General features: G+C 43.3%; 3 long non-coding RNA genes across 3 annotated transcripts; 1 reads left to right on the forward strand and 2 right to left on the reverse strand.

The window, feature by feature from the left end:
- Positions 1-1,377: 1,377 nt before the first annotated feature.
- On the reverse strand, positions 1,378-19,793 carry LOC309341522. The gene is made up of 3 exons (XR_014156370.1): positions 19,772-19,793; positions 12,916-12,964; positions 1,378-1,427 (listed from the first exon to the last, which is right to left on the reverse strand). It is a non-coding gene; the product is annotated as an uncharacterized lncRNA (long non-coding RNA).
- A 21,988-nt stretch (positions 19,794-41,781) lies between these two features.
- LOC309341516 lies at positions 41,782-61,901 on the reverse strand. The gene is made up of 3 exons (XR_014156364.1): positions 61,861-61,901; positions 59,861-60,035; positions 41,782-41,950 (listed from the first exon to the last, which is right to left on the reverse strand). It is a non-coding gene; the product is annotated as an uncharacterized lncRNA (long non-coding RNA).
- Positions 61,902-62,032: 131 nt separating this feature from the next.
- Positions 62,033-78,143, forward strand: LOC309341517. The gene is made up of 3 exons (XR_014156365.1): positions 62,033-62,107; positions 75,812-75,959; positions 77,372-78,143. It is a non-coding gene; the product is annotated as an uncharacterized lncRNA (long non-coding RNA).
- The last annotated feature ends 28,985 nt before the right edge of the window (positions 78,144-107,128 follow it).

The raw sequence follows: 107,128 nt of genomic DNA on the forward strand, positions 1-107,128 counted from the left end.
CATATATAAAAAGGGGCTGACTGAATAATTCAGAGATTCTTTGTAAACCTCTTCTGAATACTCTGAAGCCATGCTCTCTATATGGCTCTTCTGATAGCTTCCACTCTCGTCCGTTTCTCTGTGCATGGAATTTCCAAACTAAATTATTAATTCCCCTGCTGATGTCTGGCATAGGAGGTGAACTAATATTCTTTGTTTTCCTCTGAATGTGAGAGAGGAAAAAGCTCATTGTCGATCTAGGAGCACCTTGAACTGACATACCATCTTTCTATTTATAACCAAGCTCATTGTTTACTCAATGAGTAAACAATGAGCTGTGGGATATTTTAGCACTGAAACCTAAGAATGCATATTTTGCTAGTTGGTATAGAAAGGGGTTAACAGAGTTCTAATTGCTCAGTGAGATCACATCCCCTCTTCCTCCTGAGAGGGAGGAAGTAAAGCTTGTTTCCTGTTCCCCTGCCTTCACTGCCTTATCCTGCAGGCATAGGAGGAGCACATGCTTCACCTTAGCCCCCAGCCTCAGGCAGGTGTCTGAGGCTGCTTTGCAGGATTTCAATATTTTACCCGCAGTACTTGAATGCTGTTGCATAAGGCAAGATGTATGTCTGAGACTCAGTAACTGTAAGTAAATAATTTTAAACTTACTTCACTGTATGTGGTTTGTTTCATTGGGTAAAATGGAGGGGTCAGCTGCTTCGTGCAGCTGAATGGAAATTAATTAAAGTAATAGCCTATGCCTAATGATGGGATTTAATACTCTGCTATTGGGGTTCTCTGTGAGCTACACCAGTGTTTCCCAACCTTGCGCCTCCAGCTGTTTTTGAACTACAATTCCCATCATCCCTGACCACTGGTCTTGCTAGCTATGGATGATGGGAGTTGTAGTCCAAAAACAGCTGGAGGCCCAAGGTTGGGAAACACTGAGCTACACCCACATTTTAAAAACAAGCACCTGCCATTCCCCCCATTGTTCATTAACCCACACATATAATTAATTAATTATAATTATAATATAATTAATATTTCCTCTAATCCATACCCATCAAGTGCAAGGATGGAACCATGTCAACAAGAGCACTTTGGCAAAACTCCCGGGTAAAATTCTACAATATTTTATAAACAAAACATCAAGGGGGTGCTGTTGTGAGAGGAAACAGAATATAAAAATATGTCATCTTACCAGGCTCTGGGAAGGCCATATGAGGCCTCCCTAGAGATCTTGGGTGGCCCTTTTGGGGTTGATTCCTCACTCTCCCACCCCTTTTTATTAATTTTATTTTTTTTCTGCAATCCGTGTCAAGCAGCTGCAATCATGCAAGTGAAATCAGCATATGATGCGATCTACCTGTATACGGAAAGGAATCCCTCTTGAGGTCAGATGTCTGTAGGCTTGTGTCCAGGGGTGACCCAAAACATTTTGTTGCCTGAGAGAGCAGTCAAGGTTGCTCAAGTTGTTGGGTACATGGAGCTGAAAATCTCCTGTCCTTGGCAGTAAAAATATGAGAGTTTAATTAATTATCTACCAATATACAATGAGATCCAAAATCAGCTGCCTGAGGCAGTTGACTGCCTAGAGATAGGGGCAGCCCTATTTGTGTCATTTATACCACATGTTTAGTCTATTTTAATTTATTAAATTTATCAGTCTCTTCTCACAATGGATGGAAATAATGAAGGGATTTACAAAATAAAAAATAAGATAAAATATAAAATAGTATAACACATTTATGCAATACAGAACAATTATGTGAAAGTGTTCATCCAGAAGATCTGAAAACATTAAAAAAAAACCTTCCTCCACCACGGCCCAGCCCAATAGTGAACACCTAAAAAATATACTTAAAGCCATTTACAAATAAGATCTCTGGAAACCAGTGGGACCTATAACACTATCCTATGCATGTTTACTCAGAAGTAAATCTCTTTGTTTTCTTTGGGGCAAGTATGTTTGCGATTGCTGCCTTAACTGATGTTGCAAACCTAAATTTGGATATTGACCTGGAAATAAATTCCACTTGCCCCAAGAAGGGGTTGCTTCCCAGAAGAGATTGTGAGCTCGCTTCCCTTGAGATGGAAAGCTGGTCTTTTAAAAAACCATTTAGCCTCCCATTGTAAGGAATGCAGTTCAGCAAAACATTTCAGGGTTGTAGAATTTTGCCTTAAGAATAAAGCAAGGGCTAGAATAAAACCTCTGTTCATGATTGATATATAGAAGTGCATAAAAGCAGTGAAGCAGCCTGTGACTTAGGCAATACATGAAGCAATAAGCAAATGTCAGTCAATGGTTTGATTAATGGACTGAATTATATTGTATTTCTTATCTGCATTTTTCAGGTTTTCTTTCATTTACATTTTCTTTCATTATTCTAGGGTAGTGATACAACTACAAGCCAGCTTAAAACAAATACAGTGGTACCTCGGGTTAAGAACTTAATTCGTTCTGGAGGTCCGTTCTTAACCTGAAACTGTTCTTAATCTGAAGCATCACTTTAGCTAATGGGGCTTCCCGCTGCTGCTGTGCCACCAGAGCATGATTTCTGTTCTCATCCTGAAGCAAAGTTCTTAACCTGAGGTACTATTTCTGGGTAAGTGGAGTCTAACCTGAAGCATCTATAACCTGAAGCGTATGTAACCTGAGGTACCACTGTACATTTCTCTGCTTACTTGGATAGTTTGCTGGATAGCATGTCATTGTTTCAGATAAATGTATTTATTATTTATTTTATTTACTCAGTTTCTATACCATCCTGCATCTGAGGATCATAGGGCCGTTTACACAACATAAGCACAATAATAATACATAACATGGTAACAAACAAAAACAATACACCCTAGGGTTGCCATATTTCAAAATGTAAAAAGCAGAACACCCCAAAATTGTTTAGCTTTTTAAATGAAAACCCGAAAGTTGTTGAGCTTTTCTTTACAAAAATGCCAAAAAACCATGATTTTTCAAGTGACTTGCCTAAGATCCAGGACAAAGTGCTGCCTTTCGGAAATTCCCTCTGGACGCCAATCCCACCTTTGAAATCCTGGTAATGTCCTGGAAAATCCAGACATATGGCAGCCCTAATATACCCCCCCACCAGTTTTAAAGGTCATATATTGTTTAATTAGCCAAAGGACTGGGAGAAGAAGATCCATTGGGCTGAGCTATTTCAGTTGCTTTTGTTTGATTTACTCATTGCAAACAGCTGAAAGTCTGTAAATTTTAAACTGAAACCTGATTAGCAATGGGGGTTGAATAATTTTGATTGCAGCTGTATATCAGTAGCAGGGAGTGCCTGGTGTATCCCAGAGATCAGTAGAAACCACCAAAATATTGTGAATTTTAAATGGATAGCGTAATTTGTGAGTTTGGTCTGTCACACCAAAAACTGAGTGAAGTCACATTTTGGTCCCCCATCTTGGTTCAAAATGGCACCTGGTATGTGAATGGCAACAAAGTCCACTGCCATTACCTCGTTGCACCCTTGTGCCAAGTTGGGTGACTATATCAAGAGACAGCTGATCTTTTGCCAAAAACCAGGCAAAATCATGCCAACCTGATGTTTCAGTCTGCCATCTTGCTTCAAAATCACGGCTGGCCTCCTAATATTGATGGCAACCCCCACTCCTACTGTGGGAACCCTTGAGCTGAGTTTGGCGATGCCAAATCTATATAGAGAACAGACAGATGGAAAAACCACTTGCCAAACTATATAGCAGATCACAGCATTACAAGGTTCACAAATTGTCTGGGCATATGGTAGAGGTTAAAAGAAACAATGGTTTTCAGGAGGATGTTTGTTAAGCTTATTTTGGTTGTGGTGAGATGTGAATCAGAGCTTATTCTGTGTTTACCCAGATATAAAACCCCACTGTGCTCAGTGCTCCTCAATATTTTGAAATAGATGTGCGTAGGATTGTGGCTCTACTAACTGCCCTACACGAGCTTCCAATGATTTGAGGAACATATTGGCTGCAAAACAAATATGCAAACAGCCAAAGCAAATGCAGACAAAACACAATGATTTTTTTTATTTAATAAAAGGGGCACCTGAACTTCTTCCATGGAGAAATGAATTTCACTTTTTAATGCAGGGATGTGCATGAAGTAATGTATTTTGAAAGTGGAACAAACAGCACGTTCGCTTGCTCAGTCTATCACTTGTTATGTGAGAGAAAAGCTAAGGAAGGATTTCTTCAAAGTGTGAATAATAATAATAATAATAATAATAATAGAAATATACTTTGAGTCGAGTGTGAATTTCATACTCTTTATTCAGCTCATAGTAGCAATGAATGAAATTTTCCCCAAAACGTCTAGCTATATATACAATATTTACACAATTGGCCCCGTGTGATTGGCTAATTCTGGGCTGCTCCTGCAGGCCAATCAGGTTGCTGATTCACTTCATCCAGGAACCTGATTGGCTGCTCCTGCAGGCCAGTCAGGTCACTGATTCACTTCCACCTGGAGCTGGATTGGGTGGCTCCTGCGGACCAATCAGACTGCTGCATTCTGGATCCTATTGTTCTAGGATTCAGCTCAGTACATAAAAAATTATTATTATTATTATTATTATTATTATTATTATTATTATTATTAATTTTATTATTTATAACAATAATAATTTTATTATTTATACCCTGCCCATCTGACTGGGTTTCCCCAGCCACTCTGGGCAGCTTTGTTGTTGTTTAGTCATGTCCGATTCTTCATGACCCCCTGGACCAGAGCACGCCAGGCACTCCTGTCTTCCACTACCTCCCACAGTTTGGTCAAACTCATGTTTGTAGCTTTGAGAACACTGTCCAACCATCTCGTCCTCTGTCGTCACCTTCTCCTTGTGCCCTCCATCTTTCCCAACATCAGGGTCTTTTCCAGGGAGTCTTCTCTTCTCATGAGGTGGCCAAAGTTCTGGAGCCTCAGCTTCAGGATCTGTCCTTCCAGTGAGCACTCAGGGCTGATTTCCTTAAGAATGGAGAGGTTTGATCTTCTTGCAGTCCATGGGACTCTCAAGAGTCTCCCCCAGCACCAGAATTCAAAGGCATCAATTCTTCGGCAATCAGCCTTCTTTATGGTCCAGCTCTCACTTCCATACATCACTACTGGGAAAACCATAGCTTTAACTATATGGACCTTTGTTGGCAAGGTGATGTCTTTGCTTTTTAAGATGCTGTCTAGGTTTGTCATTGCTTTTCTCCCAAGAAGCAGGCGTCTTTTAATTTCATGACTGCTGTCACCATCTGCAGTGATCATGGAACCCAAGAAAGTAAAATCTCTCACTGCCTCCATTTATTCCCCTTATATTTGCCACGAGGTGATGGGACCAGTGGCCATGATCTTAAGTTGTTGTTGTTGTTTTTTGATGTTGAGCTTCAGACCATATTTTGCGCTTGCTGCAAAACATTTGAGCCCCTGAGCCTTTGGCCAGTCATTAAATCCATTTGTCTTGCCTACAAAGGGAGAAAGGAGATGTTGCACTGCCTACAGAATGTCACCCAAAGAGGGTAGGGGTGGGGTGGGGTTGAGCCTAGTCTTATAAAGTGAAATGCAAAAATAAAGAACTTCACATTGACTCATACTGAAGCAAACACAGACCTCTCTATTAGTCAACATTTGATAAGGGAGACAGTATGGAGGGTGTGGAGTCAGGGTGCCAGCATACTGCATCAGGATCTCTCAAAAGTTTGAGAGAGCCTGCATTTTTGTGAGGATCTATGATCCTGTCAGAATGAAAAATGACTTCTTGATGGAGGAAGATAGGAGAGAGAGAAAAAGAGAGTAGAAGAGGAAAGTAGATTCACAAAATCAGTGAGAACGATGATCTTCATTTTTCTGAGCAACGGGAGTAGCTAAATCTGAAAGGATATTTTGCACAAATTGGGTAGGAAAATCCCCAAATTCTTTGCATGATGTTTTGAATTTCACTACATTTGTAGATTTCACTTTTGGAATGAGACAGACACTGAATGATATTTTAAAAACCTCTTGATGGATTACAGTGGTGCCCCACAAGACGAATGCCTCGCAAGACGGAAAACTCGCTAGACGAAAGAGTTTTCCGTTTTGGAGGTGCTTCGCAAAACGAATTTCCTATGGGCTTGCTTCGCAAGACGAAAATGTCTTGCGAGTTCCTGCGGGGGGTTTTCCCCTCCCCCCCTTTTCTAAGCCGCTAAGCTGCTTATCCGCTAAGCCGCTAAAAGCCGCTAAAAGCCGCTAAACCGCTAATAGCGCTAATCCGCTAAGCCGTCAATGGGCATGCTTCGCAAGACGAAAAAACTGCTAGACGAAGAGACTCGTGGAACGGATTCTTTTCGTCTTGCGAGGCACCACTGTACGAGGCAACCGGTATAAATATAGACACATTGCCCTCTTAAGAATCCCTCCATCTGCAATCAGGAATACTGAATATACAGTAAGCTCAATAAAATTCAAATTTTGCAAGCAAATCTGAGTTGGGAATATACACTTGAGATCTGCCCCCTTAAACTAATATCAGATATACTATTATAAGTAAAACAAGTTCATTCTGCTTCCCAAGTTTTTGTGGCAATGAGATAGCCTATGCTGCTGGGCTTTTTTAGGAGGGACACAGGTGGCGCTGTGGTCTAAACCACCGAGCCTCTTGGGCTTGCCGATCAGAAGGTCAGTGGTTTGAATCTGCGTGAAGGAGTGAGCTCCCGTTGCTCTGTCCCAGTTTCTTGCTGTAAAACAGAAACTGGGACTGGCAACTATGGAAAGGATTGCCAAAGGCAGGGATAAGGATCCTGTGGCCTTTCATGAATAGTCAGTGGCCTGGGATGATAAAACTTGGAGTCCAGCAGCATCTGGTGGAGGCACAGGTTAGCCATTCCTAGTCTAAGGGAAGTTTCAGATATAGGAGCAATTCAGCAGAAAATGAAAGACACGTGGTATGATGCCTCTGGATAAATGCTTGGAGCCTCCTACCATTGCATGGCTCAACAAAGCAGTATACCATGCCTGCTATCAAAGGGTTAAAAGGTAGCAGAAACGCTCTAATCACTGAGCAGCTGGAAGTCATTAGGCTTCCAGGAACATGAGTTTGTATAAATAGTCTCCCGTGTGTTTGCTTGCCCCTTCTCCCCTTTTGGGCGTGTTTGCTGATATGTGTGGTTCGTCGCCGGGTTGTTTTTTTTGTAAATAAACCTTTGAGTTCCAAAACCGCTTGCTCCAAGACTCCTATTTGAGAAAAATACTGCCTCTCCTGCCCTTCTTAAACTGCTGCGCGAAATGCTCTGCTGTAATGGGACTTGAGACGATGGAACCCACCGGACATTTACTTTGCATTAAACTAATTAAAGTTTAATGGGACAGGTTATGGCTGTTTGTACGTCAAGAAGGAGCTAAGGAGTGCAGTTCAGAGTGATTTATGCAAGGACTGGAGCGAAGTCAGAAGTGGTTGCCGACAACGAAAGCCTTCAAAGCAGCTTGAGTCCTGCAATGTGCCTAGAAAAGTTTTAAACAGGTACTGAGCAGTTTGTACTCGCTGGAAGACGTCTTATTCCTCAAGGAGCCACCTCAGCAGCCGGGAGACGGTCTACAGGTGTGTGAGTATCGTTCCTAAGCCCCAGGGAGGATGGCAGAGTCCCAGGAAAGTTTTTCTGTCCCGTTTACGCGACTCAATGGGAAAAATTGGCAAGATTGGAAGGCTAGAGTAAGGGTTTGGTTGCAAGCAAAAGAGTTGTGGAGTTGCACTGAAGCACCGCCTTTACAGGCAGCTGCAGACGCATCTGCAGAAGACAAAGCAGCAGCAGCTTCACAGAAACGCGATAGGAAAGCCCAAGGTCTACTAGTTTTGGCAGTGGGACCAGAGCAAATGCCTTACGTTTCTGAGTTAAAGAACACGCATGAGGTCTGGACGGTTCTGCAGCGGTTAAATTCCAGAAACACTGCGGGGGCCAAGATCCATGCTACAAGATGTTTGTTTGATTTACGTCTCCAACCGGGAGCGTGTGTGAAAGAACATATTGCCTTTAATCAACTAAGACAGCTGGGCATTCCTTTCTCTATGGAGCAGCAGTCATACATATTGTTGTCTTCTCTTGATAAAAGCTATGAGACTCTAGCTCTAACTTTGGAAGCTATGCCTTCAACTGAATTAACCCTTGAATATATTTCATCTCAGCTTGCAGATGAACAGGATAAAAGGCAAAGAGAAAGAGGTTTGTCTTCAAAGGGGAGTTATGCTGTGCCTAAGAGTGGGGATGCTGAGTTTGAGAACACAGTAAATGCTTTTACAGCTAGACACTGTTTCCGCTGTGGTTCCCCCTCCCATCTAATCAGGAATTGCACACGTGAACCTGGTCAAGACAGCACCAAGGCCATTACCCCTAGTTACCAGACAAGGAGTTCCAGGGGACGTCGAAGAAGAGGAGGAGGTTGTGGCTACTCCCACAGCACACAGCACATGGCTTCAGCAATGGCGTTGATGCAAGGGCGTGGCCAAGGCAGCAATCTACGCTGGTTGATCGACAGTGGTGCATCTCACCACCTGGTGGCGCCATCTAGTGTCCGTTTGCAGAATTGCAGACATTTGCAAACCCTTAAAGTTGTGACAATGGCAGACTCAACTAAACGTTCCTTAGAGACCGTAGGCAGAGTGTTCTTGAATTGTTTGCAAACAGAAATTGATGCCTACGTGCTAAAGGGATTGAAGGGGTGTATTTTGTCTGTGTCGGAACTTGATAGAGTTGGGTTTAAAACTGTGTTTGAAAATGGGGTTTGCACTATTTCAAAGAATAACGTATCTCTTTTGCAGGTGGAACGCAGAGATGGGTTATATTATTTTGAGACAAGTCCAGATGAAGTTGAACAGGTTCATGCTGGTTGTGTGAACACGCCTACCCATAATTCTTGTGTTCATTTATGGCACCGCCGTCTGGGACATATTAATTTTCAGTATGTTAAAAAGCAACCTGAATTATCAGAAGGGTGCAAAATGAACAAATGTACTAAGTATTTGGATTGTACTGCATGCAAAAGGGCGAAGGTTCATAGATGCAGCTATCCCAGTTCAGATAGGAAATCTGACAAAGTATTCCAACTTGTGCATATGGACCTATGTGGCCCAATGCCTGTTGCTAGCATGGGAGGTTCGAGGTATGCACTGTGTCTCTCGGATGACAAAACGAAGGTTACATGGTTTTTTCCTCTCAAAACAAAAGCAGATACTGCAGAAACAGTTAAAAATTGGGTTCATGCAGTAGAGCTTGAATTCGGTACTAGAGTACTTGCTTTTCAGACAGACCGAGGGTCAGAATTTACTGAGTCTGTGTTGCAGAATTTCTTTAAGAAAAAGGGAATTAAGCATCGTCTGTCTACACCTTATTCCCCCCCAAGAAGGAGGCGTGGCCGAACGTAAAAACAGGGTTCTGCAAGAGTTGGCAAACTCTATGTTGTTTGATGCTAAACTCCCTCAAAGTTACTGGGCGGAAGCCTGGCAGGCGGCTACTCATATTCTGAACCGAGTATATAATTCGGTAATTGCCACTACCCCATATTTTGCTTTATATGGGAAGAAGCCCAAAATTAATTACTTTCGGGTGTTTGGATGTCAAGCCTATGTACTTATCCCAAAGGCGTTAAGGAAAAAGGGAAGTCCAAGGGCTAGGAAACTCATCTTTTGTGGGTACGAACCACACGCCAAATCTTGGAGATTCGTGGACCCAAATGGGGATACTACAAGAGTGGTCCTCAGTAGGAGCGCTGAATTTTGTGAGCAGTCCGGATGGACTCACTTACATGCTAACCCTGACATTTTGAGAGATGATTTAGGCATTTATGCTGAGAATGAAAGTCCAGAGAGTAGTGAGCCAGAAGGGGATGGTGCACATGGTTCAGATGCAGATTCTGTCCAGGCACAAGGTTCTTCTCCTAAGGTAGAAAAGCCAAAATCTAGGAATGTTCCAACGTCGCCAGTCAGTAGGCCTAGCAGACAGCAAAAGCGAAGCAGGTCACCTGCAACACCAAGCCCAAGGGAGGTATCTAAACGGAGGTCTTTATCCCTAGAGGCACATCCAGATATAAAGTCTGAGACAGATTCTGACAGCCAACGGTCAGAGGGGGCACAAGAGGAACAATTGCGCAGGTCAAACTGTGCCACAAAGGGCAAGCCACCAGAGCGGTTTAAGGTGACAAGTGTATACGTAAATATGGCACAGTGTGAGCCAGATAGCTATATGGAAGTACAACAGCTTCCAAGCTCAGAAGCCGTAAAGTGGCAGGAAGCAATGGAAAAAGAGATGGCTTCAATGAAGTCTCTCGGTGTGTTTACAAGTACAGAGCTTCCGAAGGGGCAACAAGCTGTAGGTTGTCGATGGGTATATCGTTTAAAGCCCACAACTACTGAAGAGTTGCAATATAAAGCCCGACTAGTTGCAAAAGGGTTTTCGCAGTGCAAAGGTGTTCACTATTCTCAAATCTATGCCCCTACTTCAAGATCGGAGTCACTAAGAATGCTTCTAGCCTCTTCAGCTAAGAAGGGAAATAAGCTGTTTCATTTTGATGTCAATGTGGCTTATTTAAATGCAGACTTACAGGAGGAAGTCTATATGACACCACCACCGGGTTTTGAAGGAGACAAGCCAAACCAGGTCTGGCGCCTACACAAATCCATTTATGGGTTGAAACAGTCCACCCGTAATTGGAATTCCTGCTTAAACGATGCTCTAGAGAGCATGGGGTTCAGAAAGAGCGCAGCAGATGCGTGTCTTTATCTAAAAGGCTCGGGATGTGAACAAGAAGCAGTCTTGATATTTGTTGACGATTTATTATACAGTGGAAAGGATGATAAACTTGCACAACAATTTGCCACAAAGCTTGGAGAAAGGTTTCAGATAAAATCACTAGGCAATGTATCTGTTTATCTAGGAGTTAAAATTCAGCAAGATGAAAATGGGAACTATTGGCTCAGCCAAGAAGCTAAGATCCAGCAGTTGCTGGAAAGGTTTAAAATGGACAACTGTGCTGGTGTTAAAACCCCAATGGAGTTAAGTTACATAAAGGATGCTCAAGCCGAGCAACAGGCAGAGTTCTCTAATCCTGGGGTTTACCAGTCAGCGATAGGCAGTCTACTCCACATTGCACAGTGGACTCGGCCCGATATAACATATGCTGTCAACATGCTGTGGAGACAAGCTGAAAAACCATCAATGCATGCTTGGCAAGGAGTAAAAAGAGTTTTAAGGTATCTCCAAACTACCAAAAGGTTTCGCTTAAAACTATCAGCAGAGGGCAGCACACAACTTGAATGTTGGGCCGACAGTAGTTGGGCAGATGCTGGACCAGATAGAAAATCAGTGTCAGGAATGGCGATAAAATTTGGAAATGCACTAATTGGTTGGAGATCAAGAAAGCAGTCACTTATAGCTTTAAGTTCAACTGAATCTGAGTTTAATGCATTATCAGATGTATGTAGAGAACTGGAATTTTATAAGCAACTGGTACAAGAATTGTTTGGAGAATGTTCCCTACCTATCAGAGTGTGGGAAGACAATCAACCTTGTATTAAACTAGCTAAATCAGGTCAGTTCAAGGCACACACAAAACACTTGGATATCCGTTATCAAAATGTATGCCAAAGTGTAAAACAAGGTTTAATTGAACTAAAGTATTGTCCAAGCCAAGAAAATCTCGCAGACGGTTTTACGAAAGCTTTGAGTCCGCAATCTCATAAATGTTACTGTTCAGGTTTAAATTTGAATTAAGGTTGGTACAGCTCAGTGTTACGAGCGAGAGGGGGTGTTGCTATCAAAGGGTTAAAAGGTAGCAGAAATGCTCTAATCATTGAGCAGCTGGAAGTCATTAGGCTTCCAGGAACATGAGTTTGTATAAATAGCCTCCCGTGTGTTTGCTTGCCCCTTCTCCCCTTTTGGGCGTGTTTGCTGATATGTGTGGTTCGTCGCCGGGTTGTTGTTTTTTTGTAAATAAACCTTTCTTTGAGTTCCAAAACCGCTTGCTCCAAGACTCCTATTTGAGAAAAATACTGCCTCTCCTGCCCTTCTTAAACTGCTGCGCGAAATGCTCTGCTGTAATGGGACTTGAGACGATGGAAGCGCACCGGACATTTACTTTGCATTAAACTAATTAAAGTTTAATGGGACATATTTCAGCCTCCTCCTCCTCCACATTGACCAGCTTTACACCCTAGAATTGAGCAAGGCAATCTTATTCCTGGCCTGGTCTTTCACAGGCAGGTCAAATTTATCATCTAGTTCTTAATATAACCCAATTGCCTGATTTGATCTAGGTCAACGAACCAGATTGGATTGTGCATCCCTGCCACTGTCCTGTGGATTCCTTTACATTCTCTCTGTTGTTCTAAAAGGGTTCAAGTCCTACAAAGACATAACAATGGCTAATCTGGTCACCCAGAGCTTGAAATGGCTTGTGTGCAAGACTCCTTGCCACCACATACTTTCCATGCAATACTGCAGATTCCCCTGGGAATGACAGGACTTGATGGTGCTCTGCTGCTCTCAGGGAGAATTGTACAGTGGGGGGAATGACTGCCATCAGTTAAATACTGAGGGCAGTCATGTTTGCTTCCCCCAGACAATTTTTCCTGGGAGTCTTTTGCTCCGTGGGGGACTTGCCCTATTGAGTTATTCTCTTAAATGGTGGGGCTGTCCCTCTAGAAGTTTTATCCCAGTCTCTCCACATTTAATAACAACAATGTTTGTGTGTGTGTGTGTGTGTGTGTCTACTTATTGGGGGAGGGAATCCTTTCTACATACTCAAGTGGAGCAAAAGCAAGTAATTCAGTTTATAAAAAGATGTCTGTAAAACAGTTATAGGTGCCTACTGAATTATAGCCACAGAGGAAAGTTTCTTGTTCCTAATAGCAGAGCTGAAGCGACAGAGGAACTGCTTCAGATAATTACACAGCACAAGCTGTAACTTACTCTGATTTTTTCTTGCTGGAAACATCTGTAAGAATTCCACTTGAAGCAGCTGTAAGAAAAGAACCTACTGTTAATTTTCACAGTATGACGCTTGAGGCTTTGGCCAACTTTAGTAACATAAAACTATAATTAATTCTCACACGCTGCACACAGTGCTTAGAAATATATCTTCATTTGCTTGTGCAGCAGGAGGTTCTGCCATGATTAATGGATTTCTATGTAAGAACCAACTCTTGCCTCTGGACACACACCAGGTTAACCTTTAGAAGGTGGATTATAAAACTGGAAGGGAATCCTTGGCCGCAGCACTGATCTTCTGTGGCACATTCTGCGGCCATTCTTGGTCCCAGTTCCTTGTACTGTTGTGAAGTGGACAATTATGGAGAAAGCACAGATAACCTCATCCAAATTTTTAAAAAAGAAGTAGAAAAGGAAAGAGTAGAGGGCTTTTTAGACTGGATCCACTAGTTAGGCTACTTGGGAAGAGCTAAGGAAGAGGGGCAATGGTGGAACTATACATTTAGCGAAATCATATGGTAGAATTCTTCCATCACTCTGCAGACAAAGGGCAACATTTTTAATGCTCCCTATGTAGCCATAATAATAAAAATCTCTCAACAGATGAAACACAAATGCCTCTTGGGAAGACATTCTCCTCTAGTCCTCTCCCTGATGTGCTGCTACAGAAATGTTTATTTAATAGATTCACATTCCACTTTTTGATTGACAACATTTTCTGCAGGACCACCCTTGGATGATGATGAAAACAATGAAAGACAAGACAGACCCATCCCTATATAATAGGCAAGGAAGTACAAAAGGCATTGTCACTTACAGTGGTACCTCGGGTTAAGTACTTAATTCGTTCCAGAGGTCCGTTCTTAACCTGAAACTGTTCTTAACCTGAAGCACCACTTTAGCTAATGGGGCCTCCCGCTGCGCTGTGCCGCCGGAGCACAATTTCTGTTCTTATCCTGAAGCAAAGTTCTTAACCTGAAGCACTATTTCTGGGTTAGCGGAGTCTGTAACCTGAAGCATATGTAACCTGAAGCGTATGTAACCTGAGGTACCACTGCATTTGTATTAATTGGTAATTGGCAACTACACAAGTCACAGGAAGAGATGCCTCAGCCCCAGGGTCAGGAAAGCTGGTTGTTTTTTTTTAAAGGTGTGTAAAATGCCCAGATCTGCATGTCATAAATGGCAGAATTTAGGTTGTCCAGAAAAATGAAGTTCTTGGAGCGTATTTAACTATGAGAAAAATCAACAAAAAGATAATGTTTCATAAACTTGTCTGCCTCCTCCTCCTCTGAAGTGGGTTAAATATCACGTACGAAACAAACAATACTGTTCTTTTCTCCTACAGGCAATAACTAGGAAATGGCTTTCTTTGTCACTTGATAAGATTTTATGGTAAGCAAGTTTATTAAAACTTCCCAGGGCCCACGACCCATCAAAATTTGACAGTGAGTGTAACTGACAGCACAACCAAATGAGTTTTTTAAGGGAACAGATGCTAAAACTTTACAAGAGAATTACTGAGACTTGACTCAATGGAATATATCTATATTCTAGAAACACCAAACATTTGACAATAAGCTGGGGTTAATAATTCCTCACTGTTGAATGGAACGTTTGGGGGTGGGGTATATGGAGAGTGTTAGGTGCAAGTATTTTTCAGAAATGGAAAAATAAAGTTTAAAAAGTAATAGTTTTACACTCTTGCTTTCTTTTGTGCCCTCCCGCTATTTGTGATGAGATGCTGAGCAGATAATGGGCACAGTGGCGAAGCCGCATGCTCTGACACTGGGGGCGGAGAGCAGGTGGGGGCATGGCTGGCAAGCGTTCCGGGGGCATGCATCCTGGGGGCGTGGTGTGCGTCCCGGGGCGTGCCGCCTGCAGGGGCGTGGTGCGCCACCTGTGGGGTGTGCCGCACGGTGTGGTGAGGGGGTGCACGGCATGTGACCGAGGTGGCAGCCACGATGGTACCCCCCTCCGTGATGGTGCAGGGGGTAGTCTGCTCCTCCTGCCCCCCTTTCCTCCGCCAGTGAATGGGCATGAGCATGGGTAGGCAAGTGCTCGCCCAAACTTCCCTTTCCTCTTCCCAGCTGGCCTTGCTGCATATCACCTCCCCCCCCCCGCTTGACTCCCTCTGTTTAGGTCTTCTCCAGCCTTGTTTCTTTTCCCCTTTCTCTGTGTTTGCTCTCTCTCATCTGCTCTCTTGCTCAAGGCCAGCGCAACCCCAACTCTTCCCTTTCTCCCTGCTTCTTCTTCCTTTCCATAGACCCTCCTTCCTTTCCTCAGCCACCTCCCTTGCCTCTTTACCTGCTGGGCAAAGTAAGCTCCCACACCTAAATGAACCCCTGAAGTAAGGATGCTTTTATTTATTTATTTTTAATAATATTTATTCAAAATTTAAGAACAACAAACCAAAGAAAAGAAAAATACAAAATACAGAATACAGAATACAGAATACAACAAGAAACAACAACACCAAAAAAGAAAAAACACATCCGCTTAAAAAAAATTTAAAAGAACTGATTAAACCTTTACATAACTTTCTTCCTTTACTTATTTCCTTGACTTCCTCTCACCTCCCAATTTTGTATTCTAATTCAAATCGTTATTTCAGCAAGTCCTTCCAACCTTATTTTCATTTAAGTAGTTTAACATAATATATTACAATTTAACGTCCTCTCTTTTTGTCAATTTCATCAACTCGTCTTTACTTAGTCCTTTATGTCATTTCTGTTAATGTTTTCAGAACTCACAGGGTTAAGGAGTTCTGTGTGACGTCCCTCAATTCCTGACGTGTGATTTGGAAGGAGGGAGGAGTTATTTCTCACTGCCTGTCTTTGTCTCTGAGGGAGACGGAAGCAGCCATGAATGCTAGCAGCCCAGGAGAATCTGAGAAATGCTGATTTGTTGTTTTATTACTGCAATAAAGGACTGATAAATAAACACACTAACGACTGGGTGTGTTTGGTTCTTATACACCGAGAAGCAACAGTTTTCCGCTGTGTTTTACTCTGCACTTAGTGGCGGACGGAAGGATCGGCGCATCAGAGAGGGAAACGTGCCGGACCAGAGATCGCTGCAAGGAGCTGCGCCTAATTGGGGTCGTAAACCAATTAGCCACGCCTTTTTTCACAGGTTATGGACCTAATTACTGCTATAAAGCTGTTGCGAAGTGTGCCGGTGTGTGTTTAACGCCAGGAGGCTAAGACGCTGTTGAAAGCCGAATGCTGATAGCCGGAGTCCTGCCTGACGCTGAGAGGCAGAGGAGCTGAGAGCTGAGAGCAGCTGAAACCGGGTGCTGGAAGAGCTGATTGGTTACGTGAGTACAGCTGGGGCCCCAGGAGGAAAAATGACGCAGTCCCAAAGGCATTACTTTGAGCTTAAGCTGCCATGTGAGAAGCTGACGTGTGAAAGCTGGTGGCAGTGGAGCTTTCACATAGAACTTTTCCTGGTCGGAGAAGATCTTTGGGAAGCAGTCCAGCCGCCACAGACAGCGGCTGGGGCAGCTATAAAGGCTGCAGGGCTGAGTGAAGCCGAAAAGCGTGTGCTTGCTTTTCTGAAAGAAAATGTCAGTGCTGATCTGATGCATGTCTTCCTGGATGCTGAGAGACCTAAGGCTGCTTGGCTGGCACTCCGTGAGGCTTGTGAAGCAGGAGTGGGACGCGAGAGCCACGATATGGCTGCATCCGAAGGGGAGAGGCAAGATGGCGCTGGGCACATTCTTGAGAGCCGACACACAGCTGAGGGAAGCTGTGAGCCCCCAGAGGGGAACGAAGGGACTATTGCTGGCAGCTGTATGAATGCTGCACCGTACCTGTGTGAGGAGCCAGGCCAGAAGCCAAGCATAGGGAGCCCTTTACCCACCAGAGGGGGTGCAGGAAAATGTCCTGGGAGCCCTGAGAGCAGTGGGGGGGGGGCAGTGAGCGGTGGAAGCTCAGAAACGGCTTGTTTTGCAAAGGCAGCCAAAAGTTGTTTTTGTAGTCAGCCGAGGTCTGGAAAGCTGCGGAGAGCTAGACGCTTCAAGGCCGGCCACCTGCACAAAGTGAAGATAAGCCCTACAAAGTTGCGTGGGAACGCAGAGGCCAGTCCGGTCTCCAAGGCAACGGAGGAAGTTGCTTCTACGGAAGCTGCTAAGGTCCTGAACAAGGGGGAGTTGGTTGCCGAGACAACCAGAGAGAACAGCTGCAGAAACCCAAAAGGAGGGGGCAGCGAGACGTTTGTTGCTATGGCGATGTTTGAGAACAGCTCTGAGAGAGACAATGACCTATGCTTTGTAATCGACTCTGGAGCGAACCGCAACCTGGTTCCTGAGACCCCTGCTGTCGAGATGTGGAATTGCAAGGCAATTCCAGCTGGAAAAACTGTTCAGTTTGCAAATGGAGAAAAGAAAAATGTGACTAACGTTGCAAATATCTTTCTTTCTGTTTTGCAGGAGCAGATGGAAGTTTGCGTTGTACCTGGGATGCATCACTGTATTTTATCTGTGCCTTATTTGTTGAAAAAGGGGTTTAAGGTGTACTTTGAAAATGATGCTTGTACAATCTCCAAGGGAGGGAAGCAGCTAGTCAGAGTTAAAAAGGGGCAGAATGATCTCTTTATTCTTAAAACGCCTCTGAAGGGTGAGGGGACACAAGCTATGCGTGCTACAGTTCCCACTCATGTTTCATGTGCGTGTGTTTGGCACAAGAAGACAGCTCATAGTTCTCTTGAAGAACTTCAGATGTTATAGGAGTGTACCAAAGGTTGTAAAATTAGGGAATGTGGAAAAACCCTAAGTTGTAAGGCTTGCAGAAGGGCAAAGGTAAAAGGGTGCAGTTAGCCCAGGGTGGACAGTGTAACCACAAAACCTTTTGAGCTTGTGCACATAGATCTGTTTGGACCCATGGCAGAGCCAAGTCTGGGAGGAGCCAGGTTTCTGCTAACGATGCAGGATGATCATACGCAGAATTCCTGGACCCATGCTCTGAAACCGAAAGGAGATGCAGCGCAACTGATTAAAAGTTGGGTTGAGGAGGTGGAACTAAGGTTCTCCACCAAGGTGCAAGCAGTCACTAGTGACCGAGGTGCACAGTTTACTGGGTCTGCTTTGCAGAAGTTCTTTCACCAGAAAGGGATACGTCACAAGGTGACTTCTCCTCAAGAGAGGGGGGTGGCAGAGCTCAGAAGTGAAGCTCTGGTTAAGGCTACACAGGTGTTGCTGTCAGACTCTGGGTTACCTCCAAGCTTTTGGATGGAGGCAATTAAGAATGTGAATTTCACCTGGAATCGGTCCTACAATTCAGTGGTAGGAGATGCTTCACAGAAGGAAACCCCAGATTCATTTTCTCCGTCCGTTCGGGTCGCCAGCATCTGTGCCATTGCCAAAGGCTTTGCAAAGGCCAGGTGGACCCAAGTTCCAGAAAATGATCTTCTGTGGGTATGAACCGTCTTCTAAAGCATGGCGGTTTGCATATCCAGAAGGTGATCAGAGCAAGCTTCTGATCACTAAACACGCTGAGTTCTATGAGCAGGATGGTTGGTCAAAGACTCCTACAAGGCGTGACGTTCTCTCAGAATGCCTGTCTGATTCTGATGAGGAAGGAGAACCAGAGGCTGTACCTGCTGACGACCAGGTCACTGACCAAGGTCAAGAACAGGATGGGGCATCTCCACAAGTTGTCAAAAGGGAGCCCAAGAGTGAGCCTGCGTCTCCTGTTAGCGTAATGCAAAGGATTCGAAGACGCTTTAAGTCAGAGGGGGAATCCCGTGAAGTAGAGGACACACCTGCTGACCACAGTGAGTCAGAGGAAATACCTGAGTTTGTGCCCAGGCGGTCCAGTCGCACAACGAAGGGCATTCCACCTGAGAGGTATCAGGCCACAGGTGTGTGGGTTGGTTTCGCACAGTGCGAACCTGAGAGTTGTGAGGATGTTCCACAGGTGCCTGACAGGAACGCCAAGAGAAGGCGCAAGGCATTGGAGAAGGGAGTGATCTCACAGAGGTCTGTAAAGGTATATCCACAAGTCACCTCAGGAATGGAGGGAAGAGGGGGTGTTAATGTTTTCAGAACTCACAGGGTTAAGGAGTTCTGTATGACGTCCCTCAATTCCTGACGTGTGATTTGGAAGGAGGGAGGAGTTATTCCTCACTGCCTGTCTTTGTCTCTGAGGGAGACGGAAGCAGCCATGAATGCTAGCAGCCCAGGAGAATCTGAGAAATGCTGATTTGTTGTTTTATTACTGCAATAAAGGACTCATAAATAAACACACTAACGACTGGGTGTGTTTGGTTCTTATACACCGAGAAGCAACAGTTTTCCGCTGTGTTTTACTCTGCACTTAGTGGCGGACGGAAGGATCGGCGCAGCAGAGAGGGAAACGTGCCGGACCAGAGATCGCTGCAAGGAGCTGCGCCTAATTGGGGTCGTAAACCAATTAGCCACGCCTTTTTTCACAATTTCAACCAAAACCATCTAATTTTCTTTTTCCAACATCTTTCTAACAGTCCTTAATTTTACAATATTTTTGAAGATATACTTTAAATTTTTTCCAATCTTCTTCCACTAGTAAGGATGCTTTTAAATGCCACTCTCAATTAAGTGTTGATGGGCAAGAGGTCCCATGCTGCTTTAGGTCCCAGCAGATGTGAGATGCTTAGAAGGAAATTGACTGGCTCTTTAGATTGCTGCGTTTTTGTTGTGTTTGCAGCACCAGAGTGACCTTCCTGGGGCGCAAGCCTGGGCAGCGTGTATGGAGGTCCTGGCAGTGGCGTAGCAAGGTCAGGTGGTACCTGGTGCGAAAAATTTCTTGTCACCCCCCCCCATTGAAATTATTAAAAGAAGGAAAAATAAGATACTTACAGTTGCAAGTGTTATTTTCTGCCTCCTTTTCTCTCCCCCACCCCCCGCTTGAATAGCAGCAGCGCCGCTGCCAGCGTCTCTCTCAGTTGCTCTGAGGCAGCTGCCCAGGCAGGAGTGGCACGGCATGGCATCCCTTACCTGGGGGGGGGGGGGATATTTTATTTTAAAAACAAATATTTTTGCTATTTTGTCACACCCTTCAGTGATGACACCCGGGACGATCCACACCCACCGCACCCCCCTTCCTTCGCCTCTGCCTTCAGATGTCTTCTAAAAGTCAGGTAGTTGTTTATTCCCTTGACATCTGATGGGAGGGCGTTCCACAGGGTGGGTGCCACCACCAAGAAGGCCCTCTGCCCTGTAACCTCACTTCTCTCAGTGAGGGAACTGCCAGAAGACCCTCGGCGCTGGACCTCAGGGGGTGGAGGTAGAGCTGAATGATGGGGGTGGAGACGCTCCTTCAGGTGTACTGGGCCGTTCATGGGACAGTGCTGGATTAAACCCTGCGGAGGCCCCTTGGCAGCCAAAATCTGGGCAGGGGGCAGGCCTCATGCGCATGTTGGAATCACATTGAACTAATAAAGCTTGATTGTCGCTTTCTTTCAAGATCAAATCAATATTATTTTGATCCATTGTCGTGGGATCCCTAAAAAGTGTGGGGCCCATAGACCAGTGCCTACTCTGCCTATTTGGTAGTCCAGCCCAGCCCCTTTGGCTGCAGGAGAGAGAAGAAGAGTAAGTTGAGGGACACCTCCTGATGTGCTGCAGCTGTTCCCCAAAATGAAATGGAAGGCTCAACGTTTGTCAGGCACTTTCTGATGCTCAGCAGTCCTTTTGTGGTTACAACAACCCTGTAAAGTAGGCCAGTGCTATGTGCTCCCCAAACTGCAGCTGAATTCCTCACAGATTGGCATCCAACCTCTGCTTAAAAGCCTCCAAGGAAGGAGAGTCCACCACCATCCCAGAGAGTCTTACCATCAGAACGTTCTTCCTAATGTTTAGTCCGAATCTCCTCTCCTGCCCTCCTCTCTGGAGCAGCAGAAAACAAGCTTGCTCCCTCTTGCTCAGATATTGGAATTTGGCACTCCCCTCTCCCCTCATTCTCCTCTTCTCCAGGCTAAACATACCCAACTGCCTCAACCGTTCCTCATCAGGCTTGGTTTCCAGACCCTTCATCACCCTGGTCGTCCTCCTCTGCTCACCTTCCAGCTGCTCAATATCCTTCTTCAACTAGCCTGCACTGGCTGGCAGCAGCTCTCCAGGGTTTCATATTGGGGGGGACACATTCCCAGCCCTCCCCGAGATGCCTCCCAGGACAGAAGACCTGCAAGCAAAGCAAATGGTCTAATCCTGCACTATGGAGATCCTTAGCCTGCCTTGATGGGTGTGGGGATAGTCTCCCTTTGGAAATGGGGCTGCAGGAAGAAGGATGTGAAATGCCGACGTGAATTGCGGCTCAGCTGCAGGCGGAACAGCAGGGGCCTCCAAGTTCTGACAGAGGAGCATCACCTCTCAGGAGGGGCCAGGGCTGGGGGGGGGGGGTTGCCACGGTGACAAGGACCTGCCCTCCTTTGTGACATCTCTTGCTTCTCCCTTAAAAGCCACACACTTGCAGGCAGCCCTTGTGGGTTAGTAGTGAGGTGAGGTGAGTAGCAGAGAGAGGAGTTGGTGGTGGTTGCAGACGATAAGGAGAGGTGTTCATTTGATTGTTATTTTCATTTGATTTATTATTTTACTTTTTACTTTTTACCACTTTTATTTTACTTATTTTATTTTATTTTTTGTTCTTTATTTTCATATTTTTTATTGTAGATTTTCATTTTGTGCACATTTGTGCACATCTTGTATATATTTATTTTGGCATAGAGTAGTAGTTAGGGGTAAGTGTAGGGTTAGGGTGGAGGTTAGGCTTAGGCTTAGGGTTGGGGTGAGAGTTAGGCTTGGGTGGGCATTTTAGATAGTTAGCTAGTTTAGAGAGAGGGTGGGAATTTTTCATGAACAAGGTGTGCAGACTAAGCAGGATTCCTTCCCTTTCTCTTGGTCTCTTGGGGTGAGGGGTGAGTCCTGGGTCCCCTGCACAGCTTTAGCTCTCTGGAAATCAACCCGGCCAGTCTTCTCCAGAGAGCTCAGCTCCTCCACCCTCTCTCCCTGCCTTCCCCATTTCTCTCCCCTTGTCATGAGACAAAGGTTCTCGAGAGCAGAAGTAAGGCAAAGCCTACACACCTACACAACCATTCAAGCCCAAGCCTGTTAGCTGTTAAGCAACCTGCTAAGTCACTCATCTTGGGTGATGACTCTTTTCTCCCTATAAATAGTAGCCAGTCTCTCTCTGGGCCTCACTCGGCAGTAGTAGAATATGGTGCCTGTGTGTGTGTTGCAGACAGAGTGGTTCCAGGACTCCAGTTAATCAGAGACTATGTCTCTGTGAAGAGTCAGATAGCTGCTATGAGCACTCTGTGTATGCTCTTTGACTATGCTGTTTATGAACAACTTTATTTTCTCAAGTAAACGTTTTATTCTGTTTATGAAGAAGACTCTGCGTTGATTAATTTACCGCTGCACGTCACCCCTCTCATCATTTACATTTAAAAGGACATTCCTAGCCCACTTTCCTCCCAGGAGCTCCAGGTGGCCTTCATGGTTCTCCCTGCCACCAATTGTTGTCTTCACGGCAGCCCTGCAAAGTAGGCTAGGCTGGCCGAAGGTCCACCAGGGAGCTGCATGGCTGAGTGGGGATTCGAACCCTGCTCTCCCAGGTCCTCCTAGTCCAGCTCTCCAACCACCACACCTCTGCCTGGCTCCATTTTGCGTCTCTCCAGCTGCCCTACGACATCGGCCTTCTCCCCCTTCCTGGGGGTCTCTCTGGCTCCAAGGAAGACTCCACCACCTTCCTCATGTTCTGCTCCTCTTCTGGGACACCTTGAGGCTTGGAGGCCCCTCCTAGGGGTCTCCTCCCTCTCCAGGAAGGGCAGGGCTGTCCTAAGAAGATGAGGCAGAGCAGCCCTTTAACAGCTGGCAATGCTCCTCTTTCCTTTGGGCTGGAGCTCTTGAACCCATAGCACTTGGTGCCTCCTTTCTCTCTCTGCCAGCCCTTCGTGCTCTGGGCTGCCTCTTTCCAGCTCTGGTGATGCCCTTACAGGTCACTGAACTGCAGGGAGATGGATGGAATTGGGTCAGACGCCCCTCCTCAACACCCCCCCCCCCAAGAATTGGGGGTGCCAGCTTCTGAGTCGCTCCCTCTGCTTGTCTCTTCTAGGTTCAGCTGCTTAAGGCGCCTGATCAGCTGCAGCAACAGGGTGGCCCCCCTGCAAGGCCCAGAGCAGCCCATGGCATCAGGTGAGCAAGTGGCCTTCCCTTTTGGGACAGAGGAGGGCAGGAATGGCTGGGGGGGGCAGCTAGTCAAAAGATGCACAGAGCCAGACGGCTGGATCCAACCCAAGGTCCATCTGGAGACCCCCGGAAGGAGCTGACTTTCCTCCTTGGCTCTCTTCCAGCACATCTTTGGCCACTTGGAGCGCTCCAGGAATCTCCCCCTGAGCCTGGCCCAGGAAGCCCTCCTTCAGCTGAAGTGAGTGGGGTCTTTGGGGTGGGTGGGGTTGCGGGGGGTGGGGGCAGAGCTCCAGGGGTAGCTCCAGGTGGGCGAAAGCAGGCAGGAGGAAGAAGGGGGCAAGGGAAACTTGGAGGAGGCAGCATCTAACCCCTTCCCGTTCTCTCTCCAGTTTCATGGGACCCCATTTCAGCTGCGATATGGTCAGTGCTTTCCTGCATAGGATCATGTTCTTGGGGGCGCAGAAAAGGAGGAGGACAAAGAGGTATGTCCTCTGCTTTCACTTCCCTTTGCACAGGACCGCTTTGGCCCAGACTGGCCCCTGACTCTGAGACACTCTTTCCTCCCGCAGGACCTCCGATATTATGCCCTTTGGGGAAGTGAGGCAGAAAGGAAGCTAGTGGCCACCAGCATTTCTCGTTTCACGAAGATTCCCCCACCTCAGAGTACGTATCTTGCTTTCTTGCATTCATTTCTTTGGTTGATTCCATCCCCCCAAGAGCACACACCCTAGTGACGTTTAAGGCAGAAGATGCGGTGTATGTCCCTGGGGGCCAGGATGAGGCCAGAAGCTTTTCCCGCCCCCTTTCCTGGTGCTGCACTTCCTGTCGGGGGAAAGGAGGGAGCTGCGCCACTTTGCAGCTCGTCCTCTCCCCTGCCTTGCCTGCCTCCTCCAGCCGGGAGCAGGGGCAACGGTGTGTGGCCGGCCCACCGAATGTTCCCCCCCCTTCAGTATGGCACTCGGGGCATGCCGCACCCCCGCACCCCCCTTCCTATGCCGCTGGGTCCTTGGCTTGCTGATGTCTAACCCCTAGATGTCTAACACCAGACAAAGGAGAACAGAACAATTACTGTATTTTAATATTTTCTTGGAAGCCGCCCAGAGTGACTGGGGAAGCCCAGTCAGATGGGGTATACTAAATAAATAAATAAATAAATAAATAAATAAATAAATAAATAAATAAATAAATAAATAAATTTGGCAACAGCTTGGCTGCAGGAGCTGCTGGAAAGACGCATACAAGGTGACTCCACTCCAGATCTGTGTAGCGTATATTCCTGAGCCTTTTCTTATCCTAAGGATACTTGGTCAACTATTCATTAAACTGATTTTGCAGTGTTGGAAGTTGGAATCATGCTAGATGGTGTGAAGTGATGGATCAGATTAGTGTATTGGCTAGTGATGTCACAAAAGCCCTCAAGCATGAATAGCCAGTCAGCTTTCCTGCGGCTTTCTCCTTACTGACTAGGCATGTAGTAGGATTTCTTCATTGATTGATGGATTGATTATTTAATTTCTATACCGCTTAATATATTTTAAATATGTCTAAGCTGTGCACAGAAAACTGAAGCAACAACAGACAACTTAAACAAAATATTACAAAAATACAGAGTTACATATAAAAATGCTACATTAATACAAAGTTACTAATATAAATAAATAAATTTCAATTCATTTTCCTTTTGACATACCCTCCCTTCCAGCCTCCAGGTTGTCACCAGACAAACACTGCTCACCCACAAAAGTCTCACAACAAGTAGAGTTCCTGAAAAGAGTGGACCATCCCTCTAGTCTCTCACTCTAGGATTGCTTTTTATTGGCAGCCCCAACGGCGAGGGGGGGGGGAGAGACTTCTTTAGGCTGCCCACAGCTGTGTCCCACTCAGCTGCACTCTGCACACCCAGTTCCAGGGGCAGCAGGTGTGTTGAGTTTCCCAGGGGGTCCAGGCGATGAGAAAAGGACCTCCCCACACTCACTGCTCTTTATTCACCCTCTTTTTTCCCTTTTCACTGAGCTTTCCATTAGGATATTCCTTCCAAATGACAAACTGGTCCAGGAAGAACTAGCCTGGAGTGCCTTCTTTCTCACAGACATATGGAACATATGACCCAGACAGGTGGCAGACAATTCTGCTAAATGAAGAAGGGAGGTGCGATTCTGTCAGGACAAAAGTAATTGGAAAATCTACCCTCTTGCGCTGTCATTTAGTCCATGGAGTGACTAAAATAAGCCTAAGCTTTCTGTCACGAGAAAGAACAGTTGAGTGAATCCTGTGAATTGCTGCTTGTATCAAACCATCACTGTGGTATATTTACTATATAGGAATAATAATAAATGTCCATACCTTCTTAGGTGTGATAACCTGTATACATAAAACCAGTACTCTTTTACTGTGAAAATCACTTTAGAATTTGTCTCTATATAAAGATTTTTAATTTTTGAAAACTGTTGATATACACTATGTTGTACTGTGTATTTTGGGTATATGGACCACAATAAAGCTGTGTGTGTATATATAAGGCACAATAATGAGAGAATAGGATAGACTTCCCCAGCCTCTAGAGGTTTTGCACTAAAATGCCCCCCCCCCATGAGAATGAATGCCTGCTTTATGAAACAAGGTTGTTATCCATAATTAGCCTTTCCCAGAGTGTGGCTTGTGATGTTTGAAAACTGCCCACTGTGTGGACAGGCAGTGTCTGGAAGCAGCTTCTGGGGTGAAAAAGCAGGTGTCAGGAGCAGCTCCTTTGGCCTTGACCCCCTCCCTCCCTCCCTCCCTCCCTCCCTCCTGCGTTCTCCGGTCTGCTATGGCTCACCAGCTGGGTGGAACTGATGGGGCTCCTGCTGGATCTTTGTTGCTGTGTTTTCCTTGTGCTTCGAATACTGCTTTCTGTTTAATGTTTGCATGTTGCCTAGAGAAGATTTTTCACTTTTAGACAAAGCCTACATAAGTAGTCCACGACACCCCCAGCTCCTGTTTTGCGTGCTTCTCTCCTCCCTGAGAAGGGAAAGAGCTGCCAATTTGCTTCTTCAGACCAGACGTTGCTTCTCCCAGGCTTCCTGTTTCCCTCTCCCGCAAGCACAGTACCGCTGGCTCCTGCAGCTTCCCTTATGAAGCAGCCCTGTGTAACTTGGTCCATGCATTCTGGATCCTAATACCCTTCAGATCCCACCAGTGCCTTTTCCCAGCCTCTTAGGAGGAGAGAGAAAGGAAGTGGTGAACCCGTAAACTCTTGTCAGGAAGGATCAGGATGAAAGCTTCTTGAAGCCTAAAAATGTTTACTTCATGGAAAGTCTTTCTAAATTGAGGTTTATGGAATGCTGCATCACTTAGGGTAAAAACCATAGAATACTATCTCCACGGCTGATCTTTCCATTACAATTGGCTCTAAAATGAAAATAGAAGGGCCGTGTGGCTTTGGGGGGCAAGTGGTGTATTTTTCTGCAAGAATTATCTTTCCTTCCTGGAATGTTGCATACTTATTCCCCAATGATTGTTTAGGTTTCTTAATGTTCATGTGGCTTGTTTTCCCCACTTGCCTGCATTCTAACTCTTGGGCAGTGGGTGCTTGTTTTTTTGTTTAAAATTAAAATATTCTTGAAATGTCCCTGGGTCCTGATGGTGTTTTGTTCAAGTCAGCATCAGGCCGCCATAGGAGTTTCCCATAACCTTATGGCCCTAAAACCATCCTGGCAGTGCTCTTATTTTAATTTGGGACAGAATTTTATTATTGGTTTTATTTATTTATTAAATTTGTATACCACCCTTCACCCAAAGATCTCAGGGTGGTTCACAGCATAAAAATACAAAACTATTTTTTTAAAAAAAATAATTTTTAATAATTTTACAACATAAACAAAAAACAAACAAACATAACACGACTTCCCCAAACCTCCCCTTCACTGCATCCTTATTTTAAAATTTTTTAGCAATCCTTCATCCCTTTTTATATTTAATTCTCTTTAAAGCTTTTTTCCCCCCCCTAAATTTCAAATTTTACAGCTGTAATTCTTTATATCCAATCCCTTGACATCTTAACATTCCGAAATTTTGCAGCAATTTTTAAGATAGATTTTGAATTTTTTCCAGTCTTCTTCCACTGTCTCTCTCTTCTGGTCACGGATTCTGCCGGTCATCTCTGCCAGTCCCATGAATTCAGTCACCTTGGTCTGCCATTCTTCCAGAGTAGGTACTTCTTTAGTCTTCCAATACTTCGCCAAAAGAATTCTTGCTGCTGTTGTTGCGTACATAAAGAATGTTCTATCTTTCTTTGGAACCGTTTGGCCCACCATGCCCAAGAGAAAAGCCTCTGGTTTCTTTATAAATGTCCACTTAAGGATTTTCTTAATTTCATTATAGATCATTTCCCAGTAGGCCTTAATCTTCGGGCAGGTCCACCAAAGATGATAAAAAGTTCCTTCGCATTCATTACACTTCCAGCAATTGTTATTGGGCAAATGATATATCTTTGCAAGCTTGACTGGGGTCATGTACCACCTATAGATCATTTTCATTATATTCTCTTTCAAGGCACTACATGCCGTAAATTTAATACCTGTGGTCCATAACTGCTCCCAGTCAGCAAACATAATATCATGACCAACATCTTGTGCCCACTTAATCATAGCTGATTTAACCGTTTCATCCTGTGTGTTCCATTTTAGCAGCAAATTATACATTCTAGACAAATTCTTAGTATTGGGTTCTAGCAATTCTGTTTCTAACTTTGACCTCTCCTTCTGAAATCCTAGTTTCCTGTCCTGCTTAAAGGTTTCATTAATCTGGTAATAATGTAACCAGTCTCGGACTTTAGGTTTCAATTTCTCAGAACTCTGTAGTTTCAGGTTTTCACCATCATATTCTATAATTTCACAATATTTTGGCCAATCTGAGTCCATGTTCAGTCTTTTTACCGCCTTGGCTTCCATTGGTGACAACCACCTGGGGGTTTTACTCTCTAACAAATCTTTATATCTATTCCATACATTATACAGTGCTTTCCTGACAATATGGTTTTTAAAGTTTCTATGTACCTTTACCTTGTCATACCATAGATATGCATGCCAACCAAAGTTGTTATCATAACCTTCCAGATCCAGAATATCTGTATTCTCAAGAAGTAGCCATGGTTTCAGCCAGCAGAAAGCTGCTGCTTCATAGTAAAGTTTTAAGTCCGGCAGGGCAAAGCCCCCTCTATCCTTTGCATCGGTCAGAATCTTAAATTTTATTCTGGGTTTTTTGCCCTGCCAGACAAATTTAGATATATCTTTCTGCCACTTCTTGAAACAATCCATCTTGTCTAAAATTTGCAATGTCTGGAACAGAAATAACAATCTCGGCAGTACATTCATCTTGATAACAGCAATTCGGCCTAACAAGGAAAGTCTCAGCCTAGACCATATATCGAAATCTTTCTTCACTTCCAACCAACATTTCTCATAATTATCTTTAAATAAGTTCACATTCTTAGATGTTAAGTTCACCCCCAGATATTTTACTCTTTTTGCAATTTCCAAACCGGTTTCTCTTTGAAAGCTATCTTTTCCCCCCATCGTTAGATTTTTTTCCAAGACTTTTGTCTTATGTTTGTTTAATTTAAAACCTGCTACTTGACCAAATATTTCAATTAGTTCCAAAACTCTTTTTGTACTGGCTTCTGGCTGTTGTAGTGTCAAAACTAGATCATCTGCAAATGCTCTTAACTTATATTGTTTAGTTCCGACCTGTATTCCTTTAACCATCTGGTCCCTTCTAATCATGTTCAGGAAAACCTCCAGTACCGATATAAACAATAGGGGGGATATTGGGCATCCCTGTCGTGTCCCTTTCTCTATTGGAATCTCGTCCATAACCATACCATTTACAATTAGTTTAGCCTTTTGCTCAGAATATATTGCACCTATACCATTTTCAAAGTTTTTGCCTACCCCCATCCCTTGGAGATTCCTCTTCATAAAACTCCAACAAATGTTGTCAAAGGCTTTCTCTGCGTCCACAAAAATCAAAACAGCCTTTCTATTTATGTCAGTTTCCAGGAGTTCTAAAATGTCTATAATGTTCCTCACATTGTCTGACAATTGTCTACCTGGTAGAAAGCCTGTTTGGTCCCTGTGAATCTCCTCTAACAAAACTTTTTTAAATCTTTTTGCTAAAATGTCTGCAAAAATTTTATAATCCACATTCAAAAGTGATATAGGGCGGTAGTTCTTAACTTGATGTTTCTCAGTTTCTGTCTTCGGTATAAGTGAGATGAATGCTTCCTTCCACGATTCGGGAGCCTTTTTCCCCTCCAAGATTTGGTTACAAACTTCTTTCAATGGTTGTACTAGCCATTCCTTCAGTGCTTTATAGTATTTCGCAGTTAGTCCATCTGGTCCTGGTGATTTCCCTAGTTGCATATCCTGAATGGCACTCTCTATTTCTTGGTCTGTAATTTTCTCATTCAAACTCCTTCTGTTTTTTCCCGAAATTTTTGGTAGGCCATATTTTTCAATAAATTCTTCTATCTGTTGTTCATTTTTTGGCCCTTGTTTGTATAATTTCTTAAAAAAACTTTGAAAACAGTTACTTATCTCATTTGGTTTATTAATAAACTTCCCATCTACTTCGAGTGATGTCACCGTATTTAGCTTTTGTCTCTTTTTCAATTGCCATGACAGTAGCTTCCCACATTTATCTGCTGACTCAAAGGTCTTTTGCTTCATTTGTTTTATTTTCCATTCTATTTCCTGATTCATCAGTTCCATATATTGTGTTTGATAAAACTTTATTTCTCTTAAAATCTCATGTGAGTTAGGCTTAGATCTCAGTTTCTTCTCCCCTTCTTTTATTAGGTTCCAAATTTTCTCTTTCCTCTCATTCTGTTTTTTCCTCTTTATTGAATTCTGTTGTATTAGGAAGCCGCGCATCACGGCTTTGCTTGCGTCCCAAATTACTCTTTTTTCGACATCTGATCTCAGATTTATCTCGAAGTAGTCTTTAAGTGTCTTTTGGGCCTTTTTACAAATTTCTTCATCTCCAAAAAGAGTGTCATTCATTCTCCATCTAAAGGTTCCAGATGTTGTCAGTTTCATCTCCATCTTCACAGCATTATGGTCGGAACAGGTTTTTGGGCAAATTTCTGTTTTTTTAACCCTTGATGCCAAATTACTAGAAATCCAGATTTGGTCGATTCTAGTCCATGTCATTTTTGCTTCAGAGAAAAAGGTCCCTTCCCTTTCCAGAGGGTTCCTAGTTCTCCAAATGTCAATCAGGTCCATAGTGTCAGTCAGTTCAAAAAAAGTCTTTGGTAGTCTTCCATCATTAGATATTACTTGTCTTTGGGCCTTGTCCATGTTTGTGGAGACAACTCCATTCATATCGCCCATCATTATAATTTTGAAGTCCAAAAAGTCCATTAAAGTCTCATGCAACTTCTTGAAGAATTCAGCCTTCCCCTCATTTGGTGCATAAACTCCAACAATCAAAATCTTTTCTCCATGAGTCTGAATTTCCACTGCCAGGTATCTTCCTTGGTCATCCTTAAAGATCATTTTTAAAAATACAAAACTAAAACACAAAATACATAATAAGAACAAGAACAAAGCAAACCAGTAACGCCCCTCCCCAAATCCCACAAACACATTTAAAATGATCCAGTGAAACGTTTTCAACCGTAAGTCATCTTGGCTGTTCAGCAGTATGAGTGGCAGTGCTGATATAATATATTACCTGATGCCAAAATAGGCTTCTAAGTGGTCTAACAATGAATAAAAACTAGGGACACAAACATTAGAATAGAAAAACCTGCTCTAATTAAAGTATACAATTAAACAATCCTATCAAAACATTAAAATATAAATATCCATAACAAAGCTAGACCATGAAACAATCCAATTAATAAAAACCAAAGCAATTTAAATGAGGAACTCGAGAGCTCAATGGGATGCTGATATGTGCTGCTCTTTTGAGCAACATGTTCAAATGCCCCCCCCCCATATCTCTTGCCCACAAATAGGGTGGAGAATTTCAAGAGGGGATCTGTGCAGAGCTCCCAGAAAAGCCACTCCTTGATTTTGTGGTTCCTTCCTCTTCTGCATGTATAGCTTCATTTGATTGTAGCCTTGGCTGTTAATTTCTGAGAAGTTTAAAATGATCATTACCCCTCATTGGCACCCACCACACTGAACACTTTAAAGAAAAAGTAGGTAACTGAATAATGAGTACAGATACAATTCACAGATATATATATATATAGAGAGAGAGAGAGCTGGAGAAGGAGGAGAGGACAGAGGGTGCAGAAAGAGCTGTGAGTGGAGAAGGGCCCTTTCCCCTTTCATCCTCTGGACCCCCAGGGAAACTCAACAAACTTCCTGCGCCTGGAACTGGGTGTGGAGAGTGCAGCTGAATGGGACACAGCTGTGGGCAGCCTGAGGAAGGGCCACCTTCCTTGAGCCTAGAAATGAAATAATCAGTCAATAATCATCACACATGTTTCGTAAAGCGTGTTCTCCATAATAGAGAGCACGTGTTCTGGTGGGGGCCAAAAAGGCCACCCCACTGTTGTTGGGCAAATTGGCCACATGCTGTGATTGGGCAAGGAGTGTTGCTGGGGAGAATGTTATGTGGCTAAAGTGTGGGAGGGGTCAGAGGTCTTAAATGCAGGGCTCGCAGCCTGGCGCCTTCTCTTGGGCTGCGTGCACCGGATCACCCGCGCGCGCACCCTGAAAAGGGGGGGGTGTTCATTGTCCTTTGACCTTGCTATGCCTGTCATGGGGTCGTCTGCTTTGGGGCAGGGGCCTCGTAGGAATTTTGTCCATTTGGCTGATTGGCTGGGGCCATTTGTTTTTTTGCCTAGGTAAAGGTAAAGGTAAAGGTACCCCTGCCCGTACGGGCCAGTCTTGACAGACTCTGGGGTTGGTGCGCCCATCTCACTCAAGAGGGCGGGGGCCAGCGCTGTCCGGAGACACTTCCAGGTCAGGTGGCCAGCGTGACAAAGCTGCATCTGGCGAGCCAGCGCAGCACACGGAAACGCCGTTTACTTTCCCGTCAGTAAGCGGTCCCTATTTATCTACTTGCACCCAAGGGTGCTTTTGAACTGCTAGGTTGGCAGGTGCTGGGACTGAGCAGCGGGAGCGCACCCCGCAGCGGGGATTCGAACCGCCGACCTTTCGATCGGCAAGCCCTAGGCGCTGAGGCTTTTACCCACAGCACCACCCGCGTCCCATTTTTTTGCCTACTGCGTAGCAAATCATCACAACTTGTACGGTTGGCGGTTAGGCATTGGTTCAAATTGGTTGGTGGAGGGGTAAGTGCCTACCCCTCCAATGGTGGTGCGGAAAGGGAATTCCGTTAAAGGAATCCAGGGGCTTGCCATCCCTTTCGTCCTAGGCCCTGGCATCGGACTTGGGCCGTGCAAGCCCCACAGGAACATGAGGGTGAGAGATGGGGGACTGATGCCCAGCTTCATTTCTCCCCAATATGGTTCTCCCTGACTGGCTTCCGCTGGAATCCCGAAGTCAGTTCTGTCCCAGGGGCAAGGACAGATAGTCGTAACCAATGCCTAAGCAACCACTCACGTGTGTGTATTTAAATAAAGTTGTGGCCAAATTCATGTCAAAAACCTTAAACAAAAATTGATGTGTGAAGTGTGAGTTATTGGGGTGGCCTGGGGGGACCTTGGCGCGCAAGTGTCACATGAAATTGATTGGTATTAGCTGCCAGGACAGACAAGAAAGAAGAAACTTCCTGCTTGCATCACGAAGTTATGAGTCACCCTGACAGAAGTTGTGGCAATGGCCACTAGATTCAGTGGCTTGGGGGAAAAGATTAGACAAATTTGGTGGCTTTGAAAACAATCCACTTGCCCACATCCCTCCCCGATAATTTTTCTGCAAGCAGATTTTGTGTTTAGAACCCCATTAAGTTAGTAAAGCTGCAGTCCTAGGCACATTTACTTGGGAGTAAGTCACACTGAAGTGAGTAAATAGGATGCATAGGATTGATGAATAAGACATTGCTGGATTGGAACTTGTGAATGATAGAGAATATTAAGGGCATTTCACTCTTGCTTTTTCTTGCACAAAGAATAATAAACTGTGGGTTTTTTGTGGGGGACAAAGACCACATCTTTCCTCTCAGTTGCGCACCTCTTCAAGGCATCGGTGTGAGGAAAGGTGACTCTGCTTATGTCATTCCTTCACTTCTTTGCACGCTTTTTAAATGAGGAATGAACAACTTCTGTTGCAGCTTTCTGACATTTTATAGAAAAACATATAAGCACCTATTTCCCCTTCTTTTGCCCTGGAGACTTCTTGTGACTTTGCTGTTGGAGCAGAACTGCAATAACAGCCTCACTGTCATATGCCTGAACGTCTTTTCATAAGGAGTGCAGTCTACCGAAAAATACTGTGGCAGGTAGATTACGCTTAAAGCAGAACCCTGTGTTAAATTTGGGGTTCTGTTAGTGTATAGTGGTCCTAATAAAAATGGAGAGCAGGTCTACAACAATCTACATTGTTTTTAGCAGATCTACTGAGCAGTCATCCAAAAGTGCATTTGTGAACGAAGTACATATGTGTGTCAGGGCTGGAGTCAGACGCAGGTCTGCAAGAAAGAAGCAGAGTTTGTCAGAGAAGTTAACTCTTTAGTCAAAGAATGAACGGCATACAACTCAACATCACTTTCCAGCAAGTCTTGCCCCTATAGAGCAGTTACCAGGACTGGTGGTGCCCTCCTTCTGCCAGCGCTAAGACTCTTCCCCTGCTGGATGTTTCCGAAGCAGCCTGAGCACCTGTACTCTCTGTTCTGCTCTACGCACCATCCTGCACGTCCTTGGAGACAAGGGGCAAGGGGAGATTGTTGCAGAAGGAGAGATAAATCTCCTGGGATTCTTCTGCAGCCTCTCCTCACCCTCCATCTGCTTCAGCCTATGAGTCTGAACTCTCTCTGCCACAGGCTCTCCTTGCTCACTAAATCCCATTGCCTCTTCAGCATCCAACAACTTCTCCCCCCACTCTTCTCCTCTGACCTCTCCTTGGTGTCCCACCACCAATCTCCTGGCTCTGAGCCTTCCTCCTCTGGGGTGTCCCTTGGGCTTCCCCAGCTAGTGCCTCCCACCACTCCTCTGCCTCCAGCCAGTCACTGAAAATTAATAGCCGCACTAATGGACAACCAGAATTTGAGTATGCGTCTGCCAGAGGCCGGCAAAAGGAATCATTTCTAAAAGTTTTGTGTATTCCCTTAACTGTGTGACTGCACAAATGAAACATTTGTGCCATTGTAGTGATAAGGAGATTCAAGGATTCCCAGCATCTCATTTCTTTATCATTTCACTTTTAATTTGTATACCACTTTTCTATATTACTATACACAGGGTGGTTTACAAGATGAAGACACAACAAAGGTCACACACTTTACAACAGTCTGAACTAAGACGAAAATGTGTTAATAAAAACATAACTTTAAAATAAACAACTTACATCAAATAAAGCAATATTCAATAGTCCATTAGCATATAATAATACACAATAAAATTTAATATCAGCAAAAAATAATTAAACAGAAATTCTCAACAATTACAATAAATAATTTCTAAACTATAAATAAAAATAAAAATAACAAGTCACCTAAAATGTCATAAAATACCAAATGGTATTTTATTCAAATAGTATTTTATGCATATAATCAGAAAAGCAAAGACCCATAGCTTACAGAACTATTTTTTAAAAAATTCTGGTTCTGGTGTCTGTTAGGCTCATGAATCAAGCAATAATCCGGTTCACAGCAAGCTGAAGCAAAACAACATCTGGAAATGGCATGAAAACCCAGAAAAGGACCACATAACTGATGGAGCAGCTGGTAGAACAAGTAGGGAGTATTCAGGTTAATTAAATCCTTCTCTAATACATTTTGAACAGCAATCCAAATGGCAAGACCTCTTTTTGGCAGATAGGGAAATGTCCCCCATGGATCCGAACTGGGTCACAGATGCAGCATCTTTATAGTAAATGTGATCAATCCTGCTTGCTTAGAGAAACTTCAACTTAATAATTCTAACTGAGCTGAAGAAAAGACTCACAGAGATGGAGGGGTCTTGCAGGTCACTCCTACAGTCCCCTGCTCACTGCAGAAAATGTGAGATTGAGCAGACAGAGCAACTTCTGCTCAAAGACCTCCAGGAGAAGAGGCCCACGATTACTCAACCCTTCAACTACTCTTACCACCTTTGAGAAATATCTTCTAACATTCTACTGAAATCCCCCCTCCTGCAATTTAAGATCCTGTGTTGTTACCTAGCCCTCGCATGACTAGTTTGCTAGTGCATGTATGAGACTTTGTCAATTGCTTTGCTGAAATCAAGAAAAACTACATCCACTAACCTAGTGGAAATCAAGAAATCAAGAAAAACTACATCCACTAACCCAACCAAAAAGAGAAATAAGATTAGTCTGGCAAGATTTGCTCTTGACAAGTCCATAATGGCTCCTAGTAATCATGACATTGTTGTCAATATGCTTACAAATAGATGCTTTATAATCTTCTCTAGTATAGATCAGATTGTGGGGTGTATAGGGTATGGAGGGTGGGCACTACATCTGGTGGGAGACACGTTATGCTCCTTTTGGGGTAGTTTGTCTGCCTTTGGTCCCCACCCATCATTCAGCTCTCACCTGTGGCTCCTAGAAGGTGTCAGCACCCTAGGAAACAGCTTCGACTGACCAGATAAACCAGGTGAGGGTAGCTGATGGGTCTCAAACCTGTGGTGAGTTAGAGACTTCACCTGCATGCAGAGACAGGCTCTGTCAGATTGAGTGGGCAGGGCCAGTGGTCAAGGAGGCAGTTTCTGCACATGCTGTAGAGGGAAGTGAGGGGCAGATGGGGCTCATCAACCTAGGAAGACAGTCCATCCAGAAGAAGGAAAACTCTGGTCCTAAGCATCCACTGCCTTGCAGGATATATTTGGGAGAAGAAGGAGTTAAGCAGTAAACCTTACACAAATCCAGAGTATAGTCCCTAAAATGGTTGGATGGCACCTTGTACGCCTCCCTCCAGCAACTCCTGCAGCCCAGTTAGTGCTAAACATATTGCCCTCCTTTCCTTTGGTCCAGTTCAGCAAGGCTGAAAGAGGGCAGTCCAGGACCTCCAGACACAATGCCCAGGCTTGTGCCCCTGGGGGTCACTTCAGTGCTGTAGCACAGAGATTTCACTTCACCCCTGGAGGCACACTCCATTGTCTCTCAAAACAGATGGATGTCAACAAGATCAGATGGACCAGCCTGTAATTTCTCAGTGCCTTCTTTCTCTTTCTTTGGAAAGTCACGAGGAGCATAGCAGGTGCATAAATACTTCAGGGTCAGTTTATCAGTTGTAGAAAAAAGGAGTAAAACATGAGGAAGCTCTCACATCTTGACCCCAAGAATGAGGCTGTCTCACGCTTTAAGCAGAGCATGCCATTAAGTCAGCAAATCCTACATTCTTGTTCAATGCACCCTGAGGAGATTTCACCCCTCCCATATCCAAGAATCTGCTGATGTGCTCTGCTGATTCTCCAGAGAGGAGGGGCGGTGTTCTGCTCTCTACTTATTCCGCTCCAGCCTAACATCAGTCAGTCAGTGTGTCGGAGAGAGAGAGAGACTGAGTGTTAGAGATTGTGTGTATAGATAAGGTTGCTGCTAAGAGCAGCTGCAGACACTCAGGGCAGTTCAGTTTTTTAGTTTAGACCTCATTTAGCTCTGTATATAGTTGTATATTATAGGTGTAGATAGAATAAAGAAGATATTCTACAGAGCTGCTCTCTGAGTCGTTTATGCTCTGCTATACTCTGCTATACTCTGCTGTGCGACGACTGTCTTCTTGTGGAAGTGAATCCGCTGCTCACAACTCTAAGCTGTGAGTCCACAGCACTTTGTGTTTTTTTTAAAAAATAATATTTATTAAGAGTTTAAAGATTACAAAAAGAAAGAAAAAGAATTAAACATGACAATTTAATAAAATACAAAAACAAAAACACTACATGAAACATTGAATTAACAGAACAAAACAAAAACAATTAAAAATACTTCCAATATTTTCAATCTTAACTTTCATTCACTTGTTTCATTGACTTCCTCTCGCCTCCCTTTTTGTATTCCACTTCAATTAACTGTTTCAGCAATTCCTTTCCATCTTCCTCTGTTTTCTGTCCTGTAATTAATCTTAACATATTCTAACCTTATTTTTTCCCTTTAATACATTAATAATCTGTCTGTACCTAGTTCCTTATAGCATTTCTGCCAAAGCCATATAACTTCATTCCACCATTTTTCTATAGCTCATTAATTTTACAATATTTCTGTAAATAATCTTTAAATTTTTTCCAATCTTCTTCCACCAACTCTTCCCCTGGTCTCGGATTCTGCCAGTCATTTCTGCCAATTCCATACAGTCCATCAAATTCATCTGCCATTCTTCCCGGGTGGGTAAATCTTGTGTCTTCCAATACTTCACGATGAGTCCACAGCACTTTGACCTGTTCCTGTGCAGAAGGTGGTCTCTGGAAGTGCTACCCAGCTCGCCTAGCCCAGTCGGGGCTGAAGTATGTGAGTCCAGTTGGTGGCACTGGCTCAAGGGTGATGCTGACACACCCATCCAATACATATGTTTGTTGTATTTGCATTTCACATTTTAAAATGTCCTTTTAGGACTGGGGGGGGGGAGCCTTCAGTCTTCACTAGGAGGCCTGATGAGATGACCAGCTAAACGAAAAGTTATTTGCCTCATATTGTTGCTCTCTGATATAGGGTTATATTTTCTTTTTCCCCTTGGCTCAGCCTCTCCATTTTCTCAGAAATAACCCTTTCTGTGTTACCTGTTCTTAAGCCACACTTCTCCACCCTCCATAGTTTTCAGGAAAAACCAAGCTAAAATTGGAGCAGTGGGAATCTTCTTTTGCAATCAGCTGTCCACATGGCCAGCCATGGTGGGCGGTTGCTTAGCAGCTAAGAAAAGATGCCTCCCAAAAGAGTCGGAGCCCTGAGCATTGAGGGACTCTGCTTGGATGCTCAGTTGCACAGCTGAAAGTGGGGTGTTGGTTTTGTCTCTCCCTTCTTTGCTGGTGTGTGAGTATGAGGGACAGGGGGAGAGAGAGACTCCAAAGTCAAGCTACACAGAAAACAGTGAGTCCCAGAGAAGGTGGATAGCTTCTTTGACATGAACTTATCCATAAATGCCTAATCTTACAGTAAATGAGACTGGATTTGCTTATGTTGCACTTATCGCATACTAAGTACAACCAGATCAACTATGCGATCAAGCATACTTTGGTCACCCAGACCAAACCAAATACCTTCTCCATGTCCTTGGGCCTTACTAACTGATGTGGCAACCCTAGACTAATGTAACTGGATTAGGGTTGCCACCTTTGGTTGGGCAAAATAAGCAAAATACAGGACAGGTTGGTGGGAAATTTGGGGGCTAAAAATCACTTTACCTGGTGCAGAAATGACTTCAAAGCTCTCCACCAGACAGAAGGGAACCAGAACCCCCTTTGCCCATTCAATCCACCTCTGCCCATACAAAAACTCCTTCTCCCACACCGGACCAGGCCCCTGCAAAACCCCTGTCTTGCTCTCTGACCTCCCCCCTGCCCACACAAAACCTGAGAGTCCACTGTAGCAGGCCATTGCAATGCAACCCCCCTCTCTTGCTCTCTGTGACCCACCCCCTGCCCACACCAAAACTCTCTCTCTCAGCCCAACCCTACCCTCTGCCTGTATCCTGTGATAAATTTCTCCTCCTCATGAACCCACAATCTGCCCACACAAATTCCCGCTCAGGCTCTCACTCTCTTCCTCCCTCCAAACCAATAATCTAGGAACTTTCACCACTTTGTAACTAAGCTAAGTTTTACGACGTGTGCAACATTTCTATCTGATGCATGTGCACATACACCACACCTTTGAAGAGTGTGTAAGTATGCTTACCAAATGTGTGGCTTTTCCCCATGCTAGCAAAAATGAGAAACTTTGGAACTCTCCTGGAAGGACATATTTTAAAGGTCTAACAGCCTGTATTTCCACACTTTGCTGCATATTTTGTGACTTTAAATCTCTGTTGGGGTTCTCTCACGCAAGAGAACTTGATTTAAACTTAGATCTTGGCATCCAGAAATTCTCCTTTCTATGTATACTGTATGTTTGCACCAACAAGCACAATCCTCAGAAGGAATCCCCCCCCTTCAACGCCCCACCCCAAGCTGTATCTGCTGAAATTCTTTCTTTTTCACAAGCTTTAAAGGTACAGGAGCCCTGGTCTCTTCCACTCCTGCCCAGGTCCAGGTTTTCCTGCTTTTGTATGTGTGATTCATGTTGGAGGATATATCTGTATTTTGTGGAGAGATGCTACTGAGCTTATTGTAGTGTTCAAAAAAATAATATGTGAGACATTTTAGCATTGTGTTTTGCTTTGGGGTATGTTTTCAAGAGAAAATTGGCCAGCAAACCTAGTCATATGCATATTTGCTCAGAATTAAGCCCCGCCGTGTCCGTAATGGCTTGTTTCAAGGTATGTGCAGGATTACACAAAATGAGGTTCCCACATGTGACGAGGTAGTAAAAACAACTGATCTGGCCGACAAAGGCATGGACTAGAAAAGTGAAACTGCTTTGTGAGGAAGGACAGTGTTCTCCATAGATAGTATATTTCATATCTATCCTCTTTCTCCTTATGTGATGTGTTAGAGGAGTGGGAGGGAGACTTTCATGACCAAAAAGCTTTCAGAAGCTATTTAGAGGCATTTCTGTATGGTTTGAACAATAATTATAGTGATGCGTCTCACCCGCTGAGGTGGAAGTGTGTGAAATGGAGCTCTCCGTATTCTTAACGCTAACCTGTATTATTTCCTATCTGAACACCTGCCTCAGAGCAGCAGGGGACAGAGGCTCAGAAAAGCACAAATATATTTTTTTCTGAATACAAGTCTGTGGTAAACAATCAGTTTCTTTAAAAGGATCTATTTAACCTAAAGCCCATCTCTTTTCTGGCTTTGCTCGACAGTTGGAATTGGAAACATTTTGGGCTCAGCTGTGGCCTTAACCTGCGTCCCCAACTTTTTATTCTTCCTCATCAAGATGATGCCAAAGAGACTTCTGACTCCAGTTAAATAAGTTTGTTGGGAGGATGTGCTGCTCACAACATAAGTTCCTTTATATTGTCAGCTTATTGATCTATCCAGCCCAGCATTGTCTCCTCTGGTGAGCCATGGTCCTCTCACCTTCCGAGCAAAGGACTTCACATACCCGCTAAAAAACAAACAAACACTAAACTAAGTAGATGTTGTGAGATGAACCTGAGGCCTCCTGCTTGCTCCCCTGTCACTTAGCTGTGGACCTATATTAATGTAAACTGCAATCCCTTTTTGATGGTGAAGACTTATCCAAGAATGCTGAATAGATCCCCCCTATCCATAGGCCCCGGGAAGTGATGAATGATGGGATACAAACTGAATCTTAAATAAAATATAGATAATCCAATAGGCAACATATATTCTGAATACCAGGTGCGAGGGACAAATAGAGGGGATTGGGAGTTGCTTTACATGCTAAATCTGATTAAAGGGAGTGTCTTGCTGTTGATATTTGTAAGTCACTCAGGAAACTGTTTTCTCAGTGTGCATTAAATTATTTTATTATGACTCTAAAGCATGGAGAATCAGTACATTAATACTCCATTATCTGTGCTTTTATAAAATAATGTTAAGCATGCTGAGTCTATATTGCATTATATTCTGCAGTGCAATTTAGATCCTTAGAATATATATATTTTCTAGATATGAATTCACACAAGCCTATTTCCACAATTTGTGTGTACATGTACAGTTGTGATTCCAAGATGCATGTGGCTCATGCAGGAGATTTGATGTTCCTCAGCAGTTTTAGCTGCTCTTCTTGCCAATTTCCAGTTTTGTCCTTAAATCCTCTTACTGGATTATTAGAAAGCCCACATCTAGGGCTTTTGTAGGCTTTTCTTGGAGCCCAGAAATTCCCAAGCCAAGCTCACCTTGTCAGCAACTACGTAATCTCAGGTAAGCTGTTGTTATGTCAGCTTCAACCTTCCCTCAAGAGCCATTTCCTGATACCTGGGTGTCATGACCTGGGACCCAGGTGAATGCCATCACCTGGGGAAGCTGTCGAGACCCACAGAACATCATGCACCTATGCCCACATCCTCTGTCTCTCTGCTCACACAGTACATGTCTCTGATACTGAGTGCCATACCTGGGTGCCATAATTCAGAGGTATCATGACACTGAAATGATCACATCACGTGCACAACTGACCTCAGCCTGCTAAGCACCGAGTCTACATAAACACCTTCTCACTGTTACAACCACCCCAGTTGCAACTGCAAGGCCATTGTATAAAAGCTTTGTGCCTCTGTCCTCTCTCTGAAAATGGAGGTGTCCCCTCTTTAAGCAACTCTCCTTTGCTTCCTTTCCTCCACTCCCAATTCCTGCTTCCCACAGTTATTTTTATTTTAACACGAGCCCCTCCCTACAACTCTCTCTCCCCACTATGTAAGCCTAGGTTGGCTCTCAAGCATCAGGTATCTCTTGTCATTTTGTCTTTCTGTTTACAGCCCTTGTTTACTTTTACAGTGTTAAATATGAGGTAATCCATGGTTGCACTTCAGAAGAGGAAAATAATCGGATTGGTAAACAGCTCTCTGAATAATGCCCGTCTTTATAATAGGATTGTAACCGAAAACAAAGGTACTGCCAACATACAGTGGGGCTTGTGTGATTTAGAGAATTGCTTGGTGTCTTCATTTCTCTCAAAGCCAGCTCCCAATGTTCCACCTCACTCTCCCAGCATCCTGTCAGATGGAAGAAGCCTGAGAAAGAAATCATGTCTGTGATGGAGTCAAGAAGTTTTGGGGTTGACCATCTTCTCAGTGGCTCCCACTGAAGTTCTGGGGAACAAAAACCAAGAAAGAAAGCTGCCACTGAAGTGGAAAGGAGGCCAGATCTTAAACACTGGGATCACCAGGGGGATTTTTGCCCATATAATTGGCTGCTGTCATTTGTTTCTATGGGGGAAAAGACAGTGTTGCATTAAGGATAAGGGGCAGAGCCATACCATAATGTGCAGCCAACACACAGTTAAAGCACATGGCTTCCCCAAAGAATACTGGGAGCTGAAGTTTCTTTCTCACAGCTATAATCCCCAGTACCTTTAACAAACTACAGTTCCCAGTATTCTTTGGGAGAGGTCGTGTGCATTGAATGTGCTTTAAATTTGTGATGTGGGTTATTATAATGTTTTAGGTGGAACAAATCCTCCCACTGCCAGACACTGAGTAGATTGGGCCCTGCAAAGGATGGTATGTGGTGTTGTAAATAAAAATATGCCCTTTTCCCTTATGGGGTATCCAAGAGCCCATATAGAGTCCTTACATAGGTAGGTTCCCTATTGGTAGGAGAAAATAACAGAGGCCAACCAGAGAATATTGAGAAGCAAAGCAGCTAGTAAGCTTGATCTTTATTGATCTGTTGCAACAGGGTACTCCCCTCACACGCAGGAGAGGAGGAGGACCCCCAAAATTGCTGTGCAAGGGCTTATAAAGACTTTTGAAATTCCCATTCTCTAGATCAAGACCACCCCCAGAAACATTATGCATACATCACAGAAGGGGTGTTACCTAAGACCACCCCTCAGATACATCCCACCTACATCACAGAAATTTAAATGTTGTTTTTCTCTTGTCCTTGTTTATCTCCTGTCTGGCAGGTTACTTGATTGGATTTCCTGGGGAGCCTAGCCATTCTTTTGTAGTGGTAAAATACTTATTTCCTGGGCCAGGTCACAGGCTCACACCTTATTCATATCTTAAATGTGTCCTTAAGACAGGATTTGTGAGGAAAGAGACAATGGGGAGACTTTTCCAGTTTGACCTTGCAGAGAAAACATTTGGTCAGTTTAGGAATCAAAATGGTTCCAGGTTGGCTTTCCTGTGCTGATCTATGTACGTGTGGTTATAAACGTTGCCATATATCTAAAACCATAAAATTCCTATCACAGTGGGAATAATATTGTCTATCCTACCCTCCCCTTCCCCTTCCTGAAGATAGCTACGCTTCGCCTGCAAACTGGAAGCTCTGTTTTGGGAAGGAGAAAAAGAAAGGGGGAAATGCAGAACTTTGCTTCTTTTCCTACTTCCCAAGGCAAACGCAGCTTTCATTTTCTGGGGGTAGCGCTGGTGGTGCAGTTCATGCCTTAGGGCACAGGGTGTTTGGCTTTCAGAAGCAAAGCACTGAGGCCCAAGAGTCACCCTGCCACTCGATGACCTGTGAATCGGGGAATGGGGAGGAGGAACAGAGGGAGAGAAGCCAGGCAGGAGGACTAGGAAAGGGTTAAAACTCTCCCTCCTGACAACCTTCAGCAAATAGTCTACAGTATATATACCAATCTCTTCTGACACTTCCCAAAGGAGGCAAGCAAACAGTAATCATTTTGGAATTACATATTTATATATCGTAGGTCATTAATGGTTTGTTTCCTTTCTACTGTAATAAGTCCTTTTGTTATTGCGCATCACAATTAATAATAAAAAGCTTAAATTAATAAATGTTTGCAAGTCCTTGGGTAATTAAGTCAAAATGGTGCTAAATGCTATTCATTATCGGAAAAGCTAACACAGAGGAATAGCTCATTTAGAAGCTGTGAGCTTCTGCATGCTGTGCTTTCCTAAGAACGTGAGGGGAGCCCTGCTGACTCAGACCCAAGGCCCATCTGGTCCAGCATTCTGGTCACATAGTGACCGAGCAGGACCTGAGGGCAGCAGCATTCTCCTAGCTTGTGACTTCCAGGAAGTGGCGCCTCCGACAATGGAGACAGAACATAGCCATCATGTACAGTAGGCCACTGATAAGCTGCTTCTCTGTGAATTGGTCTAATCCCCTTTAGAGCCATCTGAGTTGGCATACATCACCATATATCATGGCAGTGAATTCCATCATTAGTTAGTCTGTTGATGGGCATCATCCTTCAACAGGCCGTCAACTAGCCATGCATTGTGTGAAGAAGATGGAGCAAGCTTTCTCCTGATCCGGAGAGTAGGACCCAAACCAATGGATTCAAGTTACAAGAAACGAGATTCAGACTACACAACTGGAAGAAGACCTTTCTGAGACCATGAGCTGTTCGGCAGTGGGGCGGTCCCCACTCACAGGGGTTGGACTAGATGACTTTCGGGGTCACTTCCAACTCTAGAATTATAAGATTCTATGATTAAGTACTTCCTTTCATCTGTTCTCCCGAGTCTTCTAATGTTGAGTTTTGTAGAATTTACCACCTCTGTCAGGTCCCATCTTACATGACTTTTCTCTGAAAAGCCTCAAATACCCACAAAGGAGTTGCACGATCATTTTGGTTGTCCTTTTCTGAACCTCTCCCAGATTTGCAGTATTAGCTATCTGATTATTTATTAAATTTGTATACCGCCCTTCCCTTCATCCAAAGATTCCAGGGCAGTATAGTGCAAAACATTTTTTAAAATATCAACAGCAAAACAGGGAGTGTCACTTGAAAACACATGTTTTTGGGGGACAATTCTCACATTATATTGTTAGGGGTACATCTAAGATTATTTCTGATGATTAGCAAGGAAGCAAATAAATAAATAAATAAATAAATAACCCATCAGTTTGGGAAAAAGCCAGTTTCACTACACAACCCTCTCATTTAGCATAACTAGTAAGATAAATAAGTAGTATATAGCCAATCAATGGAAATGACTACACACTTAAGGCCACAAGAGAATGAACTTACTGTACTGTCTATAGCTCAGTTGGTTAGAGCATTGGTGCTGACAACATAAAGGTTGCAGGTTAGATCTCCATATGGGGCAGCTGCATACAGTGGTACCTCGGGTTACAGACGCTTCAGGTTACATACGCTTCAGGTTGTGGCATCTGAATATAGACTGCATTTTAAATCAAGACTTATATTGGCTTATATCTTGATCAGGTTCCTAAATTAAATGGGCTTAGATTTTCAAATGTTTCATGCCAGGCAGAGAAAACCTTGGCCATTCTCCTAAGACAAGGGGGCCCCATTGATTTATAGTAGAAAAACAATTCTCAAAGTCATAAAAAGAGGAAATTAAAGGCTGAGAGCGAGGACACTGATCCTACATGATACAGAAGATAAAAAAGGCTGAGAAAACACCATTAGGAATGGGCAAATAGTAACATGATACCATGGGGCCTCTCTTAAACCTTGAGTTGTATTTTCAAAGGCCAGGAGCAAATGGGGAAAAACATTTAGCTAGAAGAAAAGAGAACATTTTTGAAAAGTCTTTTCAAAAGCTGTTTCTTAAACTGAGAGAGTTAAAAAGGTTAAAATGTGTTAAATGTTGGAAAGGCAACTGGCTTGGCAGAAGAAGAAGCTTCTTCCTATTTTATTTTGAGGCTGGAAAGGAGAGTGAAAGGGGGAAGTGTAAACTGAAGAGGCTTCTTTTAAAAGCTGTGTTTTACTGAGTTTCTTCCTTTTTACTTTGAAAAGCTTTATTCTTTTAAGAGGCTACCTATGATAAATGTATGAAATATATTAGCTTAAATATATTGGCTTAAATGTAATTATGCAAAGGATTTAAGAAATGCTAGATTCTTATTTCATAGAGTCATATTGCAATAGGAGACCAGAGGGGCAAATGAGCCTAGCCCCCCCTGCCAGACAGAAGACGCCATCCAAGCAGTCTTGATATATAGTTGTCAGGCATTTGTTTAGAAACATTAAATGAAGGAAATCTTTCAATGTTGATGTGAAACTCAAGATCCTTGACATCTGTTGAACATAAAAATGTAAGATTAACCATTTGTTTTAGAAGGCAATAGGGCAAGGAGGGCAAGAGGTGAGCTGGTAATTAAGATTCCATGTAAGATATATTATTACTTATATGTCATATATATAGCTCTTTGTCTCCCTTATAAGGGCAAGGAAGTGGGTGTATCTTTTGTGGGTGTATCTTTTGTGATTGGTTCTACCAAACAGCCAATAGGAATTTCAACCAGGCTGATTGGACAGAGGCAGCCACAGGAGGAGCAAAGGGGGCTGGATTAAGGGAATATAAGTGCTGGCCAGAATGGCAGGAGGCCAGGCCAGAGCTTGGTAACCATGTACCACTGTGCCTCTTATTTATTTGTCTGACAAATAAATTACTATTTTAATTTCTCTATTGCTGCGTTGAATATTTCATTCCAGCTAAGCGTTAACCACAAGCAGGGTGCTACATTTTATGGTGCCGTGACTCGGATAAGTGGTCTGCTGGAACGCAGCCCCTTCGCCCTACTGGGCAGGGTACAAGAGAGAGGACAACTGCTTACCCAAAGCGCGCACTGGTAAATTTTTCCAGGGGGAACGCAGAAGACTCGTCTGTCTGATACCCTGCTCACTGGCGGCGACGGACCGGGGGAAACAGGGAACCAACCAAGGGTAAGTGCACAAAGGGATTTTTGGCCCTCCAATTAATTAGGAGGAAGAGAAGTCTTGATCAAACTTCTGCGTCTCAGTAAGGGGAAACTGAGTACGCTAGGTGGTTGGGTACATCAGATGGTGATCTGGTGTAGGGAAAGGGAAGGATTGGGAGGTAGAGTGTGGTGAAGTATCCAGCGCATTGTATGTGTGAGAAAGTACAGAGCAATCTGTAGCTGACCCGAGTGTGGAGTGGGCAGTACTTCGGTTCCTAGTGAGGCGACTCCATCTAGGCAAGGAAACCCACAAAGCGCGTCTGTGAGTGACTGAGTGGATACTTCACAGGGCCATACAATGGGAGTTGGGGGTTCAAAGGGGGAAAATACACCTCTTGAGTGTATGTTAAATAATTTTAAGAAAGCCTTCTCAGGGGCATATGGAGTCAAAATGACGCCAGAGCGCTTGAGAACGTTATGTGAACTAGAATGGCCAAAACAAATTACTGGATGGCCATCTCAGGGAACTTTTGATATAAATTTAGTAAGCAAACTTTGGACTGATATCGCCAAAGAAACTGGAGGGTGCCCAGAACAATTTCCATATATAGATTCCTGGCTGAGCACATTAAATAAAAATCCTCCATGGATAAGGGAATGCAAAGTCAAACGATGCAAATTATTGGCTGTAAAAGCCGAAGCTAGGAAAGGAATCTTGCCAAATAAACTCAAACCCATTTTTGAGGGACCAGAGGAAGAGGTGCTTCCACCTCCACCCTATGCTCCACATCGAAGGGAGCTTAATCCAAACACTCCACCAGTTGTAACCCCAAGGCAAGAAACTGGAATGAATAATGGGAGTGAAGTCACAGAGCTTGATTCCTTGATAGATTATGATAAATATCTTCAGGAGGCATTGGAGTCCTATAATAAAGCCCAAGCAGAAGTGGTTATTCCACCTGTGACTCCTAATAGACCTCCATCTACAGTCTCCTTTAGTGGAACAACTGATTGCCCACCCCAAACCCCTGTACATCCAAGTCCCAGAGAAATGTTACAGAAGTTACAGGGAGACCTTGCTCGGTCAGCAAGCAATACAGCCAGGCGTATAAAGCTGCTAAAAGAACGCCTTGCGACAGATACCATCCCCTATGATTTGAGGCCCCTAGAGCAAAGTGAAGAGAAAGGTCACGTAGTAGCCCCTCTTAGAAGAGTATTTGATGCACTTGAGGAGCCTGCGCTGGTTAATGGGCAACCCGGACCACGGCCACCTCGAACTTCGACCCTGCAATATATTCCATTCACAACTACAGATCTGATGAATTGGAAAACACACACCCCATCTTTTGCAGAAAAACCTCAGGCTATGATGGACTTGGTGACTTCAATAATAAATACTCATAGTCCTACTTGGACAGATTGCCGCCAGCTCCTGAATACTCTGTTCACCACTGAGGAAAGGAGAGACATAATTGAAAAGGCACAGATATATTTGCGTGAGCAGGCCAGAGTGGGAAATATTTATAATATTGACCGTCATCTCCAAGATAACTTTCCCTTGGAAGATCCTAATTGGGATCCAAACAATGCAATTCACCTGGCCAGACTTACCACCTACCGCCAGACACTTGTGCAAGGTATCCGCAGGGCATGCCAGAAGCCCACTAATATGTCTAAAGTCTCAGAAGTAGAACAAAAACCAAATGAGAGTCCGGGAGACTTTTTAGAGAGGCTGCAGGAAGCCTATCGTATATGGACTCCTTTTGACCCTGAAGCCCCTGAAAACAGCAGAATGATTACTGCTACATTTGTGGCCCAGTGCGCTTCTGACATTCGTAAGAAAATTCAGAAATCAGAAGGATGGGAAGGGATGCTGATGAGCCAAATTATGGCCATTGCACGCCGAGTTTATCGGAATAGGGATGAGGCTGAGAAGCAAGAGAAGAAGTGGCAGAAGGAAAAGATGGTAATGCTAGCCACAGCAGTGAAGCAAGACCACCGCCCCTTAAATGGAGGGCGAGGGCGAGGAAGGAATCCACCACTGGGAAGGAATCAATGTGCAAATTGCAAGAAGGAGGGTCATTGGAAGCGGGAGTGTCCTGAACCCCTGAGGTTGGAAGAAGTACGCCCAGGCCCAGGCCCAGGCCCAGGCTCCGGCCCAAGAAACCAGGGACGGGGACGGGAAATGATCCGAGATGGAAGATATCAGAGACCAGGACAGGGACGGAGTAGAGACAATTTCATTGGACTGGCAGAAGAGGATTTTACTCAAGACTAGGAACAACCGGACTCCATAAAGTTAGGCTTCCAGGAGCCCACGGTCACGATTCAATTAGGAAGCCATTTAATAGATTTTATGATTGATACTGGGGCTGAATACTCAGTACTCCCAGAACTATTGCAGAAAAAGGCATCCAAAAGTGTAATCATTAAAAGTGCCACTGGACAGTCAGCTAAGAGGTCTTTCCTCCAACCTTTGGAATGCCAGATTGGGGGACATCGTTTAACCCATCAGTTTTTGTATATACCTGAGTGTCCAATACCTCTCTTAGGCAGAGATATGCTGTCCAAATTGCAGGCCCAAATCACTTTCACTCCTCGAGGTCCAGAAATGAAACTGCCATCAAAAGCAGCAGGAATAATTACCCTCTCAGTACCTAAGGAACAATCATGGCGCCTAATGTCAGCCTTGCAAGTCCAACCCACATTGGATACAGAATTAAACAAGCTCCTCCGAACTCTACAGGTGCCACCAGGAGTATGGGCTGAAAAAAGCCCACCAGGAATGGCTAAGAATATAGCTCCAATTGTAGTAACCCTAAAACCTATGGCTACCCCTGTATCTGTAAAGCAATATCCCTTACCCCGGCGAGCAGCAGAGGGCATCCAGAAACATTTGGACCGCCTATTAAAATATGGTCTGCTTAAGCCTTGCCAATCAGAATGGAACACACCCCTTTTGCCTGTTCGAAAACCTGGGACAGATGAATATAGGCCAGTGCAGGACTTGAGGCTCGTAAACCAGGCTATCGAGACCTTGCACCCAAATGTACCAAACCCATATACCTTGCTGAGTTTGATCCCACCAGAAGCAACATTTTTTACTGTATTGGACTTGAAAGATGCATTCTTCTGTTGCCGGCTGGCACCACAGAGCCAACCTATATTTGCCTTCCAGTGGGAAGACCCTTTGACAGGAACAAAAGGCCAGCTAACCTGGACAAGATTGCCCCAAGGATTCAAAAATTCCCCAACTTTATTTGGCACTGCCTTGGCGAGGGATCTAACAAGTTACCCCTCAACACCGGGAGAAAAGGTGGTTCTGCAATATGTGGATGATCTTATACTAGCTGCAAAGGATTTTGATACCTGTAAAGAAGGGACAGAGGAACTGCTCCACTTGCTCTGGGAAGCTGGCTACCGAGTTTCCCAGAAAAAGGCACAGTTATGTTTAGAAAAGGTCAAATATTTGGGCTTTGACATCTCACACCAACAACGAGCATTGAGACCAGAGAGGAAAGAAGCTATTTGCCTTATCAAGGAACCTACCACAAGAAAACAACTTAGGGGATTCCTGGGAACAGCAGGGTTTTGTAGACTATGGATACCTGATTTCAGTAGTCTGGCCAAGCCCTTACATGAAAGCACTCGAGGTGCAGAAAAGGACCCATTCGTATGGGGACCTGAGCAGAAACAAGCCTTTTTAGTTATCAAACAACGACTTATGGAGGCACCAGCCCTTGGATTGCCTAATTCGGAAAAACCCTTTCAGCTGTATGTACATGAACAGAATGGGATTGCAGCGGCAGTCCTGACCCAGAGATTAGGAAGTTGGAACCGTCCAGTAGCTTATTTGTCTAAACATTTGGACTCAGTAGCAAAAGGATGGCCTCCATGCCTAAGGGCAGTAGCAGCCACTGCGAGCCTTGTCAAAGAAGCTGATAAATTTACCTTTGGCCAGACGATGTATGTGAATGTACCTCATGCTGTTCTGACACTCATGGAATATAAGGGTAGTTATTGGCTAACGAACCCAAGGATGGCTAGATACCAAGGCTTATTGTGTGAAAATCCCAGGATTCATCTACGAGTAGTGAATATGCTCAATCCAGCGACTTTGCTGCCCCTACCAGAGGTAGATGATGAGGAATCACATGATTGTCTCCAAGTAATGGATGAAGTTTATTCCAGTAGACCTGATCTGAAAGATGAGCCATTGAAAAATCCAGATGTTGTATATTATACGGATGGTAGCAGTTACCTGCATGAAGGTGCCAGACGAGCAGGATATGCTGTGGTCACCAATGAGGAAGTTGTGGAAGCTGAGGCTTTGCCTGCTGGCACCTCAGCACAAAAGGCTGAACTTATAGGTTTAACTAGAGCTCTGCAATTGGCAGCCGGATGTAAGGCAAACATCTATACTGATTCAAAATATGCCTTCTTAACCCTGCATGCACATGGAGCTCTATGGAAAGAAAGAGGTCTAATCGGAGCCCACGGGAAGGCTTTGAAATATGGACCTGAAGTAGAAACCCTGTTAGAAGCAGTATGGGCTCCAGAACAGATTGCTGTAATGCACTGCAAAGGTCATGGACGAGGAAGGGATCCAATAACCAGAGGAAATCATGCTGCTGACAAAGCAGCCCGAGAGGCAGCCCAAAAGCCTGTGGGAGGATTTATAGCAGCCCTCATACCAGAGGTAGTTCCAGAAGAAGTTAAACCTCACTATACCCCAGAAGAGAGGAAGTGGGCTGAACAGGAAAGAGCGGTTGTGAAGGACGGTTGGATGATCCTGCCGGACAATAGGATTTATGTACCTCATCATCTAGCAGGCACAATTGTAAGAAATTATCATGAATCTACTCACCTTGGCGGTACTGCAACTAGAGAGAGTCTCAGTCGGAAGTTGTATATTATTAATCTATCACAATTAGCAACTTGCATTTCACAGAAATGTGTTCTTTGTGCTAAAAACAATCCCAGGCAGGGACCGGTACAACCTCCTGGAATTCAGCATGTGGGATACGTCCCCATGGAAAGCCTAATTGTGGACTTCACAGAGCTGGTCCCTTCTAAGGGATTCAAGTATCTCCTTGTGTTTGTAGATACTCTTACCGGATGGGTTGAAGCTTTTCCCACCCGAACTGAAAAGGCACGAGAGGTAACTAAAAGACTCCTCACTGAATTGATCCCAAGGTTTGGATTACCTAGATGCATTGGAAGTGATAATGGGCCAGCGTTCATTGATCAAGTAGTACAAGAAGTATGTCGAGTCCTACAAGTAAAATGGAGACTGCATACAGCATATAGGCCTCAGAGTTCAGGGAAAACTGAAAGAATGAATCGGACTCTGAAAACCCAATTGGCAAAATTAACCCAGGAAACGGGATTGGGATGGGTAGATGTGTTACCCATAACACTGTTTCGTGTTCGGTGTGCACCCACAAAAAGACTTAAGTTGTCACCTTTTGAGCTCCTGTATGGGAGACCGCCCTCCTTTGTTCAGGATATTCCAGCTGACCTTAAACAAATAGGAGATCATGTGACACAGGGACAAGTGCAATCTCTCTCCCGTGTTTTTGTTTCTCTTAACAGGTGGGCCCTCGAACGCACGCCGTGCAGCATTGCCGAGCCGATTCATCAGTTCCAGGCTGGCGATAGCGTATGGGTGAAAGAGTGGAAACGTGATCCACTTGCACCTAAGTGGCGTGGACCTTACACCGTCTTGCTCTCTACTCCAACAGCGGTGAAGGTAGCTGAGGTGACCCCCTGGATTCATCACTCTCGTTTGAAGAAGTCCGAAGGCAGTTGGACGTGCAAAGGTGACCCCTCTAATCCTTTAAAACTAACTCTCTCCAAAAACCCCTGTATCTAGCCCTACCGGGAACGGGCTAGGTCACGGGCAACATTTGACGACCGGCCTGCTGCAGCCACAACCTGGAAGCTGGCTGACCTGCGCACGCCTGAAGCTTGAGGAGCGTCTGAACCAGCGACTGTGAACGGAAAGATTCTCTAATACAATTGATTGACTGCCCCCCTTGTGGAACAATTATCAGAGATATTACTCATTGGGGATCCTCGGGATATATGTTTTGGTCTTGGTGGTTCCCCATTTCTGTCACTGGGGGAATTATATTGGGGCTAATAATTATTTGCTATCACAATAAGGTAATCTTTTGTGGAAGGAATGCATATACTAGACATCAACATGATTTTATTATTAATCCTGATCCCTTGGGAAGGGGAAGGGTCCTTGAATCTGACCAAATTGGCTAAATATGGATTCAGCCATGACCACAATATGTGGGTAGGTTTAGCTGAAATGGTAGCTAATGTTGCAAATAGGACCAATTGCCTTGTTTGCTCTCTTGGGCCAGATGATTCAGAGGGAGGTATGCCCTTATTACCGATACCATTAGATGCTATTGGTATGGTAAGCGAAATGCCACACCAAACTGAAATACGGAATTTCCCCGGATGGAACTCAACTAAACCATTACGAGTTATACCTGTACAAGGGGAATTCTGTGTACATAAATCATCAGATGCAGCTGATTCTCCCATGATAGGCTCTTCTCATTGTCACTATACTTGGGATTATAAGAAGAATAGTCATACCTGGGCACACGGTACTACCTATCGAACTCGGAATACCTTGCCCTGTGCACCTCCTTTTATTCACGCATGGAAAGTGGTGTGGAACATAACTGTGACAGAAAAAGGCAATCTAACATACTGCACTGTGAACTCTCTACCCCTTTTGGTATTTCGCCTTCTGTATTCCCCGTACCAAAAACCTCAGACCCGATGGTTGTGGTGGATATGTGGAGAATGGGCATACAAGAAACTCCCTTCCAAATGGAGTGGGACTTGTTTCTTGGGTTGGGTATTACCACCAATGTGGATTATGCCCACTAGTTCGGCCAGGCGAACACGAAGGAATGCTGATATTTCTCATATAGCAGGAGGAAGTACCCAAAGTTGGAGCGGTACTGATGATTGGCCGCCAGAGCGCATTATAGCCTATTATGATCCTGCCTCCTGGAATCCTGGTGAGCTCATACAAGGGGCACGGGATCCTATTTATAATCTAAACAGAATAATTCGATTGCAAGCAGTAGTGGAACTTGTAACCAATGCAACGGCCCAGAGTTTGAGACTTATTGCACAACAGTTGGATGAAAGTAGAGCCGCCATTTTGCAGCTGAAAATGGGAATGGATTATGTACTTGCCAGGCAAGGAGGCCTATGTGGAGTCTTGAACTTGACAGGGAATGCCTGTTGCTTTAACATTTCTGATAATGGTGAGGCAATCCGTGTGTTGGCCACAAAGATGGAGAATATAGCACATGTCCCAGTACAAACATGGGAAGGATGGGATATGGGATGGCTCACCAATTGGTTACCTAATGTCACAGGACTCAAAGGGATACTATTGTCTTGCTTGTTTTTCTTGACAGTAGTAGTATTGGTTTTATGTATGATGCCATGTATCATTTCATGTTTTAGAAGTACAATTAGCAAGATGGTTTCAAATGAAACTCTACCTCATATCATGGCCCTATACAGAGCTTTACCTCAGGAATATGATGAAGGTCAAGCTATCAAGGACACTTGGGATGAAGGTCCTTGAGCTTGAAAGGGGGGAATGTGGCATCTGAATATAGACTGCATTTTAAATCAAGACTTATATTGGCTTATATCTTGATCAGGTTCCTAAATTAAATGGGCTTAGATTTTCAAATGTTTCATGCCAGGCAGAGAAAACCTTGGCCATTCTCCTAAGACAAGGGGGCCCCATTGATTTATAGTAGAAAAACAATTCTCAAAGTCATAAAAAGAGGAAATTAAAGGCTGAGAGCGAGGACACTGATCCTACATGATACAGAAGATAAAAAAGGCTGAGAAAACACCATTAGGAATGGGCAAATAGTAACATGATACCATGGGGCCTCTCTTAAACCTTGAGTTGTATTTTCAAAGGCCAGGAGCAAATGGGGAAAAACATTTAGCTAGAAGAAAAGAGAACATTTTTGAAAAGTCTTTTCAAAAGCTGTTTCTTAAACTGAGAGAGTTAAAAAGGTTAAAATGTGTTAAATGTTGGAAAGGCAACTGGCTTGGCAGAAGAAGAAGCTTCTTCCTATTTTATTTTGAGGCTGGAAAGGAGAGTGAAAGGGGGAAGTGTAAACTGAAGAGGCTTCTTTTAAAAGCTGTGTTTTACTGAGTTTCTTCCTTTTTACTTTGAAAAGCTTTATTCTTTTAAGAGGCTACCTATGATAAATGTATGAAATATATTAGCTTAAATATATTGGCTTAAATGTAATTATGCAAAGGATTTAAGAAATGCTAGATTCTTATTTCATAGAGTCATATTGCAATAGGAGACCAGAGGGGCAAATGAGCCTAGCCCCCCCTGCCAGACAGAAGACGCCATCCAAGCAGTCTTGATAAATAGTTGTCAGGCATTTGTTTAGAAACATTAAATGAAGGAAATCTTTCAATGTTGATGTGAAACTCAAGATCCTTGACATCTGTTGAACATAAAAATGTAAGATTAACCATTTGTTTTAGAAGGCAATAGGGCAAGGAGGGCAAGAGGTGAGCTGGTAATTAAGATTCCATGTAAGATATATTATTACTTATATGTCATATATATAGCTCTTTGTCTCCCTTATAAGGGCAAGGAAGTGGGTGTATCTTTTGTGGGTGTATCTTTTGTGATTGGTTCTACCAAACAGCCAATAGGAATTTCAACCAGGCTGATTGGACAGAGGCAGCCACAGGAGGAGCAAAGGGGGCTGGATTAAGGGAATATAAGTGCTGGCCAGAATGGCAGGAGGCCAGGCCAGAGCTTGGTAACCATGTACCACTGTGCCTCTTATTTATTTGTCTGACAAATAAATTACTATTTTAATTTCTCTATTGCTGCGTTGAATATTTCATTCCAGCTAAGCGTTAACCACAAGCAGGGTGCTACAAGGTTACAGACTCCGCTAACCCAGAAATATTACCTCGGGTTAAGAACTTTGCTTCAGGATGAGAACAGAAATCGTGTTCCGGCAGCGCGGCGGCAGCGGGAGGCCCCATTAGCTAAAGTGGTGCTTCAGGTTAAGAACAATTTCAGGTTAAGAACGGACCTCCGGAACGAATTAACTACTTAACCCGAGGTACCACTGTATTCCTGCATTGCAGCGGGTTGGACTAGATGATCCCCAGGGTCCCTTCCAATTCTACAATTCTACAATTCTACGATTCTATGAGTACAAAGCTTGAAATAACATTGTTGGCAACGGATGGCAACCTGGCTTACAGTCCCAGTGAAGGATTTTTTAAAAATATAAATAATCATAACTTTAGAATAAATTTCTTATGCTCCAGCTACCAAGTTTTAAATTGAACATTTTTGCTCAAATTGTAAACCATTTCCCCCGAACCAAAGTTTTCTATGAAAACTAATTTTCTGATTGCTGACAGCTGTACTTCTGGCACCAAAGCAACCAGTCATGAACTGCAATATCTTCCACTCCGCTCTCACTCCATACCTGTTCAGTGTTAATTACTTTGCCCTTCTTACTCTGACTTCTTTCTGCCTAGGAAAATGGTCTGCTACTTTACCCAAGTACAGTGATTAATTCTAAACTCTATCACTTGCATAAAGATATATTGATTTTCCATTCTGTCTGCTTTATGAGGCATAAAGCTGAATCTCTTTTGTACAACTTGCATTTATATTGCATCATTTCTAACACAACCCGAAACCAATTGGCTTTATTGTAATATGCAGCAGTGCAAAGAATTAATGCTTGCTTCTAATGTAGTCAGCACAACCTTCAAAAAATGCCTCTTTTCACTGCTGGCTACCTTTGCTGGTGCATTAACAATAATAAAGGACAGAGCTTCTTAAACAGCTTGGGTGAAATATTTGCTAGTTTCACTTTCCTGAAAAGTGACATTTCAAGTTTGGAACTTTTATCTGCAAATGCAAATGTGCATTTATTATTATTATTATTTTACTTCCCCCACACCACACCACCACCAAAGACCAGATTTTTAGAATTTGTATTTTGTATATTGTTACAAAAGTTGGGCACTGCCCCCACACTCAGCTGAGGGGGACCAAGATTACAGGAGGTCACATGTGCTCATCCAGGGTTTTTGCTCCTTTGGAGAATTGAAGACACAGTGGTGACTGTTGTAGCTTTACGAAATATGATTTATTCACCAATTTGCGCCTTCAGTCTGCATGGAGGGAGTCCTGATCTTAAGGCATGGTCATCTCAAGAGGGGCTTGTTCCCCACAGCAGTGCAGCCCTGGAGTGCTGCCCAAGAAGGATCTCATTCTTTGTTCTTCTGATTCTTCTTCCCAGCACACCTTGCTAAAGATGCTCTTTTCCTGTCCCCTCACTCCCAGTTACCCTGGCAACCTGTCTGCCCAGACCCAAGATTCCTCTTAGATGGGCCATCAACACCTTTTCGTTATGTTCATGCCTCTATCCAAGGTGAAGCCCTGGCTTGGAAAGAAAGCTGTGCCTGTATTTTTCCACTGGTCTCCAGTCTTCACTTCAATACTCCAAAGAATCAAAATCTGATCATTTCCCAATTTCTAGCATTTAGTGGGGGCATCCCCTCAATTCCTTCATCCAAGTCGTTTATAAAGACATTGAACGACAACGGATCCAGGACAGAGCCCTGTAGCACTCTGTGTGGCCCTTTCTTCCCAGGAGGATGAGGAACCAAGGCACCCACCTAGCCCTGCCCCTGCTGATGCCCTGCTCCAGTCCTGTCTCCGCGAACTGCAATGATGCCAGGGGCAGGGGGAGGGCAGTTCTGTGCCTCTGCCCTCACCGCACTGCAGTCACAGCCAGGGGAACAAAATTAATGTCAAGTAGCATTGGAACTGCAAATATTTGGTGGGCTGCGAATTCCTGTTGCTAATTTTTGGCGATTTTTCTGTGTGCTAAATGTCCTATTTCCGAAGTGAGTATTGAATATTCAATGCAGCCCTGCCGTCTGTTAGATCATACAAAGCACATAGAAATGTATATCACAACCTTCTCCTTCAGGAATAAGATGTCCACTCCAGGCTGGTGAACACTTAGAGGAATTCCTTATGTGCAGATATTTGCCCAGTTCCTATGTTATTCTGGCAGCATGTGACTGCTATTGAGACCTCAACCCATCCTGTGTCCCCCAGCCCATCAATGAATACCATAAATTCATGCTATCCAATCTGAGAGTCCTGTGAGGGAAGTGTTATGGAAAAATCTAGGTGTGAGGCTGCTCAGTCACCCAGCTCGTCGGGCAGAGCCCTCGGGTCCCTGCAGAATAAAGAAGGAGTCCAGCCACCAACTGGAGCTGTAGACCAAAGTTTATTGCGCAACAGGTTCAAAGAGCAAATTTGAACCCCGAGGATGGGGTGACAAAGACGTTTAAAACTTTCCCACCATATCCCAGAATACAGTTCATACAGCATCATTGCTACATCATTGCTGCATCACTGACATGTCACAAAAGGGGAGGGGTAGACAGGGGTTACACTAGTTCAACCTTGGCAAACATGTCCAGACAAGTCCTTGGTACAAGATTAGCATAAGCAGACATGGCAGGGCAAGACTCAGGTATAAGATTAGCATAGACAAATATGTACCCACCACCCAAAAGTACAATAGAAGTTCCTTTGCATGTCTGGAGCCTGAGGTGAGTCAGGTGATGACATTTGGCTTCCCTTGGCTAACAATGAGCCCAGCAATTGTCACCTCTGGGCACTTCCTGGAGTCCTTTTTCAAGGGGAAAATAGCTTTGGAATGGAGGAAGCTGGCAAAGGGGTTGATTTTATATTATTTTTAAAGCTAGGTAACTTCCCTGAGCTGTCAAGTTGAAAGGATACATTCAGGCATAATATTTGTAACGTTTAACTTTAAAGATGTGCCCCGCCCCCCATAATTTCCGTAACAGAAGTAATGGAGAAATTATATGTAAATGTTCATCCCATGTTTCTGTTTATAGGGAATGCCTTAGTGAATCTAATTCACGTCTGCGTGTCTTGTTATGTATATCACAAGCTGTTTGAAACTACAGTACCAGCGCTGTAGGTGGCTTTCAAAACTAATAGTATCTGTTAGGAGTGCTACATCATTAGTCATCTTGCATGTGCTGAGCTCTGGGACACATTCCAGGTCTATTTTGTTGGAAATAAATTTGCAAGTCATCTTTCCCATTCAGCTGTGTGTGTGTGACATAGAAAGTAATGTGCATTAGGTTTGACTTAGCAAAAGCTCTACTTAGATTTCACGGCAATATGACAATAGCATCAGCGTCTCCCCCATTTGTTTCTGACAGAAATATTGCTGCAAAGAGAATTTGTCTAATGGCAGATAATCCAAATGTAAATTTCAAAATGCTTTTCTCTCTGTAGCTTTAGAGTCAATCCAATTGTATGCACTATTGAGTCATGAATATTTTCCATAACCGGCATGTTAATAGGCTGTGGCATGTTGTTTTCTGTCCTGTCCTGGTTTTATACATATATTAGGGGTTGGTACTGATTTTGTGGGCACTCCAAATCACAAGGCAAATTGGGATGAATCAGGGAAGGTTCTCATGTTTCCAGGTCAGAATGTGTCATTCAAAAGTTGTCTCAAGGCTGATCAGGGACTTTTTTCAGTTTCTGAGTGCCTCTGTGCCTTTGCCTGTGAAAAAACGCACCCCCCAACCTTGGAGAGAGGCCAATTTGGTTGGGGAAGAATCCAGAAGCTGAGATCTAGCTTTCAGTCACAGTGAATGATTTCCCCTCCACTCCAATCACAGTGATTTGGGGAGAAAGATCAAAAACGGTGTAAATTTTTCACATGGATCTATGCCTTCATCTTTGCAAGTTAATGGCGAGATCATCACTGTATGTGCAGAGGTCTGTGGGGGTGGGGCATAGGCCAACTCTCACCAACAGGATTTGGGGTTGGAGGGGTGGCTTTTCCCCACCAGTCTTTCCTGGGGATCTCCCCCATCACATTACCCACTACCCTTCTAGGACTTCTATGGGACCTGCGACTCTTGGGTGCACCTGCAGCTCCACCAGGCCTCACTGGGTCTGCTCACAGCTGCGACCTCCTCCCACCACATGACATGTGCGCCACCCCCACCCCCCGAAATTGGGCGGTACCCAGCGCCTATGCCTCCCCCAGCCTGGTGCTGGTCAAATGTTTTGGACTACAACTCCCATCATTCCTGACTACTGGCTATGCTAGCTAGGGGTAATGGGAGTTATAGTTCAAAATACAAGGCCTGTGATTTTAAACTGCCCTTAACATAAAGCAAAGATTATGTAATTCTATTACCTTCTAGAGGAGCATCTTGTTTTCATTTCATTTCTTTTTCCTGCTTCTTTTTTGAACATAGGACACAGCAGGAGGTAATCAGGTGCTACTTGTCATGCAGGTTTCACATTTCCATGTTTGTCAGTTCAAAATGCCACACTGAAATATTTAAGGCTCAGCTTAGCAATGTTAAGCTCTGAAAAGAAAAGAAAAATCTGACTCTCCAGTTTCTTTCAATGCATGGTGATTTTTTTTGTAGTGATGTCTATTATAAAGTATAGAAAATGCAGTTTTTTAAATTTTGTAGGGGGAACTTCCCATCACGCTTACAACTCATACTCTCAAAAATAAAATGTGCCTTTTGAGACAAGACAGCTGGCTCCCAGGAAGAGTTCTTGGGACTCCCTCGCCCAAACTGTTCATCTGGCATTAACTTAGTTATCGTTCAGTCACAGATATTTGCCCAAGCATTTGGCGGCAATTGACTGAAACATGCTGGCATGTGCTCCTTTGCTGTGCTAACATGGTGTTTGTTGTCTTTTGCTCATGATGATGGTGGTGGCACAGGTTAAATATTTTATGCTAGACACTGTACCAAAATCAAAAGCCCATTAAAAGCACTGCTGGCTTGAAAGCTTGCAATCCAATGAAACATGACATACAAGAAACAGGAACCGGGAGAGAGGTGGGCACTTGCCCAGGGCAGAGGGGCAGCTTTTCCCATTGCCAGGTTTGAGTTGGCCTTTGGCACAGCGCCACCTACAGGCCTCTGCCAACCCTGGCCTGGGCCCCCCCCTCAGCATGGCCGCTAGCCATTGCCACCTGGGGCCAGTGAAAGCACGACAGCTGGCAGTCTCTCCCCTCTGACAACCCTGCTTTTGTGTGGCAGTGTGCGATCCGAGTACTTGGCATTGGGCATTGTATTTCCACCTCCACCCCCTTGAAACGTGGGTACATTATACATCAGTTTCTGCTGTTTTCAATCGGAGACTCTCATAATTTTGATCAAAGTACCTTGAGTTATATATCCAGTGCATATGTCAGTCACTGTGAGTGCCAGATTTAAGAAGATCAAGCCTATCCATTCTGAAGGAAATCAGCCCTGAGTGCTCACTGGAAGGACAGATCCTGAAGCTGAGGCTCCAGTACTTTGGCCACCTCATGAGAAGAGAAGACTCGCTGGAAAAGACCCTGATGTTGGGAAAGATGGAGGGCACAAGGAGAAGGGGACGATGGAGGACGAGATGGTTGGACAGTGTTCTCGAAGCTACCAGCATGAGTTTGACCAAACTGCGGGAGGCAGTGGAAGACAGGAATGCCTGGCGTGTTCTGGTCCAGGGGGTCACGAAGAGTCGGACACGACTAGACGACTAAACAACAACAAAAAACAAGCTATAGCTTAGGGCTCCACTCTCTTGGGGGTCCCCAAAAATTTAAAGGGAAAAAACCCCTGGATGTACATTTCCAAAATATATGATAAAAAACAAATAAAATAAAACCTACATAACAGCAACAGTGTTTTGTGTTGTGTAGGCTCCTACAATGCAAGTCATGGGCCCCACCTGCTAGCCTCCTCCCTCAAATATTACTGGTTTGCTCATTTCCATATAGCATATATTCAACACGAAAAACAGCGGCAATTTGTTGTTGACAAAGGACAGCTGGACATATAAAGGGCCCCATTACCTTCAGTAGCTTTGGGCCTCATCAAACCTAAATCCGGCCCTGGTCACTGTAGTATTTAGTTACACTCAGGAGCAACACTGTGATCCTTATTTGTTAATAAACCTTTTGTAGCTGGCCTGACTTGGCATCACGCTTTCTATTGCATTTCTAGGTTAATAAAAAATAAAAGGTTGAGTGGTCGACAACAACTACTTGAGCAGAATGACTGGAGGTGGCATTGAGAAAGATCAGGCTTTGTTCGTCTGACAAGTGGGTTTTCTTCCTTAAGAGGGCCATTACATTTTGATCCTCTTTTAGAAACCATCTGCAAATTGGAGAGCAGAAAATGCACATACCTGCTATCCCTTCTTGAAGCAAGGGAGGGCTTTTTCTTACCCTCTTTCTCTATGTCACATTGTGAGGTGGTAAACAGCAAAGCCCGTTGCCACAGCAACCGAGCCATGGTCAATGAAAAGCTTTCATTCCTGTTCTAAGGAAGTAGCAATTATGGTCTTCAGGTAACGGCAAGTGAGGAGCTCATTATAGTCAGCCCTTTTGCATTTAGCTTGAAGGGTGCAGCACGAAGCCACAAAACTAAATACAGTCAGTAGAATCTTTGTTTCCACTTGGAGATAGGAAAATAAGCCCCACTTTCCACAATGTGAGAAAAGGAAAAAGGAAATGACAGGTTTTGACAAAAGAAGCAATGGTTCTAACATCCAGTTCAAATTAGGTTTCTTTTCAAAGGGAAAGTATTTCTCTCTCTCTTCAGCTTTTGCAGGGCTGCAGCCTGGATGCAGGTCTGGGCTGGCACAAGGCGTTTTGCTGCCTGAGGCAGAGGTCAAGATGACACCCCCTCTCCTTTCCAGACTGGCCACTGAAGAGGGGACACTGCCTTCCACTGCACCTGAGGGAAGGCAGGCTCCGTCCTCACAGCATCCTGCTGCTGTTCTCCGCCACTTGATGCAGCCACTTCAAGTTGCCCTGACACAGGATGAGGCCTTTTAACTAGCCTATTCTATAGATAACAGTAGCAGAATTCAAGCAGTGAATGGGGGATTTTAGAGTGAATAAAAAAGTATTGGTCCAGACAGCAGTCACAACAACCACACAAAAACTAGTAATGGGTGACACCCTCCCATCTTGATTTCAAAGATGGGGGGTCTTTTGACGCTGCCTTCCTGCCCACTAGTCTGCAGCTCCTGGCCACTTCTCCTGAGGGAATGCAACCCTTGGCATGGGGGAAAGAGACTCCCCTTCCCTCGTGCAGGCGCCAATCATCCTCAGTAAAATGTCCAGGGCCAAAGTAACTTTTCAGATTGTCCCTCTGTTTCCTAAAACCTGGCAGAGGACTCTGCTTAGCTTATAATGGATCTCTCAACTGGGCTGAGTTTCCAGTATTTCTTTTTTCTTTCTAAAGGAAGCAGTTTGTATTCAAAGCCCTGGAAGAAGCACTTTTAATACAAACTGCTTTCTGCAAAATGTTCAGGTGTTAGGAGCCTTTCCCCCTCTGCAGAGACTTCAAAGGGGTTCCCTGTAGCTACGGATGAGCTGCTAAGCCTCTTTGAAGATGTGTTCCCAGTGTGTTCACCTGGCTAGCATGGAAAGTGCATTCTCAAAGGAGGTGACAGTAGGTGTCAAATCACCTGATGTCAGGGGATGGGGGGGGGGTCCCATTCCCCACCCTTGGTCTATGCTTCATAAGGTTTTTCGGGGATCTGATTTCTATGGATGTTAACTTCTGTTGCTTTATATGGATCTGCAATCCCCTTTGTTGACAGTCTGATGATGAAGGAATTCTGCCCAATCACCTTCTAAATCCGGCCCACGGATGGTCCGGGAATCAGCATGTTTTTGCATGAGTAGAATGTGTCCTTTTATTTAAAATGCATCTCTGGGTTATTTGTGGGGCCTGCCTAGTGTTTTTACATGACAGAATGTGTGCTTTTATTTAAAACGTGTCTCTGGTTATTTGTGGGGCATAGGAATTTCTTCTTCTTCTTCTTCTTTCAAAATATAGCCCCGGACCCCTGGAGCAGAGAGCACTAAGTGCCCCACATGGAAGCTGTTAGGTACTGAAGTTCTCACCCTGGGCCAGCAGGGGGATACTGTAGATAGTTATGCAAATGAAGGATCAAAAGTGATGTTCAGTGATTGGATAGTTTTAGAAAGTTGCTACAGTAACATTGTACTGGAGCTCTATATAAGCAGGCTGACTGAGCCCTTCAGCTCAGTTCTGTTCTGGCCTCTGAATAAACAAGAGCTGTTTGAAGAATCGCTGTGTCGTCTGATATGTTCACCCACAACTTAACAGAAACTTAGGAAGGAGGTGAGGAATTGCAGCAGGAAGAGGGCAGGGGCCACAGATGGCTTGTCCCACACTTTAGTAGGAGTTCTGAACATCTTTGTAAGGGACACTTTTATCAAAAATGTGTTTGTCACCATATCATGCTGCATGATTGGTTTGCTTTACTGAGCAACAGTCCTTGTTATATTTACTTTCAGGTTAATTTGTGCCTGGACACCAGTAGGATTTTGGCTTTATCTGGCTGTGTAGATAGACCATCAACACCACCAAATACTGCACTTCTCAGCCGAATTCCCAGTCTATCTGTCTCCCTACCTTTGCAGACTTAGACCTTCTGTAAATGTTTCCACTACATTTCCTTCAGAAGTCTAATCCCATTATTTTGGGATGCCACAACCTCCAGTCCACTCTCGTGTTGCCTCCTCCCCAGCCCCTAGAGTTGTCTACTTGCAACTTTCACAGTGTTTATACTGGTATAAACGGCTGGTATAAGGCAAAATGAATTACAGTCTATCTTCAGCCCTAGGACTGACATTATAACCACAGGCCTGTCTCTCCTCACCCCTTGAAAACAAGGCTAATGATGCCCAAGTCATATGTCAAGGACTGACTTTTTAAAGACCAACCTTGCTGGTGTTTCATAATGCATGGAAGCTGATTCGCTGATGATTTATCATTTATTTTGTCAAGAGTGTGACGTTTACTTCACAGGATAAGAGAAAGATTCCTTCTGTTTGCACTTCTGTTCCCAGACATATAACCTTCTCGCCCTTCTACCTTCCTGAAAAAGGGACTAGGACTGACAGAGATTGTTTTAGTTATGGCTCCAGAGAGCAAGTCTTGCTTGAAGCATGCATTCAAAACAAAGGAGAGTTTTCTATTTTGGGGGTAAAGTCTGCAGAATCTTTTGGCATAAGTACTGTTTAACACAAAGTTTAATTTTCTTTTCCCCGAAACATTTCTGTGCATGTGTCATTAGCTTTGACGACCCTGCCCCTGCCCCCTCCACCAGCACTGAGGCTGTGATGACCATCAGGAAGGAAGTGGGGCAGCTGGGACACTGCAGGCACAGAGATGCAACCCATTTAGTGCTCCTGCTGCTGCACTTTCCCTGCTGAAAGAACGTGTCATTGAGGACAAATGAGAGCAGCTGAAATGGATGGGCAAATGTAAAGCTGGCAACTTTAAGCAGGCTCAGAAAAACCCTGAGCTACTTCCCAAATTGGGGGAAGTAGTTCAGTTTATTTCTAAGCCGGGGGTTGCAAATCCATCACTGCGAACTCCTCTGTCACCTTCAACTCATTGGTGTGAAAGATGCAACCTGTTCTGTGACTCACAGCTCAGTTGGATAGAGCGTGCTGCTGATAATACCAAGGCTGCAGGTTCGAGCCCCATATGGGAGACCTGCCTATTCCTGCATTTCAGGGGGTTGGACTAGATGATACTCAGGGTCCCTTTCAACTCTTGAATTCTATAATTTTATGATTCATTATGACTACAGCAAGAGTCAGTGATGTTATCAAAATTGATTTTATCAAATTACATAGAATTTCTATCAAATTTGATAGAAATTTCTATCATCTATCTATCATCTATCTATCTATCTATCTATCTATCATCTATCTATCATCTATCTATCTATCTATCTATCTATCATCATCATCTATCTATCATCTCTATCTATCTATCTATCTATCATCTATCTATCTATCTATCTATCTATCTATCTATCTATCTCTATCTATCTATATCTATCTATCATCTATCTATCTATCTATCTATCTATCTATCATCTATCTATCATCATCTATCTATCATCTATATCTATCTATCTAACTATCTATCTATCTATCTATCTATCATCATCTATCTATCATCTATATCTATCTATCTATCTAATCATCTATCATCTATCTATCTATCATCTATCTTCTTCTTCTTCTTCTTCTTCTTCTTTGGCAATCACTCATAGCCGAGTAAGATTGTCTTCCATAAACACGGTTTTAACAATGAGTCCGTAGGTGACTGTGGAGGCCAATTCTGGATTCACATGTCCTTCCACAGTGGGGACATTGGTTTCTGGGAGGGAGTTGATCATGGTGTGGATGCCTTCCTTCTAGCACATTTCTCCCTTGTATCCTGAGTTTGAGCGTCTTCAAAGCCCATTACACCTTTGGTAAAGGCTGTTCTCCAACTGGAGCGCTCGCAGGCCAGTGTTTCCCAGTTGTCAATGTTTATACTACATTTTTAAAGATTTTCCTTGAGACAGTCTTTAAGCCTATTTTGTTTGTCCACCAGCATTATGCTTTCCATTTTTAAGTTCGGAATAGAGTAGTTGCTTTGGAAGATGAGCATCAGGCATCCACACAACATGGCCAGTCCAACGAAGTTGATGTTGAAGAATCATTGCTTTGACACTGGTGATCTTTGCTTCTTTCCAGTACACTGATATTAATTTGCCTATTTTCCCAAGTGATGTGTAAAATTTTTCGGAGACACCATTGGTGGAATCTTTCGAGGAGTTGGAGATGGCGTTGATACGTGGTCCATGTTTCACAAGCATATAGTAAGGTTGGTAGTACAATAGCTTTGTAAACAAGCAGTTTGGTTTCTCTGCAAATGTCCCGCTCCTCAAACACTCTGCACTTCAATAGGGAGAAAGCTGCACTCGCAGAGCTCAGGCGATGCTGGATTTCTGCCTAGGTAGGAGAAGTGATTGACATTTTCCAACGTTGCACCATTGAGTTGGATTTGTGGTGCTGCAGAGGGGTTATTTTGTACTTGTTGGTGCAGCACTTTGATTTTTTGCATGTTAAGTGATAGGCCAATCTTTTCGTAAGCTTCTGCAAAGATATTTAGGATAGTTTGGAGGTCATCCTCTGAGTGTGCACACACTACGTTGTCATCAGCATACTGAAGCTCTGTGACAGAAGTTACGGTAACCTTACTCTTTGCTTTCAGCCTGCTCAGATTGAAGAGCTTTCCATCTGTTCGATATATGATTTCTACTCCAGTGGAGAGATTCCCTTTGACAAAATGTAGGATCATAGAACACTATATGGAGAATGCAAAGGGTCTACGTTTAGTATGGGAGACAGATATAAGCAAAAAAATTAACAGCACTAAGCGGGATGGCATACGGAGAACCCCATCCTTAAAAACTATTCTATCTCGCCTTTAAGAAGCTTCTCTGAAATGTCATTCTCAAGTGGCACTGGACTCCGGTTCGTCTAGCCAAAATCAATAAATCTCTACCCCCCCCTTTGTTGGAAGGGCTGCGGGAACCTTGGGACATATTTTTATGCTTGGTGGGAATGCAAAATTGGACCGGGATCTTCGATATTATCTCCAAAATTGTTAAACAACTTCTCTCGGCAAACCTTGCTTTCACTAAACCCAGATTCCAATCCAGCATAAGGATTTAATTCGTTTTCTATTGGTAGCTGCACATCTAGTGATAGTGTATCAGTGGAATTCCCAGGTGGAGCTACCTCTTGAGATATGGTTTAATAATATTTGGGATATAGCTAGTTCAGAACAACTAACTGGGCATAAAAGAGTTGCAAATGAGGTTATAAAGGAAAATACTTTTGATGAAACCTTGTCTCCCTTCTTTTCATACCTAAGGGGAAAAGAAAGTAAAGCTCTCCCACCAGCTTCACAAGTCTTTCTGTGCAGAACCTATAAGCCAGTGTTCTAAGACCATGTAAAATAAAATGGTTCTTTTCTCTGTGGAGACTGTATTGTATAATACAAAACAGAAAATATATTTAAAAATTACAGAACAAAAGTTTAAAGCATTTTAAACCTTTTTCCAGTTAAAGTAATTTCCCTTCCAAGGCACACAACTCAGCTGGATTCCACCACTTTTATCTACCCAAAGGCAGGGCTGGGCCAAGAGATTGTGCTTCCTGAGCTGCTTCCACCCCGTTCCTTGTTGCTTGTTCTCGTGAATTGGGCATCAACAGTGGGCACGTCTGTAGCTGGCTGATCACCTTCCCCACAAAAGGGGAAGCCACATCTTTGACACTATGCCCTCCTGTTGTTGTTGTTTAGTCGATTAGTTGTGTCCGATTCTTCGTGACCCCATGGACCAGAGCCCGCCAGGCACTTCTGTCTTCCACTGCTTCCTGCAGTTTGGTCAAACTCATGCTAGTAGCTTCAAGAACACTGTCCCACCATCTCATCCTCTGTCGTCCCCTTTTCATTGGGCCCTCAATCTTACCCAACATCAGAGTCTTTTCCAGGGAGTCTTCTCTTCTCATGAGGTGGCCAAAGTATTGGAGCCTCAGCTTCACGATCTGTCCTTCCAGTGAGCACTCAGGGCTGATTTCCTTAAGAATGGATGCGTTTGATCTTCTTGCAGTCCATGGGACTCTCAAGAGTCTCCTCCAGCACCATAATTCAAAAGCATCAATTCTCCGGCGATCAGCCTTCTTTATGGTCCAGCTCTCACTTCCATATATCACTACTGGGAAAACCAGAGCTTGAACTATACGGATCTTTGTCGTCAAGGTAATGTGTCTGCTTTTTGAGATGCTGTCTAGATGCCCTCATGTACCGAACAATTAACTACTTCCTGGCCCCACCCAGCTTCAGAAGCTTGCTGGGACAAATCTGCAACAGGGCAAACCATTTGTCAGAGTGATACAGGAAAACTGTACCGATGGCCATCTTGCTACAAATAACTGCACTTGGATGTGTGGTAAAATCTTTCTTACCAGTTGGCAGGATAAGCCAAAGCATCCCAGCATTTGAGAGCTCATCCTTTGGTGATTTGGTTATCTATGCAGACCCAGTCCACCAAATGTCCCATGGAGAACTTAATCTGGAGTAGTTTCTAAGGATTCATGTGCCCAGTTTACCAAGTAACATCATGGTGGGCCATTGCAAACTAATGCTTGGTAAACAGTCATTCTACTGACTAATGGTAAAATACAATTGCAGACCTTCCCTGGCTTGCAGAGGTCTTCCATATTGTGAAAGACCACAAGTGCCCATGTCTTTGTTCAGCCACAAATATTTTAGTCAAGTCAAGTACTTTATTACGGTCATAGACCAGCATAAGCAAAACAGCTAAATAAATAGCATAATAGTATAAATCTAAGCAAATAGCAAATAATTATTAAATAAATAGGAGCAAGAACCGAACGTAGATTATACTTAATTAAGCATAGATAATGGGTGAGTAAAAATTTATAAGAAAAATTAAAAGATCGGTTAACACAGCCAAATGGGGTGGGCTTCAGAAGTGCGGATCTAACAATATGGGCCTTCAGTTTAGGACTGAATTATAGCATAGACCATTCTTCATTGAATATCTATCATGGCAGTGCAAAATCTGGCGACTGAATATGTGACTTCTGGGCTCTCATCCTGTAATAATAGAGAGATGTTGTGTTGTTCTGAACGCCCAGGAAACTTATATAAGATGGGTTGGATAAAGCTCATTCGAATGTCTATATAATGCTGGCAATGAAGAAGGGCACGCTCCATTGTTTCCTGCTGCCCAGAGCCACAGGGGCATTTCCTCTCCTCGTAAGGTGTCTTCCTATAACGGCCTTCCTGAGTTGCTGAAGGGAGGGCCTGACAACAGACCAAAGTGAACTATGTACTTTGGTGTTGTTGGGATGTCAAGGAAACTTTGCACAGCTGTTAATGGAAGCAAAAACGTGCCTTGTTCAGAATCGTCTGGTTGTGAAGCGCAGAGGAAAAGCCAAGGGCCTTGGAGACAGAGGATCAACCCTATACTTGTTTGTCATCTGTCAGGGCCCTAATATCAGTTTATGTATAGAATATGGTAATTAGAACTGTAATTCAGCTACTAACTTGCAAACATATGGATACAGCTGGCTCAGAAGCACCCAGGGTGCTAATTAAATACAAGGTTTTAAGCAATTACCATCCAATTCAGATGTTTTGGCAGTTAAAGTGCATATTATTCTTCCATTTCCTCTCTTATGCTATGCCTTGGGCCTTGCTACCCTTTGCATTTTCATTATGCAGTGAATATATTCTTTAGCTCACATTTTTGTTTCATATTTGCACATACGGGGTCTATCTGTAAATTGTTTCATACTCATAACTATTTGGTAAACAGACATAAAATAATGCATTTAGAACAGCCTCATTAACTGCAAACTCCAAAATTTGGGATCCCCTTCAAACTGGTGCCAAAGTTTTGCAGCATTTTGCAGAGAAAACCCCACATTCTGCAGTACCCCGCAAACTGAGTAATTGAACTATTAAACCAAGAATTGTATTTAACACCCCCCAAATCCAACATTGTCTGATTTACTCCAAACCAGAACCCAAATTTGGCAAAAGTTTTGCAGTGTTTTGCAACCAAAGTTTGACAATAGTTTTGCAGAAAACACATCAAGGAATACATCAAGCTGGGCTTCTAAGTTAATGCCAAAGTTCAAAGTTGTGAAATGGATGACTGGGGTTTTGGGTGATATCTGTGTCAGTTGCTCAGTTTGTGGGGCACTGTAAAACACAGGGCTTTCTCTGCAAAACAGCTGCAAAACCTTGGCACCAGTTTGGAGGGGATCCCAAATTTTGGGGTTCATAATGAAGCTCACTAGAACAGCTAATCTGATGAACTGATGCTGCTCATTTGGGCAAAGGTTGTACTTAATAGCCATCTGCCTACATTTTGGACTTGTGTTTCAGAAACTGTGTGAATTGTAAAGTGTGACTCTGTAGTTGCTACTCAACCATGTTTCTATTTTCAAAAAATGCCCAAGCCATCTAACACTTAATTTTTTTTTAGAAATAAACAAATAATCAAAAAACAGCATCCTAAGCTATACAAAAGCATTCCTGGTCACAGCCACCACCTGAAGATCCTAAATTCTGTTTGTTTTTTTTTTAAATAATTTTTATTCATTTTTCAAACACATAATAAGAACAAACAAAACACAAAACAAAAACATACAAAACATTTAAACATGTATAATTTCATAATCTTATTTTCCTGTAACTTCTTTCAGTCGACTTCCCCATACCTCCCTTTCGCTGCATCCTTATTTTAAAAAGAATTTTTTAGCAACCCTTTAGTCAAATTACCCATTTAGATCCCTTCATTACATTCCCATAAATTTGTTGATTACAGCTGTAATTCTCTGCTTCTTACCCCTTGACATCTTAACACTCATCAATTTTACAACAGTTTTTAAGATATATTTAAAATTTCTTCCAGTCTTCTTCCACTGCCTCTTTCCCCTGGTCACGAATTCTGCCGGTCATCTCTGCCAGTCCCATGAAGTCAATCACCTTTGTCTGCCATTCTTCCAGAGTAGGTAGTTCTTGCATCTTCCAATACTTTGCCAGAAGAATTCTTGCTGCAGTGGTAGCATACATAAAGAAGATCCTATCTTTCTTTGGCACCAATTGGCCAACCATGCCCAGGAGAAAAGCCTCTGGTTTCTTAGTAAATGTCCATTTAAGGACTTTCTTAATTTCATTATAGATCATTTCCCAGAATGCTTTCACCCTCGGGCAGGTCCACCATAGGTGATAAAAGGTACCTTCATTCTCATTACATTTCCAGCATTTATTATTGGGCAAATGGTAAATTTTTGCTAGCTTGACTGGGGTCATGTACCACCTATAAATCATTTTCATTATATTTTCTTTTAAGGCATTACATGCCGTGAACTTAACACCAGTGGTCCATAACTGTTCCCAGTCAGCAAACATAATGTCATGACCGATATCCTGTGCCCATTTAATCATGGCTGATTTCACCGTTTCCTCCTGTGTATTCCACTTAAGCAGCAAATTATACATTCTTGACAGATTCTTAGTATTGGGTTCTAATAGTTCCGTTTCTAACTTTGACCTCTCCTTCTGGAATCCTATTTTCCTGTCCTCTTTAAATGTCTCATTTATCTGGTAATAATGCAACCAATCTCGAACTTTGGACTTTAGTTTTTCATAACTCTGAAGCTTGACCCTTTCACCTTCATGTTATAGGATTTCACAATATTTTGGCCATTTAGAATCCATATTAAGTTTTTTCACCCCCTTGGCTTCCATTGGTGACAACCACCTGGGAGTTTTAGTTTCCAATAGGTCTTTGTATCTGCTCCAAACATTATATAGTGCCTTTCTAACAATATGATTTTTAAAACCTTTGTACACCACTGCCTTGTTGTACCATAAGTATGCATGCCAGCCAAAACAATTATCATATCCTTCCAAGTCTAAGATGTCTGTGTTCTCAAGAAGTAGCCAGTCTTTCAGCCAGCAAAAAGCTGCTGCTTCGTAATATAATCTTAAGTCCGGCAGAGCAAACCCCCCTCTATCTTTTGCGTCAGTCAAAATCTTAAACTTTATTCTGGGCTTTTTGCCCTGCCAGACAAATTTTGATATATCTTTCTGCCACCTCTTGAAACAATCCATCTTGTCCAGAATTTGTAAGGTCTGAAACAAAAATAACATTCTAGGCAATACATTCATCTTAATAGTAGCAATTCGACCTAACAAGGACAGTTTCAACCTTGACCATGTTTCTAAATCTTTCTTTACTTCTGACCAACATTTTTCATAATTGTCTTTAAATAAATTCACATTCTTAGATGTTAAGTTTACCCCCAGGTATTTCACTTTCTTTGTTATCTCCAAACCTGTTTCACTCTGAAACCTCTCTCTTTCTTCCATTGTTAAGTTTTTTTCCAAAACCTTTGTTTTCTGTTTATTCAATTTAAATCCTGCTACTTGACCAAATATTTCAATTAACTCTAACACTCTTTTAGTACTGGTATCTGGCTGTTGCAGAGTCAACACTAGGTCATCTGCAAATGCTCTTAATTTATAGTATCTAGCTCCGACCTGAATTCCTTTAACCAACTGATCCCTTCTAATCATATTTAACAAAACCTCCAGGACTGATATAAAGAGTAGAGGGGATATTGGGCAACCCTGTCGTGTACCTTTTTCTATAGATATTTCTTCCGTTACCACATTGTTTACAATTAACTTTGCTTTTTGTTCTGAATATATTGCACCTATACCGTTTTCAAAACCTTGGCCTACCCCCATCCCTTGGAGATTCTTTTTCATAAAACTCCAGCAAATGTTGTCAAAAGCTTTCTCCGCATCCACGAAAATTAAAACAGTCTTTCTATTTATGTCAACTTCTAACAGCTCCAAGATATCAATAACGTTCCTCACATTAGCTGACATATGTCTCCCAGGGAGAAAGCCAGTTTGGTCCTTATGAATCTCCCCTAGTAACACTCTCTTCAATCTTTTTGCCAAAATGTCTGCAAAAATTTTGTAATCCACATTGAGTAAAGATATAGGGCGGTAGTTTTTAATGAAGATCCTAAATTCTGGTTTTCATTCTTTAAACTGAGTGCTACCCCAACAGAAACAGACTGAAAGTCCTTCGGATAGTGCCACTTCATGTAACATATTTTAAAGCAGCCATACCAAGCCCAACCACACCACCACACACACACACACACACACACACACACACAGATTCTTGTATATCTTTATGGTAGAGTTGTTAGGGAACTGGATCTGGCTGGTGGGCTAGATTCCAAAACCACTCAGCCCCCGTGGGCCAGCTTCAACGGGTGGGCAGGACTACTCATCTGTCAGTCACCTGGTGGCATAATGATGCCAGGTGATGGACACCTATGGAAATTAAAAGAAGGTTGCTGTACACACTTAGCAGTTGATGGGCAGTTACAGCAAGCTCCTTTGAAGATGTGCTTTCAGCGATTGATCCTCTTTAATATGTATCATGAGCCCCACAACTAATGTCATATATCACATCAGGTGGGAGGGAGCAGTAGGCATTTGCAGGAAATGGCCTGGCAGGCCAAACTGTGACCTGTACTGGGCTTAATTAGACCTCTGGGCAGAAGCATTTAACAACTCCTCTTCATATAACAGCTCCTCTAGATACAAAATCAGAGGAGCATGTTTGGATCAATCACTGTGGAAACATGAGATGATGAAGTTCTAGATTGTTCTTTAGGATCATTTGAGTTGTACCATTGCCCCCATTTTGCCAAGTCCCACAAGTCTTTCATAACACAGTAGTTGCTAGGGGTGTGCATGGGCCTGAAGATTACCCTTGCATTTTACAAAATTCCTGTCCGTTTCTGAGTTGCTGTGTGCTCTCTTCACTCCAATCTCCATTTCAGGTTCTGGGCTGCTCTGCATAAAATGAAAGTAAGTTGGTACTAATTTACTATAATGGGAAACCTAAAAACAGCTGCCGCTTCCCCACATTTGATCAAAGTAGAATGACATTTACTGACGCCGGAGCCGCTGTTGAGTGGATCATGCCTTACAAATGGCAGATAAATTGAGCCAAGGGCTTTTTGTGGAGGAAGTGAAAGCATACCTTCCAACATTTCTCAGATGAAAATTGTTAAGTTGTGGGTGAACATATCAGATGACACAGCGATTACTTTCAATCCCTTAATTGCATATGTGGACCTGAGTGAAAACTATCTGCCGTATCCCCCTGCTGTCCCAGGGTGAGAACGTCAGTACATAACAAAAATAGGGACATTTCTTACTCCCGCACAAATGACCCTCCTCAACCCCCCATTTTTTGTGGGGGGCCCCCACCGGCAAAGCATTTCTACTACCACAGCACCAACAGAGCACAGCACACACAGCCTCCACGTCCTGAGAAAACCCTTTTGAAAAAACAACAACTATTCTTGCAAAGCAGAGGAGTACGTCCCCCATAGCTTAGCTCCTTTGCCTTGTTATTGGGCCCACACACATATCGGATACCAGGAGAAGGTCACTGCACTTTGTCCTGGCAGGGAGAGGTGACTCCCCCCCCCCCCCAAAAAAAGTACAGTCACTGAGATAAAAATCATTTTGAAATTTATGACCACAGGCTCAAATGCTTGAACCAAAGGACCAGAACTGAGATGATCTTAGCTGAAAACGATATTTGGTTTAATTGATTGCATCCACATAAAGTTCCATATGGCTAAACTAATTCTTCCAAAGAGAAAAACATTCTGCCTAGGGGTTGCACTGAACGCTGCAGGAGCAAAGCTTCCTTGCGCATCAGCACAAATCATAGATCAGGTACCACCTGAGAAGAGAAATCCCTGCCTCTATGAGGAATGTCTGTTCAGCAATTTAGTTATTTATTTATCTTATTGACTGGCCTCCAAGGGGCTCAAGGCAATATATTACGGTTATCCACCTCACTGCTTTGTCCTCAGAACAATTTGGTGAGGCAGGCCAGGTTGTGAGAGGGTGACTGGCCCAAACTCACAGGGTGAGTGCCATGGCTGAGTGGGGATTTGAGCAGAGCCCTAGCCCAAACAGTCTAACCATAACCATGGACCTTGTCATACATACCTTTTTTTAAAAAAAAGACAATTCCTTTTTTTAAAAAAAACCCTACTGTTCAATTTATAATCAAAACCTTTGTAATCAAAATATTTTCAATAATTACTGTAAATAGATTAATCTTTGAAACATTTCAGCCCTACAAAGAATTGCGTTAATGCAACCAGGTCATTCATTTCACACCTGTCACTGTTTAGCCATATGCCTTTCATAACACTGGTGCTGATCAATAGTTGACTTGTTGCCTTCCCTGCCATCTTCCAGAAATACCCATTAAAAACCTGTGGGTGACACTAAAATTCTATGAGTCAGTCATATCCTGCTATAGGCAGCCAACTGGAAAATATATTCATTTCTTTGGTCTATTGCTCTTTTCATTCCCTATGTGTTTTAAAATGCAGATGGTGAAATCCAAAAGAAATAAGGAGAAAATTAGGAGGTACAAAACAGAAACGACATCTGCTCATGAGACATAATGTTGTTGTTGCTTTTGGCTGCAGTGAATCCCACAGTTCTCTGGGTTTTATTTCATTTTTATTTTTGTTTCTGTTTTTTGTTTTGCTTAACTATAGCCTTTCCACAGAATCGCATGGTCTGGTGTGAAGTTCATAGAACTATAATTAGACATTTCAAGTTCCTGCTTCCCTTCACAGGAAGAACTTGATTTTCAGATCCTAACGTTCAAGAACATAAGAAGAGTCTTCTGAATCAGGCCGATGGCCCATCTAGTCCAGCATCCCATACCCTCCAATATGATGTGGCCCTAAACCAGAACTCCACCTTCTGTGGCTGCGTTCCCATGTGAGTCACGTGACCCACAATACATCACAGTCCCAGGAAAAGTGCTTTTTCGGGGCAAGATCACGAGAGACCATGGCGCCCAAAATGGCTGCCATGCTCTCATGAGAAAAAAACATGATGTATGGGGTGGTATCCTATTCTCACAGTGGCCAACCTGCGGCTGGCATGCAGCCTCTGGCAGTGAAGATAGAATTTGAAGGGGGGGGGAATGTAGCTCAGGGAGAGATCACCTGCTGTGCTTGCAAAGGGTCCATCATCTCTGGGTAGGGCTGGGAGAGACTCCAGTCTGAAATCCTTGAGAGCCACTTCTCGTCAGTGTGGACCAGCCTTTCTCAGCCACGGATCCCCAGATGTTGTTGGACTACAACTCCTATCATCCCTGACCACTGGTCCTGCTAGCTAGGAATGATAGCAGTTGTAGTCCAACAATATCTGGGGATCCGAGGCTGAGAAAAGCTGCTGTTGCCAAGACTGAATGAGATGGACCAATGGTCCACTATAATGTAGGGCAACTGCTTATGCTCCAAGCTGCTTTAAAGGTCTAGCAAAACATCAACATTAATCCAGAGAAAGTTAGGCCTAGTAAATTTACACATTACTTAAGCCATATGCAGACATTCTTTAAATGTTTTGGGGGAGTAAGTTTGTACTAGGGGTGGATGAATCTGACAGTTTTCTTGGTTTCTCATTTTTCCAATCACAAAGAAAAAGAAAGGGAAAAAAGAGTTGGCATGAAAAACTGTATGCATTCTCACGAAGAGTTCTCCTAATAGATGCATATCCCAAAGCAATTTCCCCTATCCATACATTTTGGGGGTTGACGACATGCATCAAAAAAATTGGGGACGTGTGAATTTCAAAAGATAGTCTTTTGATTATCAGTATTTTTTTTGTTTTAAAGAGCTGCATCAGTGGTGTAGCAGGTAGACAGTCTTTAAAGAAGGTATAAAATGCTGATTAAAACAGAAAAAAATATTCGGCACAACCCTTCCTCTCTTTACCATGCACCAAAGGTGATATGATTGGACCATTAACTATGTTTCTTTCCAGCTGGAAGCTTTTTGAAGGCTTATTTCTAATACATTTAATTATGAAAATCGAGCCCCGTTCTCACAGAACCAGGTTTTTAAACATGCATATGTGACAGCATCTGGAACTGTTAATTGAAGTGAGCGGTTGACAGCACTGAAGGAATGTTGCTGCAAACTGAATTGGATGAAATTTGAATAAGCAGATGGATTTTTTGCTGGAAACTTCTGCTGTGGGTTGGGAAAAGAGATTTCTGCTCGTGGGCAGACCAATTAGGGTAGAACTGGACAGTTTGCTTGACTTGCAGCAGCTGCTGCAAATGACTGCTTTGTCCTCCGCCTGTAAAACTCAGTCTCACTTTCTGGATCTTTCTGCATCACCAGAAGCTACCAATGAAGTGGAATCAGGACAGAGAAATGTATGGTCTGATGCAGTCACAGCACAACTGTTTTGGGGAAAGGGGTAAGAATTTGAGAAAGAAAAGACAAGACAGCTCCGTGTTAAGCGTAACATCTATTTCTGCCTTGTCTTTCTGACTAAGCTATTCCTCACAAATTGTTTGGGCCTCTCTCCAGAATTACTTGATCAAATTTTCAGTTCCAGTACTGGCTTAGACCTGCTTGTAATTTTCCTTGTCTGTGCAATTGTACAAATGCAGAATATTTTGCGAACAATGAAGATTTCCAAAAACTAATAACCTCTCAGAGAAAAACTATTGTGGCCCAGCACTGCAAATGTAAATGAATATGTTGACTGCTTTGTGAAAATAAATAGCTTTTAATATGAAAACTATTTCACAACAGAGCAACATGAAGTTGGCAGGAAAGAGTCATGGTAATTATGTCCCTAAAGATTAATTTCATCACTTTGACTTTTTTTCAAAAAAGTATTCAGGACAAAAATATTTATCAAAGACTCTGAACACAGAATATGGGTGATCTCATTTATGCAAGTTGCAATTCTTATTTGTTTCATAGTTTCCTCCATTGGAGATTAAGATAAGAGCTGAAATTTCCCTGGAGGTTCTATTTCATAACTTTGCCGGTATTTTGTAGTCCGTGCTTATTGGTTTGATAGATGACCTTGTTTGTATGCAAATTAGTTATTTTAAATACATGTAATCTTTTCCAAATAATTACTGTTCGGGAGCCAACCTACAGTAGCTGAGCTAAGAATGAAATCCAAATAAAGTATTTATTTCTTGACACTCCTTCAGATTATGTTCATCCTTATTTTTATGTATTGCAGGCACGCATCCTTTTCAGTTCCTAATATAGTGTGAAAAAATAAGAATGCCATTGTAGTTCTTCCATAAATTGTTTCTTTATATTGCACTTAATGCAATTGAGGCGACAGAACACTACTGCACAGAGGGTGGCGTCAGATGTGAAATGATCTAGTCTAGAGGAATGACTCATAAAATGCTTACTGTCACCATACTTCTCTGCCAGTTGTGACAGAGACAGTGAATCTCTCTAGTGGAGATACGTATTTCTCCAGTTTTCAGAAGAAGCACAGCAGCATTTTAGACAATCAACTATGGTTCTTAAGTATGATGGACTGAGACCTCAGTGATTTGTCTAAAAATATTATTTATCGTGTTAAATTTCTGCTTTCAATTGTTCTCCAATCTGGAGAAGACCTGGTTGTGTGGGAAACAGAGGTGTTCATGAGGATTACAAACAAAACTGTCATGATGCAAGTTTTTACCCGTCTGCAATATTCACTTCATGACTGTATAGAGAGGAGCAAGCGATCTATTGCTCAGTTGTGACATTTGAAGGAGAGGAGAGAAGCCTGGAAATATTACTAATTTATTTTTCCAATTTATTACCCACCCTTGACTACACCTTGGGCTACAATTTAAAATGGGATGCGGGTGGCGCTGTGGTCTAAAGCACTGAGCCTTGGGCTTGCCGATCAGAAGATTGGCGGTGCCAATCCCTGCGACGGGGTGAGCTCCCATTGCTCAGTCCCAGCTCCTGCCAGCCTAGCAGTTTGAAAGCACGTCAAAGTGCGAGTAGATAAATACTCTGGCAGGAAGGTAAACGACGTTTCCGTGCGCTGCTCTGGTTTCACCAGAAGCAGCTTAGTCATGCTGGCCACATGACCCGGAAAAACTGTCTGCGGACAAACGCTGGCTCCCTCAGCCAGTAAAGCAAGATGAGCGCCGCAACCCCAGAGTCGTTCGCGACTGGCCTTATCTGTAAGGGATCCTTTACCTTTACCTTTACAATTTAAAATACAATAATAAAACAATCTAAAACAAACTACAGACACAAGAATCAGGTGGGCTCCCAAAACACACGTCTCAGGTGCCAAAAAGCATATGACAGAAACTCGCCTCTCTGGGGCTGCAACAGAGAGTGCCGTCTCCTGGGCATGTTTTTAAGGCTCAGCAGCATAGTGCCGTTTGCCTGTGACTGGGGGTGTGCACAGGCGAAAGGAGGGTGAACGGAGGCGAACGGAGTCCACTGCACCAGCTCAGCCCTTGCCACCAGTGCTGCCTGCCCACCTGTGCTGCGGGGAGCCTGGCTGGCTGAAACAGCCTTTGGCAGGCGAATCACCCCAACACCTGTGGAGAGGAGCGCCAGGCCCTACCAAACTGGGGTCATCCCTTGCCTGCCTGCACGCAGGGCCACCCCCGCTATCTCATAAAAATATTCTCATAAAAATATTCTGAAAAACAATCTAAGGTTTCCATTTTCTGGTTATCCCAAACTTCTGGAGAATTCCAGCCAGGCCCTCCCCTCCCCTCCTTTCTACATGCTTATAGGTTACAGAGTTTTGAGCACAAATGTGAATCCAAGCCAATCTATTTTAATGTTGTTGAATGAAGCAATGGGCTTGCCCTCCACTTTTAGTTCCCCTTGCTTAGCTTCTCTTCATCCGCTAACATAAACTAACAACAAAATTTTCCATTTAACATGGAACCAATTTTCCCCCAGAGTTTTCTGAAATAGTGGAGTTAAGCTGGGCCAAGCGTTCAGGCAGTCTCTGGGTGGATCTACACACAGGAAAAAACACAGGCTATAAATAAGCCAGAAAATAAATAGTTATAACAAAATATTAAAAAGCTATGGAAAATCACAAAGAATTTTTCTTTGCTCTCCAGCACCATCTAGGTGTTGCATGTTTATAACGCATTCAAAATGCTGTTTTTTGAGTAATGTAGCTGAGTCCTTTGTCTCTCTCCTGCTATACTTCCCACAGAACAGTTGATAGTAGATGACCCTGAGGGAGGGGGAACGCCCTGCTGAGGCAAGCTCTAGGGTGGTTCTTCTCTTTGCTCCTCTCTCTCCTGGAACCCCGTGCTTTCTTATACTCCTTCCACTTATAATCTGCTAGCATGATTCTACCATGGATCCTCAATGTCTACCAGGCTCTGCTTCTGACCTGGCTGGTTCTGCAATGGTCATGCCCAGGAGCCCAGTATTTCTGATATGAAATAGGTCAATCACAGCCAGACCACATCTCATTGGTTGCTATGGGGATGCCTATGAAAATGTCCTCCCTGCAATAAATAATCTTGCCCAACAGGACTATAGACTTTTGTTGATGCAGCCTACAGTAAACTTTATTTCTTTTCTTTTCTTTTTGCCACTGCATCACACTGTTGACTCATGGTCCACAGTTGTTTGTGTGCCACTGAGTACCCACAATCTGGGGCCCAAGTCGGCACCTCTTCTGCCTAAGTGCAGAACCTTATATTTGTCCCTGTTGAAATCAATTTGATAGTTGGGGCCCAATTCTCCAATTTGTTAAGGTCATTTTGAACTCTGATTGTATCTTCTGCATTAGCTATCCCTCCCAGTTTAGTGTAATCTGCAAATTTTATGAGCATCCCCTCAATGCCTTCATCCAAGTCATTCATAAAGATGTTGAAGAACAACGGGCCCAGGACAGAACCCTGTGGCACCCCACTGGTCACTTTTTCCAGGATGACAAGGAACTCTTTGGGTTCGGTCAGTCAACCAGCTACAAATCCACCTAACCGTTACCTTGTTCAACTTCGTTATAAGCCATCTTGGAAGATTTGTATTCTGAAAGGTGAGATGTAAGTTATCGGAATATTAAAAAAATAAGAAAGAGGGAGGCACAAAGCCAGTCTAACCAGCAAAGTCAATTGAACAAATAGTACCTAACGCATTTTGAGAATCTTCGTCAGGGGAAATTGTTCAATACCTAGATAAACACAAACTTGTACTTCATTTATAGCGGAGCTGTGTCATGCTTGGGTTGTGCTCAAGGCCCATCAGAATCAGTGATTCAATTTCAGTAGAACAATTTCCCCTGACAAAGGTATTCAAACGTATTGGGAGCAATTTATTAAATTACAATTGCACCTCATTGCCTTTGCCTGCTGCAATTTTCAGGAGCGTGGCATGCTCTGGAGCTTATTGGGGGGTTTTAGCATACCTGTCAGAACACTGTTTTACAGGTCTGATGCGGGGAGATTGGAAATACTATTTGTTTATTTCTTAAATTTGTTCCCTACCTTTCCACCCAACAGTGCTCATTGGGTCTGGCTTGTAGGCATCTTGCTTGCTGCTCTGGGACAGAAAAAAAAATCACAATTTGATTGGCCAACCTTTCCATTCTGTTGCACACAAGCAGCTTCCAGCAGCAGCCAGTTGGGTGGCACCAGCAGAGAGAAGGAGAATAGCAAGGCAGCAGGGAACGTGGCACGGTGCCACTGGCCTCTTCTGGCAGCTTCCTGCCCATGACTCTCAGGCCCCAAAGGCCATGTGACTATCTTCTAGTGGGTGTATGGCAAGAGTAGGGGCTTTCAGACTCAGGAGCCAAACGTGGCCCTCCATGTCTGTCTATGTGGCCCTTGGAACTGACCCCTCTGGCTGAAAAAGGTCCCCCACCCTGGTGTATGGCAGCCAGTTCCAGTGGGAACTGTATCATTTATGAGTTTAAATCTCCACCCATTTACGAAGTCAATACAACGTGCAAGAAAACATGAGTATCTGTCAAGGCCTCTGTTAAAGTGATTGATTAAAAATCAGATGCTGGCATTTAAAATAGCTGAGCTCATTCCTTTTTTCCTTTCTTTTTCAAGAATGCAGCCTGGAAATTTGGAAAGCTTTGAAAACTTTGAGTCACTTGGGTGAGAGAGTGCTCTGTCTTCATTTAAATAAACTTGTTCCGCAATTATTCTTATGATAGATTCCCTCTCAAAATGTTATTTGATACAAGAATCAAAACATACAGATGTTAAAGCATGCACTCCATATATAAGCTACCTTTCTGTAAGATAAAGTACATTTAGAAGAGGCAAAATCCTTATATGGGATTTAACATTGGTCATCATCTAACTCTTTATAAAGAAGAGTTCTTTATAAAAAAGTACTACTCAGCTCAGTATTTCATTATCAGGTGCAAATGCAAGTGAAGATCCTGTCAATTTGAGTAATAAAAAACCCCATGTGCTCTACGTGGGGCTACCTTTGAAGGTGACCCGGAAACTACAAAAAAATCCAGAATGTGGCAGCTAGACTGGTGACTGGGAGCGGCCGCCAAGACCACATAACACCGGTCTTGAAAGACCTACATTGGCTCCCAGTACGTTTCCGAGCACAATTCAAAGTGTTGGTGCTGACCTTGAAAGCCCTAAATGGCCTCGGTCCAGTATATCTGAAGGAGCGTCTCCTCCCCCATCGTTCTGACTGGACACTGAGGTCCAGTGCCGAGGGTCTTCTGGCGGTTCTCTCGCTGAGAAAAGTCAAGTTACAGGGAACCAGGCAGAGGGCCTTCTTGGTAGTGGCACCTGCCCTGTGGAACGCCCTCCCACCTAAAACAACTACTAGACTTTTAGAAGACATCTGAAGGCAGCCCTATTTAGGGAAGCTTTTAATATTTGACGGACTAATGTATTTTATATTTTGTTGGAAGCCACCTAGAGTGGCTGGGGAAACCCAGCTAGATGGGCAAGTATAAATAAATAAATAAATAAATAAATAAATATTATTACATTTACTTTTGTCAGTTAACCAACATGGGGAAAATTGACAGAAAACAATTTCAAGGTGCCTAGTGCTCCCTTTGCAGAATGATATTATGAAAAACTGAATGTATCTCAGCTGCCTGGAGTTCCCTCTCTCACAGCATTATGCCTGACTGCCCTTTGAAAAGTCAGCTGCTTGACATTATATCTCATTTTCACATAACAACGAAGCCATTTTCGCACAGTAGGCCACATAAGCTCATAGACATCCCACTGGTTAATTTTATTCTCTGGCTCTATTAATGAGTTCTCTGTTTGAAGTTTGAAATCTTAGGTTTCACACAATTTAATTGTTTATAGCAGCAAAGCAAAACTGTACCTCTGGTGTTTACTGTGACCATAATCCTTTACTTCACCAAGTACAGAGAGCAGAAGCTTGGCTGATTTAAAATGTGGTTTGGGTTGTTCAGAAAGCTGCTTTCTGACAGATTCTATATCTATTCCTTGGCCAAATTTGTCTCCTCTTGCTACATGGGAAGCAATCCAGAAGCAATAGCAGAGGCCCTCTTCTCCGTTCATGTGTCTCCCCAAGGATGTCTAAACTCTGGTGGCAGGTGGAGTAGGGTGTCTGTTTAATAATGGAAGTCAAAGCAGGTGGGGAAAGAGTGCCATCCCCCCCCCACCAAACATCTCTGTCATGCTGTAGCACCCTGCTTGTGGTTAACGCTTAGCTGGAATGAAATATTCAACGCAGCAATAGAGAAATTAAAATAGTAATTTATTTGTCAGACAAATAAATGAGAGGCTCAGTGGTACATGGTTACCAAGCTCTGGCCTGGCCTCCTGCCATTCTGGCCAGCACTTATATTTCCTTAATCCAGCCCCCTTGCTCCTCCTGTGGCTGCCTCTGTCCAATCAGCCTGGTTGAAATTCCTATTGGCTGTTTGCTAGAACCAATCACAAGAGATACACCCACTTCCTTCTGTCCTTTTATGGAACACAAAGAGCTATATATTCTTATCTATAAATGACAAATAAGTAGTAATATATCTTACATATGTCTCAACAAGGAATCTTAATTACCAGCTCATCTCTTGCCCTCCTTGCCCTATTGCCTTCTAAAACAGATGGTTAATCTTAAATTTTTATCTTCAACAGATGTCAAGGATCTTGAGTTCACATCAACATTGAAAGATCTCCTTCATTTGATGGTTTCTAAACAAAAAGGCCTGACAACTATATATCAGGAGTGCTCGATGGCATCTCCTGTCTGGCAGGAGGCTGGGCTCATTTGCCCCTCTGGTCTCCTATTGCAATATGACTCTATGAAATAAGAATCTAGCATTTCTTAAATCCTTTGCATAATTACATTTAAGCCAATATATTTAAGCTAATATATTTCATACATTATCATAGGTAGCCTTTTAAAAGGAATAAGGCCTTTGTAAAGTAAAAAAGGAACTCAGTAAAAAACAGCTTTAAAAGAAGCCTCTTCAGTTTACACCCCTCCTTTCACAGCCAACTAGATGCTTCTCCATTGCTCTTGGCCTTTCAACCTTAGGAAGAAGATATGGCTCATTTTACTGGGAGGCAAATGGTATTATTTTACTATTTATCCACCCTTAATTTAGTACTTTGCAATATGCAAGGTCAGTGTCTGTAACTCCCTTTTTTTACGACTTTGAGAATTGTTTTCTGCTATAAATCAGGGGGCCCCTTGTTCAGGAGGAAAAACATTGCCAAGGTTCTTTCTAAGCAGCTGGTCTTCTGCCTGGCATGAAACATTTGAAAATCTTTAAGCTTATTTTAAAATGCAAGCCCTGATTAAACATATAGAAGCTTTGATAAAAATGCAGGCTTATGATTAGATGCCTCAATGCAGGGGGAGTCAGTGTGTCTTGTCTCCCCCAACTATTCCCTGGGCTGCCTAGGGATGAGGGGAATGTAGTCCATCCATATCAAAAGGGTTCCAAACTGGCTACCACTTCTGACTCAAATTCTTCCCTGTTCCAGCCCACCTCTGATCTTGGAGCTGAACTGGACTGTGAGAAACAACCGTGGAGCCACTGAGTACAGCGAGGTAAGAAGGAAGGGTTCAGCTCCCATTGCCCAAGTGTCCTTTTTTGATATTCAAGTGAGACACACATGCCCTATCACTAATTTTCAGATGGCCCTTGCAAACCAGTTTACAAAGGATTTAAAAAGTAGTGTGAAAATGTTTGAATAAATATATATTTAAAAACATGTTACGAGACATTCAATTAAACACAACACCGTGTGTGTGTGTGTGTGTGTGTGTGTGTGTAATCAATTAAAACAGTGCTTCACAAATCAGCATAAGCATTAAGAAGATCTCTCTGCCGTGAGGAGCATACAGTATCTAGAGATGAGGTAGACAGGGGAGGAGCTTCTCTTACCCAGAGGAAATATTGAATGAGCTGGTTGTTGGATAGGAAGAGAACTTGCTGAGAAGCGAATTGTGTAAACTACGGCATGAGTGGAGTGGAGACGAAGAAACCACTTGTACAGTGGTGCCTCGCAAGACGAAATTAATCCGTTCCGCGAGTCTCTTCGTCTAGCGGTTTTTTCATCTTGCGAAGCAAGCCCATTGACGGCTTAGCGGCTTAGCGCTATTAGCGGCTTAGCGGATCAGCTGATAAGCGGCTTAGCGGCTTAGAAAAAGGGGGGGGAGGAAAAACCCCCCGCAGGAACTCGCAAGACATTTTCGTCTTGCGAAGCAAGCCCATAGGGAAATTCGTTTTGCGAAGCGCCTCCAAAACGGAAAACCCTTTCGTCTAGCGGGTTTTCCGTCTTGCGAGGCATTCGTCTTGCGGGGCACCACTGTAATTGAGTCAGGGCATTTTGTGACAGTGCAGAAAGCGCTTGCAAGATTGCAGGGCATTGAAAGGAGTTGGAAACGGTAAGAGCAGGAGTGGTTCATCTGGTGGGGCAGAGCTGCAACAATAGCCTGCTGGGAGGAGGCAGTTAGACTGGGACTGTGCTAAGCCAATCTGGTGCCCCTGCTGCTCTCCCCTCACAGGCCCAACTGCATTTCTGCCTCTCCACTCACCCTCCCAGGAAGTGGCAGGGGTCCAAATGCTGTTGGAAGGTAGTGGAAGAGAATAAGTTGATCCTGTGGTCAAGAGAGTGGATGGTGGGGAGAAAGGTGGCCAGGAGACTAGAGGGAACATTGTATTTTAAAGTATCTCTAAAACCTTTATCTACTCCAATTCTTCAAGTTCACATAAACTTTCCCTCCTGTTTTTAAACAGAATCCGGAAATGTATCAGCTGCACACTGCTAAATACATACTCAGAGTTGTGCGTTTTGGAGAATGCTGTGGCAGCTTTCCATCTGTGTGTAGAGCACAGTCCTGTTTTATCAACACTCTCCAGGCTCCCTTCATTCTCTGCTTGGTAAAGATAACCAATGGAGAAAATTTGGAAGCCTCCAATACGAAAGTGGGACACACATGGAGGAAAGAGATTATCAAACGATAGTGTATCTGAATTAAACTTCCTGAAAGAGGTCATCTAGTCTAGGCAGTAAGCTTACAATAAGCAGAGGAAAACATGCTATTGCTCTTCTTCCAGATGCTCACATCAGAGAAATATTTGCACTAAAGCTGCCTCATTCTTTCCCAATGGTAGATAGCGCAGGATGCCTCAGTATGCATTAGCGCCTGTTTAGGGAAGTGAGACTAGAAGGAAAGGACGGTGGAATCAATTGCCTTTTTCTTAAACTGAGATTATGGCTTTGGACAAATCTCTTGAACTTTCTGTGGATTTGTTTTCCATAATAACACTTGCCAGCAATAATAAGCCAGTTACTCAGTACATCCCGGATTCTATTTAGATTTGGATAGTTGTGTTCTATAGCAGCCAACATGTACTAAAGCAGCAGGCGTGATCATAAAATGTTCTCTCTGCATTCAATCCCAACAAACCTTTTACTCTCCAGGGCTAAACTCTTGAAAAAGTTTTTGTAAGCTGACTGTATATGGCGATCGTTGGCTCCTTCTTAACATGATATTGCCAAGAGGAGAAAGTTCCTCTTTCCCTGCACAATCTATCAAGCACTTAGGTGATGGGGGAAGAACCTCTAAGGCTCAATTTAATGGATATATGTATCCACTGAAAACAACAAATTAAATCATTTTTTAAAATTAAAAAATAAACAAGAAGGGGCATTAGCCCCCACTGAGCAAGACGATATCCAGTAAACCTTAAATGATTGGGGAAAGACCTTTTTTACATAATACTTCTAAGTAGATGACAATTTTATTTTCTTTAAAATATTTATAAGTTGCCTTTCCCTCAAAAATTACCTGCAAGGTGGTTTGTGCAAATAACTATAATAATAATAAGACCCATGCTTGAGCTAAAATACTGGTATGTCACTGTATGTAGCTTAGCTGTTCTGTTAACTTGAGGGGGGAAAGCGAGAGAATACAAACCTTGCTGGATGTAATTTTTATTATAAGTGAAAATGACTAGTCAATGAAGCAATTTGCATTGTTACATATCTATGTGGAATAAATTTCTCCTCGAGACCGTTTTTTTACCCCGTGAATTTCAAAGGTATTCAGAAAGTGCAATAATCAGTATGTCTACATCAGTCTGAGGTTACACATAATGACCAAGCCAAGAATACATAATTAAGGCAAAAGGTTAGCGCTTAAAAAGCCAAAAGCAAGGAACCGCTGATCTGATTTTTAGTTGTCAGCATAGTTGTTTTATCTCTATGTCGGGACTATAGTACAATACAATAAAATGTAGCCGTGTACAACTCATCCCATAGGCAATTATTTTACTAGCTGTTACTGCTATGAACTTCATATTGATTATACAATGTATGAAAGTACATAATGCCTTTTGAGTTGCCTTCACGAAGCATGAATTATAGATTTTTAGCTACTTTTCAGTATCTCCATATCTTAGTATCACATCCCCATAAGAGGGTGTTCTATCACTTGCTGCATGGATTTAAGTCTTCCATAAGGAGGGAAGGAGTGCTTTGTGCTTGTCCTGCTTCAATTGTCTCACATTTTAACTCTCTTCAACTAAGCTTTAATATATTTTCGTTATCCATCATAATGGCAGGCAGGATTGAAAAAGTGCTTTTCTTTGGAGAGTTACGTAAATGTCTGCTACATGGTCCCATCGTTGCCACATTCTTGTGAAGCCTTCCCCAAACTGGTGGTGCCCACCTGACATTTTGTACTACACACCCATCATCCACTGAGATGCTGACTGGGGCTGATGGTATTAAACCTCGGAGGGCACCAGCTTGGGGTGGCTGCTCAAGTGTTCAAGAAACAGGACTAAGGGAGAATTGCTCACATGAATGAATGTGTTCTTCAGCTGCCCCCCCCCCCCAGCAAAGTGCAGTAGATGGGCCTTTGCTAGGTTGACACCCTGGCTTTGAATTCTCTCCCTGATATCATTTTTAATCTCATTCTGGCACCAAATATCTTTTCATTTTCCCAGTCATTTTAGCTTGTATTAGCATCAAATCAGTCCATCCCCCCACCATTTATGCTGCTTATATTTATTTTATATGTTAATATGTGTTTTTATTTTATGTAATGAGTGGTGGTTAAGGTGGAACATGTTCCAGTAAGGGGTGTGGGTGTCTGCATCTCAAGATGTGGCCTTATCTATGCCAAAAGATGGGCAAAGTCACACCAAAGTGAAGTTTCAGGCTTCCAAGATTCGCAATGGCAGCCAGCATCCAAATGCTGTGAAAGATCACTGCCTTCTCCCACTGGGAACCGTCATACCAAGTTTGGTGATGAAATCTCAAGAGGCAGCTGAACCCACAGAGAACAAATGGACAGACAGACAATTTCCCAAAATATATAGTAGACACATTCCTAGGGAAATGGTGGTCTACTGTAAATATTCTCATGGCTTTGAACTAAATGAAACAGTGCGAGCCAAACTCTCAGGTTGTCTATGAAAGATAAACAGTCAGCTAGGTTTAGCCTTTGATCCTCCCAGTTGTTTAGCATACTTTACCAATCATGTGACAGCCTATTATTTTATACTGAACAAATGCTGCATATAAAGGAAATATTAACTCATTTAATGCTATGCTGAAGCCTGTTTAAGGCCCTATCCTGAGACATCAAGGGGGGGGGGATGAGGACCACACCATCTCCCTGTGATGCTGTTCTTTGCTGTGGTGTGAGGCTACAAATGGGCAGAGAAACCCTATGGCTATGGCTTTAAGGACTTAAAAGGAAATAGCAGTCTGAATGTGGAATACACTGCAGTGTGTTTCAAATAAAGGAGAGAGGCAGAAAATTGCAGTAGAGCAAAGAAGGAAATATCCAGATAAGATATTAGCGTTTTAACGATACATATTTAAAGTGTTCCTGATAGATATTTGAAGGAAGGATGCAGGGATAGAATTAATCTCTCCAGCTGGAGCAGAAAGTGCTGAGAAATGAAGTTTTGTCCAGCACTTCTGCCTTCTGCCTTTTGGTCTTGAAGCAGCAGCTGCTAAAGAACTGCAAAGCCAAATGTGAAAAAGAGAGAAAAGGAAGTTAATCAAGCTGACCCCGTGGTCTGAAGGCTTTCAGAAGCAGCTTTGCTGGCTGACCTAAACTTCCCTAAGTTTTTCATTTTAGTTGCCACATGACAGCTGTGGCTGAATGAGGGTAATGTCCCAAATTTGCACTGAGGCATAAGACTTTAGTCAGTGTTTAACAAGACGAGAAGTACAGCTAAGGTTCCCACAGGATGAGTGGAGAACATTACATTAGGAGTGAAAAAGCCACCTCACCCCCCACCTCCAATTACAAGACCAGAACCACTATTGCCGCATCTTCGTTGCTTCTCCATGGACACGGGAGAAGATGCTCTAAGCCAGATTGATTTGTTCACCACCCAAACTACAGTAGCTTCCTGTCCTGGATCCTCATTTGCAACAGTAAAATGCTAAAGAATCTTCATGACAATTTTTCCAAACTAAATTTGCTCACTGCTTCAGGAATGTGGGAAATGGGAAACTAAGAGACCTGGATGCGACAGACCCTTGTGTCCCTAGTCGGCACCCTAGTTGTCTTTTAAATGGGTGGTTGTGAAGCTGCCTTTTTGTGTGAGCCCAGCCCCTGTCTCAAAGGCTGCCTTAGCCCCATGTTCAAGAGAGCAAGAGAAGGTCCAATTTGCTATGCATTTTCCAAAGCCTGCTTCCCTTTCAAGAACAGTAAAGGTGTTTGCTTTCAATTTTGGATAGTTAATCACAACCAGGTGCTGGGAAAAACATCTAGGCTGAACAAATGGAAAATAGATAAGGCTGACTAATTATCATCCTTTGCGTTCTGTAACCAAGGGGATTTCTGCTTATTTGCTTTTGATGATTTCTGACATCCGGCACTCTTGATCTAATACTACCTTGTCAGAAAACCAGGGTAGGTGTTTTTTTTTTAAGTGGCTTGCTCCAGCAATAAAATGCTTTCTAAATAAATAAGCTCCGAGTCCTATATAAAATTGCTAATCAGCAACAAAATTTGTGTGGGATTAAAATGAAATAAAACTCAACTTGTTTAACTCTTGTCTAATCTGCCAGGAGGTGAGTTCAGGGTTTTGTTCCACTTCAGAAAGTGCCAACACCAATACCTCCTGAGCCAAATGCTTTGCATTGCTGTGCACAGAAATCAGTGCAGCTGTTAGTGTTAGCTGTCAGTGCAGCATCCAACTGTTGGGAATCTGAGCTTTGCCTATGCAACAAACTACAGTGCATGCAAAGAAGAAGAAGAAGAAGAAGAAGAAGAAGAAGAAGAAGAAGAAGAAGAAGAAGAAGAAGAAGAAGAAGAGACTCTTCTTATTTGGCATGCCATAAAATAACTTCTTAACTAGTTACAGAAATGTTAACCCAGTTTAATGTTTGTAGTAGCTTTAGTGGACACACTAGTCAGCAAAGCTGTGCAATAATAAAAAAGACTTCTTTCCAGAACATTAAGCCTCCTTTCACCTGTTTCGTTTACTTGTTGGGTTGTTTAAGAAGGCATGTAGTTGGTGTTGTGTTAACCAGGTCATTTGGGTGTCTTCTAGTTTGTCTTGTATTTCTTGTGTTGACAAGGGTCGTTTACTTGTTTAATAAACATAGAGATCTCCTAAGCTGGTTCACAACTATATATATAGTTATACAGAACAAAATAAAGCATTCAATCCATTTCAAATGTTGACCAGTATTAAAAATCAGCATAAAAAAATACTAGGGCTGCATATACACCATACTTTTAAAGCACATCCTTTACCTTAAATAATTCTGGGCACTTTAGTTTACCCCACGTAGAATTATGGCTCCCAGTGACCTTAAGAAACCACATTACCCAGAATTCTTTGAGGGGGAAAGTACTTTGAATGTGACTGAAAGGTAGTGTTTACAACCATAGCCCAACAAATTCAAAACTAGCCTTCACCAAGCTGGTGGCCTCAAGGTGTTTGGGGCTACAACCTCCACCAGGCCCAGCATAATATTAGCTGTAGTGTCATCATTTGCACCCAGCAACTTGGTAAAAAGATGAGCATTTAAGCCCCATTTAGAAATCCAGAGGGAGGAGGCTTGCATCATATCCCTTGGAACTGAATTCCCTAATTGAAGCGCCACCACCCAGAACGGGCATCCCTCCAGATGTTTTGGACTACAATTCCCATTATCCCTGACCACTGGTCCTGTTAGCTAAGGATCATGAGAGTTGTAGGCCAAAACATCTGGAGGGCTGTAGGTTGGGGATGTCTGACCTAGAACTTATCTGTACCTATCTCCATTTCTTAGGGCCCCTTCACACATTTACACTTCTTGGGGTTGTAGAGCAGAAACCTATGAATCTCCAGTCAGACACAATTCCCATTTATTTCAGTGGTGCTTACTCCCAGGTAAGTAGATATAGAATAACAGCCTCCAGCATATGCCTCAGGCACTTAAGTGCAAACACGTGTGTCGCACAGGGAGCATGGTAGCCTTCAGCCCCCTATTGGACAAGTGTACATTTATTGCAAGCCTCGGTGTGATTTGTGAAATACCCATGAAAACACTCTAGGAGTTGACAAAATGGCAGGCTGTTGGGAATTGGCTGTGATATAAATAAACTACAAACACACATTAAACTGCCTTGGCTTAGGTCTCCTGTAAGTCTTTCAGAGCTTTCTTATTTTTCTGAAAACTGGTTGCATCTTATTACTGAGAAATGGCATAGCAGCTCCTCAAGGCAATAAAGGCCAGAGGAGTGTGAAATAGCCTTTATATTGCATTTTGATCCATTCCAGAATGAATACGTGCCTATTACTCACCTACCAGAATTGTGATGTTTAAAGGCCACCCTGCAGTAATGTGCCATTCAAGCCTAACCTTTCAGCTTTAATAAAAACTAAAATTAAAGAGGGCATGCACACAAAATCTGTTACTTTAAATGTAACATTTTCTTTAATTGCCACCTGCTATTATTCCATTTCAGATGGAGAGTCTTGTTTATTTCTTCATTACCCTCTCTGTGGGGACGCGGGTGGCGCTGTGGGTTAAACCACAGAGCCTAGGACTTGACGATCAGAAGGTCTGCAGTTCGAATCCCCGCGACGGGGTGAGCTCCCGTTGCTCGGTCCCTGCTCCTGCCAACCTAGCAGTTTGAAAGCATGTCAAAGTGCAAGTAGATAAATAAGTACTGCTCCGGTGGGAAGGTAAAGGGTGTTTCCGTGTGCTGCTGTGGTTCGCCAGAAGTGGCTTAGTCATGCTGGCCACATGACCCGGAAGCTATACGCCAGCTCCCTTGGCCAATAAAGCGAGATGAGCGCTGTAACCCCAGAGTCGGTCACGACTGGACCTAATGGTCAGGGGTCCCTTTACCTTTACCTTACCCTCTCTGTGGGGCAGGGCTCTTGGGCTGTCCATGAGGGACATCTGAAAGCAGGGATAGAGGATTCCTGCCCTAGTAATATTTTCTTCTGAGATCTATCCTATCAGCACATACCTGCATTTAGGCTATGATATACCCTGTTACTCCACTACCAAGGCAAAATTCCTAAGGAAAAATAGTTGTGGAGTTTTCATGTAGTAAAGGAGCAAGATATGCCTTGGAATACAATCTCAGCTAAAGCAACTTGACCTTCCCACATCCCCATTAAAAGAAATTAGTTAGGTGTTGAAGGAAAAAATTGGTGTGGTTTAACACAACAATTGCTTCTTCTTGTTGCTGGCATTGCTGAACAATTCCTTCCCATTGTTGGCATTATTGAAACTGGCCCTTTAAGGACTCTTTTTCACTTTGCAACAGAAGTCCACTTCTTATTCTGTTTTTTATTTCTGCTATTGACGGTTTTTTTTGGGGGGGGGGAATAAAAAATAAATAGAGTTGTGATGTTGTAATGTATTTGATGGAGTGTGCTGGAAGAAAACACTGGAATGCAACAGTTTGGTGGCAGAGAAGTTGCCAGAAAAATGGAACCACTGCAGTCTGATTTTGTACTGGGAAGTGGAGCCAATTCAGCATGTGGTACCCTTCCAGGATCCAATTCCACAGTCTTTTTCTTCTGACCAGCCTTGCCAAGACATGACACATGGTCATAGGAGATCACTCATTATGTCCTCCATTTGGCTTCTTCCATAGGAAGGGCTTAATAGTGCTTAAAAGGTAAAAGACCCCTGACAGTTAAGTCCAGTCGCAAACGACTCTGCAATTGTGGCACTCATCTTGTTTTACTGGCCGACATTTGTCCACAGACAGTTTTTCCGGGTCATGTGGCCAGCATGACTAAGCTGCTTCTGGTGAAACCAGAGCAGCCCACGAAAACACTGTTTACCTCCCCGCCGGAGCAGTACCTATTTATCTACTTGCACTTTTTGGCGTGCTTTCAAACTGCTAGGTTGGCAGGAGCTGGGACCAAGCACTTGACGCTCACCCCGTCACGGGGATTTGAACCGCCGGCCTTCCGATCGGCAAGCCCTAGGCTCAGTTGTTTCAACCACAGCGCCACCCATGCCCCAGAATTATAGTGCTTACTGACCATATAGATAGCGGGTGGATTGTTTGGTTTCCTGGCACATTCCATTGTAGTCTCCTGTGATTTGATACTATTTGTCACGTCCTCTTCTTCCGGTTTCAGACTCCTTGTCACTGTGTTCAGTACATAAATATTCTCTTATGCAGCACCACAGGCGTTCCTCTCACCTCACATTGGTGACTTCTGACTGTGATTGGCTGTGTCTGAGGTTTAGGTTTTGTTTTATTTGTGGATTAGTCAATCCATAGCTCTCTGTCCCTACCAAGAAAACTGAGTTGAGATCTGATCTCCTTTCTAGAGGCAATCAGAGCATGGAACCAATAGTTCATTTACTAAGGGCAAAGCAGAAAATTTGCTGGCTCACTTTAGCAACAGCATCCCCAATGGTCCATGGACCCCCAAATTACATTTTGATGAAATTGACAGCAAGAATGAAGATCTAAAAGAGAATGACAAGGAGCAGGCATAGGGAAGCACTTGAAACTTACTGAGCTGGGATGGCAGATTTCATTCCTCCCCCCAACCAATGACAAATGTGTACTACCTTGATACACTGCCTGGACAGTGATAAAGAGAAAGAGGGGGGAGGAAGGGGGGGAGAGAGAGATGTTGACAAGGTCTCCTATAACTGCCTGTGTCTGCAATCTGAGCAAGTTGAAGTGGAAAGCAGCCATAAATAGCAAGAAAGATTTGTTAGGCTCTGCAAGATCTGAGCATTGATTCAGCCTTGATTGGGCTCCCTACCAGTGTACTTTCGTCATTTATCTCAGGTTAAGCCATCACTCTTGTTACAGCATCTGTTCCTCATCTATTCATTTCAGAGAACACAACAGCATTTTCCATTTTGTCAGCTGCTCTTCTCGCCTTTTTGATTGCTTGAGACCTGAAGTTTGAGAGGCTGCTCTCCTATAAATTATCCCTAATTTGAAATGAATGTGCTCGCTTTGAGATTTGACGTGAGATAGGGCCTTGTACATTTCCTAAACTAAGCTAGGCTAGAGATGAAAGACAGAGTGACCTTGCAACAAGGTACAGGCAGGGCTGGAGAGCAAAAATAAAAACCAGGACTCTGACTACAACTGTTTGTTTAATATTGGGTAAAAAGCTTTTATAAGGCATAACAATGATTTCATATCAGACTCCAACTTCCTTGTGATATTTTATGCATCAGATTTTTCTACATAGATACATGTAAAAAAAATTGAGAAGATTTCCTCAGGTCATCAAAAACATACCTCCACCTGAAAATTGGGCTCACATTCCTTGGTCTTCTGACTGTCACTGCACAATAAAACAAAACAGCTGTTGTCTGTAATAAAATACAAAGTGGAAAATTCCCTTCAAAGTACTCCTATGGGGAGGGATTCAGAAATTGTTGTAAAAAAAAAAAGCATTGGGAATTGGTTTCAAAATAAATATACCAATATAATAATGCTGTTATACAAATCAATGTCATGACAATGGTTGGAATGCCAGGTACAGTTCTGGTAGTCACATCTCATGAAGGAAGTAGAGGTTGAATAGGTTCAGAAAAGGGCCACCAAATTATCACGGAATAGAGCAACTCTCCTAGGAAGAGAAGCTACAACATTTGGGCCTTTGGGGTTTAGAGGAAAGGTGAGAAGAGGAGGCATGATAGAAGTTTGTGAAATGATGCGCATTCTCAGTGGAGAATGTGGAGAGGTGGACTTTGGATTTTCAGCAGCACCCTGTGTGAGCCTAAAAATCAAGGCGTCCCCGCCTCTCACCTTCCATTCTCCTCAGTTCACTACATCACAGCTGCAATGCCCTGCAGCGCCCCCTAGGCTTGGTGCTCATGAGGAAAACTGGCCTGGCTTATATTTCAACCTTTGCAGAATCCAGGGGTTCAGGGGGTTTGATTTAATTCTAAGGCTTTACTGGATCCAACCTGCCGTTCAGGTTTTGAATCTGCAATTTAGTTTTGAATGCCATTTTACATCAAAGTTTGAAACGTAAGCTGTTTAAAAGGAATGTTATCAAATATTACCTCTCCAAAGCTGACTTTGTTGGTTACTCCATACAGTCAAATGCTAATACTACTACATGTCACCTACCTGCCAATTGCCATTGTATGCCAATGGTTAAAATACAGTAAAATCAGCAAATAAATGCTAAGTACTATTAAAGGTCAATTGCGTTACATATTAAATATTGTAAAAAGATTTAAAAGACTGAAATAAACTATCCAATACAAACTGCAAACTCAAGAGCCTCTCTGCTGACCTCCAGTGCACAAGGTGATGAGGAATGTGGGTAGCATCCTGACCCTCCTTCCATGGGTCTGGCTATATACATTTTCTGATTAGCAGCATAACTATGATTTGATTTCAGGAACTGTTTCAGTCAAGTCTTTGTTAAGAGCACTAAGCTAAAGAGCCTTTTTTTCTGGCATCAGAAGTGTATGTTTTGAAAGAAAAGGTTGAGTAGCAACAAACGAATGCATGAAAAGTTGCAAGAGAATGGCCTGCATCTGAACTTTTAAGAATTCTTACCCCCACTGCACTCTCGCTGAAATCATTTGAATTCCCTATTGAAATTCATTTTGTTAGTTTTCGCCCAGTTCTCCAATCTGTTAAGGTCATCTGGAATCCTGAATCTATCTTCTGCAGCATTAGCTACAGCTTTCAGTTTGGTGTCATCTGCAAATTGGACGAGGATCCCCTCAATACCTTCTTCCAAGTCATTTATAAAGACATTGAACAACAACAGGCCTAGGACAGAACCCCCGGTCGCTTTTTTCTAGGATGATAAAGAACCGTTAATGAGTATTCTTTGGGTTCCGCCAGTCAACCAGCTACAAATCTGGCTCATCCAGCCCACATTTTATCAGCTTCTATGCCATAATATCATGGGGGACTTTGTCAAAAGCCTTACTGAAACAAGATACACCACATCCACAGCATTCCCCTGATTCACCAAGCTTGTAACTCTGTCCAAAAAAAGAAGGGATATTTCTCTGGCTTGACTTATTTTTGAGAAACCTATGCTAGGTCTTAATAATCACAGCATCCTTTTCTAAGTTCTCACAGACTGACCATTTAATCTGTTCTAGGACCTTTCCTGGTAGCTACCTTTCTGAAGATGGGGATAATGTTTGCTTTCCTCCAGTCTACAGGAGCCTCACCTACTCATCAGGAATCCTCAACGATTATAGACAGAGGCACTGAGATTACATCTGCAAGCTGTTTTAGTACTCTTGGGTGCACCTCACTAGGTCCTGGAGATCTGAATTCATATAAAGTTCCCTTAGCACCTCTTTCTTTGTCTTGGGTCGCAGCTCCCTCCTTGCATCATTTATTCTGTTATCACCTGGTTGGGCACTGCTTTCCTTTGGGGTGAAGACAGAGGCAAAGTAGGTGTTGAGCAGTTCCGTCTTCCCTCTGTCACCCCATAGCATTTCTCCATCTTCTCCACACAAAGAACCTACTATTTGCTTGTTCTCCCTCTTGCTTCAAACATAGCAAAAGAAACCTTTTTATTATTTTTAACTTTTCTTGCAAGCGTGAGCTGATTCTGAGCTTTAGTCCAACTGACCTTCTCCCTGCAACCATTGGCTACTCATGTATACTCTTCCTTTGTCATGTAAGCATAAGCCATGGAAACCCAGGCAATCAATGTTAAGACTCCTGGTTTAATGAAAATCAACATGAAATAAACAGAGTTCCTAAACAAACAGCAGGCTGCTGTCTCTGAAGCAATTAGTTTTATCTGACCTGCCTTTCTTTTACAATATATCAATTAGCTCAGCTACATAAACTCACAAACACCCCAGGATTTATTTTTTTTAAAAAAAAAACTCCATTTGAGGTCGAAAGATCCACAGGGGCAGCAGCTCCTAATGTAGATCTTTCCTTGCCCCTTGTTCCTGATGTAGTTCCTCCCTTGCCCCCTTTTTCCTGGTGGGGAGGGGGGTTGGGTCTGCCTCAGGTACCAAAATGTTTTGGGCCCATCTTGTCTTCTTATGTTCTTAGAGCAGGGTGGGATTTAAATGTGAAGCTGGATTCTAAGGAGAAGGTGGGTTTAAAACATGGAGTGACACGCTGGAACTGCCTCAGCAAGAAGGAGTTCATTTGTCAGAAGTGGGACTCTGGGAATTGGTGGAGGCTTCGCCCCTATCTTCCTTACTTCTAATCTCATAACTTTGAAATAAACTACTTAATAAAGCCAGCTGGAGGGGAAAGTACTCGTTATAAATTCATTGAGTAAAAGTGCCACTTCACTGAATCTGTGTCATGCATCCTTAGTCACTGCTGTGGGTTATCCGTGTCAGAGGTGTGAAATTCAGCAGTCAGTAACACACTAGAAGAAGGTCACCAGCAAAACAGCTCTATCCGTTTTGGATTCATTTATTGAGTTGCTGGCAACAGTAGCATCCAGGGATGGAAGAGCTTCAGGAACAAGCAAACAAAATATACCTTTTGTTTGTCCAAGGGGATTTAAATGAAACCAGTGCTTTGAGACCAGTGGTGGGAATGTGACAAAATAAATCATTCAACTTATATGGATAGAAAGAATTAAATGTGAAAGTATTTCTTTGGGGAATTAACACCAGCCACATTCCAAACAGCCACCTGCTGAAATAGTCACCATCTGTCAGCTGCGGGACTATCTATTGGTTGCTAAATGCTGAATATGATAGAAGAAGGCTGCTCAGATGAGCCCTAGAGGCATTTTGCATTAAGAGATGAAAATAACAGCAGCAGCAGCAACAACAGCTACTAAACTGGGAAATTTAATAGCAACATCTTTTATGTTTAACACATTACGTTCAACTATACCCAGCTATAAGATATAAGGCAAGAGGTCTTGTGATGAACATGGTAGCTGTGATAAAATAAGCCAGACGGAAACATTTTCCATTTGGTTCTACATAAGTCAAGTTCATGAGTGGGCAACTGACAAAAAGTATTCGGCTTATATTTTAGATTGCAACCTTAAGTAGTGCAGGTGGGAATCTGAAGGTGATTAAACCACCTTGTCCCATGTCCAGCTGCACCAGCAAGGTAGAAGTGAGAGAAGAAGAATGTTCTGCAATCTTCCAAACATTTCCCAGCTTCAAAAACACTTTAAAAGCTTTTCTCCCCCATTGTTTCAGAGGCATGACTAATCCAGCGCCTCCCGACCAATTTGCAGGAGTGACAAGAAATTTTTTTGGGGGGGCGGGACTTTTCCAACACAGGCAGTTTGATGTTGCTTGGGTCAGGGCATTGAAGGAAATGGTGCTGCCAAGGAGGGAGGCTCTGTCTCCAGTACAGTGGTACCTTGGTTTGCATACATCTTGGTTTGCATAAATTTTGGATTACAAACACATCAAACCCGGAAGTGCATGTCCCGGTTTGCAAACTTTTTTTGGATTACAACCCTTTTTTGGGGGGATTATGAACAAATTTTTTGGGGAGGCCCCATTGGCAAAAGCGCGCCTTGGGTTACAACCTGTTTTGGTTTACAAACAGACCTCTGGAACGGATTATGGTTGTAAACCACGGTACCACTGTACTGGAAGTGTAGATCTGATCCATCCTGGAGCCCTGGGAAACCATTCCAGAGACCACAGGCCGGTACCCATAATTGTTTCATTACCCAGTTATTTTGATACCCAGCAGGCATCCTCATTGAGGCACAGATATTGCTGGGGAAAGTTTGAGTTACCTGAACTCCCTCCATTGCCGATTTTTTGTTGCTCCACAGTTTGACAAGCCATTGCAATCATTTCTATCCTAAGGGGCAGCTGCACTTAAAATATGGTGTATATAAATCCTATCAACAAATGTATTTGTTTGATGAATGCTGCACCATCTTTTTTATTTTAGGAAACTCTCCAAGCAACATAACACATAATGATGCATTACACAATGAGAAATAGCAGTTGTACTGGGAACACATTGGGCCACTGTGTGCACACAAATAATTTCAGAAGACTTTTTGGTAGTCTGCTTTCTTGTCTTCAGGCCTCCTTTTTGGGGGGTGGGGTATAAAGTTGCCACCAAAACTTTTATTTATTAAACAGCTTAATTATTATTATTTTTTAATCCCCAAGTACTGTCCAGTAAAACTCAAATACACAATAAATCTGGCAGTATAAACCACTGGAAGCAACATCAAAGGGGGTAATATAGCATCATAAAGTACAAAACAGCAGGTCCCGCTGTAGCAGTCAGGCAAAGCCAGAAAAAGATGCCGAGAGCAGGTAACTGATGCTGCTTCCTTGTCACCAGATCCATCCTAAAGAAAAGATGAGCTAGGCTGTTTCTCCTGAGACAAACATTTAAGGAATTTTTAGGGGAAGCAAAAAATATTTTTAAAAATTTAAAAAATCCATCCAATAAAAGTAGCAACATTTCCCACAGGGACTTCACATATTTGGAAGCTGTCTCCTTTTCCTCTGACACCTCATGTTGACAATTAATTAAAAATAGGATTTATGGACCCTGCTGTCCAAATGCAGTGTGGCTAACAGGCTTTCAGGACCATCTTATTTACATTTACATATAATGCATTTTTAAGCTATTTCATTGGTTTTAGCATGGAATAACAATATCCTTGAAATAAGAGGCATGGATAGCATAGTCTTTGTCCTATTAGGATAATAGAATTGTTTTCTTGCTGCCTAAATGTGAGGTGACTTTAATTGGCATGTTTCCAGGAACAGCTGCAGACCTTGGTGTATTTTCCCAAGAGCGTGATCCATTTACACTGCAGAAACCTTTTCGGCTTGTTTGATTTCACTGCAACTAATTCTACTGTAAATTCATTGTAATATAAATATTGGTTTTTACCCTAATGCAGAAGAAATGGATGTGTCATTAAGTATAACTGAAATCCTGCAGGCTATTCTCTAACAAAGCTGAACGAAATTAAAATTGATCCCACTTCTTGGTTAAAGGAACGTAATATTTCTTTGGTAGTGCGGGGGTGGGGATAAATTGGGACAGGAATCAAGGCTACTTGGCTTCAAATCTGTTGATGTTTTGATTCAATTCATGAATTTTCATTTCAATTATTTATAATATATATTATTCAGTAAAGGTATAGCTACTCTCTACTCTCTTTTGCTAATGTGACTAATCTGTTTAGGTCCCATATAATTACCCAAAATTAAGTATTGTTTTAATGTAGATGCTCTAGACACTGTATCGTTATAGCCTTATAATGGTGTTATACCAGCTGAATTTCCACCCATTCCTGCACGCACGCACACACACGCACAACAAAAATCCTTGGCTTTTGCAGTATGGTGAGGGAGCTGAGAATTTGACAACATGTTCCAAGTCATTCCCTCTCTCCCTCCTTCTCTCTTTGAATGAAGATTTTCTTATTTTCCATAGTGATGTTACACTGCAAACGTAAGAGAAGATAGAAATAAAAAGACATGAGCAAGCATCATACAAATTTAGAAGATGAGATTACTTCGGAATTGCTTTCTTTCCCTGTTTCCCTTTCCTGTCCTCCCCCCATTACAGCTCCTTCATCAACAGCAAATGTGCAGGCAGCTGACCTATCCATCTCACTCTCAGATGATGCCTCACACCCAGCATCAATCTGGGGCCTTGTTGGTCTGTGTTGGAGGGAAGATGCCACACACAAAATGGTGGTGAGTATTGGAGTGGGAATCTGCAAAGTTGCCTTTGGTGGTGGCCAAGGCTCTTCTGGTCTTCTTCGGAGTCTCACTTTGAGCTAGCTCCTCTGCCTGCCCGTCTTTCTGCTGTGCTTGTCCAGGACTTCTTCAACCCCACATCCCCCAACAAGAAGAGAAGCTGTCTTGGGGGAAACAGACTCTATGGCAAACACTCTTCATGACTTGTGGGGCACTGGTAGAATTTGTACCTGCATATGCACATATGGACAAAGAAATCAGATAAACGTCTACTTTCATACCTTCATTTTTTTCAACAAATGTATAAAATCATTAATACAGAATAACTTTCAAACATAATCTGGAGGGGAAAAAACAAGAAACCTCACCCCATTTCAACCATCACCGTTTTATCCAATATATTCTAGAACGATCATAGCATTCTTAAGAAGCACCTCTGAATCTCATGATATTAATCCAAATATAAATGCAGATTTTGAAGGATGAATTTAACCTTTCCACAAAAGCTGAACTTTCAATAGGAATGAGCTGGGAAAAGGAGGGCTTTTTTTTAACCTTCATGATTAAATCTGAGAATGATGGATATATTGCAGCTCTTTCCTGAGATCCTCTTAATTGCACTTCAAATAAAGCCTGGTCGGTCCAGATATAATCTGGAGGATGAACTCTCTTCTAAAGCACTGCTACTTTATCACTTAGGAAAAGAAGACTGTGCCTTGTCAGTTAGCTTAGAATATAAATGTGGCACCTCTTTTTTTGTTTAATTTCCATCATGGAGATTGCTGTGGTGACACTGCAGTCTATAAGGGTGTTGAGATGCCACTGGGAAGACATTTGGGTCAGGTGCAACTAGAACATCAGAACTGTAACTACAACTCATTACTGTTAAATATTTATTTTATTACAATAATTTATATCCCACCTTTCACGATACGCATATTTGCAACGTGACTTATAGGTAGCATTAAATTACAAATTCTAAAAATGCAATAAATAATATTAAAAAGTCATCAGGATCATTCCCATAAAGTGATTGATGGCAGATTATCCTGGGGGCAGGGAGGGGAAAGTCCAGTTGGCTATTATTTGTGATTCCAAGATGTACCGTTTAGGTACACAGCAAAAGAAGACCAATTCCAGGGGGAATTTCTGAAAAAGCAAAAAAACTTGAACCACAGTATAGGCTTCGTTGATGCTGTAGAACAGCCTTTCCTAATCTTGGCACCTGTAATGTTATTGGACTACAACTCCCATCATCCCTAGCCAGCAGTACCAGTGATTAGGGATTATGGGAACTGAAGTGCAACAATATCTGGGGAGCCAAGGTTGGGAAAGGCTGCTGGAGTCTTCATTTTAAGTATCTGATTAAGAAGCTATTAAAAAGGCACGACTTTTGTTTGCTTATAGTGAGGCCTGTGGTAAGAATATCACTGCACACAGTACTAAAGAACAAATTAAGGCTGAGCAGTCATTTCATGCAAATCTTAGGATCCTGCCATTATGGAGGAGGAATCAGTGGCCCCTCAGTTTCCGAAGCAGCATGACAATGTGCGAAAGTGTTCCTGCGCTTCCATGTCAGAGCAGCTGTTGGGTGTTGAAATGGGGGAGGCTAATAACTATAAGGGGCAGTGACCCCAAGAAAGAGCACTCCAGATAAGCACCTGGAACAAGGTGCTAATTGGATAGCAGGGAAACATAAATTGGGAGCGAGCGCAGAGGGGGTGTGCAGGGCATCACTGTGTGCAGGAAAGGTCACGGAAAGTCCCCAATTCTCTGTAATCCCAAACAAAGCCATTCTGAACTGTCTTTAACTAGAGTGACATCATCACAATGAGAAAGGGTGAGCTGAGGTTCCAGCAAGCATAGGATACGTCTGACTTCTGTTGCTTCTGCATCCAGACTTCAAGGCTACCGGCTTGTGATAAATGTAAGAAGAGGTTCTACTTAAGGCAAAGTGTAGGAGCCATTCAACGTGGGCAACAGTTGCTGCTGCTAGTTGGCTTTCCCTGTTAATACCTTGAACAACAGAGAGTAAGTACCGGTATACTGGGGCTTCCAGCTTCCTTGAAATTATCCCAAGCTGCCTGGTTTATTGGCCTGACAGCATCCGCAGGTATCGTTGAATCAGGTGCTTGTCAGGTAGCCAGATCACAAGTATCTGCATTCTGCATGAAGTTAAATGCTGTTTGATTGTGAACATTGTTGATTTGCACAAATCACGCAAGGAGGTCAGTGCCAGCAGGGGCAGCGGGGTGGGATGACGAGCAAATTCTTGGCTTGCATGTCCTGCATCTTCCAGGTTGGAGGGCCTATTCCTAGAGGAAACATAGAACTGTAGAGTTGGAAGGGAACCCGAGGGTCATCTAGTCCACCCCCTGCCGTGCTTGAACCCACAATCTTGAGATTAAGAGTTTCCTGCTCTACCAGAGCTATGCCCAAAGACACCCCCCCCCGAATCCACAGCCTTAGCTCAGTAGCAGAGTGCATGCTTTGGAAGCAAAGGGTCCCTGGTTTAGTCCCTGACATCTTCAGTAGGACTGAAGAGCCTTTTTCAGTTACTGTATACATTATTGAGCTAGCTAGGCCAGTGCTATAACTGGTTTGAGACACTTTCCTATGTCCAGCCACTAAATGGAGCTGTAGCCACAGAAGTCGCCGTGTTCAACCCCACCCCTTCTCTCCCCCTTTCCCTTTCTTAGATTTTGTTCTTCCCCTGCCTTCTACTTCTATTTTACCCATGGGCTGCCTTGCCTCTTCTTTTGGGAGATGGTGGTGGCTGCAAGGCCAGACTACCTTAACAGTTTGCGATAAATGCTTAATTAACCTCAGGATCTGCTCCCTTTCACCCTGGCATGCACCCGGCTCCAGTCACTGGCTGAAGGCACCCTGAGTTGGAAGCCAAAGACCAGCTTGGCACCCTGCAGTGCCCCCACCCCCATGTCCAGACTCAACAAACGGGGGGGGGGGGGGGGGGGAGACAGGGCTGTTTTCTTTCAGTGGTGGGGATAGAAGAACTTTCAAGCTGTTGTCCTTTGAAATTAAATATTGTCTGTTGAAGAAGACAGGTTTGGCGGGCAGGCATAATTCCTTGTGCTATGCATAAACAGAACATTTCCCTCCATAGTGCTGAACTCTTCTTGACCCAAGAGGAAAAGACTTACCCCACCATCATTTTCATTAAAAACCCGCAGGGAAGCTGAGAAGACTGTAAACATCCTCTGCAATATAAACAGCAGTGCAGTTGACATGAAGGTTTTGCGCAAGAATGTTAATGTGCATCTTTTTCTTTTAACAGGAAAGCAATTTTTTAAAACCCCCAATTTTTTCAAAGATGGAAGGTCCCTCACCCTGTGGCCATGTTGTTTATTTAGCTAACTCAGTCTTCATAGTGCCTATTATATACTAAGTCTTAGTAACTAGCATATTTCTGGGGAAGCAGGGGGGCAGAAGACAAGAGGCAACACGGTGCCAAACACATTGCCAGGGTCCTCCACAAGGTGTCGCTGCCCTATGTGGGATGTAATCCACTGGCAGATAGGTAGCCGTGTTGGTCTGCCATGGTCAAAACAAAATAAAAAAATTCCTTCCACTGTAATCCACTGGAACAGTCAAGTACAGCATTCCTTGTTTCGCTAGAGTGGACATGCAAGGGAATGTTTGGTCCAGCCAGTCAAACTTCCTGTTACACCTGGCTGGAGCATCCTTCCTTTGCATATTACCAGTAGGTGGGCGTGACCTTTCCAGACCTGGTAAAAGGCCAAGTCACGCAGCCACCTCCTCTTCACATAGAGGAGGGAGAAAGGTTGTTTTCTGCTGCTCCAGAGAAGCGGACACGGAGCAATGGTTCCAAACTACAAGAAAAAAGATTCCACCTAAACATTAGGAAGAACTTCCTGACAGTAAGATAAATTAAATTTATTTTATTTACGGCTATTAGCCCATAAAATATGTACAAACATAAAAGCACAGAAGCATAAAAATTAATACATCTAGCAACAGAAGGGGAACACCACGATGCAAGGGTGGGTCATTGAGCAGTGACAAATAACAGCTTGGGGCCCGGAAAGATCCAAGGGACGGTTCACAGAAAAAGGAGAACTGGAGACGAGATCCGTCATGCACTCTCATCATAACTGTCCGATTAGTTTTTGTTGTTGATGTTGTTTTTTGGTGGTTTTTGTGTGTGAGATAACCGCATTCAGGAATCTCGCCACCTGCAGAGTTACAGAAGGATCCGTATCCTGCAAAAGCAGTGCGGCATGTGACTCAACAGGCCTGCCAACCAAGCGCAGTAAAGCAGGACCCAGGAATTTAGTCCTGGCTATGCTATGTAAGGGACAGTTGAACATTATATGTGGAAGAGATTCAACTGTTTTCCTGTCACACTCGCATAGCGGAGACACCAAACCCTTGGAAAATCTGTGGCTCAGCAGGTTCGATGGAAAAACATTGAACCTTGCACGAATAAATGCAAGTCGGTGTGGTACAGATGAAAGAGATGACATGTATGATGGAAGGCCAAGTGGTGGGGTTATTCCGTGATACCTGGGGGAGCAGATACCCCCACCCCTGGAGAGGTTGTGTTGATTTTCAATGTCTGCTAATCTTTGCTCGATAAGGCTTTTGGCTGAGTGTAGGTTCATCTTTAAGGAGTCCGCTGGGGAAATTCCGATGCTCAGAAGTTTGGCATGGCAGTAAGAGCTGTTCGACAGTGGAATTTGCTGCCAAGGAGTGTGGTGGAGTCTCCTTCTTTGGAGGTCTTTAAGCAGAGGCTTGACAACCATATGTCAGGAGTGCTCTGATGGTGTTTCCTGCTTGGCAGGGGGTTGGACTCGATGGCCCTTGTGATCTCTTCCAACTCTATGATTCTATGATTCTTCCTCTCAGCCAGCAGTCCCTGGGTTATCTCCCATATGGGGTAAACCTATTTGTACTTATTTGTAACATTAAGCCTAAAGCGTGCCTTCAGGGATCACACTGTGCTCTGCCTGATCATGGGTAAAACTACTTTCTGTTACTTATGAATAAGACTGTTGTGTCTTTATTCTTTTAGGAGGGAATTAAGGAGTTGTGTTTCCTTTGGGAAATGGGGCACAACAGAGACTGTGGTGTCTTTGTGATATATGGTTTATTTACACATATATACAACCTGAGCCTGGAATGGAGGGGGTCACAGCATTAACACCCCAAAAGTGTCCTGGTTCTCCCATAGCTGAGTGTTGGATTCATCTCCTGGCTGCTAGAGACTCCCCAAGATCCCTGATCCTCCTTCCAAGTCAGTCTCCAACAGTCTCTTCTCCCAGGGCCTACTCATTTGTATCCAGCCATTGCTCCTCAGTGTCCTGGCAGTCTCAGACAACAAGAGACCAGAGATTTTCTCAGCTGGGTGCAACATAAGCCATAGAAGGCTTCCTACCATATCAACCTGACCTGCCTGTATGTGCGGGAGAAGTCCTACTCATGGTGTCACCACTACAGGGAATTTTAGCAGCGGGGAAAGGACATTCTCTGTGGTTGTCCCCCACCTCTGGCATAATCTCCTCTCTGAGATGCATCTCGTTTCATG

This window comes from Podarcis erhardii (genome assembly GCF_964252035.2).
Source record: "Podarcis erhardii genome assembly, chromosome: 5".
In the NCBI taxonomy this organism is placed as follows: domain Eukaryota; kingdom Metazoa; phylum Chordata; class Lepidosauria; order Squamata; family Lacertidae; genus Podarcis; species Podarcis erhardii.